General features: G+C 42.2%; 1 protein-coding gene across 8 annotated transcripts; it reads left to right on the top strand.

Moving 5' to 3' along the window:
- The first annotated feature begins 22,398 nt into the window (after positions 1–22,398).
- Positions 22,399–113,115, top strand: DCUN1D4 (defective in cullin neddylation 1 domain containing 4). Of its 8 annotated transcripts, none has more exons than XM_066279833.1 (11): positions 22,399–22,521; positions 43,929–43,999; positions 44,176–44,215; positions 64,879–64,993; positions 67,775–67,866; positions 77,207–77,277; positions 81,063–81,154; positions 87,400–87,508; positions 106,934–107,038; positions 109,675–109,777; positions 109,897–113,115. In XM_066279833.1, the coding sequence occupies exons 1-11, from the start codon at positions 22,497–22,499 to the stop codon at positions 109,950–109,952; spliced, it is 879 nt and encodes a 292-aa protein (XP_066135930.1). In that variant the 5' UTR covers positions 22,399–22,496; the 3' UTR covers positions 109,953–113,115. The 8 variants fall into 8 exon arrangements, with proteins under 8 accessions (XP_066135930.1, XP_066135933.1, XP_066135932.1 ...); XM_066279842.1 differs by lacking the exon at positions 22,399–22,521 and adding an exon at positions 22,820–22,838; XM_066279838.1 differs by lacking the exon at positions 22,399–22,521 and adding an exon at positions 22,973–22,991.
- Positions 113,116–130,179: the final 17,064 nt, after the last annotated feature.

Here is a 130,179-nt window from a genome sequence, read left to right as displayed (position 1 = left end):
TAGTGGGCAGAGCTTCGCCCCTGGTGGGCGTGCCGGGTGGATCCCGGTAGGGCACATGCGGGAGTCTGTCTGACTGTCTCTCCCCGTTTCCAGCTTCAGAAAAATACAAAAAAAAAAAAGAGATTAAGTCTAACTGTAACTACTGCTGACTCAGCAGGAGCAGCATACCTGTCACCACCCTCCTCCGACCTATGATGGAATCATGTCTATTCTCCCATGCCTCTGTCACTCCATGGCTGTACATGACACACTGGGGAGGTCTCCAACCAGTCATGTCGCCAGCTGTCAGGGAGAGCTCCTCAACACACAGAAGGGTCCCACAGAGTGAATTTTCTTCCCTAGAATTAAGTGAGTAAATGAAGAGAGAATTCAGCCCAAGAGCACCATCTCCATAAGAATAGTGATTTGAATGCTCTTCAGGGAGGCACATAACATTTTAGAACCAGAATGGGCTCTGAATGTTGTTTTATCTTTGAGGGCAGAGATAAAAAAATGACAAGAGAAAGAATTTCCAAAAGGTTTATGTCACCATCTAAAGGCCTTCCTTGGATCTATTTAATAAACATGCCATAGTGAGCACACAACCATATGCAAAACATTATGTCCCGGTGATGGTTTTAAAAACATGTCCACAAATTATTTGGTACTTCTATCAGAATAGAAAATAGTGGAAGAACTGGAAGGTAGGTCAGAAGAAATTGGTAGGCTCCCAGGACATAGGAATAAGAGGAAAATTGAAATGCATCTTTTAAATATTTGCAAAGACATTATCTTTGTAACATAGAAATAAACACATTTAATAATTCTGTTATGCCTTCATACCGCACTGTGCTTTGTGCAAGATAAAGTATACACTTTTTACTAGTTTTAACAGAAAGTACATGGAGCACTGATGTTATGTAACCCCCTTCAACCCGATGATGATTATTCCCGTGCAAGTAGAATAACCCACAGTGCCTCTAACCTTCCCGGCCTGGCCCACAGCTGCTGTTGCTGACTCCTGAGGTGAAATAAAAGCCCTGATGTTCTTGGTGCAGTGAAGGTGTGGCTGACCGGTTTTTCTGATTGCTGGGCCTTTCTGTGCAGACTCAGGACTACCTTCGAGGAGGAGGCTAAGGCCTGTAGTAAATTGCAGGGGAGGGAAGACTGCCATTCTGGGAACAGGGACGTTGATAATGTAGGTGAACCTGGAGTGATTAGCAAACTGGTATAATCTGTCAACCCAGCAAAAGATAACATGCTGTTAGCTTGCCTCATTTTTAAGGTTTCTGAGGAAATCTGTAGGTCAGAAATAAAACCAGTTCTATGGCCATGTGCGGTCCTCATTAACGTTAACACCAGAGTTCATATTCTATAACTGGATCTGGGGTGATTGGGAACTCTGGGGCCGTCCGTCAGCCCCTTGAGTTCCAGCTTACTTTGCCGAGAAGGAAGTATACAGATGCCTATGTTTGTACTTGTCCTAGCAGAGTAAAACACAATATAAACATTTTTCTGTTTTTTGTTTTTGTTTTGTTTTTTGCCATACGGAAACTTTCTAACAATATCTCTGTACACATTTGCTAACATTTCTGGCAGTTTTCCACTTTGATTATTTTTCCCCCCTTAAAATATATATTTAGCAGTTTTGCAAGACATTGAATAGGGTTTTTTATTTTTTTCCACATTCCTTTTATTTATTTTTTATTTTTTTATTTTTTATTTTTTTTTTCATTTTTCTGAAGCTGGAAACAGGGAGAGACAGACAGACTCCCGCATGCGCCCGACCGGGATCCACCCGGCACGCCCACCAGGGGCGACGCTCTGCCCACCAGGGGGCGACGCTCTGCCCATCCTGGGCGTCGCCATGTTGCGACCAGAGCCACTCTAGCACCTGAGGCAGAGGCCACAGAGCCATCCCCAGCGCCCGGGCCATCTTTGCTCCAATGGAGCCTTGGCTGCGGGAGGGGAAGAGAGAGACAGAGAGGAAAGCGTGGCGGAGGGGTGGAGAAGCAAATGGGCGCTTCTCCTGTGTGCCCTGGCCGGGAATTGAACCCGGGTCCTCCGCACGCTAGGCCGACGCTCTACCGCTGAGCCAACCGGCCAGGGCTATTTTTTAATTTTTTAAGATTTTATTTATTGATTTTACAGAGAAGGAAGTGGGGAGAGCAGGAAGTATCAAGTCCTAGTTGCTTCACTTTAGTTGTTCACTGATTGCTTGTTGTATGTGCTTTTACCAGGCAAGCCCAGGGTTTCCAACTGGTGGCCTCAGCGTTCTAGGTCAAAGCTTTATCCACTGTGCCGCCACAGGTCAGCACATTCCTTTTAAATTGAAGATGAGAATTTGTTTGTTGAGTATGCCCTTTGCGCGACAGGTATTATGAACTGAGTTTTTGTGCCCTGCCTAAATCCATGTTGAAATCCTAACCCCTAATGTCTGAGCAGATGGAGCCTTTGGGAGAGGTGATTAGGTCATGAGGGTGGAACTGCTGTGGACGGGATTACTGGTCTCAGAAGAAGAAATACAAGACCTTTCTCCCTCCCTGCTCTCCATCATGTGAAGTTACAAGGAGAAGACAGCCATCCGCACACCAGGAGGAGGGCCTTCACCAGACACCAGACCTGCTGACACCTTGATCTTGGACTTCCCGGTCTCCAGAACCGTGAGAGAGCTTTGTTGTGCAAGCCCCCCAGTCTATGGTAATTTGTGCTAGTAGCCCGAACTGACTAAGAGAACTGGGTTACTAAAATAAGCCAGTGACACTAAACTTGGGGTAGGGTGGCCTGTGGACTGAGGAGTCAGAGCCCTCTGGAGGGAGATGGAAGCGTCCACCTCTCTGCCCTGCTTTGCAGGGGCCAACCTCCTAACAGTGCATGCTGACCCCCTTCCAGACACCAGCCTCCCCTTTCCTCCCTGCTTGGTCTCAACCAGTTTTCTAGGTAGTGCAAGCTGGCAGTTCAAGAGACATGTCCTTAGGTCTCTCATTTCTCATTCTTTTTTTCTTTTTTTTTAATTCTGATATATTTTTAGATCATCAGATGGATTGTTCTGGGGATGATAAAAGCGACAAGAAAAAAGAAAAAGTGCTTACTTGCTATATTGTGGAGGGGTGAATTTAACTTATTATTTAAAAAAATTTATTGAGTTGACATGTTTCACTTTTATACAATTGGGTCAGTAGTTATTTTGATTCCCATGTATTTAGAAAGCATCCAATTATTTTAGCCATAGCTTCCTATAAGCTAGCACAGCTAGTGCTCGACTTACAACCACAATTGGTTCCAACAAACCGGTTGTATCACGATTTGGTCGTAAGTTGAGTAGGCTATATGTACAGTACTGTGAAATGATGGTATAAAAATCTTTTTTTTTTTTTGTATTTTTCTGAAGTTAGAAACGGGGAGGCAGTCAGACAGACTCCTGCATGCGCCCAACTGGGATCCACCCAGCATACCCACCAGGGGGCGATGCTCTGCCCATCTGGGGCGTTGCTCTGTTGTAACCAGGGCCATTCTAGTGCCTGAGGCAGAGGCCAAGGAGCCATCCTCAGCACCCGGGCCAACTTTGCTCCAATGGAGCCTTGGCTGCGGGAGGGGAAGAGAGAGACAGAGAGGAAGGAGAGGGGGAGGGGTGGAGAGGCAGATGGGTGCTTCTCCTATGTGCCCTGGCTGGGAATCGAACCCTAGACTCCTGCATGCCAGGCCGACACTCTACCACTGAGCCAACCGGCCAGGGCTAAAAATCTTTAAGTCAAAGACAAAGACAATTTCCTCTTGGTAGACACCTTGGGAGGGGTTTGATGAAAAATATCCAAAACACAAAACACAAATTGCTGTACCGAGTCCGGGATAACAGTTGAAATGATGCACGTGGAGATGGTAGTGCTGCCGGAAGCTGGTCCACACTGTCGTACGCCCAGCTGGGCAACACTTGCGCTGCCAGACGCGGAGCAGTCATGGCTAGCGATTGTGGTAGTAAAGTCGAATGGTCGTAAGTTGCATAGGTCGTAAGTCGATCAATACCTGTAATGCAATCTCTTTCTCTTAATTAGATTACATTCATCTGTACTAAGGAGCTCTGAAAGAGTTAACACCTAGAGCTGCCTTCATCATGTGAGCAACTGATAGGAGCAGTAACATAGTTAAGTAATTTCAGAATAAAGGTTAAAGAAAACTCTAAATGGGAACCACTTAGTTAAACACTGATTGATAACACAAATAACCAGACACCCTTAGTAAATTATAACTTCCCCCTGCATTCAACTTTCAGGCAGAAGAGGCAAATCATAAGAGAAGATGCCCATTTCAGAATCCCGGAATACATAGACACAGGGATGGAAGGAAGCCCAGAGATCGCATAAGTCAGCTCTTTGCGTTGCAGGTGAGAACACCGAATTCAGAGGCCCTGGATGACTTAAACAAGAACATGGCTAAATCGTGGAGAAGCTGGAACGACAATGCAGTTTTCTGGACTCCCTAGTCTAGCCTCCCCGTCTTCCACATAAAGATTGTCTCTGATAAAACTTGGTGGGGAAAACATTTTGGGAATATATCATGAGGATCTGATAGATAGCACAAACCTCTACACCAGGGGTCCCCAAACTACGGCCCGCGGGCCACTTGCGGCCCCCTGAGGCCATTTATCCGGCCCCCACTGCACTTCCAGAAGGGGCACCTCTTTCACTGGTGGTCAGTGAGAGGAGAATAGTTCCCATTGAAATACTGGTCAGTTTGTTGATTTAAATTTACTTGTTCTTTATTTTAAATATTGTATTTGTTCCCGTTTTGTCTTTTTACTTTAAAATAAGATATGTGCAGTGTGCATAGGGATTTGTTCATAGTTTTTTTTATAGTCTGGCCCTCCAACAGTCTGAGGGACAGTGAACTGGCCCCCTGTGTAAAAAGTTTGGGGACCCCTGCTCTACACCATAAAAACTAATTTTCCATATTGGTTATATTTATTTGTCTTACACTTGTCTCAAATACCCCCAGCCCTGGTCTCATCACCCTCCATGAACACAAGCTGATTTTCTACCTGCAGCTCTGTTCCTCCTTCTTTCTCCCCTCCCCCCAGGTACCAGTGCAGGGCCAGTGTCTCCCATGGAGATTCCTGTCTTAACCACCTCTTTGACCTCATTTCTCCCCTTGACTTTGTTAGTCTTACTGTCAGCAGTGCTGCAGAAGTCCTACCTCCCTCCTGACTAGGTGGTGGCACAGTGGATAGAGCATTGAACTGGAACCAGAGGACCCAGGTTAAAAACCCTGAGGTTGCCGGCTTGAGCGCGGGCTCATTGGCTTGAGCGCGGGGTTGCTGGCTTGAGTGTGGGATCACAGACATGACTCAGTGGTCGCTAGCTCGAGCCCAAAGGTCGCTGGCTTGAAGCCCAAGGTTGCTGGCTTGAGCAAGGAATCACTCTGCTGTAGCCCCCTGGTCAAGGCACATATCAGATAGCAATCAATGAACAACTAAGGTGCTGCAATGAAGAATTGGTGCTTCTAATATTTCTCTCTTCCTGTCTTTCTGCCCCTATCTGTTCCTCTCTCTGACTGTCTGTCTCTGTCAGAAAAAAGAAAGAAAGAAAGAAAGAAAGAAAGAAAGAAAGAAAGAAAGAAAGAAAGAAAGAAAGAAATCTTACCTCCCAAAGCCCTTGTTTTGGTTCCACCAACTTATTTGAAAGACTAGACCAAGGTTCTGATGTGTGCTGCTATATCAGTAAAAAATAAATAAAAATAAAAATCATGTAATCTCAGTATATATTATTTTTATAACATACATATATATTATAAATCTATATATCAAATATAAAGATTAATTTCTCTCCAATATTTTTGGATTACAAAGAAATATAAGTAGAAGTTATAATAGTTTCTTGCATGTGCTGCCCCCGCCCCCTGCTGAATTGGCCAGTGGATACTGTGGGAGCCACACATGGGGTAAGTCAGGGTTCCGTAAGAGTAATAATAATTGCTGTCACTTTTGGATTACTTACTGGGTTACCAAGCATGGTATCAAGCCTTTACAGAAAACATTCCATTGAACTTTTGTAGGAGCTCCATGTGCTAGGCACTACCAAATCTCATTTTATTGTTGAAAAGACCAAGGTTTTGAGATAGCTGAATTTTGACCCATTGTCCCTAGCAAGAGGCAGGGCAGAGTCAAAGCCAAGTCTCTCTGCTTTGAAGTGTGTCTCAGTTACAGTGCTGCGCTGCATCAGGGATGCCAATGAACAGTTGTTGAGTGCTAGGCACTGTGCTAAACCCTGGACACCCAGGCAGCAGGGATGCAGGCTCTGGGGTCTTAAAGCTGCCATCTTGGCCCTGGCCGGTTGGCTCAGTGGTAGAGCGTTGGCCTGGCGTGCAGGAGTCCCATGTTCGATTCCTGGCCGGGGCACACAGGAGAAGCACCCATCTGCTTCTCCACCCCTCCCCCTCTCCTTCCTCTCTGTCTCTCTCTTCCCCTCCCGCAACCAAGGCTCCATTGGAGCAAAGTTGGCCCGGGCGCTGAGGATGGCTCTGTGGCCTCTGCCTCAGGCACTAGAATGGCTCTGGTTGCAACAGAGCAACGCCCTGGATGGGCAGAGCATCGCCCCCTGGTGGGCATGCCGGGTGGATCCCGGTCGGACACATGTGGGAGTCTGTCTGACTGCCTCCCCATTTCCAACTTCAGAAAAATACAAAAAAAGAAAAGAAAGCTGCCATCTTCCTGGGCTCTGACATCCTGAAGCCTCTCTAGATCTGATTGAAAAGGGTTTGATAGGGTTGAATGTATTTTATGAGGCTTAAAAAAAAAAAAGATTTATGCATGGAATTATTGTGAATTAAAAAAAATCTTAAAATATATAATTATGCAGTCTTATAGCACATTTGGAATTCTGTGGTGGCTTGGTGTCTGGGAAACTTATCATTTATAGTCTTATTTCAATGGGAAATGCATTTCAAGTTTCAAACATTCAACTTATAATTAACTTTTTACAGTCTTTTCAAGAGTTTGGATTTCCTGAACAATTTACTAAGGCAAGAAAGTTATTACAGCATTTTGAAAAAGGTTTTCAACAAAAGCGTTGATGGAATTTTCAGAGAATAAGAGTATCATGTTCTTGGAATATTCTGGTTAATTGAGGTTATTTCTTTTCTTTTTTTTTTTTTTTGTATTTTTTTTTTTTTTTTGTATTTTTCTGAAGCTGGAAATGGGGAGAGACAGTCAGACAGACTCCCGCATGCACCCAACCGGGATCCACCCAGCACACCCACCAGGGGCGACGCTCTGCCCCTCCGGGGCATCACTCTGCTGAGACCAGAGCCACTCTAGCGCCTGGGGCAGAGGCCAAGGAGCCATCCCCAGCGCCCAGGCCATCTTTGCTCCAGTGGAGCCTTGGCTGCGGGAGGGGAAGAGAGAGACAGATAGGAAGGGGGGGGGGGTGGAGAAGCAAATGGGCGCTTCTCCTATGTGCCCTGGCCAGGAATCGAACCCGGGTCCCCTGCACGCCAGGCCAACGCTCTACCGCTGAGCCAACCGGCCAGGGCGGAGGTTATTATTTCAAAATACTCTAAGGTGAATATAGTCATAGGAGAAGAAATCATGGTTCCAAGTTCATTAATGAAATAAACAACTTAAAGCCTGATGGTATATCTGTTCTCAGCTGTGGTTTGTGTTATTAGACGAGATTGGGCGTGTTCAGGGTGGTATGGCCACAGACAGTTTGTGTTATTATGTCTGACTCTCAAATCCTTGCCCAAGTGAAGAAGAAGAAGAAGCTGAATGTATGTCTCTCATCTCCACCATCTTTACCTGATCGCTAATGACTTGCATTCCTAAACAGCAGTGGCAAATGTCACAAAAATGAATAACTGTAAACATTATATAATATTATATGGTCGGTGCCTATATTTGTTCTTTTATGTAATATGGACAAAACATGCTGCTTTGTAGCCTACAGATTCTTTTCCATCTACAGTTCCTTTTTGATTCTCAATCATCTTTTTAGCGAATGTTCTGATTGTCTATTATTGTATAATAATCTATGTCTTATGATTTCATGGATTAGAAGTTTGGGCGGAACTTAGCTGGGCAACCCTTTTCTGTTCCATGTGGCACTGACTGGGGTCACTTGCTAGCATGTGGATGGTAGCTGAGCTGGGCCAGACAGTCCAAGCTGACTTGACTCACATGACAATATCAAAAAGTATGTGACTATCTTTAATCTGCCACAACTAGCTTTTGGGAGGTGTTACCTACATTTTCTAGACGAGAAAACTAATATCAGGCTAATAAAGCACTTGCCCAGAGTGGCACATGTAGGAAGTGCGGAGGTGAGGTGCTGCCCCAGGGCTGCTGATTCCAAGGCTAGATAACTAACTGCTGCACACCTAGTTGGACTCAAATATTTTCTGAGTGACATAATATGTTAAGACTGCTTCTTTTTTGCTTTTCCTCTTTTAAAAGTTATTGGTAGAGTCTAGAGCATTTGAGGGCCCAGATGGCCCCTTAACATGGTTTTAATGCCTCTCTTCTTCCATTTGACCTATTTCCTTCCCTGTGAGGTCAGGGGTAAGAGGGGAGGGGTTGAAGACTATCTAGAAGAAATGGGGGCCGGGATGATTATAGTGGTACCAGTTGCCGCCCTTAGTGTATGCTGCTGGGTTAACATTACCCTGAGTCCTGAGCAGAGGGCTTAACCTTTGGAAGAAGCACATTTACTTGAGATTAATGGGGGTGGGAATCTAGTCAGGAAATAAATAGCTGTGAGGTGAAGAAATAAGTCTGAGCCATTTTGTTGGCCAATATGAATCAGTCCTTTGGAATCTGGTTTTAAACCAAGGAATTATTCAACGCAAGCCAGTGTGCTGCCTAGCAGCTTTTCTGTACAGTACAAACGGCTTTTTGAAAAGCACCTCCCAGCCTGCGACCTTTGCTCTATTGCTCAGATTTGGTCACAGGAAATCCTGGGGTTATCTCTGGCACTTAGTCTTTAGTAATAAGATATGTTTCCATTTTCCTTTATCTCAAAATTCCAGAAGATGCCTCTTTTCTAGGGAAGCGATGGCTATGCTCTTTCCTCTTTTCTGATTATAGTGACGCCTGTTGCTACATTATATAATATAATTTTATATTATAATTATATTAATATCTTATTTTATTTTATTTATGTAATCAATATATTGCTATTGCTATTATAGACTACTGCTATAGTATTCTGTAGATTCAAATTTATGTGCTTAGTCTTTGCAAACACCTTGTCTTTGCTCTTTCAAAATGCTGGGATTTGTTTTATTTACTGCATTTAAATATGACTCATTTTTCACCAAATAGCAAATGCACTGAAGAAATCTACAAAAGCCCCTTGGAAATCTATATCATATGTGAGCAGGGAACAGTCCCCTTCCAGGTGCTGCTGAATGTCACCATGCTAAACAGCACATCCGTTACCCAGAGCCAGGACTTCAAAGTCATAGCAAAATTAAAGTTCAATCAAAGCATCATTCACTTGGAACATTTTTGCTTTGTGGATATCAAGCACCCTATGTCCTTGCAGTGGTTAGGCTTTCCATAAAAGGAACAACAGGAGTGCTAGATTGCAATAGCTACAAGTGATGGGAGCTGTTATCTCTAAGAGAAAAAGAAAATCAAAGCAGAGAAAAGATGGTGGGAGTAGTTAGCTGGAATGAAAGGCTGAGTGCTTGAGCACTACGGGGGAGATTAGTGGGACCATGAGCTGTGCCCATCTGACGTATCCCTTTATTATCTCCTTTATTCTCAAGGTCTAAGGCCTGGGAAATTTCTGTGATTTATGAAGTGCCTGCCACCCAGCTTGTGTCTCTAGCAAGAAAAGCCAGTGTGGCTCAGTCTAGTGCAGTGATTTCCAAAATGGAATCTTTGACTCCCTAAGACAATTACCTGGGGTGCAGAAAAAAGTATTAATTAGAATTACTCTTTTTCTCCATAGTATTTTCTTGTTTTAAATTTCTGTTTTGGGTTATGTTTATATAGGAATGAAAGTGATGCAAGTGAGTCCCATCCCAGGCAGCCTTGGGATCATCTGGGAACCTGTTAGAAATGCAAATTCTTGGGTCCTGTCTCAAACCAACTGGATCTCTGATGCCCTGGAGGTGGGTCCAATAACCTGTGCTTGAGCAAGCTCTCTGGTTGATTCTGATACCCATTAACATTTGATGAGCAAACTAGTTCCCAATGTATAGTAAACACTTACAAATAAATGCACACACAGAGGAGATGCGCTCAGAAGTCTTTGCTGATGGGATGCTCAAAACAAAAAAGTTTGAAGATGGTGCTGTGTTGGAAACCTGATCACTCAAGAACCACATAGCCTTCTTTTCCCTTTTTGTCTATTTTGATCATTAACTCTGGGGAGGAGAAGCCATTTAGTCTCCTTTTCTTCCTGGGTGAGCTTAAGCAAGTTACTTAATCACTCTGGAAAATGAAAATAAAGTGAGACGTACCATCTTACAGGAGTGTCAGGAGAGCTCAATGAGTTCGTGTACACCAGAAGCACATAGTGAGTCTTGAGCACAAAACAGATGCTTGGTTCTTTTCCCCTTATTGCTGTGGACTCCACAGCATCGGCAGGTTAAGCTTTGGCCTGCCTGTGTGTCCTTAAACACATTAGTATGTTACACATATGGAAGCCTCCATGCCCAAAATCTCTTCCAGTTTCCAGGCTATACCCTAGTATATTACATTTTGTGAAGCCTTGACAATGAAGACACAGGGGGCAATGAATGAGTTTTTTCAACATATATCCCTTTCCAAGCCTTGCATGTGATTTTCCATAGAAATTTTTTTTAAACATAATTTTTTTCTTTTATAAAGTTTTATTTATTTTTTTAAAATTCATTTTAGAGAGGAGAGAGAAAGGGAGAGAGAGAGAGACAGAGAGGGAGAGAGAGAGAGGAGAGAGAGACAGAGAGAGAAGTTGGGGAGGAGCTGGAAGCATCAACTCCCATATGTGCCTTGACCAGGCAAGCCCAGGGTTTCGAACCGGCAACCTCAGCATTTCCAGGTCGACGCTTTATCCACTGCACCATCACAGGTCAGGCTTCCATAGAAATTTTAAGCTGCAATGAATAGCAGTGTCAGTGATGCCACAGACTAGAGCAGTTCAATATCACACCGTTGTGAGGGACAGCTAGCCAAAGCCATGTCTGCTTATCCTGATAGAACAAGTAGCCTCTGATTCAAGCTGTACATGCTTCAGCCCGACAACCAGACACAGTCAAGTTAGTTCATGGGAGATGGTGAAAAGTGTTGGCCAGAGTTTTTCCCTAAGAGACCTGGGAAGCGCTCCCAACCACTAATGTTCGTAGGAATTATCTGGAGAGCTGGTAAAAGTGGCATTCTGGGCCCCTTTGGCACTCAACATGCAGAGACAAAAGAAACACCACTGACTCTTCTATTTATTTATCTACTTAGAGAGGAATATAGAGAGAGAGTTAGAGAGAGACAGGAAGGGAGAGAGAAGGTGAGAAGCATCAACTTGAAGTTGCTTTCGCTTTACTTGTACATTGAGCTTCTCGTAGGTGCCTTGACTGAGCCGTGCCAGGGTTCCCTTGCTCAAGTCAGTGACCTTCAGTTTTTCATGCCAGCAACCTTTGAGCTCAAGCTGGCGAGCTTCGGGATCATATGAATGATTCTCCTGCTCAAGCCAGTGACTCCAGGCTGATGAGCCTGTGCTAGAGCCAGCGACTTCCAGGTTCCCAACCGGTAATTTCAGTGTTCTGGGTTGGTGCTCTACCAACTGCATCAATGCCAGTCACTCTGATTCTTTGTGAAATTAATCCCACTGGCTCTCCATAGCCTAACTCTAGAAATATCAGAGCCATCTATTAACATAGAATAAGCTAGAGACTTCATATGCTCAAGAGCACTAGGAACCCCGGATGAACTTGGTGAGTGTACGCCGTCGCAGCCATTCACACGCAGGTTCCCATTGGATTCGGGCTGATGGTAAAGAAACAATGGAGCCCAAAAATGGTGGGCCATTCCTTTATTCAAGTCTGGCACTGGCCGATGAGCAAACACACAGGGAAAACATTTCCCTCTTCATTCGTTCAGAGTTCACAATGCCCTGACACATTCTCTGGTTCCACAACTAGGAGAATTTTCTTCAGTTTCTCCTAAAATCAAAGGCCTCACCAGTGTCAGTAAGGGCTCACAAAAGTCCCTCACCTCTGGTTCCCCATCTGCACACTTTCTCTCTCTCTGCACAAACTGGCTTCTTCCTCAGCACTCTGCATTCTCTCTGCTCTCACTCTGCAAACATGGCTTCCTTCTCTCTGCCAAACTTTCTGGAGTGAAAAACCTCTCCTCCAGCAAACATTAGCAGGAAGGTAATTTGCAATTTCACAGATCCCATACCTGGTGCTGCCCAGCGCCATTTTTTAACACTAAAAGTGAGCAAACTGAAAAAATACAAATTTTACAAACTCATTTGCCCAACAGTGGGCGATGGGGAAGTACAGAAAAGTCCCTTGGTCCTCTGATCCTTCACCGCTTCTTTTAGTCACAGTAGACAAAATGATCACCAGCAGAGAGTTAATCAGCTCTTGATGTATGAAATGTCTTTTGTTTCTGTTATGCACCGGAGACAGTGCCACATCACCAGAGACAGAGCTCCTGCTCCGAAGGTTTCTGACATGGAGGGACAGGACCTGGCAGAGTGCGGAGTACGGCTGGACTTGGGACAAGAAGAGCTACACCAAGCGTGGCTTTATAAGCCAGGACTTTCCTGCTTGCAAGGGACTGAAACCTAATTTGAATGACAAAGAGAAACTGTATTGTCATGAAACCAATCTCCTCGGAAAGGGGAGGGGAATCAGCCAGGCCTCAGACGTGACTGGAACCAAGACCATCAAGACAAGGCCACTGCCCAGGCTGTGCCCTGAGTCTGGAAATTCTTTCCCTCCTGCTTAGTATACTTACTACTCATCACTCCTGTGCCTCCAGTCACCTCCTGAGGGCAGCGCTGCCTGCCCCCCACGCCTCTGCCTGATTGTAAGACGGAGTTCTGACTGATCTATTCAAGACTTTGGGGCAAAGTAGAAAAAGGTGACCCTTTTATGTAGACAGTGTCAGTGTGTGAAGAAAAAGACCCCCTTCCTCTGGGCAGATACAGCTTCACATCAGGCCCTGCAGCTCGGTGGGCAGACCGGAAGTGGGGTTGCCGCTCACTCGCCCTCTGGCTGTGCTTCCTTGCGCAGTGCACAAACTGTCCAACTGTGCAAAGTAGCTGACTCAGATCCCTCACTGGATGTTCTTGGAAGATTGCATACCTTTTCTTCTTACCAGTCAAAATTGCCGTTCTATTTTGCTTGAATGATTTTTTAAGGAGTGTTTCTCCTGCAAGCTTGGAAGTCCCATGAGGGCAGCAACTGGTTTCGTTTTTGCTCAACATATTATTCCTAGAGCCCAGCAGAGGTTGGCACGTGGAAAGCCCTTGATAAATAATGGTTGTTTCATGAATAAATGAATGAGCAAGCAAATGAGTGTTTCTTTATTCTTCTTGGACTGGCTTTTTCTATGAGGTGGGAGCCCTGGCTGCTCACAGCTTACGACCACAGACAGAGAAGGCTCTCTCTCTTTCATTCTGATTTTGAAATTTCCAGGGAAGAATGCCAATTGGCCCAGCTAGAGCACATGCTTACTGGGAGTGGGAGGTACCCTGATTGGCACCCCATATCAAAGCTGTGTAACGAATGAGGGGTTGAACAGTTTCTCAAAAGAAAAGTGGGCTCCAGGCCTGACCTGTGGTGGCGCAGTGGATAAAGCGTCGACCTGGAAATGCTGAGGTCGCCGGTTTGAAACCCTGGACTTGCCTGGTCAAGGCTCATATGGGAGTTGATGCTTCCAGCTCCTCCCCCTTCTCTCTCTCAGTCTCTCTCTCCTCTCTCTCCTTCTCTGTCTCTCCTCTTTAAAAATGAATAAAAAATAAAAATAAATTAAAAAAAAGTGGGCTCCTCCTAGCAAAAGAGGGGAGGGCTGGGCAGAAATGGCTCCAGATGCCCCCACACTGCCGTTGACCTGCCATGGGGGATGTGCAGAGCTCACCTCTGAGATCATCCAGCCCAATGTTCTATTCCCTTTTGTTCTGGTTCTGTTTCCTCCTGCCAAATTCTGTTCTAGGGTTGCAGGTCTTAGTGGAACAAGACATGACTGAGGGCAGCCTTAGTCAAGGAAGTCCTCATGGAGGTGAGCTTTCAGCTGAGTCTGAAAGGGTGAAGAGCTGTAAATGGAGAAAGGAAGAAGGGGAGACTTCTCAGGGAGAAGGGCCAGCTGGGGGAAGTAGGTTAGGAATTGGTGTGGCACTATTTGTTTATTAGGGTTTCTTTTTAAAGCAAATATCTTTGCAAGGGGTACCATGTTAACTCATCTATATCTTCCTCTGAATTAGCTTAATCCAGAACAAGAAGCTGGTCATCCACAGGGATCTGTGGGAATGAGACATTGGACGGGTAAGTTTCGATAATCAAAACAGGTCCTGAGAACAAGCACCTCTCGGGTGTATCATTTAGGTGGATCATGCTGGGGTCTATATACACTTTGTATGTGTGCTGGGGGGTGGGCAGAGGGAGGGGAGAGATTTGCTCCAATGCAGGAGAGTGACTCGGAGGTGCCAAAGAAAGAAGTGTCTCTAAACCCTTACACAATTGGCCCTAAACACGTCTCCTGATCATTAAGTACAATAATCTCCCGGCACCTGTCTGTTCCCCTTCCAGGTCTTCAGGTGATCCCTTTGTGGCTTTCCTCAAGGATGTGGTTTAAGCTCCTTTCAATCTTCTTCAGTCTCGCCCCTATTGGGGAACAGTGAGGTTTGCCTTCACCTACTAAGGATGGGCTTCCTCCTGACATGGGAAGCGGTCTGTTTAGCAGGCTGTCCATCAGGCGCAACAGGGGGCACCTGGAGGGGGAGCTGGAAGAGGGAGGGAAGGCTCTCCAAGGGGATGTGGGAGCACAGGCCAAGCGGTGCAGTTTAGACTGCATGCAATGGCTGTTCCTTAAAGCAGGGGTCCCCAAACTTTTTACACAGGGGGCCAGTTCACTGTCCCTCAGACCACTGGAGGGCCAGACTATAAAAAAAACTATAAACAAATCCCTATGCACACTGCACAGATCTTATTTTAAAGTAAAAAACACAAAACGGGAACAAATACAATATTTAAAATAAAGAACAAGTAAATTTAAATCAACCAACTGACCAGTATTTCAATGGGAACTATGCTCCTCTCACTGACCACCAATGAAAGAGGTGCCCCTTCCGGAAGTGCAGCGGGGGCCGGATAAATGGCCTCAGGGGGCCGCATGTGGCCCTTGGGCCGTAGTTTGGGGACCCCTGCCTTAAAGCTTGATTGCCTGTAACAACACTCGGCCAGTTTGGAGCCTACTCTTAACTTACCTCAACATGTAGTCCTGTCGTTGGATTTCCAATGTGTTTAACAAGCGTGAGAATCAAATTCCATATTCCGGAACAGGGGAAACTGTTTCATGCTGCTATAATGATGGGCAGAGAGACTGCAAGGCCTTAGAACTATGCTTGGTGTAACTGCCTACTTGTGCTAGAAGAATAGGTATAGCTTCCACATTAATGAACTTGAGTGTGTTAGGGGGAAATGGGGTGAGCAAGCAGTCTTCTGTAAAATGCTAGGCAAAGCAGCAATCTAGCAGTGATTAAAAATACAGATCTGAAGCTAGTCTTCTTGGCAATTAATTCCCCCAGTTCTGCCGCTTACTAGCTGTATGTTACTCCGGGCAAGTTACTTTGCCTCCGTCTTCCCACCTGCAAAATGAGTTTAACAAAAGTTCCTACCTCTTGGGACTGTTGGGAGGGTGAAGTGAATTAATTCAAGCAACTAGAACAGTACCTGATGCCAAGTGTTTGCCAATATTTTTATTCCTTAATCTACTGTCTGTGGATTTGAAATGTTTCCCAAAGTGGAAGTTATAGAAAATTTGAGTGGAGGCTAGGATAGACTAAGGTTGTGGTGATAGAGTTTAGAAGCCAGAAAAAATGTTAGATGGAGGGATGAAAGATAAAACAGAAGCAGTTGTAGGGACCCAAGGCTGGCCTTTCAGGATAAACTGATCACCCCATGGAAGCGGGGGCAGGGTGGCTGAGGGCCTACAGTGCAGTGGGAGCCATCAGGGCCTGGGGTCAGGGGCTGAAACAATCAGAGAGAGAAGGCAAAGGATGGGTGCGCAGGACCGAGTCTGGCTGTGGGTGGCTGCAGAGAAAGCAGTTTTGACTGTAACCCAGTTCGAAACGAGAGGTGAGCAAAATGTGGAAAGAGATGAAGTTTAAATTTGGCATCTCCTCTCCAGAGGGTACTCTCTTGCTCTATATCCAATACTTCCATTCTGCCTTAAAAATGCTGCCCCCAGAGCAAAGCCTTCCTCCTCTCCTACTCACTGCTCCACGGCCTGAAACTGCTCCCTGCATCCCCACCCCCCAGTTCCCTAACAAAATTCCCACCGTTCAAGTGCAGGCTCAGACAGAGTGGAACTCACATCTCACTAACAAATTACCAATGGCCACTGCCTGGCCCCTGAAGGGCCTGAATGATAAAAAAGAAATACTCAAAGATGCAAATGAGTCATCTAGGAATTCTTAATGTCCAGAGTGCTAGGGTGGGAACAGGCAGGTTTCGGGTCCTCGACAGTCATCGTTTTCAATGATTCTTAAAGGGGCCCGTGACTTTCAAAATGTTAAGGGTATTTGCTTTCATCTGTTTTGGCTAAGGCAGTGTGACAAAGTAAATTGTAGGCATTCAGGTTAGTGGGAAGAAAATATTTTTCAATTCCATAAATTACTGATTCATGTATGTGTCTGTACCCACATATGCGCACGTGTAGGTCCAAATTCTTTTTGTTTTGGAATCATTGATGTTTTTCTTAAATGCTTGGATTCATTGTTTCTTTTCCACCAATATGGTTCCTGTGGTTGCTTCAGGTGGGGTTCAGGTGTGAGTGCCAGAGGCACGGAGGGGTTGGCAGAGGCAGCTAGAACCAGGTTGTAGAGGCTTAGTTGAAGAATCTGCTTAGTCACAGGTCTTTGACATCCTCTATCCTCTTCCTCTCTAAAACAGGAAGCTCTTACTTCCATGAATAGTGTCATCTCCAAGGAAGTGTGCATATATTTTCCCCAGCTCCCACTCTCCTCTTCCCTCCCCTGGCTCCTATTGCTGTCTGCAGCTCTATCCACTCTCCCAGAATGCTTCACTCTGCCATAATGAGATGCTCGGCTGCTGTGCAGCACCAATGTCTAGAGATGGATGGGCCTCCTGTACTGCCCTGAGAAGGATGTTAAAAGACATTGTATTCATGGTAGCAGGCTAGAAAAGGCGAGGAGACATGAAGAGTCTGACACACAGAAGCCACTGTCCAAGTGGGATGGTTATTCCTTTTTGTCCATTCCCTGCTAGCTGGAGTAACCGAAGCAATGCTATGTTTCTGAAAGTCACTATAAAGGTCATGCATTGTTTAGATTCAATTGGAAAATTATACCTCCTGAGATCGATTTAATGTGACATCGTTAGAACTTGATTGGCTCAGTGCGAATAAGGTGAAAATACCCAATTCAGGGAAGAACATGTAGTAATGAATAAATACATTTTTATTCGAATACGCTGTTAAATCTGTAGGCAGGTGTGATTTTTGTAAAATAAAAGGCCCTGGGTAAAAAAAGAAAAGTGTCTGTTTAAGTATCCTACAGTGGTGTTGGAGAAAAAGACTAGGAAAAAAAATGGCTTATTAATGCTACTGCAATAGTCATGTGTCAAGAAATCTTGGAAGTCAGAAATAGTTTTTAAAATAAATAAAAATTTCTCTATGTCTAGAGGAGGCAATTTGTTGGTAAATGAAATTAAAACACTAATATAAAATCTCAATGGAATTGGAAAATCTTAGCTCTTCTGAGAGATCCTTAAGATAGCTACTTCAGAAAGAAAGAACCCAAAATTTTCTAGAAATTTAAAAATACAGACTTAATTTTACTTGAAATAGTCCCAAGCATAAAAATTAGCCAATTAGGTTCACAAAGAAATATGTAATAGCATCACATAATTGGTGCTCATGCATTCAATCCTGCTTTATACTTTTATATATTTTATCTTATTTCATCCTTATTTCTTCCTTGAAGGTGTTACTCCCATTTTTATAGCTGAAGGAACTGAGGCCCCAGACAAGTTTAATGCCTGCTCAGGGGTTTAAGTGGTAAGGTTTGAGTCTTAATATAGGCTGGCCCAAGGGTAATACTTAAAAGACATTTTGCCATTGCCTCTGGTATAGTACAGTAGACTAAAAATCTTGTACACCAGTAACTGTGGCTCTCAGGGAAAGGTAACATTATTTCAAAGTACAAGGAAGAGAAATTATTCATTCTGGAAATACAAAATGTGTCTCTATGCATGTAGAATCTCCTATAATTAATTACAATCTGTTTACTCATTTGGGATGCCCTCTTTTTATATCCAGAGGAATTTCCTATGTCCATTTGAACTTCTAGTATCGCCAGATTTTTTTTATTAAGCCAGTTTTCAAGGAGTTTGAATGATACAGCATTGATACTAGGTTCTTATCTTTTCCTGTTCAGTGTAAGGTTGCTCATATTTCAGTTCCAAACTAGGCTCATTTCCCATTGGTGGCATGTCCTGGGGAAGGACACTTCTGCATGCTAAGTCAATGTTCACCCTTAACTCTAAAAGGGAGGAAGGAAGCCAAGTTCATAAAACAGTGACTGTTTACTCAGGGACTAGCTTAGAGGAAAAGACAGATTTGGGATGCTGTCAGATGTGAGGAGGAAGGGTTTATTTAAGAATGAGAGCAGTATTGGAGAGTGTCACATTGACAGCAGCCCCTACCATTTATTGAGAATTACTATATGCCAGGTACGTTTACGTGCTTTACTTGAATCTAAACATTCATGTAATCCTCTTAACATACCTATGAAGTAAATCGTATTATTTTCACTATTTTGCAGATGAGAAAACCAAGACACAGTGCAGTGTGAAGTAATTTGTCTTCTATAGAATTTGTACTAGGTTGGCATAACTTTCAAATGGGAAGGCAAAGTAATTTACCCATGTTTGGAATTTGAAGCTTTGATATTGGACACTGGTTGGTGCAGGGGAAAATACCTGGTCTAGGACTTAGGAAACCCGAGTTTAATTAATGCTTTGTTGTTAGCTAGTTGAGTGACTTGGATTAGACATTTAACTCTTTTGGACTTTTAGTGTCATAGTCTTAAAATGAGGAAGTTGGATTTGATAACCTACAAGGTTTCTTTCAGATCTAAAACTTCATGTTACAGTCAACATTTAGTTCACTTTAAGGAACAGTTAACTGTACCTACTAATTGAAAGTACTATACTAGGTACTAGGGGTATAAAGTTAAATGTAGTAAGTTTCCTACCTGATTGGTAGTGGCACAATGGATAGAACGTTGACCTGTGATGCTGAGGTTCCAGGTTCGAAACCCCAAGCTCACTGGCTTGAGCACAGGTTCACCAACTTGAATGTGGGGTTTGCTGGCTTGAGCCCCAAGGTTGCTGGCTTGAAGCCCAAGGTCGCTGGGTTGAGCCCAAGGTCGCTAGCTTGAGTAAGGAGTCACTGGCTCTGTGGGAGCCCCCCCTCCCAGAGTCAAGGCACATATGAGAAGCTCTCAATGAACAACTCAAGTGTCACAACTAGGAGTTGATGCTTCTCATCTTTCTCCCTTCCTCTCTCTTTCTCTCAAAAAAAATGTAATAAATGTCCTGCCCTCAAAGGTTTATAGTCTTAGGGATTATTATAGTGATGGGATAATATTTGCAGAATATTATGTCATCATTTAATTATATCTGTTTTATTATTCATAAAACATGCGGGGGCAGTGAACTTTAGCAGACTAAGAATGAGCTTTGCCTCTCAACCTTCAGACTGTAGCTGACCCACTACAAAGAGCTGTGTAAATTACTAAATCTGTTTTTTATTTGAAAATAATCATACTGACTAAACTGAAATAACAATGGCTGTACATTCTGTATGTTTTTAGGGACACCCTGTGCCAGAAGAGTGCTGCGTGTTAGGGGCAAAGTAGCTTGCAGGTCCCTCATGTAGCTTACTTAATTGTAGTTACATAACATTACTACAAAATTTGCTGAAAAAATAAATCCGTATAGCAAACGGCTACCTAAAACAAATTTATTGTGGGCTTATTTGAATTTTAGAGGTGTCCAGGAGTAAGCCCATTTATGTATAAAATAACATATCTCAGCTCTTGAAGTACCAGGTACAGTAAAAAACCCATACAAATTGCCTGACCAGGTGGTGGCGCAGTGGATAGAGCATTGGACTGGGATGCAGAGGATCCAGGTTTGAGACCCCAAGGTCGCCAGCTTGAGCACAGGCTCATCTGGTTTGAGTGAAGCTCACTAGCTTGGACCCAAGGTCACTGGCTCGAGCAAGGAGTTACTCAGTCTGCTGTAGCCCCACGGTCAAGGTACATATGAGAAAGCAATCAATGAACAACTAAGGTGTTGCAACGAAAAACTGATGATTGATGCTTCTCATCTCTCTCTGTTCCTGTCTATCCCTATCTATCCCTCTCTCTGACTCTCTGTAAAAAAAAAAAACCCCAAAAAGCCCCATACAAATATACAAAATATTATAAACTTGTATAAACTATATATAATTTATTATTTTCTTGATGTAGAATAGGTTGGAAACATAAATGGGATACAGAATGCAGGAGCATCTTTTCTGCTGAGAGTAAGGATGGATGTTCTTACAATTAAATCTGCTAGACAAAGATGGCCTATCTCAGAGACCAAAGAGGTACCTACTACTCTCTGTGGGGCCCAGCTGAGGCTCTCAGGTTAAAGGTCACCAATATGGATGCTATTCTTGTCTTGAGAAGGAAACGGAAGTGGTTAAATTCAGGTTCAATACTGAGATTCTACAATTAAATGAAGTAATTCATAAACATTTGAATGATAGAAATGTCATAAATTATATTTTTTAAATTATAAGGGAGTAATATACTCCTAAAACATTAGGGATTAAGTAGTATGGAATATATTACAATGCCAGTGGTGTGGGACAGGGGAACTGGCTTGATTCCCTTTAAAATATCTTGTGTTTGGTGTAACATTATCCCTGATTTGAAACCTAAATTTCAGAACCCTGAAACTTAAGTGCCTGGGCTATAGAAATCTAAAATCAAAATAAGAGATGTTTGTGGAGTCATCCATTCTCTGAGATGGGGTCAGCACAGGGAGTGTGCTGTGATTGGGGTAGGAGGGAGCGATCCTCCACTATACCTCACAATAATATTACTCACTACAGTAACGTAGTGAGTATGATGAGTTGGTTTGAAAGCATTGAAAATACTGGTCAGAACTCATGGTACAAATTCATGACTTAGGAAACTCAATGGTCAGAGTTCACCTAAATTAAGGTTTTCCTCTGCCAAGTAACAGCCAATTTTGTTTTCTGGATGACTTCCCAGCGTCAATGACTTAGGTTGTCTCAGCTTATGCTGGCTGTCCTTCGAGGGCTGGTGAATTGTTCATGTGCCAGAGTGCACCCAAAGCTCAGAGCGCGGCCCTGGATTTCCTGTAGGCAGTCTCAAGCTTGCAGATGTGTGTACGAGGGACAATGCCTGTAGCATTCGAAGCCTTACGAACAACCCCTTTGTGACCAAAGGGGAAGAAGTGTTAACTCTGGAAATGAAGTGCATTTCGAAAACGGGGTGAGGATAGATTGTTGTACAAGAAATGGGAATGTGTTCCTCACCATAGGGTTTGCTGGAAACGACGCGGAAGTTCTTTCTCCAGTTTCCAGCTGTAGGAAACCGCTGGCAAGAGAGGTCCCAGTCGAAGTCCGGGGTGGACTGGGCTCCCGCAGGGAGCCGTTCTGAATTGTGCGAGACAAGTGGGAAGCGCGGTCGCGATGCTCCAAGCGGGTGGTATAAACTGCCTCTACTCCTAGGCGAAACAAGATGCAAACTGCCGGGATTGCGCCTCCCCTTCTAGGTTTTTCTGGGAACACTTCGCGTGCTTTGTTTCAGACGCCGACCCATCTTTCTCGGTTGGTCTGCAGCTCCACCAATCCCGCCCGTGTCGGGGCGGAGCTTCAGGGTCAAGGTGGACCAATTCCCCAGCCTCGCCCCTACACGCGCTTTCAGACTCCTGGGGATGAGTGACAGAAGCCGGGCCCAACCTGATACTCCAGAGCGTGGTCTCCGCCAGGGGCGTTACCAGGACGGGGACCGGGACCAATCGCATTGGACTTCAGGGGGCGGGGCCTCCCTGACCGCTCCAGACCGGCGCTTTCTGCATTCCTTTTGTCAAATGAAAGACGCGGAGGGGCGGTTCCTCTCAGAAGTTTAACCAATGGGGGAGGCGAAGTGGGCGGGCCCGGAGTGCCTGGCGGCGGGTCCTCAGCTCCCAGCCGAGGTGCGGCGAGCCGGTGGGGATACCGCGAGGCGAGCGCGGGATCCTGGGCGGGGAGCGGGGTGTGCTGTCCGAAAATGCACTCGGATGCTGCGGCTGTCAGTGAGTAACAGAGAGAGAGTGAGAGCGGGTTGGGGTCCGGCGGCTGGCAACACTTTCCACTCGGGTTTCGCAGTCCCTGCGCTCGCGTCTCCTGTCCCGAAACGCGCCGGGAGCCTCTGCCCGGGAGCCACCCCTAACCCCTCCCGGGGCCGGGGCGGGGGGTGACGCCTTGGGCGGTGCGGGGCGGGGGCGGGCGTCGGGGGAAGGGGCTGGCCTGCTAGGGGAGGGCGGAGGTGAGGGGGGTGGGGACTGGCTTCATTTCAGTGGGGGTGGGGGGGCGGGACGTGCGATGAAGGGCCGGGACCGGAGTGTCTGGGGTGAATGGAGGTGGAAGCGGTGGCGGGCGCTAGCGGGCAGGGCCAGGGGGTGGCACCGGAGGGAGAGAGAGGCAGCGAGCGAGAGAGCGGGGGGCGCAGGGGTGAGGATTTCCTAGGGGCTGAGCGGTGCGGGTGGCTTGGTGAGAAAGGCGGGTGAGTGCTAGGGGGAGCGCGGGGGCGGGGACAATGGGAAGAAGGGCTGGTTGGCTAGGGTGGGGGGAACAATGGGGTGGGGGAATGGGGGCAGCGGCCGAGCGGGGCAGGAGGGCGGGCAAAGAGATGCGGCTGATGTAACGGGAGAGCGAGATGGTGGGAGGGATTGGGGTGTGAGGGGATGATAGTTGGGGAGTCCGGCAGGCGGAGGGGCATAGGAAGGCTGATGGGGTAACTGGGAGTGGTGAAAGGAGGTCCACGGTGGGGTAATAGGATGGAGCAGGTGTTGGGAAGATAGGGTAATTGGCAGTAAGAGAAGAGGACGGAGGGGAGGGCATGGGGTATAGGATGGGGGCAGGGGTAAAGGAGGTGCAGTGTGGGTGAAGAGCTAGTTGGGAGGGAAGGGAGATAGGGAGGGGCCGGGGCAGGGGATGGACTGTCAAGTCCAGATTTCGTCTGTGTGGGGCTTGGGGGTGGGGCGGTTAGGTGTCAGACTGTGTGTTTGGGGGAGGTGTCTCTTCCTTCCTCCATTAAGGCAGTGTTCCTGGAGGGGAGAGCTCTGCTGCGGGGGTGCGGGGTTGAGGTGCAGGGGGCGAAGGGGGGCGCCCCGAGGTTGGTGCTGGCCGCGATTCCTCCGGAGCGGCGGGAAGCGAGGTCAGCGCTGGCGCGGGCTCCGGCTGCAGAACTGGGAGGCGGGGCAGGGACGCGGGCTGCGGGTTTTCCGCGGCCGGAGCCGGAGGGGTCGGGCCTTGGAGGCGGGGTGGAGGGTTTTGCGCAGGGAAGGTGTCGGAGTCTCTGGCGGTCCCTGAATTTGGCAGTCTGTGACGCAGTTTTCTAATATTTGGTAGTCCGGTTGGGAGGCTGGTGCCTCTGAACCCGCTTCCCTACAAGGGAGTGTGGGGTCAGAGGCCCCGCGTAGCGCGGGGGGGGGAACGCGACCCCTCCAGGGCGTGCGGAGAGAGCGCTTTAGGGGCTTAGGGTCTGGCTCCAGTTGCCGGGTGTGAAGGGGAAAGGCGGTCGTGTGGAATTCTGGGACTTGTAGGCCTTGGCGCGGTTGGGTTGGGTGCACGTGGGTAACTGTGGAAACGAGTTCCAGAATGCAGTGCGCCCCTTGGAGCCTCCCTTCTCTGCTAACTCGTGCTTTATTCCCCCGAGGAGTCCAGGGCGTACTCGGGAGGCTCTTGTGTCCCCTGGGACTGGAAAAGGGTCACTAGACAGACCTCCTTCCTTTTGTCAGCGGGAGGGGAAAACCAAGTCAAATGCAGCCCTTTCACACTTGGGGTCTTGATTCCGGACTTGATTATTTCCCCCTGCATTTGCTGGCCTTATTTGTGGAATAAATGCTTAGTCTTGAACCATCAAGCACACTAAGTTGTGGGTAAAACATTCAGGATGCAACACAATGTAAAGCAGCGTTTAGGGTGGTGTATTTATTGTGGCTTATGTTGTATGTAAACACTAGTTTCAAAGGGTTAGCCTTATATAAATGTGGGAACACAGTGGAGACAAATTTAACCCTTGTGAAGATAATATAAATTATGTGTTTTATTTATTGGACTGTCTCCAAGGATGAGGGAGGGACTTCGAAAAATGTTCTTGAGTAGGTAAACTCAGTGGAGGACCCTTAGAGGTTTTCATGTTTTTTTGTTTTTGTTTTTTGCTATGGCCCATAATTCCTTCTAGCTGCCTTTTTAGTATTAGAGACCATTCTCTTAGTCTCGACTCCCTAAACATCACAGCCTTTGTGGGTTCCATTACCATTTATTCAGTGATTCAAAACTAATCTATAGGGCTGTAAGATTAGCTCAGAGATGACAGGTAATTTTTATGTGAGTTTTTGGAAACTATTGGTAACATAGTCACTAAAAGAATATTTTAATGACCCTAATGATAAAATTTTTACCAAAAAGCCCTAAGATCTGTGAACCTTTTAATATGGTTACAAATATACTGAACTTATGTACTTGATTCACTGATAGTTCTTTTCATAATGGCTGAGAAATTGGGCAATGTGTGGTTTTGGGGGGAAATAATTTATATCTACCTTATTTGTTTATGGTGAAATATCCAGGGGACCCTTTGTGATAAATAAGTATGTAATATGGACATATTTTTAAAAATGTACATTTAATCCTGGAATTTGCTCTCATAAAAATGTATGAGATTGAAAACAAGAGTTATAATTGTCTTCAAGATGGTGTTTTTTGTTTTTATTATTACTTTTATTGATTGATTTTAGAGAGACAGAGAAAGGAAGGGGGGCAGAGAGAGAAAGAAGCATTCATTTATTGTTCCACTTAATTGTGCATTTGTTGGTCATTTCCGGTATGTGCCCTGACTGGGAATCAAAACCTCAACCTTGTTTTTTCCAAATGATGCTCTAACTGGTGTTTTTTAAAGAAACTATTAGGTTACTCATTTCTTTCCCTCTTTCTATTTCATTTTAAAGGGCGGATGTACTTTACCGTACCCCCTCCCCCCCAGCCCTCCAAACCCTGGGTTTCTATACATTATCAGCTTAAACTTTCTGCTTGGTTTTTCGGTTCTTTGATTTTTGGCCTTTGGGGAGGTCCTTTATTTTCTTATGAACTTAGCTATGCATTTAAACTAATGTTTCTTACACTTGACTCAGACTTTGTGGATTCTTTTATATCAGGAAGGATGTTTATAATATTGTTTATAACATTGCCAGAAAAGAAAGTCTTCTTATTTTTCTCCACCTTAAAGCACTTCTGTACATTTACTCTTTTCTTTCTCTATACCTCTCTCCAAGAAGATTGTTCCTCCTAACATGTGATCACACTTTTTCAAATGTTATTAATCATTTTCTGTTTTTATCTTGGCTGCTTAGAAATTCTTATTAACTTACTGCTTTTTTCGTGACCATAATAAACATTTGCATTCTTCTCATCTCAATAATATAATCTTGTTGACTCAGCAGTTTAAAAATCAACCTATCAGAAACTGACCTTGTGATGACCTCTGTTGTATGAGTTAGTATGCCTTTGGCAAGCAACTGCCCAATTAAAAATGGCTTAAGCCTGATCGGTGGTGGCACAGTGGATTGAGTGTCAATCTAGGACACTGAGGCCCCAGGTTTGAAGCCCTGAGGTTGCTGGCTTAAGCGCAGGCTCATCTGGGTTTAGTGCAGGCTCACCAGCTTGAGCACCATGTTGCCTGCTTGATTGGGGTCACTGGCTTGAGCCCAAAGGTCATTGGCTTGAGCCCAAGGTCTCTGGCTTGAGCACAGGGTCAGTTGGAACCTCCCAGGCAAGGCACATATGAGAAATAATGAGTAACTAAAGTGCCATAACTATGAATTGATGCTTCTCATCTCTCTGTCTCTCTTGTTCTTGCTTTAAAAAAAAAATGACTTAAATAGCCTTGGCTGGCACTGGTAGAGCATGGTCTCCATAGGCGAGGTTGCAGGTTCAATCTCCAGTCAGGGCACATACAAGAATCAACCCATAAATGAGTGGAACAACAAATCGATGTTTCTCTCTCTCTCTCCCCTATCTTCTCTCTTTCTTAAAACGAAGAAAGACTTAAATAATAGACCTTACTGTCCAGTAGCAAGAAGTCTAGAGAAGTATTCTTGTCTAGGCTCAAAGGCTGGTGTAGCATCTTAATGATAACTTTTAAGAATCTGCACTCTTTGCATCCTTTTCTTCCTCTCTTCTTAATATTTTGGCTTATCAAGTCTCAGGCTCATTGCTTCATGTTTGCAAAGTGGTTGCTGCAGCACCAGACATTATGCCTGTCTAAGTTAGGTAAGGAAGGAGTTTATTTACATACAGGTTCCTCTTATCAGAGAGGAGTGTTTTTCAGAAAGTCACCTTGGAGACTTCTGCAGTTTTCAGTAGTTAGAACGCATCTCACGCCACTGCTACTTGTGTGGGAGGTTGAGAAGGTGAAATCTGGCATTTTTCATCTTTTGTTATGGGAAACTTTGTCAGGTTGGAAAAAGGGTCAGGAGAACTTTCTGGGTTGGCAGCCTACAGGTTGTATCCCTGAGCCAGCTATTCTGTCTAGCTGTTTCAGGTTTGGTCTCAATCTTTTTATGTTTGTTTTCTGCCTATTCTAAAATAATTAGAGATAAGTCCTGTGAAATGAAGGAAAATAAACTGTAGATTTACAAGTTGCACATAAATGCTTGCCATATATTAGAAATAGGCCATATATTTGGCTCTAGCTTCCAAGTAGGCAAAACAAAGAGGGATACAAAACCAATTCATTTTATTCATTTGGTTAATGAAACAATTCACTTTATAACCCAAGCTAGAAACTTAGACATTTCTCATCCCTGGTCAGTAGTGATAGAGAGGTGGCATCTCTTCCCATGCCTGTATTCTCCTGTGTCTGTGGCCATCGTTTTAGGTCTGATCCATCCTTTCTCATAATAACAAGTGATCCTTTTGCCTGTCTCAGCCTTCTATAACTTGATCTTTTTCCATCAGCAGTTGAATCACCTTTCTCCTTTCAATTCCCCTACCCAGAAACCTTGAGGGCTGTCAGTTGCTTACTGAAATACAGACTCCTCAGAACCTGGGATTGAACCAGTTTCTGTAATGTAAGTTCAGTTTCTCCCCCTGGACTTTTCCTTCCTTACCCGCTGCCCTCACTGCTACTTCATGAGGGAACTTTTGTTCATTGTGCTCCTTGTTCCCTTGTTCTAGGAAGATTCTCTCTCTCCATTGAATATCTGAAGTACTGTTTACTTCTAGTCTCCATTTTCTTATGTAACAATAGCTGCTTGTTGTTCCCTTCCCCAATTAGGTTATTACCCCCTTGAGATCTGGGACTATTTCTTAGTATCCACTTTATTGTCCAGCATCTTGTCCTGCTTAGGTCCTTGTATATGTTTTGGATTAAATTTAACTGGTCTACTCTTTTTTTGTGTGTGTGGTGAATATCTTTATTAGTGATATTTTTAATTTATTTTTAATTATTATTATTTCAATGGGGTGACATTGATAAATCAGGGTTGGTTTGTGAATTATCTGGAAAATTTTAATTCTTCCTGTTTTTCAGCATGCTTCTAGTTGTCTTTCTTTATCTTCAGATTTTTCTTTAGGGAGTACAAACTTTCATTTTTATCTCTGCCCTTTTTTTTTTTTTTTACAAAGTCAGCCATATACAAACCAGTTTAAATGATATGTCTTTTAAAGTGTATGCATATGTCAGTTTTGAGGAATGTCCATGGCATACAGAAATTCTTTTTTTAATTGATTGTTTTAGAGAGGCAGAGAGAGGAAAGGGGGAGGGGAGAGAGAGAAGCATTTATTTATTGTTCCACTTAGTTGTGTGTTCATTGGTTGGTTCCTGTTTGTGCTCTGACCGGGAATTGAACCTGCAACCTTGGTGTTTTGGGATGATGCTCGAACTGACTGAGCTAACCAGCCAGGGCCCGGGGAGGAATCCTCTGAGAGAGAATAGAATGCTAGTAATGTACTGAGGAACCAGGAGTCTGCACGGGAAAGTCCACCTGTCCGTTTCAGATCTGGCGTGTAGCAGTCCTGTGTGCAGAGACCTAATACAGAGCTTGGTGGGTCTGACATTAAAGGGGCCCAGAGTGTTCCTGCCTTTCCCCTCTTTTTTGTTTTATGACCAATTCTGGTCCTAAGGTTTTATTTCTGAATATTAACAATGCATTGAGATCGATGAAAAGCCGCCTTCATTTAGAAAGTAAACTCTTAGTTGGAAATGAATTTTCTGAGAATTGGACATTATTGCTGATATCTTTTTATAGTTGGTCAGCTAAAATAAGTGTTAATAGGTTTTCAAAGCTTGTACTTTTTTCTTATTCTGAGATTTCAGGTTCGAAGCACCTCTTGAGAATTAGTCTTTTAAGCAGAATATGTATTTAAAAGTATTTGTGGCTATCAAAGAGGTTATTGTTTGTGGCTTATGTTTTAAGTAGAAGAAAGAATCAAAATACTACATTTTAAATAGAATCAAGCATTTTACATTATTGCATGACTATTTCAGCTTTAAGGATATATTTTTTTCATGTTCAGTGTTCAAGCAGACAAATTGCTTCAAATTTGCATTTTTTCTTTTATTTAGAAAATGTTGTTAATGAGATATTTTCAATCTAGGAAGGTAGGCTTGTAGTTTTTAAAACTAATTAATATACTGAGTAAAATACTAAATAATATGAAAAACATTGCACTCTTTTCAAATAGCATTACCTCTGGGTATGATTTTTTTTAGTTCTATCTTTAGGATTTTTTTTCCTGAGAATATTTTTTTGAAAACTTTCCCTGACCTGCTGATGTATTTCAGCAGTATTGGCAGAGCAGGTGTGCGGTCCATTTGTGTCTGGTGGGCAGGCACCTGGCTTTTCCTCTGATTGGGGAATTCCTGTTTTCTCAGGCAGGGCTTCTCAGACACGCCGACCCCAGGTATGAATCTGAAGCTGGAGGCAGGTGCTGGGGAGTAGCAAGGGGCGCCTGCAGGCCATTTGGAGGGAATTTCTATTTCCAGAGTCTGGAGGCCTTGGTCGCGGTGCCAGGCAGTTCCCTGGGCTGTGTGGACGGGGCACTCTGCTGTGTGCCCTTAGGCGTTGTTTTGCTTGTGTAGCTGAACTGCTTGGTTCTGTGGATTTCCTAGAGATTCTGTCAGCTGTTTGTAGCCTTTGACAAGCAAATCACTCTTCTGTTTAAATCAGCTATTTGATTGCTGATGCTCACAGCTAAGACTTATGACAAATTCAACATTCAGACCTGTCACTGGTCAATTTCCCGTGGAGGCTTTTTGTGGAAAGCAGTGATCTGCCTGGTTGGACTCTGTTCAGGGTCCAGGAGTCCTGGTTCCAGGTGACTTAGGACTGAAGGAGCACACAGGCAGTGTCAGCTGGGGGCTGCCTCGCTGGTGGTGGTCAGAAAGGGCTCAGAGCCACACAGCAGCCCCACTCCTGGTCTCATTGTGTGGAACTCTGCATTGCTGTCGTTAGGTAGTCACCTGTTTGTCTCTAAAAAAAAATTGAAAGGTGGTGTGTTCAGGAGCTCATGTGTAACTTTTGCATCTTTTTGAATCTGACTTGCCCATATTAACTGTGGAAATAATATTTGAAGCTCTTTTTGGTGGAATATCTGTTTAGTTCTAATTGCTTTTTAGTCAACTTTACTGAGTATAAGTTACATGTTATAAAATTAGACATAAATAGATAAAATTGGACATATTTTAAGTATACAGTTTGATAAATTTTGATAAATAACTACACCGGTGCAACCAATACTAAAATTAAGATACAGAACATTGTCATTACCCCCAAGAAGTTCCCTGTGCCCCTCCTACTCTATGCTTCTCTACTTCCCAATATAATTTTTTTATTTTTATTTTTTTTTACATTTTTATTTATTTTTTTAGAGAGAGGAGATACAGCGAGAGAAAGAGACAGAGAGAGGAAAGAGATAGAAAGAATAGAGGGAGGAGCAGGAAGCATCAACTCCCATATGTGCCTTGACCAGGCAAGCCTGGGGTTTCGAACCGGCGACCTCAGCATTCCAGGTCAACACTTTTACCCACTGAGCCACCACAGGTCAGGCCCCAATATAATTTTTAACTTTTAATATATATCATCTTAGTCCTTTCCCTTTTTTTTTATTATTTTGCTGTTTGTGGGAATATTACAGTATAAAGAGAGGTGATAAGTCTTTCCTTTTTTTACTGAACAATTAAATCCAAAGAAAAACTATCACTGCTGTATAAATTATAAATCTGTTAATTAATACTTTACCACATGAACTGTCTAGAGTTAGATGATGACTTGTTCTCTTGAAAGGTTTTTCAGTGGATGGGTTTTGTTTCTCTATGGCCTGAAGTCATAATGCTAGGATTTGCTCCACAGATGTGATGATGTCTTTTACTTTATTTTCCCATGTGTAAGATGCTCCCAAGTATAAAGACGCACCTTAATTTTGGGGCCTGAAATTTGAAAAAAAAAAAAAGTTTTACATAAAGTTTCTGAACTTGTTTTATTCATCATAAAATTCATACAACTCCTCATCACTGTCAAAACTCCCATCCACTAGCTTGTCCTTATCTGTGTCTGATGAGGAATCACTGTCTTCAACAATGAGTGCAAAAACAAGCATGAGCAAGTGGGAAATGCAAGTAAAAAAAAAATCTACAACCACTGTATAAGACACACCCAGTTTTTAGACCCAAAATTTTTCGGGAAAAGGTGCATCTTATACATGGGGGAATACGGTAATTGTTATCTGGGTCAAATTGGGAGACCGGAAAGCATTTTATTGTAGTTAAGTGTGGGTCTTAAAGTCATAATGGGTTCAAGTCCTTGCGTCTGTCATCTGTTAGCTGTGTGAGTATAGGTAGGTTGCTCAGCTGCTCTGTGTGTGCTTTAGAGGCCTCGTGTATAAGAAGTACCCATGGCAGGGTATGAAGTTGGTCAGTCAGCTAATGTTTATTGAGCAGCTACTATGCACCAGGCCCTGTTCTTCATCTTTCGTGAAGTTTTCATCCCATAGGTAAATCATGTAGTATGTCGGATGGGGATAAGTTCTGTAGAGAAAAATAAAGCAGGGAAGGGGAGAGCACAGGCACCTCTAGAACTGAGGGGAGAGGGAGTGGAGAATATTTGAATAGCATGATCAGGGAAGCCTCACTAAGATTTTAAGTTAAGACCGATGGAGGGGAGGGGCATTCCAGGCCGAGGGAACACAGGCAGAAGCTCTGAGAGGGAGCAGGCTTGTATTTGAGGAGCAGCAAAGAGCCTGGGGTGCTTAGAATGGAGCTAGGGTTTGGCTGAGGAGGAAGGAGGAGGAGGAAAGATAAAAAATGATCTCAAGGATTAAAGGAGATAAAACACAAGGTTTTTAGAGAAGTGCGTGGCACTTCTGTTTTTGTTACTAGTGATCCATGGTAATGACAAGCTCCTCCTCAGACTTTAAAAGGAGAGCTTGAGGAGGGCAGGAGGTGACCAGAACCACCGGGGGAGTGCGGCATTTCCTCACTCAGCCATTCACCAGACACTTGAGGTTTTCTTGTTGCCAGGCCCTGCTGTAACAAACACGACTGAGCAGGATCCCTGTGTTTAAGGAGCCTCCCCCCGGCAGTTAAGTGGTGGAGGCAGAGTAGTAATGGACAGTTCAAGTACCGGGCTGTGGCTGCTGGGTTAGATGGGTGCTCAGGGCGCATTGGGTACAAGTATGGAGCCATTAAAATGAGACTTCAGGGAAGAGTTAGCAACTGTTGTGTGTGTTTAGTTTTTGAAGTTTTATTATATGAGGAAAAGGAACTCTGTGCAGCTGGGGGATTAGGTGGGAGGGCGCTCTTCGAGCAGTGGGAGCAGCATGGGTGTGAGTCCCTAGGACTGTGGCTGCCAAATGGCCCAGTGAAGGGGAGAGGAGAGGAGGGGAAGGGCAGGCTGCAGCTACTTGGGGGTGGGGGCTGAAGAGAGGCACCAGGAAGTGAGAGAAGGAGGGAGAGGGGACTGGTGGTTATTTTTGGCCTCCTCAACTGGTTTGTAACAACCCTCTGAAGTAGGGTTCTATACTATTATTATCCCCATTTTACAGATGGGAAAGCTGAGGGGCAGAAAGTTTAATTAACCTTCTCAGGTTAACTTTTTACAGCTTGTAAATGGTGCATTAAGAGTCTTACTCAGACATTCTGACTCCACGGTTTAGATGACCCACTGCTGCCAATGAAGTAATACTCAACATTTTATTTGTGCTTTTCATAAAAACATTCTGGTAACAATGTGGGTATATTGGAATTACATATTTTGTCACTGGCCAACCAACGATGACAACTGAGGCAGTTGATAGGATTCTGTTTTTGCTTTTGGTTCTTGGGATGGGTCCCAAAGGATCAGGGTCTGTGGTGAGTTCCCTTTTTCCTGCTCCTTTTCATTTCTGCCATCTGATGTGCCACAATAGGTGTTTAAAAACAGATTCTAATTGTGGCAAAAATGCATATTTCCATACTTTTTAAGCACACACTTTTTATAGTATTTTTTTTTTAAATATAGAAGATACCTAACATTGCAGAAAAGCCAGAAAATGTAAAACTTACCTTTTGGTAGAGCTACTAATGTAGTTTTTGAGTAACATCTTTGAAATATTTTTCTTTTTCTGTAGTTGAGGGTGAATTTAAATCTTTTTTTCCTTTAAGATCTCTTTCTACAAATGTCATTCCCAAAATTAGACCACAGATTACTTGTTCTTCATTAAACAGGAAGCTGAGAAGGATAGTTGTCCAGGCAACTGGCTATTGAAGTCAGAATTTTAAAGATCCATCACCTTGTCATCCCTTCTGCTTGTCTTTACTTTTTGATCTTCTAAGTTCAGTCAGTTTTAGGCTCTTTCATGTTCTTAATAATAATAGGGATTAAAATAATGAACTTTTATTAGTGCACAGTAATGGACCAGCACTCTGCTAAATACTTGGGAAGCATCATCTCATTTAATCCTCACAATAGCCTTGTGAAGTGGGTCCTGTTATTTCAGCTATACAGATGGGTACACTGAGATACCATGAGGTTGGGCTAGGGACAGGGTCACTCAGCTGGGATGCCCCAGAGCTGGGACTCAAACCTAGGGCTTTTTGATATCAAAGCTGCGCTCTTTAAATCTAGATCTGGGCTCTGGTAGCATGAATGAGGTTAAAGAATGAATTTTTACTCTGCACTATGGAGTGAGTCTGTGTTCTTCAGTGGGAGAGTGGGGTGCAGACACTGAATCTAGAGCACTTTGTAACTTGTCACATTTGGAGTGCAGCCAGACTGGGTGTCCTGAAGTGGCCTACGCCTTTGCCATGTCTCCCGCAGGCCCAGGCCTGGCGAGGTGGAAGGTGAGGTGCGGAAGGTTCCTCCCCATAGCCTCTAGTATGGTCCTGTGAGTTAGATAGAAGAGAGCTGGCAGCGGTGTGCTTGGATGGCTTTAATTTTGGATCTTGTGTTCAGGGAAAATGCTGAGTCACGGATGATGACCTGCTTCCCGCCCCTTAGTGATTTTTCCCTTTCTATGCATACTCTTTGGCTTTGTGCCTTGTAAATAGCAAATATTTATTGATGAGAATGACGTTGACACCTTCGTCACTGCTACTTTGTTTCTTTTCATTTTGGCCTGACTTTTCAATCCTGTAATCTTTTCCCTGGGTCTTGATCTTTTTTTTTTTTCTCCTTTCTACATACTTGTGAATGAGTTGGATTCTTGTCTGTTTTGTGCCAAGTTGTTCCAGGAATGGCCTGGCTGGCAGCAATTTGGGGATTGAGTCCAGGGTGGGGACAGAACTCTCCTCTCCGGTTGCACATGAGAATTACCTGGGCTACTTGAGAAAAGGTTGACTACCCCCACCCCCCATTTTTATTTCATTGATCTGGATTGGGGTCCTGGCACTTGTATTATTTCCAAGCTCCCTGCGGTGATTCGGGGCACTCACTGGGTTAGTTTTATTATTTATTTCATTTTTCCGAAGCTGGAAACGGGGAGGCAGTCAGACAGACTCCCGCATGCGCCTGACCGGGATCCACCCGGCATGCCATTGGGTTAGTTTTAAGTAGCTTAATTAGTAAGTTGGGTTTGGTTTGAACTGTGGGGGAGAAAGCTCAAAACCTCAGCAGTTCTTCCTCTGGGTGGGTGGCACAGACCTTCCCTACTCACCTTGTGACATCACAGCTGGCACCCAGGTGGCTCACGGTGTGCCAGGCACTGTTCTGAGCTCATTGCAGCAGCAGCACATTTCATCCTTGCAGTGTCTTTATGAAGATGGCGCTAATACCCATTTTATAGGTAAAGAGATTCCTGCTTCTGGTATTGAAGGGCACAAAGAGTGAGGCTGACCCACAGACCTAGTTTTTGGGATTTCCTAGTTTTGCGTTACAGAAAACATTTCAAATTTTTGTGTTTTAATAATTTGGCCTCAAATATGAATATTTGTTTTTACAAGAGTTGTATACCTGTGCCATCTTATATAGCTGACTGTCGGCATGCAAAGGTGTCAGTTGGTATTGTGGATCATTTAAAACACTACTTTTTGTAGTGTCAGAAAACAAGGCTTCACTTTATGGCTGATTTTATTTTCCAAGTCATTTTGAGGTAGAACTCATTTTTAAAGATCTTTTTAACTTAAAATTGCATTTTGTACTTTTCTTTTAAAATCACACATTTGAGCTCATACCTGGATCTGTACTGATTTGTGATCTGACCTGCTTTTACACTCAGGCTTCCAGGGCACTAAGCAAACCTAGTATCAGCATTTTAACCATGCTCTAGGCTCATCGTGAAACCCAGAGCGACACTCTCCCTCAATCTTATGTGCACTTCTCGTCTCCCTTTCACAGTAAAACTTCTAGAACAAGATTTTGTTTGATGGAGTCTTTTTCTTCAGCTCCTACTGGATCTTAGCCCACTTCCTCCTGGCCTCAGTTCTGGCTTTGAAATCTTCACCAAGGTCACAGAGTAACCTCCCATTGCTAAATCCAGTAACTCTATACCTTAGTCCCTCCCTGTTTATTGGTACCCGTCTTATGCTAGGCTTTTGCTGTCCTATATACTGGGATACAGTGGAGAACAAAGCAAAATAGTCCCTGTCCTCATAGAGCTTGTGCTCTAGGGAGAGTGACAAAGGTTAAACATGCAAATGTATATAAGATATTTCAGGGTCACAAAAGACCTCACATTGTATGATTCCATTGATATAAAATGTCTGGTATTGGCAGATCTCTCGAGACAGAAAGTGGATGCACGGTGGCCTAAGGCCGAAAGAGTGAGGAGAGAGACGAGGAGTGACTGCTAAGGGGGTGATAAAAGTGTTTCACCATCAGATTGTGGTGATGGTAGCATAGCTCTGTGGATACACTAAAAACCATTGACTTGTGTACTTTAAATGGGTGAATTGTGTGATTTGTGAACTACATCTCAGTAAAGCTGTTTAAAAATGTCAAAGTGATAAGTGCTGTATGTCAACATCTAAATCTGGTAGGAGTAGAGGTGCTGCTTTGATTAGGGAAGTCGGGGAAGACCTCTCTAGGTGACATTTGAGTAGATATTTCAACGAAGTCACTTGTCAGGTCTTGTGAACACCAGAGGTTATGGAGGCACAGGGCATATTAAATGCCAGGCCCCGAGGTAGGAATTCACTTGCGTATTTAAGGAGTGTGGCTAGAACGGAGTGAGCGAGGACAGTGGAATGAGATGACTTAGGTCAGATGACTTAGATCATGTTGGGCTTTGTAAGGACTTGTTGAACACTTGGATTCTGTTTTATGCTGCAGTAACATATCCGGAATCTCTGATTGAAATCAAAGGTCCTTTGCAGGTTGGCGAGGGTCTCCACTGGACATCATTGACATTTTCATCTTCTGTTTATCAGAAACCCACAGGAAAGAAGGCCACTGTAGAGAAAGGAGAAAGGCAAACCTAAAGTGGCTCTCAACTATACTACCCCCTTGGCTTAAACAACAAGATTATTTTCAAGTTGACATTTCAGGAGGATGGGCCATGAGAGGCCTAACCTTACACTGCTAGATCATATTCTTGTTCTGTCCCAGTAATGTTTAGCACGAGTGCTGATTTTGATAACCTTTAATTTTGTCCAATTCTGTTTCACTCTTTTAACAATAACATGGTCATTATTCTGTTACCCCAGTGTCCATGGCTCCCTCACCCCAAACCTTTACTGATACAGTTCATCATTTTCATTGTCATCAAAAAAGTTATTAAACCTGGCGAGGTAGCTCAGTTGGTTAGAGCATTGTCCTTATATGCCAAGGTTCTGAGTTCAATCTCCGGTCAGGGCACATAATAGAATCAACCAATGTACGTAAAAATAAGTGGAACAACAAATTGATGTTTTTCTTTCTCTCTAAAAATCAATAAAAAAGAAAAAGGAGTTATTAAGTACATAACTGTGCATAGTACTGCATTAAAAACTTGTATATCTGAAAGCATTTACTCACTGATTGGTCAACCGGAGTTTAGCTAATAATAAAATACTTCTATGAATCTTCAATGACAAGAAGAAAGAAGCACATGAAGTAGAAATAGCATGGGTGTAACTGGTGGTATCTTTTCTGCACATCTTACATAAAAAAAAAAGATGGTAGGCTGTTTCAGATTTAGCCAGTTGTAATAACTTAAAAATATCATCCTACATTTGTGTGCTTGGTTATTAATGACTTTGGGTGGGAAATGCTGTTGCTCTTTTCCTTTTATAGTCATGGAAATAGATCAGTGTTCGGTCTGATTATAAATAAGCTAGTGTGGAGGAAAGGCTTTGGGTTGGGAATTGGAAGATGTGACTTACTCTCAGCTTGGCTATCGCTAGCCCGCTGACCTACTTGAGCTAATAAAATGAGGACAAGTGGACAAAAAGACATGCAACACAGCTCCTCTCCTCTCCCAAATGCAGTCTTAGTGGTTTTTCCTTATGGCACAGTCACATTTTGTATAGAAGTTAGTGCTACGGTGTGTATGTAAGGTGACAATCACCCATATTAAAAATATCGCTGGAAATCCCTTCAGAAGGTGTCCCGCTGGAGATTGGCTCAGGAATGCCCATCACAGCCAGTTCTTCCCTCCAGCATTGGAACAGATCGCTGGCTCTTCAGCTGAGCATCAGCTGAAACAGCTGGCTTGTGTTTAGGGACCGTGTTTTATGAAAAATACATCTTTAAAAACTAGACTCATACAGTGTTGTGAGATGCGTAAAATGTGATTGGCACATGGAAACTGAGTGACTGTGGGATTCATGGTGCCAGTATCTCTCCCTCCCCTCCTATTTCCCCCCAGGTGAATTTGTGTGAGTTAGAGGTGGATATTCTGTAGTCTCACTGTACTGAGGATTTTGACTCCATTGTACTGCTGCTAATTATTTCCTGCCTCAGTCACTGCCAGTAGTCTTCATGAAAGCCCATTCTAAATCCAGGCCCCGATCATCTCTGCCACACACTTGCCATAGAACAGGCCTCCTAAACAACTCCTGATTCACACACTGTTCATGGCGCCCAGGACTCAGTGCTTCTCCAACTTCTTCACCAGCCTTCCGCGATGGCAGAGGTTCTGTGAATGAGGTTCCTTCGGGTCCTGGAAGCTGAGCTCAGTGTAGTGAAGTTTCTTCAGACTTGTGCCATAATCCTGTTTTTTTTTTCCATGTGAAACTTTTATAGATGAGCTACCATTGAGTGGAATTGATGCTGCTCTAATGCGCCATGTTTATCTGTTACATTTGCATATCTTTTGGTGGCTCAGTCGGAAATATTTAGGAGATTAAATCTAAACTCTGAAGCAGGATTCAGCCTTTTTTCTTTTTCTGACTCCGCCTTCCTTTTGAGTCTCCTCTTTTACCATGTTTCTCACATTTGGAGATCTAATGGTGTGGATGCACTGACATGCTCTGAACATACTGAATTTAGGTGTTGGTGTCTGTGTCTGCATGCACTTACTCATTGAGTGTTCATTGAGCACCTAATATGTGTCAAGTATTGTTCTAGGTGCTTAGGGATACAGCAGTCCTTCATGTGGCTTACATTCTAATGGAAGAGGAAGATGACAAATATATGACAATATCAGGCAGTATTATAAAGAGAAGTAAAGCAAGGTAAAGTGATAAAGATGGAGGAGTCCTGTTTGTTGAGTGTGGAATGTTTTGTAATAAGGTGATATTTCAGTTGCAGCCTGATGAAGAATGAGAGAAAGCCATGCTATTATTAGAGGAACTAGGGCTTAAGGCAATGAGAGCAGCATATGCAAAGCCCCGGAGGTAGGAGTGTGCTTGTAGTGTTCACAGAACAGCAGGAAGCTAGTTCACTGTGACTGAGAAGAGTGAGCAAGAGGAAGTTGAGTAGGAGATGAGATTGGATAGCTGGGTGGAGGGAGACTGCAGAGCCCTGAGTCCATGATAAGAACTTTTCTTTTACTTTGAGTGCCTTCTCTTTCCATCTGTAACTTTTTGGTGAAATTGGAATTAATTTTAATTTGTTCACGTACTAGCTAGTTGTCCTTGTATTTACTGAATAATTATCTTCCCCATCAATTTCAAATACAATTTTATCATGTATGTTGATTATATTTGTGTTTCTACATACATGCATGTATATACTGACAAACGACAGCTCAGGGGTCAAATCTAGCTTATTACTTAGTTTTTTAAAATAAAGTTTTATTTGAACACAGCCACACTCTTGTTCATGGATTGTTTATGGTTGCTTTTGAGCTACAATGGCAAAGTGGTTGCAACAAGATCATATAACCCACAAAGCCTAAAATATTTATGATCTGGCCCTCCGCAGAGAGCTTACCAACCTCCGCTTTGACCCATGTATTGATATATGATGGGCAAGTTCTTCCACATTCTTTTTCAATAATTTCTGGCAAGTCTAGCATATTCATTCTCTCAGGTGAACTTTAGAACCAATCTGCCAAGCTTGTTTGACTCCCTCTCTTTCCCCACATCTTTCTTGAAGTGGGGAACTGGGAGACACAAAGAATAGGAATTTGATTGCATTTAATTTGTAGTTTGTCAAGGGAGATGTGTTTGCTTTATAATACTGGGTCTTTCCATTTCACGAATGTAATATCTCTACATTTATGTCTTTCAGTAAACTTACATTGTTTCTTCATTTGAATGTTGCATATTTATATTTATTCCTACATGTATTAATGCTTTTTGTTATTAGAATTGAGATCACCTCCCCGCTCTCATTTTTGAAGTGACTGTGGTATAAAGGAAAGGTTTTGTTTTTTATGCAATTGTCTCTTTCTTACAGAAGTAAATTCCATTAGGATTGTAAATTTTTTAATTTGATTTTTTTTTTTTTTTGGTTGATGGTCATTGTCCAAACTTACCTATAATTGCTTCATTCTGAATAGTTATATCTGTGTCTATATTGTGGGACTCTGAACCAAGGGTGGTGTGGTGGAATGACCTTTGACCTCAGTGATACTAATTTTTTTAAATATATATTACATACATCACAGCAAATGGTAATTACCAAAAACCAAAAACAACACACCAGAAACTTTATGCTCAGTCAGCCTTTCTTGGTAGTTTAAAAAATACCCAAAAGATAATTTAAGCAAGCTGTTTATCAAGTAGGCAGGCTATGCCTTTTTACAGTCATTTGTTGCTTATATGTACAGAATATAGAGTTTGCATGTCACACAGGGAGTCAAACACAGTCAACTGCTTTACTGTGGAGAGCCATTTGATCATGGAATAAAGTTGACTCAATCTAGAATTTAGCCTTCGAAATTGAAATAGAAGCCAGAGATTTTTATGAATCAGTTAGTGCTTTCCTAAATATGTTCTGCAAAGCACTTGATCTTTACTCTTAACATCTATTCCTTAAGGATGTGAAATCTGTTTCAGATTTTAAGGTCTGTTACTTGCCCTGAGCACTGAACAGATGAACCATAAATTTAATATGTGTTAACCTTTGGATTTATCTTTCAATATCATTTTTGTCTTTTTCCTTGAATTTGTGTCTCCTCTTAAGCTTCTTTCTACCTTGGAGAAACTAAAGAAAATTTATTTATGTTGTTAGCTCCTTTTCTTTTTACTTTTTTTTGTGAAGTGATGACAGTAGACATCAGATATGGAAATGGAGACTTGCTGGCATATATTACATGGTTTGTGAAATGAACCTTTTTACTCTCATTGCCTATAAAGTAAAACTTCATGTACAGAACCTGGTCTTAAACACTTCTGTATATTTTTTCCACTGGGTGGAGATTATCTTTGATTATCGTTATGAACATTGTGGCGTACAAATATAGCAGTGCCATCATAGGCTGTGCACATGTACAGGCTGTGTGCCTCCATCGCAGAGGGAGTGAGTGCCAACTTTGGGGCTCCTGGGATAGGGCTTGATTGGACCTATGGAATTTAGAGACCATTTTAGATAGCTGTGTGGTGTGGAAAATGGTGTACAGGGATATAGTGCTAACTGATATCTTTTGTTGAACACTTATCATGGTCCAGGTATTGTAATCTCATTTTACAGATGAGGACATCAAATTTTGGTTAAAGAATTGGTAGACCCGAGATTCAAACCAGCTGTCAGACTCCAGAGAGAGAGGTTGTAAAGCAAAGTGGTATCTGAGCAGGAAGTGTGTGTGAGTGTGTGTGTGTGTTTGAAAGGATTTAGCAGTTTAACTTGTTTAGATATTCTTGTGTGAATTTTGACAGTTGAATCAACATCAAGGTAATGAAAAAAGTATAGCATGGGAGACCAGGGGGACCTGGAAGCCACATTACTTGATGATCTATGGCAGGGGTTCCCTAACTTTTTACACAGCGAGCCAGTTCACTGTCCCTCAGACCATTGGAGGGCCAGACTATAAAAAAAAACTATGAACAAATCCCTTTGCACACTGCACATATCTTATTTTAAAGTAAAAAAAACGAGAACAAATACAATATTTAAAACAAAGAACAAGTAAATTTAAATCAACAAACTGACCAGTATTTCAATGGGAACTATGGACCTGCATTTGGCTAATGAGTTGGTCAATGTGCTCCTCTCACTGACCACCAATGAAAAAGGTGCCCCTTCTGGAAGTGCAGCGGGGGGCGGATAAATGGCCTTGGTGCTGCATGCGGCCCGCAGGCCGTAGTTTGGGGACCCCTGATCTATGGCAAATCCCTTTCTCTCTTCCCTCCTGTGAGGCCTCAGTTAAAAAAAAAAAAGAATCAAGGCTCTGGCCTGGTGGCTCAGTGGGCTCAGTGAGTAAAGCATCCTCTTTGAGGGCTGAGGTCGCAGGTTCTATCCCCTCAGGGCACATGCAAGAAGCAATCAATGAGTGTACAACAAAGCGGAACAGTGAGTCCACGCTCTACTCTCTCTTTCTCTCTCTCCCCCACCTTCCCTCTCTCCCCCACCCTCCCTCTCTCCCTCACCCTCCTTCTCTCCCCCACCCTCCCTCTCTCCCCCACCTTCCCTCTCTCCCCCACCTTCCCTCTCTCCCCCACCTTCCCTTCTCCCTCTCTTCTTTCTCTCTCCCTCCCGCCCTCCTCCTCCCTCCCAAATAAAAGAAAAAAAAGAATCAAGATTCTTAAGTTTTTGTTTTTGTTTTTGTTTTTTGAAGGACCCAAGAGTTTAATTCAGGATTTAATTTCAAGATGATAAAGGAATGTGTTATTTGTCTTCCTGTTTTTGAAAAGCGAGTACAGAGGGGGCTTATGGCCTGGTAGTAGATGCGGGGTGGGGGGCAGTGTACTGGTAAGCTCCCCATCACCTCTTGTAGGTCAGGAGAGGGCTGTTGCTTCCAGCTTTAGAGATCTCTATCCATTTTAGTAAGTATAAACATAAGTAAGGAAATCCACACACACATATACATATAGTCACATACCCCTAAATACCGTACTTTAAAATTTCTCTGTGCAATGCACTAAATAAGATGGAAAAGGTTCTGTGTCATATTATGTCACCATTTACGCCAAACAACACTTGTCTATATTCGAGGTCCGTTTAGAGCTCGAGGCCCTGCTCTGGTAGTCTCTCAGCCAAAAACTGGCGTTCTGTGGCCCATTGTCGCTGGCTGTGACTGGGTTAGGTGCTTGGCTGCCACCAGGTAGGCCGGAGCAGTATCTGTGTACGTGTACATTGTATGGCCTGCTGCTCCTGACAATGGAGTGTGAATGTCAGGGCTCTGCTGCCTGCTGGCTCCTCTGCCCTGTAGGCCAGCCAAGAACTGGATTTCTGCCACGATGTAGAAAAGAAAGTAAAGCTTTCTAAATACTGGCAGGGAAATCAGCTACTTTCCAGATTCAGAGCAGCCACCCAGAGAGTCCAGTCCTTCTGCACAGACAGCTTGTACTGTTGTCTTCTCTTCGTGTTTGTTCTTGGCATCTGATACGTGTCCCAAGTAAAATATTCCAGTGAAGGTGATGTTTTTTCTTTTTTATCAGAATGGTATAACTTGGAGAGTTGCAGTGTCTTTTCAAGGTTATTTTGAAGACCAAACTTATTAACCTTTATTATAGTAAAGAAAAGCAACTAATGGAAATCCTGATATTTTGTGAAAATACATCTATTGATGCTTATTCAAATATGAAATTACTTACATACTTTTAATTCACTTTTACATATCCTAATGTATATGCAAGCCTACTTTATAAAAATCATTTGAAATTAGAAATTCAGAAGCTTAACAGTTTAACTGAAAGTTCTGTGTTGTGCAGGATTCTAAGATGGAGCAACTTAATTCTTCTTATATATATGATTTAGCGTGTAATTCTGCAACCATTGGAGACAATTCAGTGGAGGCTTTGACTTGGACTTGTTTCTCTATGAGTGGGATTTCTGATTCCGTGTTTCTGGTTCTGTGGCACATTTAACATTATGGTACAAGTAACCATAGACACCATCACAGCGCTCAGCCTACCAGACTCAGCTGGCAGGATAATTCTTTGATTTGCCTGTGTTTGACTAATGGAAGGGGGAGGGGCTTTGATTCCTCTTTTGCTCTCTAGGTTGTGTTAGATCCAACAAAATAAATATATTGTAAGAACTGCCAAATGGTTGAGATGTTTTTCTATTATTTTTGTGTTGGGAGCTTGATATTTTACTAGCATTTCTGTAGGAGAGAAACGGAGAGAGAAAGGGAACATGTTCCATTTGAGATGTCTTCTGTTTGTGTAACTTGTTTAATTTGCTCAACAGTATTGATATTTTTCTATTAAGTTCAGGTTTATTGCTGGTAGGATTTTATCACTCCTGAAGTATTTTATCTTACTATTCTATAAAAATTTCATGAACTTTAACATTTGGTTGGAAATTTATATTGCTAGGCTATTTTGAGGAGATAGGTCAGTAGTTGTATTTTATTTACTAAGTACCAAGTTAATGGAGATACTGTTGAATTGTATCAAAACACTTGTTTAACATCATGTTTGAGCTTTCTTTTTTTATAGTCTTTGTAGTATGGGAAATAAATGATACTGATTTTCCCTTTCTCTTTTTTAAAGACTTTCAGCTGAATTCTCATCTCTCAACACTGGCAAATATTCATAAGATCTACCACACCCTTAATAAGCTAGTAAGTCAATCTTTTAAAGACAAAACTACCACCTGTTTAAATAGTTGTTTTAGATGTAGTTGATAAAAATTTAGGTTACAGATATTATGCTACTAGCTGCTTAAGAAAATACTGAATTTTAAAACTTGCTGTGATGGTATGTGATCTCTTGGTAACAGTGACCATATTTCTTGCAGAATCTAACAGAAGACGTTGGCCAAGACGATCACCAAACAGGTATCTGTAAATGCTAACAATACTCAATTTAAAATAAATGTCCTAATACAAAGTTACACAAGAGAAACACTAGCTGAGAATGCTCAACATTGTAATACATTCCATTAGCAAGTTGTTTCTTGGTGGAGAGTATTCCTTCCTTTCTTTTAAAGGGGCTGGATGGCCTGACCTGTGGTGGCGCAGTGGATAAAGCGTCGACCTGGAAATGCTGAGGTCGCCGGTTCAAAACCCTGGGCTTGCCTGGTCAAGGCACATATGGGAGTTGATGCTTCCAGCTCCTCCCCCCTGTCTCTCTCTCTCTCTCTCTCTAAAATGAATAAATTAAAAAATAAAATAAAATAAAGGGGCTGGATGAAGATTATCCCTAGTGGTTTCAGGATGTCTTTTCTCGACTGAAGTATTTTAGTTTATGCTAAAAAGTTACTATAGTAATGCAATTTGCAAGGCATTCTGTATTTGCTGAATTGAGATGAAAAATGATTTGATAGGTAGATAGGGTATATGTATGTGTTGTATAGGCCCTGAGGTTTTATGAATGAGAAAATTGAAACTTGATTATTGTAAATGATTCTCTAACCCTGAGGTTCTCAAACTTTAGTTAGCATTCTGATCATTTGGGACAGGCTTATTGAAACAGACTGCTAGCTTCCACCCCCAGTGTCTCTGATCTTGTAGACTTAGGGAGGGGCCCTAGAGTTTTCCTGCCCTAACAAGCTCCCAGAGATGCTATAAGCAGGTGGTCTGGAGACTGCCCTCCGAGAACCACTTCTCTGAACTGCTGATAATCATAATGTTCAGAAACTTGCACTGCATCTACAGTTACTAAAACTTCCAACAAAATTAAAGTATATTTAAATTTTTTGGAAAATTGCCACAATAATATATAAATACACACTTGGAGAATTTTGAATAGCATGAAAGTAAATTTGGGGTAAAAAGTGACATATCCTAATGTCCTGAATCCCCAGTTTAGTGTTTGTTCTTTCACATATTTTAATTTTTATTTATTTTTATTTTTTTATTATTAATTTTAATGCAGTGACATTGATAAATCAGGGTACATATGTTCAGAGAAAACCTCTCCAGATTATTTTGACATTTGATTATGTTGCATACCCCTCACCCAAAGTCCAATTGTCTTCCGTCACCTTCTATCTGGTTTTCTTTGTGCCCCTCCCCTCCCCACCCCCTCTTTCCCCTTCCTCGCCCCCTCCCCCCACACCCCCAACCCCTGTTATCATCACATTCTTGTCCATGTCTCTGAGTCTCATTTTTACTTTCACATATTTTTATACATGCATATCTTTTTATAGTAGTGTTTTTTTTATTTTAGCATCGATGAGGTCATACTGTATAGCAATTGTTCTTTTTTCATTTAAGAGTGTATTTTGGAAGTTGTTGGGATTTAAAATTCTCCTCACTCTCCCCTCCAAGTTGGTTCAGAATCAGTTGAAAATTCGGCACAAGATGGAGATTGAAGTAAAACACAGCTTAGTTGTGAAGCAAAAATGCAGAGGCTTTTCAGTATTTCACCTGCATCAGATAGCCTTACACTCAGTCACCGCTGCAGCTAGATAAGCACAGACCAGCATGCTCTGTTCCCTGTCTAACCCCCCCTGCGACAGTGGAAGGGTGTGAACTTCTGTTGGTAGGCCCATCTGAAAGGGAGTTCAGTAGGGGCTGGCCCCTCTGCTCAGTTCCTTCTCACCAGGCAGATCAGACCTGGCAGAGGCTGTCAGGAGTGTTCTAGAATGTCAGGCCACAGAGTCTATACTAGATCTTTTTGTTTCAGTAAATACAGATAATTCAAAGACAGTCAAAAGCAGTTTCCTTTATAATTTACAAGCAATGTTTGCACATGGTTTAAAAAGAAGTGTCGAAAAGGTATACAAAAAGTGAAGATTTCTGTCCCATTTTATTTATATTACCCCAGCTTCCATTCCCACTAGTACTGCACATCTGACTCTGTAGACACAGCCCTTCCAGTCTTATATTTGTTTCCCAGGTGGTGGTGATGATGATGGCATATTTTTTCCCAAATACTGTACAAATGCACATCTGTATGTTTCTCTTCTGTTTGCCACTCAGATTGTCTTGGAGATCTTCTCATCGTAGCACATTTATAAGCATTTGCTTTCTTTTTTAATGAATGCCTAATTTTCTAATTCATGAATAGATCATAATATGTTTTTCTTGATATACATTTAAGTGTGTTTACTTTTAACTACTACCAATAATGCTGAAATAAAATTTTCAGCATTAATTTCAGTTTTAATAGTTAAGAAAGCACACCTCTTCTGTTTTGGGACAGTTTGTTGGTAGGCTTTGGAGATGTTTTTAAACTTAAGAGTTAGTGTAGTTTTGGTTTAAACTGAATCTTGTATTCATAAAGCCTTGAGTTGTCTTCCACTTAGCTGAGGTAAAACAATCTCTAAATTCTGAATCTTGTACATTATGTAGTTAACTTTGAACTTTGGATTTAAATGACTATGGTTACTATGGTAATTTCACATTTAAATATTTAATCTGAATGTGGCAATTTAGTAACTGGAAGTTATAATTAAGGATAATGAAAGTGGAAAGTGAATTTAATCTCATACCTCCTCTTTCACCCCCTGGAGACAATGGATGTGTCTGATGTTTGGTATATGACATGCTGGTGCAGTGCCTGATACCTTGTGAGTGCCTGTCAATGTCAGTTTCTCAGAGTTGTCAATTTCATTAACATTTTCTCCCTCTGGTTATAGCATCACTTGTGATTACATACTTGACAGAGTATACTTTAAAAATTAAACAACAGGCCCTGGCTGGTGACCCAGTCAGTAGAGTGTTGCCCAGTATATGGACGTCCTGGGTTCAATTCCCAGTCAGGGCACACAAGAGAAGCAACCATCTACTTCTCTGCCCTTCCCTATTCCTCTTATCTCCTCTTCCTGTCCTGCAGCTAGTGGCTTGATTGGTTTGAGTCATCTCTGAGCACTGAGGATAGCTTGGTTGGTCCAAGCGCCATCAGCCTCAGGTGCTAAAAATAACTCGGTTGATTGGAGCACTGGCCCCAGACAAGACTTGCTGGGTAGATCCAGTCGGGCACATGCAGGAGTCTGTCTCACTATCTTTCCTCCTCTCCCTTAAAAAACAAAAACAAAAAAAAACAACAAAGTCTATAATGTTTGGAAATCTGAGAAAGTTAATCATTGTAATGCCTGTTCTAATCTCTTGGCCCAACAATAGTTTGAGCAATAGCTATTACACAGTATATGGAAGAGCCAAATGCCAGTGCAAAGAGGCCAGTATTTTCCTGCTCTGCCTCCTTTACCACTTTTATTTGGTGCTTTCAGTCTTCCACCAAAAAAAAAATACCCCAAAACAAACAAAACAATGAGACAGACCGACTGACAGGCAGTTAATGTTGGAGAAGAAGCCTCAAATACTGGCAGTGTGTAAAAAAATGCAGAAGGGACAAAAATAAAATGATGAAGGAGGATGATAGATCTTAGAAGTCAATATTATTTAATGATAAAGGAAAGGCAGTTCTTTTTTGCCTTAAATAGTAGGATAAAGATGTGCATTCAGACACTAATAGTTTTATTCAAGCAAGCAAGTAATTCAATGATCTGTTCAAGAAAATGAAATCAAATATTAGGTACTGGTAAGGTGTCTTAAATTGCCATCTGTTTATCAACCCAAATTACTCTATCTTTGTGACATTGTTCAGTGAAAAGTGAGGTTGAAAAAGCTATCTAAAAGGTATTGAAGTGGCACAATGGATCATGTAAAATGTTATTAAGTGGAACAAAGCGATACGATATAACAAAGTCACTAAAATGAAAAATTAGTAAGATTTTTGTATTGGAACATGCATTTATACTAAGTTCAGAAATGTCAGAAGACGTCTCTAGTATCAAAGACCTCTCATTTGGAGAGGACTAGAAATTAGGTACACAATTTTACGTGTCTTATAGAAAATGAATCCTGCACAGGACTTTTTTTAACTTGAGGCTCATGAGCAAATGATTTTAAAAAATAGAGGCAGTGGAGCACCTACTGAGACAGCATTTATTGAGAATCACTTACTTAAAGTACCAAGACAAGTTGGATATGAGACAGTGTAGGGCCTTTGGTCTGATTCAGGTAAACTCAAGTTGCTCTGGGACCAAATATTAAGATAGCTATGTTGGAAAATGTTGGCAGTATTTCCAATTGTTTAATGTGGAAGGAATGACTATATTCATTCAGTATCTGATTTATTTGAAAATTTAGTTGGTTAATAGAAGAACTTATTTGTTCTCTTTAAACACTGAACCAAAAAAGAAAGAAACCAGAACTCAAGTCATAACCCTTGGGTAAAAAATATAAACAATTTTTATTGATTTCTTAAGAATCATATAAATATGAAAGCATCAACAAAGAGCTTCTAATGATGGGAGAGTTGGGAGGGTTTTCATTTACTGTTTTTAAAGTGTTTTTTATCATTGCTTTTCCTTGGTGATTGTTAGACAATGAAAACTTGTAGCTCTGATCATTTTTAATGAATTTCTGAATTCCTTAAAGTTTATTAGAAAGTTGCTTTTATTTGAAATGGCAATAAAAAAAGCCTTAATATAAATATTTTGCCTCTGCCTATAATGTCAGATTGTACTCAAGGTGATACTTCAAAGGGTTAAAATAGCTCATTCTTTGAAGCAGATAAACATTCCATAACATTTTTGTTTATATTATTTGCTTACTAAACTTAAAAAAATTTTATTTACCCTGGCCGGTTGGCTCAGTGGTAGAGCATCAGCCTGGCTTGTGGGAGTCCCAGGTTCGATTCCCAGCCAGGACACACAGGAGAAGCGCCCATCTGCTTCTCCACCCCTCCCCCTCTCCTAACTCTCTGTCTCTCTCTTCCCCTCCCGCAGCCAAGGCTCCACTGGAGCAAAGTTTGCCCGGGTGCTGAGTATGGCTCTGTGACCTCTGTCTCAGGCACTAGAATGGCTCTGATTGCGGCAGAGCAATGCCCCAAGATGGGCAGAGCATTGCCCCCTGGTGTGCGTGCCGGGGTGGATCACGGTCGGGCGCATGCGGGAGTCTGTCTGACTGCCTCCCTGTTTCCAGCTTCGGAAAAATACACACACACACACACACACACACACACACAAAATAATAATAATTTGGTCAACTAGAGCACATAGATTTAGAGAAAACATCTCCAGATCATTTTGACATTCAGTTATGTTGTTTACCCATCACCCAAAGTCAAATCGTCCTCTATAATCCTTCATTTGGTTTTCTTTATGCTCCTCCCCTCCAACCACCCCCACCCTCTCCTCCTTTTCCCTCTTCCTGGTAATCACTGCACTCTTATCTATGTCTATGAGTCTCAATTTTGTGTCCCACCTATGTATGGAATCATACAGTTCTTAGCTTTTTCTGATTTGCTTATTTCACTCAGTATAATGTTATCAAGGTCCATCCACGTTGTTGTAAATGATTCTATGTCATCATTTCTTATGGCTGAGTAGTATTCCATTGTATATATGTACCACATCTTCTTTATCCAATCTTCTATTAAAGGGCTTTTTTTAAAAAAATAAATTTTTATTAATTTTAATAGGGTGACATCAATAAATCAGGGTACATATATTCAAAGAAAACATGTCCAGGTTATCTTGTCATTCAATTCTGTTGCATACCCATCACCCAAAGTCAGATTGTCCTCCCTCATCTTCTATCTAGTTTTCTTTGTGTCCCTCCCCTTCCCCCTCCCCCTCTCCCTTCTTCCCTCCCCCCATCCCCCCGTAACCACCACTCTCTTGTCCATGTCTGTTATTCTCGTTTTTATGTCCCACCAATGTATGGAATCCTGCAGTTCTTGTTTTTTTTCTGATTTACTTATTTCACTCCATATAATGTCATCAAGATCCCACCATTTTCTTGTAAGTGATCCGATGTCATCATTTCTTATGGCTGAATAGTATACCATGGTGTATATGTGCCACATCTTCTTTATCCAGTCTTCTATTTTTTTTTTTTTTACAGTGATTAAAGCCTTTAAGCAAACTCTTGGCCAATACAGCAAGAGTCCGTAAAAGAGTAGTGTCCTTAACATGTTCACCAAGTCCAAGTTGGCCCCAACACCATGCCAAATCCCTGAAAAATGCAACCCGACCACAGTTCAGTCTGTTAGGAGCTGTCACAGGGAGCAGGAGTCCAGGACAAGTCCACCTCCAGGAAAAGTCCGCATGGCACTGGAATTGTCACCGTTCTATACTTTGCAGCTCACGTCCAGGTCCCAATGACCGCTGCTTCTAGCTGGTAATGATTCAGGTAGACTGGAAAAGCCATCTGCAGCATGTGTGGAGATGGAGCTTCTGTTTTTCTCTGCCTGGACAGATGAGACCAGTTTGCTTTTCCCTGGAGCTCTGCGACTGTGGCTTGGTAAAGAGAACCTTGGGATACACTAAGCTGGGAAAGAGAGCTCTAAATTAGGAGTAGGTCCCAGCCTGAAATATGAGTGGGGCATAGGGGGTAGGAGGAATAAAGGAAACACTATATATTAAACAAAGCAGCAGAAAAAAGGACTATCAACACCCACAACAGAGATCTTCGAGGGAAGAATAAAAAACCTGTCTATTCAGGCAAGACATAGTTAAGTGGCCCTTGTGCAAATGAGATCAGTTTACCTGCTTCTTGGAGAAATACCCTAGGCTTGTCCACAGTGTCGTAGATGGGGCCAACGGTCCTGGACCCTGAAGGGCTTTTTGGTTGTTTCCATGTCTTGGCCACAGTGAACGATGCTGCGGTGAACATGGGGCTGCATGTGTCTTTAGGTACCAATATTTTGAGTTTTGGGGGTATATACCCAGTAGAGGGATTGCTGGGTCATATGGTAGTTCTATTCTTAATTTTTTGAGGAACCACCATACTTTTCTTCATTAGTACATAATGGTTGTACTAATTTACATTCCCACCAACAGTGAATGAGGGTTCCTTTTTCTCCACAGCCTCTCCAACATTTGCTATTACCTGTCTTGTTGATAATAGCTAATCTAACAGGTGTGAAGTGATATCTCTTTTGCATTTCTCTAAAAGCGAGTGAAGATGAGCATCTTTTCATATATCTATTGGCCATTTGTTTTTTTGCTGGTGGTGGTATTTTTTTTTGTTTTTTTGATAGAGACAGAGAGAGAGAGAGGGATAGACAGGGACAGACAGACAGGAACGAAGAGATGAGAATCATCAATCATTAGTTTTTTGTTGTGCATTGTGACACCTTAGTTGTTCATTGATTGCTTTCTATATGTTCCTTGACCACGGGCCTCCAGCAGACCGAGTAACCCCTTGCTCGAGCAAGTGACCTTGGGTCCAAGCTAGTGAGCTTTTGCTCAAACCAGGTGAACCCGCGCTTAAGCTGGCGACATCGGGGTCTTGAACCTGGGTCCTCAGCATCCCAGTCCGACTCTCTATCCACTGTGCCACCGCCTGGTCAGTCTCTATTGGCCATTTGTATTTCTTCTTGGGAGAAGTGTCTGTTCATGTCCTCTTGCCATTTATTTTATTGGGTTGTTTGCTTGTTTGTTGTTGAGTTTTGTGAGTTCTTTATATATTTTGGATATTAGCCCCTTATTTGAGCTGTTCGAAAATATCATCTCCCATTTAATTGGCTGTCTATTTTGTTGTCAGTTTCTTTCACTGCGCAAAAGTTTTTTATTCTGATGTAGTCCCATTCATTTATCTTTGCCTTCACTTCCCTTGCCTTTGGAGTCAAATTCATAAAATGTTCTCTGTGGCCAAGGTCCATGTGTTTAGTACCTATGTTTTCTTCTATGTATTCTATTGTTTCAGATTTTATATTTAGATCTTTGATCCATAGTTGAGTTTCATTCTTTTGCATGTGACTTTCTAGTTTTCCCAGCACCATTTATTGAAGAGACTTTCTTTTCTCCCTTGTGTGTTTTTGGCTCCTTTGTCAAAGATGATTTGACCATATATGTATGTGGTTTTATTTCTGCGCTTTCTATTCTGTTCCATTGGTCTGAGTGTCTATTTTTCTGTAATACTATGCTGTTTTGATTATCATGGCTCTGTAGTATAATTTGAAGTCAGGTATTATAATGACCCCAGCTTCATTTTTTTCCCTTAGGATTACTTTGGCTATTCAGGGTTTTATGTTCCCATATAAATCTGATGATGTTTTGTTCCATTTCTTTAAAAAATGACATTGGAATTTTGAATGGAATTGCATTAAATTTGCTTTGGGTAATATGATTATTTTAACTATACTTATTCTTACTCTCCAAGAACAAAGAATATTTTTCCATTTCATTGTGTCTTTTTCAGTTTACTTTGACAATGCTTTGTAATTTTCATCATATAGGTCCTTTACATTCTTTGTTACATTTATTCCTAGGTATTTTATTTTTTTGTTGCAACCTTAAAAGGGATTATTTTTTTGAGTTCATTTTCTTAAGTTTCATTGTTGGCATTTAAAAAAGCAATAGATTTCTGTATGTTAATTTTGTATCCTGTGACCTTACTGTATTGGTTTATTGTTTCTAATAGTCTTTCTGTGGAGTCTTTGGGGTTTTCTATATACAGGATCATATCATCTGCAAAAATTGAAACCTTTACTTCTTCTTTTCCAATATGAATGCCTTTTTTTTCTTTGTCTTGTCTGATTGCTCTGGCTAGAACTTTAGTACTACTGAAGAGGAGTGGAGAGTGGGCAGCCTGGTCTTGTTCCTGATTTTAGAGGAAAAGTTTTCAGTTTTTGCTATTTAATATGATGTTAGCTGATGGTTTGTCATAAATGGCCTTTATTATGGTGAGGTATTTTTCTTCTATACCCATTTTGTTGAGTGTTTTAAACATAAAATGATGTTGTATGTTATCAAATGCCTTTTCTTCATCTATTGATAGGATCAATGGTTTTATTCTTTGTTTTGTTGATATGGTATATTATGTTGTTTTACATATGTTTAACCATTCTTGTGATTCTGGGATGAATCCCACTTGATCATGGTGAATTATTTTTTTAATGTGTTGTTGTATTCGGTTTGCTAGTATTTTGTTTAGGATTTTTGTAACTGGATTCATTAGAGATATTGGTCTGTAGTTTTCTTTTTTTGTGTTGCCCTTGCCAGGTTTTGGTATAAGGGTTATGTTGGCCTCATAAAATGTGTTTGGAAGAGTTGCTTCTTCAATTTTTTGGATGACTTTGAGTAGGTTGAGAACCACATCTTCTTTGAATGTTTGATAGAATTCACTAGTATAGCCGTCTGGCCCTGGACTTTTATTTTTGGGGAAGTTTTTGATAGTTGTTTCTATTTCCTCCCTGCTTATGGGTCTGTTCTAGGCTTTCAACTTCTTCATGATTCAGTCTAGGATGATTATATTGTTCTAGGAATTTATCCATTTCTTCTAGATTGTTAAATTTAGTGGCATATAGTTTTTCATAGTATTCTACAGTAATCCTTTGTATATCTATGATATCTGTGGTGATTTCTCCTCTTTCATTTTGGATTTTGTTTATATGAGAGTTGTTTACTTGGGCTCTCTTGTTTGTTCATATAAGCCTGTAATTATATGAACTTATCTCTTATTACTGCTTTTGCTGCATCCCAGAGATTCTGATATGTTGTGTTGTCATTTTCATTTGTCTGTATATATCTTTTGATTTCTGCTTTTATTTATTTATTTATTTATTTAATAATTTTATTTTTTTAATGGGGTGACATCAATAAATCAGGATACATATATTCAAAGATAACAAGTCCAGGTTATCTTGTCGTTCAATTATGTTGCATACCCATCATCCAAAGTCAGATTGTCCTCTGTCACCTTCTATCTTGTTTTCTTTGTGCCCCTCCCCCTCCCCCATTCCCTCTCCCATTCCCCTCTCCCCCCGTAACCATTGATAAGACATTCTTATCAATGTCTCTTAGTTTCACTTTTATGTCCCACCTACATATGGAATAATGCAGTTCCTGGTTTTTTCTGATTTACTTATTTCGCTTCGTATCATGTTATCAAGATCCCACCATTTTGCTGTAAATGATCCAATGTCATCATTTCTTATGGCTGAGTAGTATTCCATAGTGTATATGTGCCACATCTTCTTTATCCAGTCATCTATTGACGGGCTTTTTGGTTGTTTCCATGTCCTGGCCACTGTGAACAATGCTGTAATAAACATGGGGCTGCATGTGTCTTTACGTATCAATGTTTCTGAGTTTTTGGGGTATATACCCAGTAGAGGGATTGCTGGGTCATAAGGTAGTTCTATTTTCAGTTTTTTGAGGAACCACCATACTTTCTTCCATAATGGTTGTACTACTTTACATTCCCACCAACAGTGTATGAGGGTTCCTTTTTCTCCACAGCCTCTCCAACATTTGCTATTACCTGTCTTGCTAATAACAGCTAATCGAACAGGTGTGAGGTGGTATCTCATTGCCGTTTTGATTTGCATTTCTCTAATAGCTAAAGAAGATGAGCATCTTTTCATATATCTGTTGGCCATTTGTATTTCTTCCTGGGAGAAGTGTCTGTTCATGTCCTCTTCCCATTTTTTTATTGGATTGTTTGTTTGTTTGTTGTTGAGTTTTATGAGTTCTTTGTATATTTTGGATATTAGGCCCTCATCTGAGCTGTTGTTTGAAAATATCATTTCCCATTTAGTTGGCTGTCTGTTTATTTTGTTATCAGTTTCTCTTGCTGAGCAAAAACTTCTTAGTCTGATGTAGTCCCATTCATTAATTTTTGCCTTCACTTCTCTTGCCTTTGGAGTCAAATTCATAAAATGTTCTTTAAAACCCAGGTCCATGAGTTTAGTACTTATGTCTTCTTCTATGTACTTAATTGTTTCAGGTCTTATGTTTAGATCTTTGATCCATTTTGAGTTAATTTTTGTACAGGGGGAGAGACTGTAGTCCACTTTCATTCTTTTGAATGTGGCTTTCCAGTTTTCCCAGCACCATTTATTGAAGAGGCTTTCTTTTCTCCATTGTGTGTTGTTGGCCCCTTTATCAAAAATTATTTGACTATATATATGTGGTTTTATTTCTGGACTTTCTATTCTGTTCCATTGGTCTGAGTGTCTATTTTCCTGCCAATACCATGCTGTTTTGATTGTCATGGCCCTATAATATAGTTTGAAGTCAGGTATTGTAATGCCCCCAGCTTCATTCTTTTTCTTTAGGATTGCTTTGGCTATTCGGGGTTTTTTATAGTTCCATATAAATCTGATGATTTTTTGCTCTATTTCTTTAAAAAACGTCATTGGAAGTTTGATGGGAATTGCATTAAATTTGTATATTGCTTTGGGTAATATAGCCATCTTGATTATATTTATTCTTCCTAGCCAAGAACAAGGTATATTCTTCCATCTCATTATATCTTTTTCGATTTCCCTTAACAATGGTGTATAGTTTTCATTATATAAGTCCTTTACATTCTTTGTTATGTTTATTCCTAAGTATTTTATTTTTTTTGTTGCAATCGTGAAGGGGATTATTCTTTTGAGTTCCTTCTCAGTTGTTTCATTGTTGGTATATAGAAAGGGTATTGACTTCTGTATGTTAATTTTGTATCCTGCGACCTTACTGTATTGGCTTATTGTTTCTAGTAGTCTTTTTGTGGATTCTTTGGGGTTTTCGATGTATAGGATCATATCATCTGCAAAAAGTGATACCTTTACTTCTTCTTTTCCGATATGGATGCCTTTTATTTCTTTGTCTTGTCTGATTGCTCTGGCTAGAACCTCTAGTACCACATTAAATAAGAGTGGAGAGAGTGGACAACCCTGTCTTTTTCCTGATTTAAGGGGGAAAGCCTTCAGTTTAGTGCCATTTAATATGATGTTAGCTGATGGTTTATCATATATGGCCTTTATCATGTTGAAATATTTTCCTTCTATACCCATTTTGTTGAGAGTCTTAAACATAAAATTGTGTTGTATTTTATCGAAAGCCTTTTCTGCGTCTATTGATAAGATCATGTGGTTTTTGTTCTTTGTTTTGTTGATATGGTGTATTACGTTAACCGTTTTACGTATGTTGAACCATCCTTGAGATTCTGGGATGAATCCCACTTGATCATGATGTATTATTTTTTTAATATGTTGTTGTATTCGATTTGCTAGTATTTTGTTTAGTATTTTAGCATCTGTATTCATTAGAGATATTGGTCTGTAGTTTTCTTTTTTTGTGCCATCCTTGCCTGGTTTTGGTATGAGGGTTATGTTGGCCTCATAAAATGTGTTTGGAAGTATTGCTTCTTCTTCAATTTTTTGGAAGACTTTGAGTGATTTCTGCTTTTATTTCTTCTTTGACCTAGTCGTTTTTTAGAAGTATGTTGTTTAATTTCCACATTTTTGTGGGTTTGTTTACTTCTTTTTTGAAGTTGAATGCTAGTTTCAAAGCTCTATGGTCAGAGAATATGCTTGGTATAATTTCAGTCTTTCTGAATTTGTTGATGTTAGTATTGTGTCCCAACATATGGCCAATTCTTGAGAATGTAACCTGTACACTGGAGAAAAATGTATACTCTGACGTTTTGGGATGAAATGTCCTATAGATGTCTCATATCTAATTGTTCTAGTGTTTCATTTAAGGTCAATATTTCTTTACTAATTTTCTGTTTGGATGAACGATGTAGAGCTATCAGTGGTGTATTGAGGTCTCCAAGTATGATTGTATTTTTGTCGGTTTTTATTTTTAGATCAGTTAGTAGATGTCCTATATACCTTGGTGCTCCTTGGTTTGATGCATATATATTAAGAGGTGTTATGTGTTCTTGAGTCAGTGTTTCCTTTGTCATTATGAAATGATCATCTTTGTCTTATAGTCAGCATTGTTAGATATGTGTATAGCTACACCTCCTTTTCTTTGGATATTATTTGCTTGGAGAATCATTTTCCAGCCTTTCACTTTGAGTCTATTTTTATCCTTATAGCTTAGATGTGTTTCTTGAAGACAGCATACAGTTGGATTTTCTTTTTGATCCATTCTGCTACTCTGTGTCTTTTTATTGGTGAGTTCAATCCATTTACGTTTAATGTAATTATTGACACGTGAGGGTTTCCTATTGTCATTTTAAATAATGCTAATAGCTGTATTTATTGTTTGGTTCTTCTCTTTTGTTTTTCTGTCATTTGTTTTTATTTGGTTATATTCCATACTTCTTTTCTCTGTTTCTTCATTTTTTAAGCCATGTGTTTCAGTAGTGGTATTTTCAGGGGTGGTTATCATTAGGTAATTAAAATAATATATATCATATTCATTGTAGTCCATTATCTCATGAGTTCTGCACTCCATCCTCCTTTGTTACTGCTAATTTTTGTCTTCTCCCCTTTTTTGTTTTTATTGTCATAGATTATTCTTGTTTTTATTTTGGTCTTGTTGGAGCTTTAACTTGTGATTTTGTGTGTGTGTGTGTGTGTGTGTGTGTGTGTGTGTTTTGTTCTTTGTATCTGGTCAAATAACGCCCTTTAGTATTTCCTGAAGTGGGGATTTTCTGGTTATAAACTCTCTCATCTTCTCTATATCTGTGAATGTTTTTATTTCCCCTACATATTTGAAGGAAATCTTTGATGGATATAGTATTCTTGGCTGGAAGTTCCTCTCTTTCAGTACTTTAAATATTGGGGTCCACTCTCAGGCTTGCAGAGTTTCTGCTGAGAAATCTGATGATAACCTAATGGGCCTTCCTTTCTATGTTGTAGTCTTCTTTTCCCTGGCTGCCTTGAGGATTTTTTCTTTGTCATTGATTTGTGATAATTTCATTACGATGTGCCTTGGAGTAGATCTCTTTGAGTTAAGGTAATCAGTTTCTGTTTGTTTCTTGGATTTGAGGCTCTAATTCTTTCTACAGGCTTGGGAAATTCTCATTGATTATTTGTTTGAATATGTTCTCCATTCCTTTTCCTCTCTCTTCTCCTTCAGATATACCTGTTAACTCTTATATTGCTCTTTTCAGACAATTATTGTAGGGCTTTCTCACGTTTTTAAATTTGTGAGTTTCTCTCTTCTTCTCTCTGTAGTATCTCTAGTTGCTTGTCTTCTTCTATGTTAGTACTCTCTTCTTCTGTCTGGCCTGTTCTATTAGTTAAGCTTGTCATCTCATTTTTCAGTTCATGTATTGAGTTTTTTATCTCTGTTTGGTTCCTTTTTATAGCTTCAGTTTCCTTGAAATATTCTTTTTGTTCATTAAATTGTTTTTTGAGCTCACTAAATTGCCTTTTAGAGCTTTCTTGTATTTCACTGAGTATTTTTAGGACTTCAATTTTGAATTCCCTGTCATTTAACTCCAAGGTTTCCATGTAATTGAAATTTTTTTCTAGAGATTTTTTATCTATCTGAGCTACGTCTCTGTCTTTTGTATCCATGATATTTTATTTCTTTTTTCTTAATAGCATTTGAGAGTGGTATTGTTAATAACACTAATAAGAGATAATTAAGAAAGTAAAATAAAAGTTTAAAAATACAGTGAAAGAAATGAAAATTCTATAATGATAGTGGAACAAAAACTACAAAGAACAAGGAATAGAAATTAAGGAGAGATGACAAAATAGAGAAAAAATGTAGTCAGAAACAAGCAAAATGTCACAAAGAAAAATAGGCTGAAATATAATAATTTGATAAGTGATGATTGGATGAGAGTGGAAAAAAGAAGAAGAAAAAAAGGTAAAGGAGAAGAAACGAGAAGGGAGAATAAAGAGAAAGAGAGGACAAAAAATAGAATACAAAACAAAGAAAAAGAAAAAACAAAGAAAAAAAACCCCAGAAGTAAAGGTTTCTGAAACAAAACCCTCACAAAAAACAGGAATGAAAAATGTAACAACTGTGAATAATGTAGTTCAAAAGGAAAATAATAGAAAAAGAAAAAAGAAAGAAGTAAAAGTGACAAAAACCGTTAAAAAGTAATTTTTTTCCTGGTTTTGAGAGGTAGCTTCTTCCCTTTTTTTCAGCAGGTGCTACTGTACTACAAGTTTGCCTCTGCATGGCTCTTTGGCAGAGGTCTGCGGATGTCTCACTGTGGCAATGGCGTAGGCTGGGCCTCAGTCCCGTTGACAGGTGGGGCTTGTTAGGGCTTTGCAATTATCTGGCTCTAGTAATGGGAGTGCCAGTTTTCCGGGCACCTGTTCGCATGTCCCTCCCATGGGAGCTAGCAGCCTGGAGACTTAGTTGTGGGGTCCACCTCAGCCACTGTCTCGCAGCAAGGGAATCTATGCACAGCCAGGTCCCCCCTCAGTACTGCTCAAAGCACAGTTCTGGGGAAGGCAGTGGGAACCAGAGCCACTAGCATGGGCACGCAGGGCAAGGCACAGACCAAGGGCCAAGTTCCTTTATGTTACACACAGGCAAAATTCTATGGGCCAGCGGGCTTTTCTGGCATGGCTCAGCATGCCCTAGTTTTGATCTCTATGGGCTTTTCCCATTTGCCCTGCTTGGTAGCTGGGGACAGGCCACGTATGTGTCCAGCTCCCACAACTACACACAGACAGTTGCAGCCACCGTTCAGGCGCCCAGCCCTGGCATTCTCAGGCCAAGGGTCCTGGCCCATGTGCATGCCCGGCGCTGGAGATCGTGGAGCTGGTAATGCCCAAAGATCCTGGTGCCCTCACAGGTACCCAGTGCTGGGGATTGTGGAGTGGGGAGTGCTCAAAAATGCTGGTGTTACTGCAGATGCCCAGCGTTGTTAATCTCAGGCAAAGCACCTCAGCCTGCACTCTGCTCGCTCCCCATGCTGGTGATGCTAGGGGTAGTCGCTAGCGCTTCTGGGAATACACAAAGATGCTTGCGCCGGCCCACGCAGGCACCCGTGCTGGTAATTTTAGGTGGATCCCACCACCTGTGTGCGCGCCCAGTGTCGGTGATCTCAGGTAGAGCCAGTGTGATCTTTCCTTTGTTTGGGCGCCCACCCTTCCTCTGCTCCATCCCTATTAGTTCAGCCTCTCCTCTTTGCTGGGCTCCAAACAAAAGTGCCTCTACTTCAGATTAGCACGGAAAGCGAAATGCTCCATCATCTGTTTTATATATTCAGCCACTTTTTCACCCAGTCATACCTTTGTCTGGTGTGTGTAAATTTTGGGTGCTCCTAATTTTTTTTCTCTCTGTATTTAGTTGTTAAATTTGTCTAAATTTCAAGGGGAGAGATTAGGAGTATTTCTCATGCCACTATTTCTCTGCCATCACTCTAAACTTTTTTTAAAGATAGTTTAATTGAAGTAGATTAGGATACAAGTTCTGAGTCAATAAAGTCTAAATTTAACTATATAAATAAATACAAATTTTTAAAACCTATTCACTTAGACTTAACTATTTTTATTATAAAAAGACATCAGAGTTATTTTAAGAAACAAACATTCTAGACTATATGTTTTTAAAAATTCTGCCTGGTAAGAAACTTAAAATCAACTGCTTGTTTACTGAGAAATGGGAAAATCTGAAGTTGCAATATATTATCTATTCATAAGTGCTTTAAATCCCTGGAAACGTACTGGTGTTTTAGCAGAACTTGATTTACACATATTTTAGGAACACATTTATTCAACAAACATTTATCTAGATTCTGCTATAGTGCTGTCAGTGTATATATCTTATTGTTGCTGCACTATGATACATTATTAGCTAATGTGTATTACAGGTAACCCAAATGGGGCCCTGCAAACCAAGGTGTACCTTTGTATGCACACTTAAAAACCCTCATTGTGGCTTTGCTCAGGTAGGATCCTTGGAGCCATGTTGGGGTAGAGGGTTTGGGGCAAACAAGCCTTGAATTGTGTTTTCTCTGTATTTTGTTTATTTGGTTCACATTGGCAAATTATTTTAAGTAAACTTAGTTTTCCACAACCTTAAAAAATGGCTTTTTATGTAGTCTAAAACTTTTCACCATCATGAGTTGTAGGGGTCTGCCTGAGTAGCTATGTCCTTTGCACGATCACTGGGTATTGAATTTAACTCATTCTTCCTGTGAGGTGGGGTGAGGGCCAGTGAGCCGGGGTGCCTCCTGTGAGGGGCAGCAGAAAGGCAAACAGACACGGTTTCTTTGTGAAAGCCAGCCCCATAACAACCCCTCGCTCATACAGACCATTATTAGAGAGATCTAAACAGAAGCAATGGTTCTTAGCTAGAAGATAAAAATGCAGAATAAAAGAAAGAATAAAATGACACATTTAGGATAATCTGGGGCTCAAATTTTGAATAACTTTTATACAGACACAAGAAAAAATGACATTACATTTTTTAATAGAAAGCATCATCAATAAGGAAGTAGGGAAAGTTGAAAAAGTTGGTTAACAAGGTGTTTGTGTTTAACAAGAGCACAGTGCTTTTGACAAGTAGGATTCAGTGAAAGCCTGACATTACACCAGTGTTTCTGTGAAGAAGCAGATAGGGAGGAGCTACTGGACTAACCTTTATTGGTGACTGTTGGTAAAGACATTATTTAAAATAGTGTTCATCTTCCCGTGGGCTGAGGAGAGAAGTGCATTTTCCTTTGTGTTCTGCCAACACTGGTGGAGGCAACTGCCAGACCCAATGCCCAAAACCAAACCATGACCGATCCTGGAAGAAAATGTCTTTCCTTCCCATGTGCACATCCGAGGCAGGAGAAGCAAACCTGGGTGTGTAAGGCAGACTCATTTCTGAGCAGTGTCACAGGCTTTTCAGCTCTATAGGGTGTACTTTTTCATTTTGCAAGGCCCACCCCAAGGCACCAATGGACAAGAATAAGTCTTTTTCTTGTGTGTTGGCAGTCTGCAAATGCTTGGATTATTCTGCAACTTTTGGGACCCTTTTGAATGCTTTAGTGTTTATAAACAGGACCACCATTTCAAAGGGAAGATGAATGAGGTGCTTGTTACTGGTGGGCAACACTTTTCTCTGGCTCATTCTTTTCCATTTCTTGCTGCTGTTGTGGGGCAACAAGAAATATGTGTCTCAGAAGAACCCTCTACTCCCTGCCCCACCCTTGGGAAGGACAGAGCCTGGTTGGGTTCCCAGGAAGGAAGTGTACTAAGATACTAAGAGAGTTGTCTTTTTTTTGCCCTGTTTGGGGTCTGCATCTGTGCTGAAGAAGCTAGCAGGACCTTGTCCAGTCCCTGGCACTGGGCACAGACCTCATTCAGGCTATAGTCTTGTTTTATAACAGCATAGTGCTTTTGGTTGGTATTTCTTTTTTTTTTTTTTTCATTTTTCTGAAGCTGGAAACAGGGAGAGACAGTCAGACAGACTCCCGCATGCGCCCTACCGGGATCCACCCGGCACGCCCACCATGGGGCTACGCTCTGCCCACCAGGGGGCGATGCTCTGCCCATCCTGGGCGTCGCCATGTTGCGACCAGAGCCACTCTAGCGCCTGAGGCAGAGGCCACAGAGCCATCCCCAGCGCCCGGGCCATCTTTGCTCCAATGGAGCCTTGGCTGCGGGAGGGGAAGAGAGAGACAGAGAGGAAAGTGCGGCGGAGGGGTGGAGAAGCAAATGGGCGCTTCTCCTGTGTGCCCTGGCCGGGAATCGAACCCAGGTCCTCCACACGCTAGGCCGACGCTCTACCACTGAGCCAACCGGCCAGGGCGGTTGGTATTTCTTGAAGCAGTTACCCTGGTAACTTAGCACAATGGTGTTAGCCTAGTGTATATAAACTAGGATTTGAGTTCTAGTCCTGACCATTGCTCTTACCAGGGTTGTGACTATTAGCTACTGACAACTCTCCCTGCCTTTCAAACAGCTTTTTAGAAAGACTTGTCCACGTTTGGTATGTCACTCCCTCACCTCACATCTTTCCCGGCCCACTGCAAGTCCGCTGCTGCCGTCAGCAACCCATTGCTCCTGGACTTGATTGGGAAATTCGGGGTGTGCTTTCACTGCTTTCTCTGTGTGCAGCAGACGATGCCCTCCTTGCAGCACTCTTTTCCTTTGACTTCTAGGACCTGACCCTGCCAAGGTTTTCGACCTACCCGGGTTTTTACCTTCTTTTCCCAGCCCCTTGATTGTCCGCAGTCCCCAAGGCCTCGTCCTGCTTCTCTGAGCAGCTCAGCCTCTGCCGGGGGGTCTAGTGGAGGCGGCAGTGAGCAGCGGCAGAGAGCTTGGGCCTGGCTGCCGCGCTGCTTGGGTTTGACTCTTGACTTCACCTACTGCTTTCCATGAGTCATCTGATTTCTCTGGTTTAGTCTCTTCATTTGTAAAATGAGAATGCTGACAATTTCTACGTTGTAGGGTTGTGAGGATCCAGTGAGCACCGAGGTCCAGCATGAGCTCTACAGCCATACCTCCATTATATCACTGGGAGCATGTTTCTTTATATCCCCAACATCTGTTCACACACAGTGCTTGGCACCTATTGCGTGGATTTTTTTTTCTCATAAAACTCCTGAGAGGTAGCACAGTTCTCATACTTAAAATGACACACCACAGACCCAGAATACGTTCGTGATTGACCAAGTCACATTGTTAGGTCAAGAGCGGGAACTCATTCATTAAAGGCAAATCCTCAATCCCAGTATGCCTTTATGTTGAGAGTCAGGGCCTCTACCAATGGAACAGTGGCAGGGTAAGGCTTGTGGCCAGAATTTACCCCTTCACACTTCCGAGACCTTGCAGAGCCACTCAGATGCCTGAGCCTTAGTTTTTCCATCTGTTAAGTAGGGATAATTATCTCTGCCCTGCTGTCATTCAGTTATTGACATAAAAATCTACTAATACTTGTATTAAATGGGGTGTTTTAATTATCTTGTAATTGTCTGGTAGTTTATAATCGTTAATACGGTCTGAAGTGAGACTGTCAGGGTTTGAATTCCAATTTTGCCACCCACCTAACTCCCTGCCTCCGTTTTCTCATCTGCATAGGCAGTAATGATGGTTCTTTTTTCATGAGCTTGTTATGAGGTTAAGAGGTTGAGTTAATACATATAAGAGTTGAGAAGGGGACCTGGCTCATATATAGTAAGGTCTCAATAAGTGTTCCATGCTCTTGTCTGTTGTTATTACAATTTAATTTAATTTTTAAAATTATTTTTTTACCAAATGAAAGGTATGCTTCTGAAAACCCTGAGTGAAAGTGGAAAAAAAATTTTTTTAGGTGGCAGAAATAAACTAAAGATTATTATGGAAATTTTGCTCATGATCATGTCAGGCTTCTTCCCCAGAAATCCAACAATCTAAATCCTGTTACTTATTTCTTTAGTTTTCTGAACTCCATACCAGCTGTCTCTTAAAGCTTAAGAATGTGGGGGCTGTTATGCTTGTGTGCGTTCTGATGCAGGGTGTCCCGTTGAACCGGCCTTCCCTAGTGATGTGCATGCATGCGGCAGCAGTCCAGTTCCTTCTGAAGGAACATGGGTTGACATGCAAGAGAAGCTGAAAGCTTAGGTGGTTTATCTTAATATCAATTTTTGGAGGCTACACTGAAATTATGATAACCTCTATTTCTGGTATGGTTTTTTTTTGGGGGGGGGGGAGTATTAACTTGTGTCATTGCTAGGTTTATTCTTGACTAGAACATTTTCTCAAAGAGAAACTAAAAACCATTATTTTCACCTCATAGCATTTACAGAACATGTAAAGTCTTTACCAGACCAGCCACACAAGTTTCTGATTTGGTGGGGGCGTTTCTGTGCAAGTGCTGGGAGGTGCCGTGCCCTGACCCCATGCCTTACCCCCGCGCCCTCTGCCTGTCCCGCAGGAAGCCTGCGTGCCTGTGGCCCCTCGGACTGCTTTAGTAAGGCCATGCCGCCGCGGAAAAAGAGAAGACCCGCCTCCGGGGATGACTTATCTGCCAAGAAGAGCAGACATGAGAGGTATGTCCCCACAGGAGACAGAACTGACGACAGAAGCACCGGAGAGGCACGGTTCTGCCTACTCCCCTGTGGGTCTTCTCTGTGTAGACACTACTGGAGCATGGTTTTGGTTTTGCCAGGCAAACTCTCAAAGTGTAATTATTTCATGTCTCTTAATTTGATGCGTGGGTTTATAACACGAAAACACATTAGTTAGTTTGAGTTCTTAGAATTTAAGTTTTATCTTAGCCACCAATCTGCCAAAACTAGTGTAGGGTTTCTTTCTTTCCTTTTCATGGGCTTGCTGCCTGTGCGTGTTGACCACAGGATTGGTGTGTGTTCGCACTAAATGCCATCACAGGAATCCGTAACTGCCTCTGCAGGGGACCGGGGTCCGTGGCTGTGAGGGCTGCCTGTGCCTGTGCTCTTAGCCTGCCGTGAGTGTTAGCTGAGCCGAGGTTTCTTTGCAGAAGAGTGAGCATTTGTTAGAAACAGATTTGTTAGAAAATTTGTTTAAACCACTTCTCTTTAAGACTAGTGAACTGTGAATTTTGGTAGCTCCAAAGGTTTGTAGATTTGTTTATTTTAGGCATCTTGATTATTTCCTCATGATTTTTAATGTCATTTTTTCCTTCTCTTTTTTTTTAAACAATGAACAAATTCTATCTCCTTTTATGTTAGCTCTGTGGGTCTCTTCACGAAGGGGCCTGAATTTGTACATCTATAAATCAAGGAGATTAGATGAGATTTCTGTTTCTTGCTGTGATACTTAATATGCTACAACTCAGCTGGAGAGATAGGGAGGTAGACTGAAAATGCGCAAATAATGTCACTGTTTGTATCCCAAATAAGTAGGAAATACAATATTACTTAAAAGAAGATAGCAGTGATTTAGAAAATAATCACCAGCAATGTTTAGACCAGTGCTTTTTGGCATTAAGAGGCCAGGTTACTTTCTACTTCCTTGGCAGTGTAGATTTGATATCGGGGAATTACTCCATTTTAATAATCACATAGCATGTTGTGACTGTATGTAGTGTTTATTATTTTTTCCACCACTGTCTAATATAATTAAGTATGCTAAAGCATTTCCGTGGTCACCCAAGGGAGAGGGAGCTATAGCATTATCTGAGTTTCATTTTTAGTCTTTCTATATATTTTTAAATAACTTTTTACATATTATAGTGTTCATCCATTTTGAGTGTACAAATTCAGTGGTCTTTACGAAGTCGTTAGAGTTTGTATAACTATCACTACAGACCAGTTTTAGAAGACTTCTGTCACCTCAGTTAGGTCCTAGATGCCCATTCACATTCGTTCCCTGTTCTCATCCCCAGTCCTAGGCAACCATGAATCTACTTTCTAGCTCTTACAGATTTGCTTTTTCTGGTCATTTTATCTCACTTAGATAAATGTTTTTTTGTGTTTATCATGTTATATAGCCTATATCAGTTTTTTTTTTCTTTTACTGGCTGAATGGTATTCCATTATTCTTTTTCATGTATTTAAGCGATTCAAGCATGACAGTGTTGTATATAGGTCTCTAGGTTATTGACCAGTTAAAGACTTTGAGCTGAGCTGAGATAGGAATATTCAGGCCCTGGATAGGAGCATATCTGTTTGAACCCTAGGAAAGTATCTGCCTTTGTTTCTAGGTATTATGACCACCTTTTATTTAAGAAATACAAAACTGGTGGTTTACATTTTCAATATCTTACCACCCTATAACCATGGCTTTTTTTTTTTTTTTTTAGTATTGAAACTCAGAATTTCTAATCATATGTATATACAGATATTATTCTGGTGAATGTGCAGGTCATGAATAAATGCTCATTAAAAAAGAATTATATATGATTTTTATATACTATGATGGTAAATTAAAATTATAATAAGTGTTTATATATAACTAGGGAATTTATATATGAATAAAGGATAAGAAAAATGTATACTTATAGTTTTTTTAATCTAAATTACTGTTTGTAAAAATACTGTCTGCTCTCCTGTCCCCACATAGAGACAACGTCAGCCCTCAGCCCAGGTTGTTATGAAGACATTCCTGCCAAAGGTCACGGTGTTGTTGGAAGGAGGCTCTGTGCTTCCTGATTTTGTTCTTCAGCTAGTGCTGGCTGTTTCCACAGTCCTAGGAGTTGTAGGCAATGGCAGAAGCTAGGATATCTCTGTACTTCTCTCTCCTGAGGGTTTTAAAGTTAACCTAATCAAGAAACATCCACGAGACTTTATGTGATCCAAATGAATACCTGATTTTATTTTTCATGGAAGCTTGAATAGTTTAATGTTTCTTTTTATTAGTGTTTCCTTCAGGTGTGTAATACTGACAGGTTCTTCCTTAGACTGTGCTCTGCGCCTAACCTGACACTCATAAGACACAGAAGTCAGGAGCACTTAATGTGAGCCATGAGTGAGTTCCAGGGTCATCAATTGAAGAAAACACTGTAGACATTTCTTGCTGTATCTCAGTATCATTCTGTAGTTAGTTCTGGCAAGTGAGGGGGAAGGGGGTCTATCTAATACCTGTTCTGTTCAGTTTTTACTGATTATTCATTAATCAGAGAAAAACCTGTATTTAGTGCTTACCACTTAATTCTATATTGGGTGTGACTTGTTTGAAACTAGTTATAAAAGCTGAAGCTTCAAATGCAGGAGGGAAAATACTTAAAATATATTTGAAATGCCAATTCACTAGATGTATGGTTTTGGTAAATGAATAAAATCTATCTGCCACTTAAAAAGAACTCAGAATCTTTACTTTAAATAACTTAAAACTGCTTTCTCAATTTCTAGCATGTATAGAAAATATGATTCAACTAGAATAAAGACTGAAGAAGAAGCTTTTTCAAGTAAGAGGTGCTTAGAGTGGTTCTATGAATATGCAGGTAGGTAATCATTTATGTCATCTAAGACTGATCCTCATGAAAATGGGGACTACCTTAGAGGAGATTAGGAAATTAAAAAATCTATACTTTGCGAATTTGGTGTGTATATATGTGTCCCCGTTTGAGGGAGAGAACATCGTTGAAACAATCACTGAATGTCCTATTTATAGCCAGCAGCTAAGCCAATGAATTCAGAACACTAGAAGTGAACTGAAAAGATGAAATGCACTTGGGAGAAATACTTTGGATTGCTAGGAAACCTATTTCACATGCTGGTAATGGGTAATTATTTGGTTTACACATTGATGTTAAAATAAGCTTTGCTGCTTTGAACTTTCATGTCGTGCAACAGAGTTCCTTATATTAAGTGTCTTTATTTTGAAAGATCATTTGACAGAAAAGGTGTGTTTTGTCATTTAAATGTGTTAAATTCAGTCCCATTTTTTCAACTTACTATAATTGGTTGGATAATGTAATACTGAAAACTAGGCTTTGGTTGTTATCGTGGCTGTGTGTGCTATAAAAGGGAAAAGGAAATTTTTCAGACAGGTTTGAGCTGGATGTCTTTTACCTTTCCTTTTCCCTAATGGATTGTCTATCAATTTGACTATCCCAGCATCCTTTAAAACAATGTTCCTGTCATCAGTCTACCTCCACCCCGCCCCACCTCACTTAAAGATCCCTGTTGCCTACAGGAATAAAGAGCTAATTCCCTGCCATCCCTTTGTCTGGAGTGCCTTTCTCCAATTTTCCATCTGACAAGATGCTGTACAACTTTAAAGCCCTCTGATTAGCTGAATAGCCTTTGTACTTCTCCAGGACATTGTTCATAACTATGTAGTTCTAATACAGGGGTCCCCAAACTACGGCCCGTGGGCCACATTGCGGCCTCCTGAGGCCATTTATCCGGCACCCGCCCGCACTTCCGGAAGGGACACCTCTTTCATTGGTGGTCAGTGAGAGGAGCATAGTTCCTATTGAAATACTGGTCAGTTTGTTGATTTAAATTTACTTGTTCTTTATTTTAAATATTGTATTTGTTCCCGTTTTGTTTTTTTACTTTAAAATAAGATATGTACAGTGTGCATAGGGATTTGTTCATAGTTTGTTGGGTTTTTTTTATTACAGAGACAGAGAGAGAGTCAGAGAGAGGGATAGATAGGGACAGACAGACAGGATGGGCATTCAGCAGACCAAGTAACCCCTTGCTTGAGCCAGCAACCTTGGGTCCAAGCTGGTGAGCTTTGCTCAAACCAGATGAGCCCGCGCTCAAGCTAGCGACCTCAGGGTCTCGAACCTGGGTCCTCCGCATCCCAGTCCGACGCTCTATCCACTGCGCCACCACCTAGTCAGGCCATAGTTTTTTTTACAGTCCGGCCCTCCAACGGTCTGAGGGACAGTGAACTAGTCCCCTGTATAAAAAGTTTGAGGATCCTGTTCTAATACCATCTCCTGGATGTCAAAGTGAGGATTTCTCCCATGGCCTGATCTTGCCATTTCCCCCCACCCTACCCTTTTTCTATAAGCACCTTGCCCCGTTTGGCCATAGAGATTGTTCCAGGGGCTGACAGGCAGTCCAGGCCAGGCCAGTCAGATAAAATTTTGTGGGATTATCAGGAAACTGGGAGAAGAATCTTCCTCTTCCTGGGTGGACTTGAAGAGTTGCAGCCCTGATTCCTGTAGTTCAGTGCTGGTCACCCTAGTCCCTACCGCCCACTAGTGAGCGTTCCAGCTTTCATAGTGGCAGTAGCAGAGCAACCAAAGTATAAATAAAAAGATAGATTTAACTATAGTAAGTTGTTTTATAAAGATTTATTCTGCCAAATTTAGCAAAAATCCGACATAAAGTACTTGGTAAGTAATTCTTATTATATGCTTTAACTTGCTGTAACTCTGCTTTATAAATTTTATAAAGTAAAGTTACTTCCCTACTTTATAAATCACCATTACTGTGGAACCAGTGAGTGGTTAGAAAATTTTACTACTAACAGAGATACAAAAGTGGGCGGTAGGTATAAAAAGGTTGACTACCCCTGCTGTAGTTCATTGGGTTTTTGTGAGCCTCCCCATCATTTCTTGAACTAGTTTGAACTGGATTTTGTTTGCAGAGTATAAACACTAGTACAAACACTTACATGGTATTAGAATGTATGTTTTCACATTTATGTCATAAGAACAGGAATCTCTTGAAAGCATTTATTTTGTCTTCCGAGTAAAAGGGTTGGACACTTTTCCAGGTGTTCAGTACGTGACTGCTAAACGAGTTAGGAGTTCTCTCATGTTTGTATCACTGTGACTATGAAGAGCTTTTACTTTCTTCTTGGCTCACATTTATTGTTATGAAATTATAAAAGGGAAATTTTAAACATAAAAGGAACACTTAATCCCACCATTGTAGCACAGCTATTTGGATTTTTTTTGTGTCTTCTTTTATAAGTAAGCATAAAATTTTCCATAGCATAAGCTACACTTTTGTTTTCTTTTTTCTTTTTTTTGTTTTGTATTTTTCTGAAGTTGGAAACGGGAGGCAGTCAGACAAACTCCCGCATGCGCCCGACCGGGATCCACCCAGCATGACCGCCAGGGGGCGATGCTCTGCCCATCTGGGGCATCGCTCTGTTGTGACCAGAGCCATACTAGCGCCTGAGGCAGAGGCCACAGAGCCATCCTCAGCACCCGGGCCAACTTTGCTCCAATGGAGCCTTGGCTGCGGGAGGGGAAGAGAGAGACAGAGAGGAAGGAGAGGGGGAGGGGTGGAGAAGCAGATGGGCGCTCCTCCTGTGTGTCCTGGCTGGGAATTGAACCCGGGACTGCTGCACGCCAGGCTGATGCTCTACCACTGAGCCAACTGGCCAGGGCTTTGTTTTCCTTAAAAGAGAGCAGGCGCCTGACCAGGCGGTGGCGCAGTGGATAGAGCGTCGGATTGGGATGCGGAGGACCCAGGTTCGAGACCCCGAGGTTGCCAGCTTGAGCGCAGGCTCATCTGGCTTGAGAAAAAAGCTCACCAGCTTGGATCCAAGGTCGCTGGCTCGAGCAAGAGGTTACTCAGTCTGCTGAAGGTCCATAGTCAAGGCACATATGAGAAAGCAATCAATGAACAACTAAAGTGTTGCAATGAAAAACTGATGATTGATGCTTCTCATCTCTCTCTGTTCCTGTCTGTCTGTCCCTATCTATCCCTCTCTCTGACTCTCTCTCTGTCCCTGAAATAAAATAAAATAAAAGAGAGCAGGCACACTTTTCCTACTTGTTTGCTTTCCTCTGGCTCAGAAAGACTACATTTGGGATAAAGCTTAAGCCACATTCTTTAGGTTCCTTGAGATCCCTGCTGGTGGTTCCTGGTAGCCCATTTCTGGGAGAGAGGTTTCTGTGGGTATGGCTAGCTCTATTTTTACACCTGTCCTCACCCCATTTCCTCCTCCTTCTATACCTTAATAGGGAAAATGGTTTGAAATTGGGAATAATTAAAATCCCTAAATAGTACCTCTGTCACTTTTAATATCCTAACCACATGAATAAAAACTAGATCAGTATAATTCAGGGATGACTTCTGGTTGTGTTGTAGGGTGGGTCTGTGGGAGCAGTCAGTGAGGCCTCAGGCCCCCTGGAATGAAGAGGGCTTTACCACCCATGGTGTGCTCACTTTCCCCAGGAGAGAGCCAGCTGGTTTGGGCCGACTCTCAGTACTTTGGTCTGCATGGGGTTAAAGAGGCAACTAGGGCCGTGGTGTGCTGTTGGTTCACATGGCTGGGCCTTTAGTTCTTTTCAGAGCTCTCAGTTCACTCTTATCCTTGCTCTCTGCTGTCTGTGGCTTCTGCAGCCTAAGTCCCGCTCTCCAGCTTCTGTTGGCCAGTTCACCCCAGCTCCCCTTTGTACATTCTAGCATGTGGTGTAACTTTTTTTTTTTTTTTAATATTCAGTGAGAGAAGGTGAGGCAGAGACAGACTCCCGCATGCGCCCTGACCAGGATTCACTAGGCAAGCCCATTAGGGGGCGATGCTCTGCCCATCTGGGGCTCTTGCTTTGTTGCAACCTGATTTGTTTTTTTAGCACCTGAGGCAGTGGCCATGGAGCCATCTTCAGTGCCCGGGGCCAACTTGGTACAATCAAGCCATGGCTGCAGGAGGGGAGAAGAAAGAGAGGGAGAAGCAAGAAGGAGTAGAGGTGGAGAACCAGATGGTCACTTCTGTGTTCCCTGGCTGGGAATTGAACCCAGGACATCCATACACTGGGCCAACTAATTACTTTTTAAATTCCTGTCAGCTCAATAACCGACTCTCAGAAACTTAATAAGTAAAACCCCCGCTGCCGGAGGCTCTTGCCTGTCTCTGAGGTTTACTCCCTTTCATACATTGGTACTTGAGTTCTCTGTGACTTTAGAAAGATGGTGGGGTAAAGTGAGGGACTGTTATGTAGACCTCTATGTGAAACTGGAATCCCATTTTTTTGTTGTTGTTGGAATGAAAATAACCAGTTTTACATACATTTTCTAATAACTTGTACTTTCTGGGGATATATCTAAGATTAAAGAATTAAACCAAATACACAAGTCCAGCATTGATTTCAGTTACCCTAAAGCTCACATATGCCGGTCATAAAAGTTCTACAAGTCCTGACTATAGGCCCTTAGTCTCTATTTTGGATTAAGTTTTAAAGCAGGATGGTTGTTTTGGTTTACCAAAATGAGATTAGGGACCAAGAGCAGGGGCTAAGTGACAAAGTGAGTGTCAGCAAAGAAAGGCGTTACCAGCTACCAAGGGAAGCAGTGGGGCCCGTTTGCCTCCAGGACACAGCGTGGTGTAATTATGGAAACTACCATGAAGATTTTGGCTCATCCTGAAAAGCTTGAATATAATTAGTTTGGGGCCCCTGCTTAAAATGGTAGGGCAAGTGGGATGACCACTTTTTTCTAGATTATTGCCAGTATATCACCTTCCAGATATATCTCCAGTATCTTGTTACCAGGGCATTCCATAGCTTATTTTAGATACAATTTTTTTTTTAGGTTTTTTTTTTTTTCTTTTTCTTTTTCTGAAGCTGGAAACGGGGAGAGACAGTCAGACAGACTCCCGCATGCGCCCAACCGGGATCCACCCGGCACACCCACCAGGGGCAATGCTCTGCCCACCAGGGGGTGATGCTCTGCCCCTCCGGGGCGACCAGAGCCACTCTAGCGCCTGGGGCAGAGGCCAAGGAGCCATCCCCAGCGTCCGGGCCATCTTTGCTCCAATGGAGCCTTGGCTGCGGGAGAGGAAGAGAGAGACAGAGAGGAAGGAGGGGGTGGAGGTGGAGAAGCAAATGGGCGCTTCTCCTATGTGCCCTGGCCGGGAATCAAACCCGAGTCCCCCGCACGCCAGGCCGACGCTCTACCGCTGAGCAACCGGCCAGGGCCTTTAGATACAATTTTTTAAAAACCATCTTCAAACACCACTTCTAACCTACTTTGTGTTATACATTGGCCTATTTGTTAGAATGAGATTGCTCCATTCTACAGGGGAATTGATAAATTCAGTAGAAATATCACCATAATCTCAATGAATAATGTGATCACAGACCTAAATAAGTACATGAGAAAGGTAATGAGCTGAAAGAAAAAGTTGTTTTACACAGCAGGATTATGGGTAGCTTTTAAATAATGTTAATTGACAAGCTATATTTTAATATTTTGAGGATAAAATAATTTTGGCAGAGTTATATCACTGCAAACCATACTGTTAAAAATTTGCTCTTCTAACCAGACAGGGTGAGTGTATACATTAATATGGCAGTGGCATTGCATAAGATGTGGAAAAAAGGAAAAGCGTGGACAACCAGCATTCATCAGCACACTGTCTCGTGGGACTTATGTGCCGGGCTCTGGCGTGCAGTCAACAGAAGCACTGCGCTACTTTCCAGTGTGGCACATGGACGAGTCAGTCAGGAAGCATCGTCTTTGTGATGAGTGTTGACAGTGCGGAGGCAGCAGCCAGGATGCGGGTACAAGGGGGCAGCCGCCTGGAGACACCAGGCCTAGTGCACCGGCATGGGAATGCAGGCTGGCCAGGCCTGAGGAGGTGACAGTGGGACAGCTTTTATAGAATCAGGAAGAATGGAAACCAAAGAGAGGAATCCAAAAAGAATGATAAAGTAACATGTTTTCAGCCACCTCCAACAATAAATACCAAAAAGGCATCTTTTCCTAAAAACAAAACCTCTTAATGAAATCTGAACAGATGGATGTTTCCTTAGGAGAATAATTATTCTTTACTCTCACAGCCTAAATGCTTTATAGTAGTGAGATCGTGAACACACACCCACGTTCACATACAATAGATAATGGAAAATGTGTCAGCTAACAAGAACAAAGTAGATGTATAGGTGCTCTCACAGCAAGATTATTAGATATATTTAGTGAATAAAGCAAGTTGCATAATTTATAGGTACGGCATCAACCCTGTATATGATAGATAAAGTTAAAACTGCTTTTCTTTCTTTCTTTCTTTCTTTCTTTCTTTCTTTATTTCTTTATTTATATTTTTTTACAGAGAGAGAGAGAGTCAGAGTGAGGGATAGACAGGGATAGACAGACAACGGAGAGATGAGAAGCATCAATCATCAGTTTTTCGTTGCGCATTGCGACACCTTAGTTGTTCATTGATTGCTTTCTCATATGTGCCTTGACTGTGGGCCTTCAGCAGACTGAATAACCCCTTGCTTGAGCCAGCGACCCTGGGTTCAAGCTGGTGAGCTTTTTGCTCAAGCCAGAGGAGCCTGCGCTCAAACTGGCAACCTCGGGGTCTCGAACCTGGGTCTTCCGCATCCCAGTCTGACGCTCTGTCCACTGCGCCACCGCCTGGTCAGGCTAAAACTGCTTTTCATTGTATGTTTGCACATACATAAATACATAGCACAGGCCTGGAGAAAGATGCCTCTCTGGGCAGGAAGGGAGGAGGCAAGCATTTTCTGTTTACTGTCTTTCACTTGGATTTTCTCTATTTGAACATTTTACCATGTGAATGTATTCATGTATTCTTTGTGAAATACATGCAGGAATGTGCATATGTGAATATATGGGCTCTCAAACCTAAAGCTAACAACATATGAAATGATAAATGCTAAATGTATTCACATTTGAGTTAGGAAGGGGATAAAGATGGCCACTCTATTCTTATTTGCCATTGTTTTGGAAGTTACTAGATAGTGTTGTTAGATAAGAGAAAGAAAGAAAGAGAGAGAGAGAGAGAAAAATAAAGAAAGAGAGCATAAATATTGGAAAGGAGGAGGCGGAAATGATCATTTGTTGGAGATGAAATGATTAAATTATTGTTAAATCTGGAAAGCCAAAGAGAATTGCCTGGACAAACTTAAAAACAGCAAATAAATATTGTCTGCATTCCATGTAAGTAGAACTTAGCTTGGAAAGGGTATTTAAAAGAACTCTTTAAATGGTGGTCATCTCTAGGAAGTAGGAAGGGGTGAGAAGGGAAACATTTCCTTTATATATAGTTAAAATTTTCACTTTTATTTTTAAATTAAATTTTGTCTCATGTTAATATAGCAATATTAACTAAATTAAAAATTAAAGGCTCTGGCCATTTGGTTTGGCTTGGTGGTAGAGTGTCAGCCTAGGATGTGGATGTCCTGGGTTTGATTCCCGGTCAGGGCACACAGGAGAAACAATCACCTGCTTCTCCACCCCCTCCCCCTCTCACCTCTCTCTCTCTTTCTTCCTCTCTCTTTTTCTCTCTCTTTCTCTCTCTCTCTCCCTCCCTCTTCCTCTCCTGCAGCCATGGCTCGATTGGAGCTAGTTGTCCCCGGGCACTGAGGATGGCTCCATAGTCTCATCTTCAGGCACTAAGAAGAGCTTGCTGCAGAGCAATAGATGGGCAGATCATCGCCCCCTAGTGGGCTTGCCGGGTGGATCCCAATCAGGCACATGCGGGAGTTTGTCTCTCTGCCTCCCCTCCTCCCACTGAATTAAAAAAAAAAAGTTAAATAAATTTTTATTTGAATAATTTTTCCCTGAATAATCAAGTTAAGAAAATTAGGAATACATAGAAAATTATATAATATGAAAGGAGAAAAATAAAATCCCAGTGAAGGTAACATTTGAATATATGAAACAAAACATTTTGTAACAAAATAGCACATTCATGAGTAAAATACAAAGAAAGCATTTGCTCCATCCAGAGTATGAGGAAGGGCCTGAGTTTGAAGTTCAGGGGGAGACAAGGATTTGATAGAAGTGATGTAAGACTGTTCCACAAGCACTGCAGGTGACTATAATGTCCATCCTTTGTTGAGAACGACCACCCTGTACATTAATGGTAGTTTCTATTCCTGGCGTTGCGTTAGGGGTCACAAAGGACTGCCTGACCCAGACTCTGCTGGTGAGGCAGCAGAGGGAGATTGGGAGGGCTACCTGTCTGAATTAGTCTTTAAAGATTGAGGGAGTTAGCCAGGTAAGCTAGGGGAGGGGGAGAGAGGAATATGGGCTGAGGCATCATATTGAACAAATTGGGAGAAGCAGAGAACCCCATAATGAAGTTAAAAGAGGAGAGGTGGGTGGAAACCAGGTGAGAGAAGGCACTTCCAGGAGTCATAGTAGGAGACAAGTTTTGTGAAGAAAGAACTGCTTCAAAATTTCAGGTTTCACAGAGAGGTCAAATAGAGTAAAGATGCACTGTGTCTGTTAGATTTGGCAACGAAGGGGTTATTAGTGACTTTGGCAAGAAGCGTTTCAGTGCAGAGATGAGCAGAAGCTACAGTGTCCGGTTGAAGACTGAATGGGGGTAAAGTAGAGATGAAACACGTGTATGTTTCAGGAAGAAACAAAGCTAAACCCAGAGCAGAAAGGAAGAGGCTTTATTGCATTTTCAAGAACAAAGACTACTTGATTTATTTTTCTGTATAAAAGAAACAATTATGTTATTTCCCAATTTTAATAAACACTATTATGTGTTTCTTTGCTATGTTTCCAAAAATTGTTATATGTATTGAAGTTATTACCAAAATATGAATAAAGCTTTAAGCTACTTTAATGAAGAGCAGAAATTGAACTCAAGTAGCCTTATTTTTAGACATAACTTATGTATATCATATGTCCAGAGGTTGAGGGACATGGCAATCAATTGATTTTAAATGATTGTGCAGAGTAGAATCTTTTGAAGATATAAATGAAATGTCAGAATAGTTTTTCAGTTTATACTTGGTGATTTCATCTTCAGAAGGAGTTTTAGCCCTTAAGTGTTACTTGATTGTAGTTTACTTGGATAATAAAGATGTTGACAATGTAATACTACTATAGTAGTCAATTGTACATGGTTAGATTTAATTTATGTAAGATTGCATTTCACTGCAGGTACTGATGATGTTGTAGGTCCTGAAGGTATGGAGAAATTTTGTGAAGACATTGGTGTTGAACCAGAAAATGTAAGTCTAACTTATTAAAGTTGGGTGAATCAGTTATTTTTCTTAAGTCTTTGTCCCTTGACAAATAAAGCCACAATAAAAAAGTAATGATGTACTAGTTTTATTCCTCTAGTTTCTGTGAGGTAATCTAAGAAATAAGTTTCAATTCTAGTTTGATTTATACGTGAAATTTTTTGTTGTAATTGGTATGGTATACAGTCATTTTTTTCTAAAAGGTACAGTAATAAAGTGGTTACACTAGATTTTTAAAAAGTGTTATGGGCATGTGTCCCTACAATGACAAATCACCCGTGGGACCGCGTCACAGCATTTTGTCCCTTTGTCTCCCTCTCTCGTTGTTCCAGCCTGCTGTATGTAGAGTTTACCAAGACTTTGAATAACAAAACTATTCATAAGGGCTTTGAGGAGGTTGTAATTATCAAGAATTTTTCACAGTTCTTTTACTTCCATTTGAATTTAGCTCAGAAAGTGATTGCTTTTGAGTGGAAAGGCCCTAAGTATTTACCTTAAAAAATTTAGTAGAAGTTATTTTATGTGCTTAATTATTTTTACCTAATTCTTACCATGTTATTGTTGAATATTTTTTCCTGTCCCCACATCTACACTCTTACACTAAAATGAAAAATTATGCTCATACAGATGCCCTGGGTCATTAACTGTGCAGTTTAATATTATATTAGCCTCCAATTGAACAAATATGCCTCAGGTCCTAGATGAATTTATGATCTGGAAGTGACCTGAAGATCATCCCTTTTATTCAGACTATTTGTAAGATATCTGCTGCTCATGCATGTATGTCCTGCTCTTAAAGAAAACTAGTAATTGAAACTTCACACTTTTTTAATTAAAGCTTTTTAAGATTTTTTTGGTCTTTATCATTTCTGTACCTCTGTTCTCCCCCATTTCCCCCTAATAACATTTTAAATTTTCTAAAGAGCCTTTGGAATGTTTTTAACTTATTACATGAGTTTTCATCCCGTATTTAAAAATTTAGTGTAATCTAGTTCAGCTATCCAGATAAATTATTCAGTGTGGTGTAAAGGTTTAGGGACAACTGGGTCAGTAGTATTTTGCCTAGTACTGGTCCATAGACTACGTATAGATGTAGAAAAAACCTTCGCTGATGTTAAGAAGGACAAGGCCTGGTGAGAGCTGGCCAGGTTGGCAGGATGTTTTCTGAACAGTCTAAGAGTGAATGGGGTATAAGACGGGTTCCGCAGATTCTGCCCAGAGGACAGCAGTCCGTCTGCTCAGAGGGGTGGGCCACAGGGCTGGCGGTAGGGAGGTCAGGGGCCAGGATGAGGCTGCATTGTGGGAGGGATTGTGTGTGCAGTTACTCTCAGAGGTTGATAGGCCTGTCGGGGTGCGAGGAAGTGCTGCTGTGATTCTAACCGAGAAAAAGGGGTGCCCAGCTCTTCCAAGTTCCTCACCCCCAAATACCAGTACTCAGTGAAAGAGCTGCTGTTACTACTCTTTTGGGGCAGTCATGAGTCATTTGGCTCTCTCTTTCTGTGGACATAGTCTTGAAATGTTGAATCAAGTACACTGAAGTTTCTAAAAGGCTGAATCTAGAATACGATTTTAAAGTATTTATTACTGTACAGTACTAAGACGTCACTAATCGATGCTATGTAAGTTGTATCATCACTAAGAAAAAATGTTGCTAAATAAACTCTGACATGCTGCTAATTGGGGATACATCCCGCTAATTGGGGATACATCCCAACTTCAGAAACATTAACATTTCAAAACCAGTGCCAAAATAGTTTTCTTTTAAAAGACTGTCTCTCTGTGTCAGTAAGCAGTATGTAGCTCTCACTTTGCCTGATACTTACAGCTTATGAAGTTTAAGCAGATTGTAAAATTCAAGTCTACTTTCATTTAGTAAGGTAACAGAAAGATCCTTTATCTATGAAGCTAACTTTTTTATCAGCTATCATAAGAAAAGTTATGTTTTATGTAAAGAAATACCCATTGTGAACATCTGCTTGGCAGTTTAGACATAGTTCATATACACTGTGTTCTTGTGCCTTCACCATTTAAAATATTTTAAATTGTTTTGAGAGAGAGAGAAGGGAGGAGAGAGAGACAGAGAGAAAAACATTGATTTGTTCCACTTATTTATGCATTCATTGGTTGATTCTTCTATGTGGGGATCAAACCCACAACTGTAGTGTATCAGGATAATCCTCTAACCAACTGAGTTACCTGGCCAGGGCACCTTCACCATTATTTTTTTTAAACTTTAGTGTTTATGTGAAAATTTTAGTCTTTTTAATACTGGATTGAGTATAGATACTGAAAACATCCAAAGTTTGAATCACGAGAGGAGAAAATCCTCTAATGTGTGAATATTTTGAACAACATATAACTTCTTTTGGAGAAATTCTTCTAAGTAGACCATTAGTCTCTTTAAGCTACCATTTTTAAACCTATTTAACAATCATTTTGTGATGATTAGTTTACTAATCAGTCTTGTAATCTACCTATTAATCTAAAATTTTAAAATCTAATACATCTGATGATATTAAAAATTGATATGTACTGATTTCATTGAAATTTGATGAAAGTAATTTTTTTTTTCTTCTGAAGTGAGAAGCGGGAGGCAGAGAGAAAGACTCCCACATTGCCTGACTGGGATCCACCTGGCAAGCCCACTAGGGGGAGATGCTCTGCCCATGTGGGGTGTTGCTCTGTTGCAACCGGAGCCATTCTAGCACCTGAGGTGGAGGCCTTGGAGCCATCCTCAGTGACCGGGCCAAGTTTCTCCCATGGAGCCTTGCTGAGGGAGAGGAAGAGAGAGACAGAGAGGAAGGAGAGGGGGAGGGAAGGAGAAGCAGATGGGCGCTTCTGTGTGCCCTGGCCGGGAATCAAACCCGGGATTCCTGCACGCCAGACCGATGCTCTACCACTGAGCCAACCAGCAGGGCTGATGAAAGGAAATTTTAAACAGGAAAAGTACACTTATCCTACCACTGTAGCACAGCTATTTTGATAGCTTTGTCTGGTGCCCCACAGAGGAATGACTGGGCCACACATTCCTCCATGCTCAGTCCACATAGCGGGGTGTCCATAGAGTATTGGGCTTTTAAATGCCCTCCCTCCCAGTGTATATAGTGGAGTTTACAAGCATTAATGTATTGTGATACAAACCCACTGTATGTGCCCCATCACCCACCTTTGTAATTTTTAACATTCTGCTTTGCCCCTCACTCTTTTCATTTAGTAAATCTTGGGAGGTTGTTCCCTATTTGTACCAATGGCTCCACTCTGTCTAATGGGCACATGGTATTCTTTTGTGTATGGAATGTGTTAAGCAAAGAAGTGTTTAATAACTAGTCCTTTCTTTATAAATGTTTATTTTCAATCTTTTGCTTCTAGAAATAGTACTGTGGTAAGAATTGTTGAATATACATGTTGGCATACATATGCAGGTCTGTCTATAAGATAACACTCACAGGTGGGACTGCCAAGTCCAGACCTGGTTTCAGTTGATAGATACTGCAGAATTGCCCTCCAGAAAAGTTCACTTCTTCACCTTGTACTATCATGTATCATTAGAGTTTGTGTTTCTCCAAACCCTTGTCAGCAGACTGAATTATCAAACTTCTAGATGTTTGCCAAACCAGAACTCATTTTTGAAGTTACTCTGTTCATGTTTCAATGACTAACCTACTGTGAACAGAAGCATTTGGCAAGATGTTAATGTATTTAATTGCTGAAATCTGTTGTTCTGATGTGATGGGGTTTTCTATTTTTGTTTGTTTGTGTGTTTGTTTTAACAGGTAGTCATGCTTGTCCTAGCTTGGAAATTGGATGCACAAAATATGGGTTATTTTACTCTACAGGAATGGTTAAAAGGAATGACTTCTCTACAGTAAGTCCTGAGCCTGTACTGGGGTCCCTACTCTCCTGAGCTGGCTGCCTCCTCCCTGGGGTCTCAGGAAGCCTGGGGTGGGTGACTTGGGCAGACTTCCCCTGAGGCCATGGGTGTAGAGGCATACTGAGGAGGGGCGAGAACACTTCTCATGTGAATGGGTATTATTTATTTTGGTATTCTTCTAGAGCAGCTCTGTCCAATAGAAATAGAGCAGCCTTTTCTCATATATGAGCCACTATATGTCATTAAAAAACTTCTGCCAGCCATGATAAAAGCATAAAAAGAAACAGGTAAAATTAATTTTGATCTATTTTATTTAACCCAGACTATTACCATTCCAGCATACAATTAACATTTATAAATCAGCGGGCTATTTTACATTATTTTTTATATTAAATCTTCAAAATGTGATTATTTTTACATTTAGATGCATCTCAGTTTGCATTAGCTGCATCCCAAAGGCCCTGGAGCCACGTGTCTAGTAGCTTCTGTATTAGACAGCACCACGTCAGAACGTAGAAAGCAGAGGTTTATTAGAATCTGGTTTATAGTCAATGAGAAAAAATTGAGTAATGTGTAACTTGTAAGTGAAAATATTTGATATCTTCTATTTTATATGTTCTATTTTAGCTTAGGGCAAAATTGAAACTTCCTTACTCTAGTGGTTAAAACGTTGTAATGATAAAGATTCTGTTTGTGTTACTTGGCTCAGAATAAGAAAAAAATCAGTGGTTTTATGTGTTCACTTTGTGCTTGTGTGTGTGTGTGTGTGGTGTGTTTGTGTATGTATGTTTGTGTTTGCTAAGTTTCATTCAAGAAAACATAAGTTGTTCTATCTTATACATTGGAGGGTACAGCTGAGGTGGATGACTACACATTTCAAATGATACTTACTGGAAGTTGAAGTGCTAATTCTGAACAGTAATTTTGATGTAGAGTACTTGGAATGGCTTCTCTTTCTCTTTTTACTTTAGGAATAAAGGTTTCATTTTTTATTAGATTCAAATTGGAGTTGAAATGGTTTTATTGAAATAATTTTTGCTTTGTCAACCTTTAGTGTCATTGTTCATTTATTATTGATAATAATGCTTTATCTGCATTGTGCTTTAGTAGTTATGATGCCTCATCACTGTTTTCTCATTTGAGCCTCCCAGCCACCTGGACAGACCAGGCTTGATCCGTGTGCATTTTACAAATGAGGAAGCTGAGGTTCAGAGGGGATATGTGGTTTGTAAAATCTAGTGGCAGAGATGGGAAGAAAACCCAAGACCTCTGATTCTGAAATCACATTCTTCCTCTAACAACTATTGTCTGAGAGCAAATGAGTTTCAGGTAAAAGGCAAATCACCTATTTGACTCTCCTCTTGGAATGCTGTAGAATTTAAGGGTTAGGTCTCTGAAATCTCTCAAATTGTGTTGTCATGTTGGCAAACAACTCCTTGTGGTTTTAAGCCTTACACTCTTTCGTTGTTTTCCTCGCTGCCCTTCTCTTTGCTGCGTTGGGAGTAGAGGAGCGGTGGCTGCTCTCTCTGAAGTGCGGCACGGCCACATGAAAGCCTGTCTCAAGGCCTCAGGAGGCATCATCACCATATTGTCAGGCACATTTTCATTTGTCTTAAGAAAGTGTAATAGCCATTTTTGTATAGTTCTAGATTCTCTTTTACATTTGCCTTTACAAATGAACATTACACAATGCCAGGCCTTGCCAGTGTGTTTTGAGAACCTTCCCACCTGGGAAGTGAAATTTGCAGTTGCTGGAAGAGGTCTGCATATGTGTTTGGGGGGGCACTTTGCAGGCTCTTCGCTGGGGACTCTGCTTGGTAGTTGTGTCCCTATAAAGTTTAGGTGCAGTGACAAGCCTGACCCATTGTAGACACTGAGGAGTCTGCTTTCTTTTTGTGATATGAAATTCTGAGATTGGTTTTCTCATCAGTGAGTTGGAGGTAATTGCCCAGAATAACCTGAACGTTTCTTTCTACTTCAAAAATAGACCAATTTCATGTTTTAAGAACCACCCCCAACATCTGTAGATTTACCATTTGTTCAGCACATATTTGAATGGCAGTGGTGTGTGTGCCAGCACCATGTTCTGGGTCCTGGGGGGAAAAAAACCCACGAACCAGACCAAGTCAGTTTGGGGTTGGGTCTTAGAAACAATGTTCAGGTAAAAGATCCAAAAGTAATATGAATTCTCTATATGCTATATGAATTGACTAAATAAATTCTATATTTGTAAGGTATGCACACCCTATAAATAAGAAGACTCAGAGGCCACATTTATATGCTCTAAGATGGAAAGTTTTGGACTTAAAGTGTGTATATGACAAAATATATATAGTCGTACATCTACTATATCTATGCTAGTATATTTGATTAAAATGCTGTGCAGTGGAAGCGTGCTAAAAATAGCCCATGGGTTTTGGAACCACATACTTTTGAATCAGTTGGGCCACTTCCTGGGAGTCTCTGGTAGCATTTCCACAACCAGGGAGGTAAAGCGATGTCATGTGGCAGATGCTTGGGCGCTCAGAAATTAGTCTTGACTGTGTCTCCCTGACACTGTGTAGAGGAGTTACGGGCATGGCCTCTCCGGGGCTGGGAAGGTGTGACAGCAGCTGGGAGGGAATGTCTGTCCCCAGCTCCCTAGGTCATTCTCAGAGAAGGCACAGCTCTTGTTTTAACTGTCTTTATTTATTGTGTTATTCCAACATGTGGGGTTAAGTCTGCCGCTGATGAATTAAGCTTTTTGGGGATGTCTAAGCTAACATCCAAATGAAGGATGTTAGAGTTGTAACTAACGTTGCATAGATAGAACTGATGATGGGTCTGGGAACATACCTTGGGGCTCTCTGAGCAAGGGGAGAAGGCCTTGTCTGGGTCATGGGGAGGAACCACCTTTGATTTCATAACTTCTGAGGACTGTTGTCCTTATTCCTGTTGACTCCGAAGGTGTTTCGTGGCAGCAAAACTCAAGAAATGATTCCACGACATGTGTATATTTTGTTTTGGCAAATGATGCTCTGTAGTGGTACAGCACTCTTACTCTCCAGCCTCAGTGAGCTTCCTTACATGTGGTACACAGAAAGGCCTGTTTCTTCACAGGCCCTTTGTGAGAACTGAGACACTGCAGATGGTCTCGTTGAATGGCCACTAGATGGCAGTCTGTGGTTCAGACCTGGGGACTCAGTGGGCTGCTTCTAGGTGGGAGTTGGTCCAGAAGAGCTGAGAGACAGAGCCCCTTTTAGAGCAGATTAAATTCTGTATTGGCAATATCATCTCTAACCCATGTAACTTCCGTAATAGATGCATGAAATTGAAGTGTTACTTTGGGCATTTTCTGCTTTACACTCCAGACAAGATCTTTGGTCTTCCAGACATAGGGACGTCTTCTGCCAGGGTGTGTGGTCTTCCAGACATAGGGACATCTTCTGCCAAGGTGTGTGGTCTTCCAGACATAGGGATGTCTTCTGCCAAGGTGCGTGGTCTTCCAGACATAGGGACATCTTCTGCCAGGGTGTGTGGTCTTCCAGACATAGGGACATCTTCTGCCAGGGTGTGTGGTCTTCCAGACATAGGGACATCTTCTGCCAAGGTGTGTGGTCTTCCAGACATAGGGATGTCTTCTGCCAGGGTGTGTGGTCTTCCAGACATAGGGACATCTTCTGCCAGGGTGTGTGGTCTTCCAGACATAGGGACGTTTTCTGCCAAGGTGTGTGGTCTCATGCCCAGGCATGCAGCAGAACTTGACATTTTGCCTTGCTTGCAGTTCTACCCAAAGACTCACAGCCTCCTTGTTTCCTTTTAGCTATGTAGTTATTTAAATGAGCGGTTTCTGTCCTTGAATCGTTAAAACAAACAATTGCTCTTCTTCTCATTGGGCAGGACTAAGCTAACCCATCAGCCAAAATCTGACCCATTTCTTGTGACTTTGGTTTTTAATCTTCTTTCCAGTGAAGACCAGGGACCACAACTTTATATATTTTGAGGTTAGCATTCCCTCTTTGACTCTCCCTGATATTATTAATAAAATATTATTTACTTGTATATATGGTAGTACATAAAGCCATACTGCCCACTTACTGCTTTCTTGTGTATCCTTTTATCCTCTACTGGTCCTTGCTGGGATCTAGAACTACGTCTCTAACTAGGCTATTGCTGTCTCTTTTTTCCCCTTCCACAACCCTCCTCCACAGAGACCCAAAGTGAGCTTCTCAAAGTGCAAGCCCGAACCTGGTCTCTCCCGTAGTAGGAGGTGGCTTCCATTGGTTCTGGCATTCAATTAAAAAATAAAACACTGTGGACCACCGAAACTTTATGGTCTGGTCCCATCTCTCTTTCGCCTCATCTTGTGCCACTTCCACTCTTGCTCTGCCTGGGCTAGTCACAGGCTTTCTCTTTGTCCCTGGACTCCATGCTCCCTCTGCCACCAGGCCTCTGCACACGCTGCTCCTTTTAGCTGGAGAGCCCTTCCTCCAGAAACGGCTAGTTTCTTCTTACATTTCAGCTTTCATTTTCCATGTCCCTTAAATAAGCCATTTCTGACTTCTGAAATAGTCTGATTTTGATTTTTTTCTTTTTAGTTTTCAAATATCAAGAAGAAATAAAGGACATTCTGAATCATTGTAGACTTATAAATGAAACATTTACTCTAATTTTTGGCTCTTTAGATATTTTATCTCAATAGATCATGGGGTTTTGTGTAGTTAGCTTTCACAAATTTATTGCTAAAAGCAGATCAGTGTGCTCTGTTACAAACCCTGTTTTAGTTCATAAAGTATTTACAATATTTACATTGATACCTATATGTATTATCTATACTTACTAGTAGGTGAAAGCTCTACAGAGAAGCACCAGGAAGTACATTAAGCATTGAAAAGCTCTAATATTGCCAGTGAAAAGGGTGACTCTTGGTCCTCATTTCCAAGGGCTAGGTATTACAAGCATAAAATTAGTTTGTAATAATAACCAATTAGTGTACTTTCTTAGGAAAAATAAACAATATGTCACTTTCCTGTAAGGATAGGTTATCATCACCAGGGCTCTCTAGAGAAATAGCTGACTGCAAGTCTAAGGTAGGGAAAGTACAGAGTGAGCTGGAATATCTTGTGTGAGAGAGTGAGGACGTGCTCAGACTGATGGGGGCGTCAGAAGGCACTGGAGCCAGCTTGAAGGGGTCCCTGCCCAAATGAGGACAATTTGTGCATAAAAAAATAAGGACAGTAACAGCTTAGAACAGTGAATAAAAAGCAAAAATTCTTAACTTCAAAAACTAGGAAAAGTGATAAGTAGACCCTTTATAGAATTCCAGCCAGTGAGTGTAAAGCATAATAGAGTTGGAAATACCCCACTGTGCATCTTCAAATGTAAAGTCAGTTCAGGCGAATATCATCAGTGGATGCAAAACTACCGAGGGAAGATTGTTGAGGGACAGGATTCAGAGTCTTGAAATATCTTCAGATTATGTGCTATTTCAGAGGGAGAGAAGTGCCTTTAAATGGGGTCTCCAATGCACACTTCCTTAACCTAGAGAATCACTTCAGGGTCACCAATGGTGGGACAGACTGATGCTCTGAGCCTCCTCCTGGGGCATACTGAGAAGGGTACCATGTGTAGTGTTCTTACCATAAATGTTTAACCTAAATATAAGCGTAGGGGAACTGTCTGACAAATTGAGATTCTACACAACCACTAGTCTGATCTTTTCAAAAATGACATTGTCAAGAAAGACAGAAAAGGGCGGGACACCCTTTAGAGACTATGGAGATCTGACAACGAAAAGCCATGCCCGGGCCTGGATGGGGTCCTGAACTGTTGAAAGCAGCAGCTATAAAGAAACTTGGGGGTACAACTGGGAAATTGACAGTGTGGGTTGTATGGTAGCAGAGAAAGTTGTCACTGATGGAATATGAAGAGTGATAATAGTATTTAAGTATTTAGGGGGGTCGTGTTGGCAACTTACTTTCAAATAGTTCAGAAAAATGTGTGTGAGAGCACAAGTGTGACTGTTTATTGTGAACCGAGGCGATGGGTATATGGGTCTTATTTACTGTTCTTTCAGCTTTTCTGTATATTTAAAATAAAAAAAAAACAAGAAGTGTAGGAAAAAGTAGGTCATTATGGATAGGATATGTTCCAACTCTAGGGTTTTTATGCTGTCTTTTGGTATTGTGTTTTATTTTACTGACCCAATTAAGAAGAAAAAAAACCTCTGGTTATAATTTGCCTTTATTCTGTTTTTCTAGATGTGATACAACAGAAAAACTCAGAAATACTTTGGATTACTTAAGAACATTATTAAATGATTCTACAAACTTTAAACTTATTTACAGATATGCATTTGACTTTGCACGGGTGAGTTCTCTGGAGCCTATCCAGATGTTTCCCTCTCCTCCCTCCCCCTTTTTGTTGCCTTTCGAGGTTGGTTTTTACATACTACACGGCAAAGAAGTTAAGTTACTCCCAGGATGTTAGTTAGAATTTCTTCCTACATGTACACTTTCTAACTAACTTTGATTCTGGGCAAAAATGTAGTATGTTAGCAAAAAGCTGTAGTGGCAGACCTTTAATGGTTCTTGTGATTGTTTTAGGGGTGATTTGTAAATGGGCATGTTATAGACACTGTTCTAAATATCTCCTGGGTAAGCTTGGATGGGCTCTTCCTTTTCGTGAAATAACAAACCTTTATCCATTGAGTTTATTGGAATAAGCTAATTAGAGCTAATCTATTTTCACTTTGGGTGCTATATTGTATTTAGAAATCATTTGAATTTCAAACCTAACCTAGTTTCAGTGAGCATTATTCAAACATAATTTCTAATCATTCTGAAAAGTGATCGTATTGTTACATAGTGGACTAGGTCCAAGTATGTGACAGTGGTTCTGTTGGAGTGAAATGAAGTCTTATTTTTCAGCCTGGCAGCCGTAGGTAGAATCCTGAGGCACTAGCTGGTATTGCTGCACACACACACAATCCACAGCTCATAGTTATAATTGATTCAGGAGTGGTGTTTTCTGTTATGTTCGTGTGTTTAGTGGCTTCAGAGGACTAGGCTTGCTTGATTGATTGCATTTTTAAAACGAATTTTTTATTAAAGCCAAGAACTCAGTGACAGATGATTTGTTTTTCCTACCACCATGCTGATTTTTTCACATTTTACCTGCCTTGGCTCTGTTGGTCCAGCACCAATTGATTTATTCAGTAGTGAATTCTGGAACATCTACAGTCATACATTAGTAGTTTTGGGTGCTGTCTTCATTTGTGAATTTTTGCATTATTTCAACCTTCAAATAAAATGACAAGATGTATGAGACTTTATAGATATTAGAAATTATATGGAAATTTCAGCTGTGATATTTTACTAAATAGCATTTGTATAATTACATGTGGAAGTTATTTGCCGGATGCTTTTAGAATAGATGTAGTTTCTAGGATTAAATATTTTATTGCATGAGATTTTATTTTCCTTTAGTAGAAGGCAGCTGTTTCCTATTGTATGGATCAAAATTTATTTAGAAGCTTCATACTTAGAAAATAGGGCTTATTTTCTAACTTGCCTGTTTGGGGATCAGATTTTCCCACGTGCCCACTGCTTTAGATCCAGGTTCCATTTTACTCCTCCCTGGTGTCCGTGCCCCTCGGTCAGGCTCTGGGGCCTGTCTCGGGGTGGCAGCTCCATCAGCTGCCACCCCCTGGATGCCCCTCACAGTAGGCCGCCGTTCCTCCTGCCCTGCACTGTGGCGGCCTTCTTTCCACATCTTCTCATCCAGCGTCCGTACCAGTAGGGTGTCGTTCCTCTTCCTTCAGCCCAGGGTCACTGGCTGCCCTCATCCTTCCCTCTGCCTTTATGTTACTATTGCTTCCCGTGGGCGGCGCAGTTGCTCCCACTGCAATGAGTGACAGACGGGTCCTTTCCGCCTACTTCACAGGAGGAAGGTGGGCCTCAGAGAATGGAGAAATTGACCATGGTCCCACTGATAACAGTAGACCCGGGACTCACACCCAGGTTCTGGCTTCAAGTCCCACCTGCAGGTCACTCAGGCCCTTATAATCGAGTCCCAAGCTTCCTCTCTTCTGCGATACCTGTGGCACCTGTGAGTTGAGTGAGCTGTTCACTGGACCCACCGCCTGCCTGCCTTTGGCCTTTCTGCTTTCTGTCTTTTGTTGTGTTGGAGCTCCGACAGGCCCCTATGTACTCACGCAGCGCTCTGCATTGTGTGCACATGCCCGCTGGCTGGTCCTTGTCCTGGAGGGACTGTGCCCTCAACCGTAGCCCCTCTCCTCAGCTTTGGAGTTTAGATGAAGACCTTGATTTGATCTGCCAGATAAGGGAGACTGCGTTTTCTTTCTAGGTGCTCCCAGTAGCAGCCCACAGAGTCCTTTGTTTTGAAGGAGAGGATCAGGAAATATCAGTTAGTTAAGCTGTTTTACATAATGATGACTAACACCCACCATTCAGCTAAGTTATTTTGTAAGATAAATTGTTATTGAATCCTTCTTTTGTTTTGTTTAGCTCTATCCCACACGCTTTGAGATACTGTATTTTCATTTTCTCTTGCATTCAGTTAAAAATATTTTCCAGTTTCCCTTGTAATTTTTTTTGACTCATTGGTTATTTAGAAGTGTGTTGTTTGAGTTATTTCCCAAGATTTTAGGATTTTTTAAAGTAATATTATCATTGAAACCTAGTTTAATTCTGTTGTGGTCAGAAAACATACCCTGTATTATTTAAGTCCATTCAAGTGTATGGAGGTTGATTTATAGTCCAGAATATTGTCTGCTGCAATGAATTTTTTACATGTCCAGAAAAGAAGTAACTTTGGGCTCTGTTCTGTAGAGTGTTTCATAACTGTCAGTCAAGTCAAGTTGATGGGTAGTGTTGTTCAGTCTTTTATATTGATTTCTGCCTATTCTATCAGATACTGAGAGAGCAATGTGAACTGTTGAACTCTCCAACTATATTTCTCTTGTCACTTTTGTCATTATTTTGGTTTCTTTTTAGACATTAGGTTGAGATACATTTAGTATTGTTAGGTCTTGAAGAATTGATCCTTTAGTGTTATGAAATGTCTCTGTCTTTGGTAATATTACTTCTTCTGAAGTCTATACCCATTCCAGCTTTCTTTTGATTCAAGTCTGCAAGACATGTCTTTTTCCATTCTTTTACTTTTAAGCTATTTGTATCTTTGTAGTTAAAGTATATTTCTTATAGATAACATATAGTTGGGTCTATCTGACTATATCCATCTTGGGATGCTTAAGCCATTTACATTTAATGTAATTATTGGTATGATTAAGTTTATATCTCCTATCTTGCTGTCTCCCCCCCCTCCCCCCAGTTTGTCTCATCTGGTTTTTGTTTTTTTCCCTCTTTTCATGACTTCTTTTGGATTGAGGGTTTTTTTTTTATGATTTCATTTTATTTCTACTGTTGCCTTGTTAGCTATATCTTTCTTTGTTTTATTTTTCTTGTGGTTAACTATAGGCTCTATAGTATGTATCTCTAATTTTTCACAAATTTTCTTCAAATAATAATATACCACTTCATGTATAATGCAAGAACCTTTATAGCAGTATACTTCCTATCTTGCTGTTGTATGTTTTACTTATACGTGTGCCATAAATCTCACAATTTATTGTACTTAGTCTGTTCAGGCTATTCTAACAAATACCAGAGACTGAGTAATTAATAAACAACAAAAATTTATTTCTCACAGTTCTGGTGGCTGGGAAGTCCAAGATTAAGACACCAACAGATTAGATGTCTGGTGAGAGCTTGCTAGCAGCTGTAACCTCACAGTGTCGGAAGGAAGGCGGGATCCCTCTGGAGTCTCAATTTTTTAAGAGCACTAATCCACATTCGTGGGGGCAGTTGGTAAATACCTCTCAGGGCCCCACCTCCTAATACCATCACCTTGGGGATTAGGATTTCTAACATGAATTTTGGAGGGACACAAACATTTAGACCAGGGGTTGGGAACCTATGGATTGTGAGCCAGATGTGGCTCTTTTGATGGCTGCATCTGGCTCGCAGACAAATCTTTAATAAAAAAATAATAACATTAAAAATATAAAACAGTCTCATGTATTACAATCCATTCATTTCCTGCCACTCATGTTCATGGTTGCGGGTGGCTGGAGCCAATCACAGCTATCCTCTGGGACAACACCAAATTTTTATTGGATAATGCATAACATACACAGGTCATTGTATGGTTCTCACGGAATTACATTTTAAAATATGTGGCATTCATGGCTCTCTCAGCCAAAAAGGTTCCCGACCCCTGATTTAGACCATAGCATATATTGTTATCATTTTGGTAGATATTTTTTATATTTACCCAAATATTTCTTTTGTACCGATTTCTGATATCACTTGCCTCCTGCCAAAAAAAATCCTTTAACATTTCTCATAGTACAGATCTTCTGATGATCAATTCTCTAAGCTTTTACTTTGCCTTCAATTTGAAAAGGTACTTTGCTGGAAAAAAGATTCTAGGTAGATGTAATATTCTTTCAGTACTTTAATGGTATATCTATTGTCTTCTGTCTTGAGTAGCTTCTGGTAGCAAGACTAGTGTTGTTCATTATTCCTTTGAACATAATATCTTGTTTTCTGACTGCTTTTATTCTCTTCATTGCTTTTCCCAAGTTGATTACACTGTGTGTTGGCATAATTGTCTTTTAAGAACTATTTTTTTAATGATTTTATTTATTCATGGGCTTATAGTTTGTATTAAATTGGGGAAATGTTCCACTGTTATTTCTTCAAATGTTTTTTCTGTTCTTCCTCTGCTCTCCTGTGGGACTACAGTTATACCTATGTTCGGTGCTTGATGTCCATAAACATCAGATGCCATTTTTTTCAGGGTATTTTCCCCTCTGTTTCCTTGGTAGCTGTGATTGCCATGTCTTCTAATATTAATCTTTTCTTCTGCACTGTCTAATCTGCTGTTAATCCTAGCCAGTATATTTTTCATTTCAAATACTGCTGTTTTTCATCTCTAGAAGTTTCATTTGGGTCTTTTTTGTGTGTGTTGCATCTCTCTCTTCATCGTGACAGTACTTTCTTCTACCTCTGGGATATCCAGAACACATTTATAACAAGTGTATAACAACTTGGTCTTCAGGTTCATCCTCACAGCCAGTTCTGAGTCTCTGGCTAGTGGTAATTTTTATCTTGGCTATGAGTCATATTTTATAGCATCTTTGCATTCCTAGTATATATATATATATATTTTTTTTTTTTCTTTGTATTTTTCTGAAGCTGGAAACGGGGAGAGACAGTCAGACAGACTCCCGCATGCGCCCAACCGGGATCCACCCGGCACGCCCACCAGGGGCAACGCTCTGCCCACCAGGGGCGATGCTCTTCCCACCAGGGGGCGATGCTCTGCCCCTCCGGGGCGTCGCTCTGCTGTGACCAGAGCCACTCTAGCGCCTGGGGCAGAGGCCAAGGAGCCATCCCCAGCGCCCAGGCCATCTTTGCTCCAATGGAGCCTTGGCTGCGGGAGGGGAAGAGAGAGACAGAGAGGAAGGAGGGGGGGGTGGAGAAGCAAATGGGCGCTTCTCCTGTGTGCCCTGGCCGGGAATCGAACCCGGGTCCCCCGCACGCCAGGCCGACGCTCTACCACTGAGCCAACCGGCCAGGGCTATATATATATATTTTTGATTGGATGCTAGATATGATAAATTTTATGTTTTTGGTTGCTGGGTCTTTTTGTATTCCTTTAAACAGTGTTGGATTTTTAATTATTTCTGGTACATGGTTATGTGGAATCAGTGTGATCCTTTGAAAGGGCAGAGATTCTACCACCCATGGCCTTGAGTATTGTGAGATCTTTCCCCTCTGGTTCGTGGGAATAGAAACTGCTCCCAGCCCTGTGAGCTCGGGACGTTCTGCTTCTCTCCGCGGTGGTTCTTCCCCCAGCTCAGTGCTTCCCTCTCACACGGGCACAGGGAAGTCCTGGGCCACAGACACGGAGGCGCTGCAGGTCGGGTTTCCCTCTGGGCAGCTCCCACCTCACTAGTATTTTGACCCACAAATTAGTCACTTTTGTCTCCTGGAACTCTGTCTATTCCAACTCAGCAAGGCCCCGGGCTTGGTTTGGCTCCGCCTTCCTGCCCTGGGTGGCCTGGACCCACCTCCACACAGTCAGCTGCCATCACTGTGAGGCTGGCCTCGTGCTTCCTTTTCCTCGGGGTCATGTCCTGTGCTGCCTGTTGTCCAGGGAGTGCAAGCCATCAGTTCACATCTTTTGTCCAGTTTTGTGGCTGTTTGAAGTGAAAGGGAAATCTAGTTTCTCTAACTCTATCTTAGTGAGAAGCAGAACTCAAAGAGGTTTTTATCTCTTCAATCTCTTTTTTCTACTAGAAAAATGACTTCTAGAGGTAATAACTTATAATTAACATAGCGGACCTTTTAAAATCAAACTTTGAATGGAAATTAAATTTTCTAACAGTTTTAATATCCTAAATGTTCTCTATTGCAAATAAAAATGGCATATGTTAAATATTGTGCTTTAATATACCAGAAAAGAAACTATCATACAATACCAGAAAATGATGAAGTGACTCATTTAATATCTTTCCACCCAGATTGTAGTCTTAAGGGTGGGATCATTTTTTTCTTCACCTCCAAACTTTGAAGTTCATTAAAAATCGTAGTAGCCCAGGCCGATAGCTTAGTGGGTTAGAATATTGTCCCAATACACCAAGGTTGTGGGTTCAATCCCCAGTCAGGGCACATACAGGAATCAACCAGTGAATGCCTAAATAAGGAGAAAACAAACCAATTTTTTCTTTCTCTTTCTCCCTTCCTCTCTCTTAAAATCAATTAAAAAAGTAGTAGTTGGCTATCAAGTTATAATTTTTTTCTCCTAAATTTACCTTGATTTGCACTTATTTATAGTGTTATGAGTGTCATAGACTCGTGAAACTTTATAGCTGAAAGAAGTGATAAGTCATCTGTCCTGTCTTGTCATTATGCAGGTGAATAAACAGAGCCAGAGAGGAGGGGACAGTACAGCCGAGCTCTGCCCCTGAGGCGCAGGCCAGTGTCCTCTTCACAGTGTCCTCTCCACTTCACCTTCCTTGACTGACATCTGTCACCTTTCTAGGTGATCTTGTGAGAGGAAGATGGTGGGATATAAGTTAAGAGCTAACAAGTGGAAATCTGTCTCAGTATGTTTATGCATAGGGTTTTCCCCTCAATATGAATTATTTCAGTGTATATATACATACAAATATTGTTGTATGACTTCTTTTAAATAAAACATCCATTTTTTTTCCTTTTTAAAAGAATTTTTTTAATATTCCTTTTTTTATTGTGTGAGAGAGAGCTAGGAAGGGAGAGAGAGGGTGAGAAGCATCAACTTGTAGTTGCTTTCACTTTACTTGTGCATTGAGCTTCTCTGTGTGCCTTGACTGGGGTCATGTCAGGGTCCCGGTCCCCTTGCTCAAGCCAGCGACCTCGGTGTTCTGGGTCAGTGCTTACCCACTGCGCCACAACAGGTCAGGCCCATTTTTTTTCTTGGTTCCCTTTTTTAAAAGGACCTAGAGAGAAATAATATTGGACAAAGAGAATGCAATAAAAGACTAACTACAGTAATTCTTTTGTTGACCTGGAGATAGTTATTAAATATCAGTTAAATTTGGTCCGTCTACATATGTGTAGTAGCGAGGTACTCTGCTGAGTCCCGGAGGGAGCTGGCACTTGGGGTAATGAGGAGGACGCATGCTGGCTGAGGGGGCACTGACAGCAGCAGCACCGTGGCCTGGCTGAGTAGCCACCGTGAACTCACGGATGCTGCTCTTGGGTTTTGTTCTGATTGTGTGGTCCAGCCTCGGTGCTGGAAGGAGAGATAATGGGGTGGGTTGAGAGGGAGGAGTGCGTGGGCTTGGAGGGCAGAAGGAGGTGAGAGGAGCCCTTCTAGAGTGTGTGAGATAGGTCTAGATAGAATCCGAAGGCAGCGGAGTGTAGAGAAGCTGCTGGAGGGGGAGACAGGGAGCCTTCCAGGGGAGGGAGAAGGACTGGCAGTGAGCAAGAGGAGTGGGAGATTTCTCTGCGGTGGGGGAGTCTTGGCTGGCTCACTCCTTGAAATAAAGCTTTAAGAAGTTGCAAACAGAGGACTCTGGAGGCTGAGCCTGTGTGTCCCTGATGCACTCTCCTTTCCAGCATGAGGTACCAGTGCAATTCACTGTCTCTGAGGTGGTGTTTCAGGGAGATGTAAGAGGTCACACCTGTTACAGATAATGTCTCTTCTTTTTCTAAGTAAAACAGTAGCTCAGGCATTTCTATTTTAAACTAGAAATTATTATATTATAGATACACAATTTGTTAAGGAAAATTTGCTGGGTCTTCTGTTTATCAGAGAATTCTGCCTGACTTGAACCTCAGTTGGTTGTGATCATTTTCATTCAGGTACTTTTCTAATTTGAGACGGTTTTTCACTTCCTTTTTTTAAAATTAAGTGTCCTCAGTGTAACTCCGTCACTCCTACCACTTTGTCCCCATAGTCCCCCTCCCCCCTTCCCTCTGGGATTTGCTGTCCTGTTATCTGTATCTGTGTGTTATGTATATATAATTTCACTTATCCCCTCACATTCTCTGATCCTCTGACTGCTGCCCCTCCACTCCCTGTGACCCCGCCTCTGCCTCTATTCCGTTCCTCAGTTCACTTTGTTCATTAGATTTCACATAAGTGAGGTCATATAATATTTTTCTTTCTCTGCCTAGTTTATTTCATTTAGCATAGTAATCTCCAAGTCCATCCATGCCATCTACGAAAGGTAAGATTTCCCTTTTCACGGCCACATAGTATTCCGTTGTGTGTGTGTGTGCATATATATATGGAATATATATGGAATGGAAAGAGATGAGAAGCATCGATCATCAGTTTTTCATTGCGCGTTGCAACACCTTAGTTGTTCATTGATTGCTTTCTCATATGTGCCTTGACCGCGGGCCTTCAGCAGACCAAGCAACCCTTTGCTGGAGCCAGCGACCTTGGATTCAAGCTGGTGGGCTTTTTGCTCAAACCAGATGAGCCAGCTGCTCAAACCAGATGAGCCGGTGCTCAAGCTGGCGACCTTGGGGTCTCGAACCTGGGTCCTCTGCATCCCAGTCTGACACTCTATCCACTGCGCCACCGTCTGGTCAGGCTATCACAGCTTTTTTTAATCTACTTGTCCACTTACGGACACTTGGGCTGTTCCCATATCTTGGCTATTGTAAACAATGCTGCAGTAAACATGGGGCTGCATATCTTCTTTTGAATCAGTGATATGGTGTTCTTAGGATATATTCCTAAAAGTGGGATGGCTGGGTCAAAAGGCAGTTCCATTTTTAATTTTTTGAAGAAACTCCATACTATTCTCCACAGTGGCTGCACAAGTCTGCATTCCCACCAGCAGTGCAGGAGGGTTCCCTTTTCTCCACATCCTCACCAGCACTTATTCTGTGTTGTTTTGTTAATGAGCGCCATTCTGACAGGTGTGAAATGTTATCTCATTGTGGTTTTAATTTGCATTTCTCTGATGATTAGTGACATTGAACATTTTTTCATATGCCTATCAGCCATCTGTATGTCCTCTTTGGAGAAGTGTCTATTCAGTTGTCTTGCCCATTTTTTAATTGGATTATTTACCTTCCTGGTGTTGAGTTTTAGAAGTTCTTTATAAATTTTGGTTACTAACCCCTTACCAGAAGTATTGGCGAATATGTTCTCCCATTGTGTAGGTTGTCTTTTTAATTTTGTCCGTGGTGTCTTTTGCTGTGCAAAAGCTTTTTATTGTAGTTAGGTATAGTCTCAGTTGTTTATTTTGTCCTTTATTTGACTTGCCCGTGAAGATAAATCGACAAAAATATTGCTACAAGAGATATCGGAAAGTTTACTGCCTATGTTTTCTTCCAAGATGCTTATGGTTTCAACACTAACATTAAGTCTTTTTGAGTTTATTTTTGTGAATGGTGTAAGTTGGTGGTCTAGTTTCATCTTTTTGCATGTACCTGTCCAATTTTCCCAACACTATTTGTTAAAGAGACTGTCTTTACTCCAGTGCTCTTACCTCCTTTGTCAAATATCAGTTGTCCATATAGCTGTGGGTTTATTTCTGGGTTCTCTGTTCTGTTCCATTGATCTATATGCCTGTTCTTATGCCAGTACCATGCTGTTTTGAGTACAACGGCTTTGTAGTATAACTTGATATCAGGAAGTGTGATACCTCCCATTTTATTATTCTTTTTCAAGATTGCTGAGGCTATTCATTCTTTTTTGGTTCCATATAAATTTTTGGAATAAGTGTTCTATATCTTTGAAATATGTCATTGGTATTTTAATTGGTATTGCATTGAATTTATAAATTGCTTTGGGTAATATAGACATTTTAATGGTTTATTCTTCCTAACCATGAACACGGTATATGCTTCCACTTGTTTGTATCTTTCTTGATTTCTTTTTATCAATGTTTTATAATTTTCCGAGTACAAGTCTTTAACCTCCTTGGTTAAATTTACTCCTAGGTACTTTATTTTTTTTGTTGCAATAGTGAAGGGGATTGTTTTCTTAATTTCTCTTTCTGATAGTTCATTGTGGTATATAAAAATACCTCTGATTTCTGAGTATTAATTTTATATCCTGCCACCTTGCTGAATTCATTTATCAGGTCCAGTAGTTTTTTGACTGAGACTTTAGGGTTTTCTATGTACAGTATCATATCACCAGCAAATAATGATAGTTTTACTCTTCTTTTCCAATTTGGATGCCTTTTCTTTCTTTTTCTTGTCTGATTGCTGTGGCTAGGACTTCCAGAACTATATTGAATAAGAGTGGTGAAAGGGGGCACCCCTGCCTTTTTCCTGATCTTCAGGGGATTGCTTTTAATTTTTGCCCATTGAGTATGATGTTGGCTGTGGGTTTGTCATAGATGGCCTTTATCATGTTGAGGTATGTTCCTTGTATTCCCACTTTGCTGAGAGTTTTGATCATAAATGGGTGCTGGATTTTATCAAATGCTTTTTCTGCATCTATTGATATTATCATGTAGTTTTTCTCCTTCCTTTTGTTTATATGATGAATCACATTGATTCATTTGCAAATGTTATACCAGCCTTGCCTCCCCAGAATACAGTGTGTCCTTAAAGTCATGGTGCACTTTTGACCGGTCACAGGAAAGCAACAAAAGACAATAGAAACGTGAAATCTGCACCAAATAAAAGGAAAACTCTCCCAGTTTCATACCTATTCAGTGCAGTTCGATGTGGGCTCATGCACAGATTTTTTAGGGCTCCTTAGGTAGCTATCCCGTATAGCCTCTACAGACTCGTCACTGACTGATGGCCTCCCAGAACGGGGTTTCTCCACCAAACTGCCGGTTTCCTTCAACTGCTTATCCCACCGAATAATGTTATTCCTATGTGGTGGCGCTTCATTATAAACGTGCCGATATTCACATTGCACTTTGGTCACGGATTCGAATTTAGCGAGCCACAAAACACACTGAACTTTCCTCTGTACCATCCACATCTCGACTGGCATGGCCGTGGGCTGCTCCGCTGTATACATGGTGTATGTCATCATCTGTGCATGCGCACATGTTGCCACATCATCCTACAGAAACTAGGAGGGTTTTCCTTTTTTTTTTTTTTTTTTTATACAGAGAGAGGGATAGATAGGGACAGACAGGAACAGAGAGAGATGAGAAGCATCAAACATCAGTTTTTCATTGCAACACCTTAGTTGTTCATTGATTTCTTTCTCATATGTGCCTTGACCGCGGGCCTTCAGCAGACCTAGTAACCCTTTGCTCGAGCCAGCGACCTTGGGCTCAAGCTGGTGAGCTTTGCTCAAACCAGATGAGCCCACGCTCAAGTTGGCGACCTCGGGATCTCAAACCTGGGTCCTCCACATCCCAGTCCAGTGCTCTATCCACTGTGCCACCGCCTGGTCAGGCGGGTTTTCCTTTTATTTGGTGCAGATTTCACATTTCTATCGTCCTTTGTTGCTTTCCTGTGACTGGTCAAAAGTGCACCATGACTTGACGGACACACTGTAAATCCCACTTGATCATGATGTATGATTTTTTTCATGTACTGCTGTATCAGATTTGCTAATATTGTTGAGAATTTTAGCATCTAAATTCATCAGGGATATTGGCCTGTAGTTTTCTTTCTTTGTGTTGTCTTTGCCTGGTTTTGGAATCAGAATTATGCTCACTTCATAAAAGGAGCTTGGAAGTTTTCCCTCCTCTTGAATTTTTTGAAATAGCTTGAGAAGGATAGGTGTTAGTTCTTTGGATATTTGGTAAAAATTGCCTGTTAAGCCATCCAGTCCAGGACTTTTGTTTGTTGGGAGTTTTTTTTTTGTTGTTTTTTTTTAAGATTTTATTTATTTTTAGAGAGAGAGGAGAAAGAAAGAGGAGGAGGAGCAAGAAGCATCAACTCTCATATATGCCTTGACCAGGCAAGCCCAGGGTTTCGAACCAGCGACCTCAGCATTCCAGGTCGACCCTTTTTCCACTGCGCCACCACAGGTCAGGCTGTTGGGAGTTTTTTTATAACTGTGCATTAGGTAGTGCTGTCTGACATTGAAATTTTTGTGGTATCTTTATGAAGAAAATGGGCTCAGTGGTACTGACCTCCATGCCACCTGTTTTCCTTGTTCTAGGAATGCTTCTCGAGGGTGCTATTTTCTCTCTTGTTTTATGTATTACATGCAGTTGGTCCTTTCATGGGCATGGTTATTCCTTCAGGCTGACTGGCTCTAAGGGTCAACCTTGATCTTGTGTATACACATTGTGTGCAATGTCTGTCCTGTTGGGCGTATTTATTCTCCACAGTGTCTGGTGCCTGCTAGACTCCACCTTTCGGCATGTTGCATGTGTAGGTAGCTGAGTCTAGGGTTGGTGCTGTCTGCCACCCACTACCAGTTGTGTTGTCTCTAGATCTTAGGTTGGGGTTAACTGTTGTTTGTAACCTGCTGTGGGCTATCTTTCTGCAGCTACTGCACTTTTCACTGTTTCTGTCTGCTTTTCCTGTGTGTGAGTAGTGTGGGAGGGGCCAACCTTTGTATAAGGATCAGCTTCCTCCTGCTTTAGAGATGATAGCAGCTCTGTAAAGCCCTAAGCTCTGTAAGAATTCTCTCCACCTTTCAACTGCTCCTCCTCTTTTTGCAGCTGCCTGGGCTTCCTCAGTCTTCTGTAGTAAGATGTAGTATGGGCTCAGACTGGCCTCACCTAACCAACCCCTCTACAGGTTGCACACTTGGTGGGTTAGGGCAGCTGAGATTGTGAATACAACATTTGTGGGACCCCTTACTTCAGGAGTCTCTTGGTCAGAAGCTCAGTACAGGGAATGTGGCCCCTCAGCCACTGCTGGATACTCAAATTTTATTTCTCCCCAGTAAGGTGAGCAGGTTCAGACTGAGTGTGTCAGACAGTTTCCTCTACAGAAGTTCTTTCAGCTGTTGAGACCCTGGTCTCAGGGAGGAAGACTGAGAGAGTCCTTTCCTGGGGCTGACTGTGCCCCTCCCGAAGGTGGCTAAGCCCCTCGACCAGATCCAATAATAGATTCACAGGGACCTACACATTAAATGTCCATGCTCCAAGCCTCTCTCCTTTCCCCCTGTGGAATCTAGCCTAGCAAGACAGGACACCCAGCACCCAGGCTGGCTGGCTGTGAAGCTCCTCCCTGTCCATTGCACAGGAGCTGCTGTGCTGCTGCTGAAAACAGAGAGTGGAGCTCACCCCAGCTGGGCTGGGTGTAAGGAGCTTTTCCTTAGGATACCGCTCTAGCAAGGGCTATTGGGTCCTGAACTGATGCTCTCCACAGCTGGCCCCTGAATGTGCCAGCCCTGGACCTCCCTGGCAGAAACGCAGCGCAGACCAGTGGAAGACACTGCCTGTGACTGGCCCTCAGCAACCTTCTTGGAGCTACAAGCAATTCAGAGTTTGTGGCTGCCTCTGCTGGGCCCAGGTGTACATGGAAATACCAAGCTGCCTCCTGGACTGGCTTTTACCCACACTGGGCCTGGGGGAAGGTCTGCTTAAGAGGCCAAGTTTCCCTGAGTCCTACCTCCTGCAGCCTCTGTCTGCTGGCTGTTGTTGGGCTCAGCAGCTGAACAAGCCTCTGCTAGAGTCTAGCACCTGCTGCAATTCAGGAATTAGGAAGGGTGGTGGGTGTGTGGCTCTGCCCCTCAGCCCCGGGTGTCAGTCTGTCCAGACTTTTTTCACAGACCTCAGTAGGGTGTGGCCTCTGAGACCCAGAGGTGTGGTCTGCACTCTCTCTGGACAGTTTCTACTGAGTCTCCTGTGAGGTGGAAGCATCAGTCCTCAAGTCTGGAGCGTGTGAGGGATGCTCCGGTCTCAACACCAGAAAACTGAGTCACTGACACGTCCCCTGCTTCCTGGCCTGTCAGAATGACCCATTCCCATGACTGGGGTAGGAGGGACTCCCGAGGGCTGAGCAGTTGCTTTTCCCGGGGCTGATGACGCACAAAGGGGATGTTCCACTAAGAAAGATGGCAACTGCAGTACTGGAGAATGAGTTAGCACAGAAATTCCAGTGGCTGACCCCCACAGTGTTTCTCTCTGGGCCTCCAACTCCACACTTTCCTCCTGCGACTCCAGTCCTCTCAGCTCTGCCCTGTTGGAGCCCCGAGTAAGTGGCTGTGAACAAGATTTTCTGCGCGGGCCCTTTAAGACAGTCTGCGTCCAAGAGCTCAGTCTCTCTTGCAGACAGAAACCCTGCTCTTTTCACCACCAAATGCTCTTCGGGCACCTCTGCTGGGCTCTGGGGCTCTAGGCTGGGGCTCCGGGCCTGGGGCTGAGGATCCTCCCCTCTCAGGCTGACCCAGCCCACCGTGAGAGTCCCTCCAGACCCTCAGCCACCGCTTGCTCCTGGGAGCGGGGCAGCCCTTTCCGCATCTCCGCCCTTCCTACCTGTCTCAGTGTGGCTTCTTCTGTGACTCTTGGTTATAGACTCCTCTTCGTTTAGTCCAAAGTTGGTTTTTCAAGATGATTGTTCTTAAATTAAGTTGTAATCCAGTTTGGTCCTGGGAGGTGGCAGTTGGAACGTCTGCCTACTCCATTGCCATCTTGGACTTGAGTTTTTACTTCTTAACCACTATCTGTTTCCCTCTCCACAGAGCTCCCCCAACACACCATGTACACACAAACCCCTCTACTTTTCCTCCCATGATTTCATTGTAAATTACAAAAAAAAAAAAAAAAAAAAGAGGATAGGTCAGGGTGAGAACAATAGTAGGAAGGTTTTATAGTTTTCTCATCCCAGGTCCGTTATCCTGAACCTTGTCAGCCTTATCTTTCAGAGTCCTCAGTTTCTAATGTGTGTAAATGTTGAATCACTGTGTTTTAGACCTGAAACATGTTGTATGTCAATTATACCTCAGTAAAAAAAAATATTCTTTGCTTATTGCAGGCACAGATTTGCTCAGCAGTTACTTGTAAAGCTAGTTGGACTGCATTTCAATTTATAATTAAATTTCTCTTTCTTCATTACTTACCAGGGAAGCAAGATGGTACACAGTGAAGAGCCCAGGTTTGGAATCAGGCCTCTCGGGTCGGGTCCCAGCTCTACCACTAGATGACTGTCATTTTAACCCCCTTGGCCTCAGTTTTCTTATTCATAAATTGGGGGCAATAATAATAATGCTTATCCTAAAAGGGTTGTTGTATTAAATGATTTTAAGTATAAGGCAGTTAAATAATTTTTGACTCTGATTAAATTCTCAATAAAAGTTAATTATAGAATTAGAAATAGTTATTGAATTATTATTCACTGACATTACTTAGGTGTCTGCAAACCTCATTATTTTCCAAGAGTAGTGCTTAGTGATAGAATCTGTAGCAAGTAAAATGATGAGGAAAGACTGCCCATTGGCAGGTGTTTTTTCTTTTGTTAAGGAAATGTCAGTAGGTGAGCTTAATTTATTACCTTGCAAACATTGATCTATAAGATAATGCTGGGTAAGTTCTAGGAGCATAATTATTTAGATTCATTTTTCCCAATGGGAGGATACTCCTGGGTTTTATGACTTCTTACGTGTTTTTTTTAAAAATATGTATTAAAAAGAAAAAGGAACAACTCCCATTCAAAAAACTGATTTGCTGTATTTTCAGTTTTATAAACTGAGTCACAGTATTTGATACTGGAGTTAGAGCTCTCTATTTTTACCGTGTGTTTGTTTACTTAGGTAGCTGTGTGAAGGAGGGCTGCCTCTTCTCACTGTGTTTTGTATTCCCTGTGGTCTAGATAGAATTCTATGACGTACGTCGTAGGTCTTCATTGTAGTCCTTTTGATTTCACATACTGCTTTCTGACTTGGTTGTCACCATGTATGTTTGTGAATCAGGGTCACTTATCTGTTATTTTTTGAGTCCCAACTAGTTCTTGAATATCTTAGGAATACTGTCAATTGAAGATTTTTTTCTTTATAATTTTAATAACAAAAGGTTAACCTTTCACATCTAAGTCTTAAGCTCTCAGAGCTTTGTGAAAATTGGAAATAGGTCATCTGAAATAGGCCTCTGAATAGCATATCTGGATACGTAGATAGTTGAAGATTAATTTTTATAATATTGTTTATATTTGCATATATACAATTACCTGTTTATTTCAGTTATTGTCTAAGTCATTTGTGCCATTTAAGGGGGAAAAATGCCTAATTTTCACATATCATAGGAGACTTAGACTGGAACAGTCTTACATAAACAAAGGCAGTAATTTTTTTTCACATTAGAAATCTACCCTAATAACAAGTCATTATTCTGTATGTTAGCTGGTACTGGTCCTTACCTGGAGGGTTGCATTGATTCCACTTACAAAACATGACTTCTTAAAATATTCAGAGTAGAATCCTTTGGTTTTATAGCTGAAGCTGTACCACTAAGAAGCCTCATCTCATCTGTAACTGCTAGTTTTAATCTGATTAAAGGAGATAAGACAGAATCTAGTTGTGTGTTTTAGGGGGTTAGTATGTCTTTGGTGTATGAAATCTGTTCAGTTTTTGTTATTGGAAAAATAAAAAAAAATTGAATTTATCTTAGAAAATAAGTTTATGAAATACATTACAACACTGTCTTGAATCAAGAGGTAGGCAGGGAGAAGTCTCATTTCTTCTTTAACCTTGATGGGCCTCCTGGGAATGCTGATTGACTCGTACAGTCTGTGCCAAGGTTCATTCTGCTTAGATTCTGATCTGAGGACACAGGAGCCTGTCCCTTGCCCCATGAGTGGAGGATCCAGGGTCGATGATGACAGTATACTATTTTAATTTCTTATAAAGAGCTCTGGATGTCTTTGCTGTACTCTTTGAATTAGTTAAGGTGATTATTATTTTTTTAAATGCCTGGCTTCATAGCATCCTGGGAGATTCATTTCACTTTTAATTGGGAACCCCTTGGCAGAGAATGCCATTAGGATCTTTGCTGTCGAAGAACCCCCTGGGCGTGTCTTCATTTTAATCTTCAGTAGATATTTGTTGTGGGATCGTTGGACTGTGTTGTTCCCAGGAATTCTGAGTGTTTACAGTTATAGCCATTTGCATATAGCCTCAAATCTACGCACAGGCAATGTTGGTTATCAGCGAGATGCCACTGTTCAGATCTTGAGTGCATCCATAATATCTTTCTCTTATTTGCTAGGCAGAAGATGGTGTTAGTGATTGTGCGCTGCTGGCTGGCACCCTTGCAGAGCAGGAGTGAGTGAGTGCTGTTCAGCTTCCGGTCCTGTGAGTCTGATGCCTTTCCTCCCTGTTTGGGCATCACTGCCAACCAAACACATGCATCGAAGTCCTTCATGATCATCAGTTTGTCAGATGATTCTATTGTTGCAGAGTCTTGTCTAGGTCTTTTGTATCTTTTTCTTTCTTTTTGTCACCTTAGTGTATGTCCATTGTGATGGGGACATAGGCGTTGATGATGTTAGAAAAGGACACAGTATATATCATGGCAAGACCAGTGATTTTAGTTTTAGTGAATGATTACAAACTTTTCCAAGGGAAAGCTTTCCCAAGCACCAGTGTCATCAGCTCAGTGCTGTTCAACAAGTGAACTTTGACTCAGTCCTGTGGTTCCTCGTGTGTTTTCAACAGTTTACTCATTTTTCTTGTGGATTGCTTCATAGTTTGGTGTGCTGTTGCCGTCTGCCATGCCTGTGTGTCAGGGTAAGAGGAAGTTTTCCATTTTCTTGCACAGTGCGTCACAGAAGTAGAAGCCTGTGACATGCAACAAGCCAGTAGGGCTTGGTTGGCAAAAGGTGGACAATCTCTAGAGCACCTTTTCCCTTGTCCCCTCTCCATCAGGACTAAGTACTACGGCCCTGAGCAGGATGACAGGGCCAAAGGTCAGGCAGAGAACGCCGTGGAAAGGAGGCCCCACCTGTTAGCGTTGAACTGTGGAATTGGGATTCTCCCACCATCACCAGACTTAACCTGTGTGGCCTGTAACAGAGAAGGGTGTTGCGGAGCCTTCTGACCTGGCCTGTTCGAGAACGGTTATTATGTTGTATGACTGAGACGAAGAGACGGACCTACTGCACCTCTTTTTGTATCTTCATCTGCCTTGTGTGCTGTTGCTGAGTGAGGCCCTTATGTTTGCTCTGTTAAGTCCTTCACTTTTAAATCAGTGTCAAGGCCAGAAATTCTCTGTGTACTAAAGAGTTCCTCGCTGCCGAGTCCTGAGGCAGCACTGTGTTTCATCGGGAGGTACGTGTGGCTGCATACGTTGCTGACAGTGGCGGTCACAGTGCCGTCCCTTAATTTGGTGGGCAGTTGGGTTCCACCACAAACGGGATAGCCAGGAACTTTTTCCCTTTGCATAAAAGTACTTTTGCAAATTTCTACTGGAGTAAAGATACCACATGGAGGCTAGCTTTGGATATATGTAAGGTCACTGCTTACGGCCCCAGGTCCTATGTCCCAGGACATAGAAGTCCCCCACTTGTAGTTCTGGAAAGGAAATTTGTAAGAAAGTGTGGAATGAAAACTAGGATCCTTAATTGCAAATGTAAGTGGAATGAGCTTAGTCTGCCCATTTCAGGGTTATGGACTAATTTTTTCTGTTCTTTATGTAATGTTATCTTTCACTTGGTTACTAGTTAGGAGTATTCTGCTAGGCAATTTCACATCCAACAAATCCAAGGTAAGAACCATAATACATAGGCTGTCTTTCTCCCAGAGAGGGTGGAGGAACATACTCTTTCGTGGAGAGAACCTCCAGAGCCCCAACATTTATTGTGAGCTGAATGTAACTACAACATTTTTAGGTACAAAAGAACCCCACAGTTACCAATGAAATAAAATTGTTGGGAAAAATGATATTTATTAAGGAAACCTAATTCCTAAGCATAGAAATCAAAACCTTTAAACTCCATTTAGTTAAATTATAGGCTTTGGGGTGAGCAATTATGATTTTGATAATTGTAAACATCAAACAGCAAGTGATTGAGTTATGGATTTTTATTTACCCCGTGAAATAATCATAGATACTGTTAAATCATAACTAATTGATTTTATATTAATGTAATCATTCAGTTGACACAAATCTTCAACAGTATGAGTATATAGAACCAGAATGATCCAGCCTTCCCTGTGTTTGACTGCCTCTCCTCCCCCTTAGCTGTGACCCAGGGTTTCTGTGGTGTGTGATAAATGATCAATGAGCTGTTCACTAATGTCCTGTTGATGTGAAGTAGAAACTTGGATTATTGGAATTTATTGTTGGGGGCATCTGGCTCATCCTTGTTTTTGTTTGTTAAACAGGAAAAGGACCAGCGCAGCCTAGACATAAACACTGCCAAGTGCATGTTGGGACTGTTATTAGGAAAAATCTGGCCCCTTTTTCCAGTTTTTCACCAGTTCTTAGAGGTACCAAGTTTGCTATTTTATGGAATATATTTTTGCTTGCTTAGAACTACCAAGTATACTTATTTAACCATTTATATAATTTTCTGTTTGTTATACTTTTCTGCCAATAGGAATTATTGTGACATGATTGCTGTCAATTAGCAGCTAGCTGTTTTTCCTGCCGGCGTCTGTGTGTGCACTTAGTATTGTATTGCATCCCTCCTGGTGAAATGCATCCAGAGCAGCCGCAGTTTTGTCCTCTCCTCTCCTCTCCTTCTTCATCGTCATTTTAAAGGCTTTGCGTTTGTTTAGATTTCCTGCTCTTGATAACAATAGTAAAACAAGATTGACTTTCCTTTATGGCTTTAAGTGAATCTTCACTTTCATTAAGCAAAGATTAAAAAAGAGACATTGGCCTTATTATTAAAAGAAGTCTACTTTTATCTCCAAGTAACTTTGGGACCTTGAATCAATCTAAGTATTAGGCATAGTGACAAAGTCTCCTTCAGTTTAAATTTTTTTCACATTTGTATTAGAAATAATCCAGCACTTTACCCCATCATTCTTTGTTTAAAAAAGAGCTGGTTTTGATGCAATGTAGTACCATAGGAATTGGAAATACCTGAGATGTAAGTTTGAGTTACTAGCATTGTCATTATCAACAGCGTTCTTCTTGCCCTCCAGCCCCAACCCCTCCCCCCCCTTTAAAAAAATTCTATTTTCACCCTAAACCACTTTAAAAATATGTCTTTTGCTTGAAAGGATGAGAGTGTTAGGTCTTTGAGGAAATTCAGGGACTTACCCTGCCTCCAGCTTCATTCTTGAAATAATCTTTCTTACAAGTTACTTTATATATCTGTCCAGAAAAACTTTTAACAAATATGATTCTTTGAAGACTATTGTTAAAAATTGCTCGTAACATTACTTACTGAAACTCCTCAAGACAGGTATAAAAACTAGCTTTAATATAAGAAGTACCTGTTTACATGACAGTTCCCATCTAGAAATGATCCATTCCTAAGTTCTCTGACAACCCTGTGAAATGTTAGCTTTATTTGGAAATGAGTAGAAACAGCTCTAGTTCTCAGAGAGTTTAGCAGAATTTGAGCCTGAGTGTGCAGGGTTCTTTAGCTGAAAGATCTTGCGGCAAACTAGTTTGATTCTGCACAATTCCAGGAGCCCTACTGTATGGCCAGGGGCCGTCTCCATCGTGGCCATGCTCGGGCAGGTTCTCATTGACCTCGGGCAGATGGTCAAGAAACAGTGGAGCTAAAACATGGTGGGCACCGGCCGACGAGCACCACACAGGGAAAACACTTTCCTTTCACCCATCAGAGCTCACAAAGCCCTGACACATCCTCCAGTTCCACAACCCGGAGAATCTTCTCCAGTTTCTCCTAGAATCAAAGGCCCCCACAAACCTCAGTAGGGCTCAAAGCCCCTCTGCTCTTGTTCCCCATCTGCACACCTCTCTCTCTGCACAGACTGGCTTCTTCTGCGGCATTCTCCATTCCCTCTGTTCTCTCTCGGCAATCATGGCTTTCTTTCTGCCTCTTCTTCTTTTCTCACTCTTTTTGAAACTTTCTCGTGCAAAAACCTCTACTCCAGCAAACATTAGCAAAACAATGGCCCTTCTCAAGCAGGAAGGTAATTTGCAATTTCACAGACCACATATACCTGGCGCTGTCCAGCCCCCAATGCAAACTATAAGCGAGCAAACATAAAAATCGTATTTTACAAACTTATTTGACCAGCATCTACCAGGTGTTTCAATGACTGGGTTTTGCTTTTAGTTGCTTAGAAATTTAAACTTGTAGTCTGCTTCATTCTTTCTTATTAGTTTGCATTTTTCTTTTAAAAAGAGATGGTAATCCTTTCATTTCCAGCTTTCCTGTGTGCAGCCTCAAAACCATTGGCTCAGCTCTCTCTGCTTTTTGTATGCATGTCTTCTTTTCCAGGGTGTCTCACATTAGTGGTTAGGATTTAAAAATTGTTGGATCTGGCTTTTATTTCAAATCTTTATACAAGAATACTGTCATTTAAAATACACGTATGGCACATTTCTAAAAGGGATGCAAAACTGCTGCATGGCTCTTCTGATTACTTTTATGATCGGATTCAAGTGTTGACTTACTAGAACAGTCATCTCTGCAGTGGCTGGCACGCCTAGTCTGAGGCCGCCCGCCCGTGGCGCTGTGTGTACTTCCAGCGCTCAGCCTGCCAGTGTGCATCCGGTCATGCTGGGGCTTATTCACAGGAGCTGCTCTTTATTTAGCACTTACTGTTTGCCAAGCATGAATGAAGTGCTTTGCATATATTGCATAAATGAACTCTTAATCCTTGAAACTTCTCTACGAAGTAGGTATCATCATCATTTTATATAAAAGGGCCTTTGCAGTCAGGAAATATCACTTCTAGAGATATGAAATTGTTTTTTTTGATGTGCTTGTCATTCTGTGTTAGGTCTCCATAATATTTTTGTAATGAAAATTGTCATCTTAAGTTCTACTCCTGCTCTCTCTCTCACTGACCTCCTAGACTGGTGTTTAACACACCAGATGGAAAGAGGTAACTGTTATGAACTGCTGTATACAGCATTTGAAACTGTCCCATTTGTTAATTGTGTCAATAATTTGTATTACTTTTCCCTCCATCAGCAATCAAAATATAAAGTTATTAACAAAGACCAGTGGTGCAATGTGCTAGAGTTTAGCCGAACAATTAGTCTTGACCTCAGCAATTACGACGAAGATGGCGCATGTGAGTACGACACTGGAGCCCTCTTACCCCACCCCCACCCCCACCCTTGGGCAGTCACTCGTCCTTCTTGTACAGAGCCTCAGAGCTGTGTCGTTCTCTCTCTCTCTCCCTCTCTCCAGGGCCAGTTTTGTTGGACGAGTTCGTGGAGTGGTATAAAGACAAACAGATGTCCTAGGACTTCATGCATCGCAGCGCGAGAGTCACTGTTACCACAGTTATGTCAACCATTAGCCATAAATCGCTGTCTGTATCAAAGCGCATGCTGCTTTTCTTGCACTGTCTCCCTTTTGCAGGGACGTCTTTGGTGTTTGCTATTGAATGGGCCAGCTCTGCCTCTGTGTAGCATTGTTCTCTTGGAAGGCTGCTTTGCAGTTTGTATTTACACTACAGATTGGTGAATTTGCCAACGTCCTCACTGTGATTATGTGTATATTGCTGTTTAAATTTTGTATATGTGTATAAAAAGAAAAAGCTTCACCTAGAGATTATTTCTGCAAAAATGTATTGTAAAAATAATTTTTGTGTCATATTTCTAGTCCCTTTTTTCAAATGAACCAATTATACTTTATTTGGTCTCAAATGTAGCATTTCAGAAAACAAGACAGAACAACTGTTACCATAAGTAAATGTCGCCAAAATTCACCTTATTGTTCAAGAGGCCAACTTTTGAAAGGAGGTGGGAGTTACAACTTTGCAGAGGCATATGCCAAATACAATGTGGTTTACCTGAATATTAGCATTTTTAAATGATGAAACTTACAATTATTTGAACATACAGACATGTCCCATGTCACCAATAATATCCACCATGCAAGGCATGATATGATTTTCTAAAGTTAAAAGGCTGTAGTAATTTGAACATAGGTACAAATGAACAAGTTGAAATCGCACCTTTTTATTATTATTATTATTAAGTGGAGTGGTTATAAACCCTTATGAGCTCCCAGGAACAGTGTTTCTCTTTTGCATCCTGTCAGTGCTTGGTCTGCTGCTGCCTCCTGTGCCATTCGGAGTAGACTGGGTTTGCCACCTCCGTGGAAACTCGACGGCGTGCTGGCTTTTACAACCGCAGAGCAGTTTTAGTTGCAGCTTGAATTTTTAGTTAAGCTTCCGTGATGTCTAACTTTCCTGCCTTTTGGGGAAGGAACTCTAGTATGAGTGAGAGGTGTTTTGTTTTCCTTTTGTTTCTTTCATGCTAGGCTTTTCCTGGCAGAATGTCCGCTGCAGGCAGCGGGCACGAAACCACCAGCAGTGCTAACCCTGTTACACGTAGGGCCTTTCCCGGACAGGCCGCTCGTCGTGACCTGAGTAATTTGTACAGAAAGGTGACAGTCGTTTTTTATGTGGGTGATGAAACGAGTAAACAGGACAGGATTTTAGGTTTGTACTTTGTCTGTTTTGTTTTTTCTCCCCTCGCCTTACCCTTTTTTAGGAAATGTATAGATAACATGTTTCCCCTCAGCTCTCTGGTGCTATTGAATGACTAATTTAGTCCCTAAAGTTTTGTGAAAACATAAAAGTCTAATGATTTAAACCAAGTAAAAAGTTAATGGTGCACTTGAGTAAGTGAATGTTACCGCTGTGAGCGAGATCCGTGATTGGACATGTAATGATTGGAAGAAGTTGGGATTATTTCAGACTCTGGCTGGAAAATCTTTTGGATTAAATGGCGTTAAATGAGAGAGGCACACTGACAGTGCTACTCTTAACCACTATTTCATAGTTTCTTTGCAAACAGTGTTCAGATTTTCATATTTTTTTCCCTCTAACTGAACCACCAAAGACAGAAATTTTGTATGTATATACAGTGTGTGCGTATATACAAAGTCATGATGTGGTAGGGTTACTTCCTTTTTCTACCAAGTAGAAAGGTTTGGTTTGTTGTGAAATAAACCAGAAGTTACTTAACCATTCCCTGTTTAGGGATTATAGACTCACTTCTACCTATAAATTCATCCCAGTTTGCACAAAGCAGTATCTGGCAAGCACAGCTCTGGAGACCAATGTGTTGAAAGGGTCTCCCTTCCGACGGTGCCGCTCGGTGGTGATTGGCCCCAGGTTCAGATCGTGCAGAGCTTGATTCATTTTCGGAGGTGTCCCATGAAGTTTAAAAAAATACCACACTGTAAATTCCACAGGTTTTAAATTTGGTCAACGATAAGTCAGACATGAATATATAAATATAAATCATAGATGAGATTACTTTAAAAGCTATTGTTAGAGACTGGAGAATTCTTTAAACACTAAGCACAGTTAATCCTAAAATAACTATTCTAAAACAGGACTGTTAGAGGGGAGATGTTGCATTTCACACACAATGAACATTAATGGTGGAGGGAAAACCCAAGTTAAAAACTATTTCATGATGTATAATGTGAAAATACTCTAAAGAGATGATCCTGCGTTATGTAGAAAGCTCAAGATAAATTTTAAACTTCCTTGAAAAATAAACTGTGACTGCAGAGTGCTCCTGGGTTTTCTTGATGTTATGCTGGTATTTTGAAAGGGAGGTGAGTGGGCCAGACAGGAGTAAAATACCTTTTCTAAAAAATGTCCCTAAATTACATAAAATTGAGCAGTCACCAAGCGCTTAGTTACTGGCCTATGTTAAGTAAATTAGGGTGCCTTCTAGTTTTTCTTCATTACCTACGTCTACATCTTTCCACTGTGTTTTGAACTCCATACTGCAATACTCTGTCGTAACGCAATATAACTCTTAGGTGTTTACTGCTGCAATAGGTTGGAAATTTCATTATTTGATTTGCCATAAACACCCACTGTAATGTCACACGCAGCTTTTTTAAAGCATGCACCCTCAGTTCAGTGTTTGATAAACCTAACTAGACAAACCTGGTTTAACAGCAGATTTCCACTGCCTCTCGGTCTCCATTTTAACAGCGCTTTTGAAGTTTATACGGAAAGCTTTAAAAGTTGTGCCCTCAGTTTTTATTCTTACAACTGCTAAATAAAATACCTCTGTGAGCCTTATCTTTTATTCTTTCATACCTTATGTTGTATAATAAGTGTATAGAATTCACTGACCAACTAAAATGTTGGGTGTCTGTAAATGAGACCAAAACGTGGGTTGCTTTTTTCATAAAATTCTTTCTCTTGGGGGTTACTGTTAAATGAACAGCAGCTAACCTGTAACTGTGAATGCCTCGTGTCGTCAGTATTTGCATTACATTCATAAACGTGTGCAAGTCCTGTGACTCCCAGCTTAACTCAGATACTGTCATGCCACCTAACTTGAGTACCGCAAACTGGTTTTAGGTTTTAATGGAATTGATGTAAAATGATATCCCGTAAATAAAAAGTATTTGTGTTTGGTTTCAGAACTAGTTTGTGAATTATTCTTTGGCTTTTTCTTCCAAAACCACTTAAAGTAGTTTTAAAGTATTTTATTTTTAATTCCTTTTCTTTTTTCAACCTCTTATATTGAAAAAAATTTCAAAGCATAGGAAAAATGTGAAAATAGTATAATGAACATCCAACATATACTTATCCCCTAGACTTTCCAGTTTTTAACATTTGCCGCATTTCTATGCCACTGTGTGTGTGTGTGTTTCTCTCTCTAAATAAACTTTTCTGAACCAACTGAAAGTAAATTACATTATGACACTTTATACCTAATATTTCCAAAGGACATTCTTCCAGCCACAATACAGTGGTCATATTCAAGAAATTAACATTGATTTAATACTATTACTCCATATACAGTCTAGATTGAAGTCTCCCCATTTGTATCAATGTGATAGCTATTTTATTTTTAGCCCAGGGGTAAGCATGGCACTTAGTTGGCATGCTGCTTTAGTCTCTACTCTTTTCATCTAGGATACTTCCAGATATAGTGCAAACACTCTTAGGCCAAATAGTGATTAAAAAAAATATACTACCTTATGTTGTATATTTCTAAACACTGAGCTGAGAGTTGAGTGCTTACCTTGTGCCAGGAGCTGGGGTGAAACGACCGTCTTCTCCACCTCTTAACGCTACCACCATTCAGTCGGAAATGTGTGCCAGCCCTGGGGACCCCTCGGAAGTCGTCCTGCCCCGGAAGGTCAGCTCCCCGACGGCAGGCCCTCCGGTACGGAGTGGGTGCCAAAGAGCATATATGTGGAAGGAAGCTAGGAACAGAGTCCGCACTCGGCAAGGGATCGTCAGATACTAAACGGCTCACGTGAAGACGAGTGAAACCAGGCAGGACTGATGCAGGCTAAGATTTTTGGAAGCTTAAAAGCAAGAGAGGAGGGAAAAAAAAACCCGCCAAGATTTCTAAGACATAGAGTCCAGAATCCAGGTGCACACAGTTTACATTGGCGATGTGGATGGTTCTTTCAGCTCTAGTTTGGACCAAAAGCTGATGATAGAACCAGGAAAATACTCTTCTGGACACCTACCTACAAAGAGAGAAGACGGATGGTAGGTGGTCATAAAGGAAAAAGCTTAATCCTAAATTAATAAAAGGAGTGGGAAGTGGCAAATGGATTCTTACAGACGGTATTTTTAACCTGGACGACAGTGACAGTAGACAGTCATGTGGCACTTGTTATTATTATATATTTCTATTACTCAGTAATAGGAACTAGGAACACGAGATGTCTTCTCTGGGTAATATCAGTAGTTCACATAAAAATTAGTGAGTTGCAGGCAAGTTCTCTGACAGTGTAATTGGAAATGGGGGGTACGATGGGAGAGAATCAGTCACTAATATCTGCTCAAAACTAAAATCCCCGCTGAGGCACAGGGCATACAGGAAGGTTGCTCTACAGGGGGAGCATTTTAAAAGGTCGCTTTTTCAAATAATGGGATGAGGAAAGTGAACTGAAAAATGAAAAGCAGGACCCAGAGAACAGGAAGATCACTGGGTCGGCCCTGGTCTATGGCCACTGGGACAGTTGGCTTGGTTTTTTCTTGACAGCAACATTCTGGATTTGTTGGAATCCACAGAAAGGTAGGACATGTTTTCCATGGTGCTATAATGCATTGCTTCAGATGCAGCTGGCTCATTTGAATATTATCCCTAAATCCTGATGAGAAGAATAACTTTCAGGCAGAAGATAGGGTAAAGCTTTTATGATTCCTTTAGAAAGAATTGCCTTTGGAACTTGTTACAGCTAGAAAGAAAAAAAAAATTCACTTGAGGAAATAATAAATGAAGCTCTCCAGCCCTGCCTACTTTTCTAAGCCTGTACGGCAGATAATAATCCAAAATAGGGCACATTTGACACATTCAGCAGAAAATAGTTTGGTTTTTTTCCCACTGAATTTGTTCCTAGCATTTATCTTCAGTTGCCTTAACAAAAAAAAAAAAAAAATAGAATCACCCCATGTATATATGGAAGGGCAGTCAGTCACAGGGAGAGCTTGCAGGCTGGTGAGACCCTGGGTTCACTCCTCTCGTTATGGTAAGTAAGGAGGTGATGCTGAGAATAATAATTGGAAACTGAAAAAAATGAACTAGTAATTAAATGGAGATTTTCAAAAGCATGCCTTCAGTCCTTAGAAAGAGATTCTTTTGCAATCACTGAAGAACGCAGCGGTGATGAGTCCTGGCGATGAAAAGTTGGCTGAAAGGGTCTATTTTTCCCTCTGGTGCTTTCCAGCGGGGGCAGCTCAGGATTCCCTACATTTGAATAGTTGAAATTCAAACTGGTGTTCTCTAGAAATCTTTCCATACATGTGTGATGATGAACAGAGCAGCAGCTGAATTCAGCAACAAGCTAAGTCACTAAAATGTCTTGAGCCTTCTGGTAGTACATATATTGAAAGCCACTGTGTTTTCTCTACTTGCTTATTACTGTGTATGTTATGGCACCATGACCTGTCATGGCTCCTAAGACTCCATCGTGAGAGAAGGATTTGGACAAGGGTTATAACCCTATCACACATAAACCCTAAAGTCGAATACCGGTTTAATGTCAGAAAATATTTTCACGAACCGGCCTAAAGGGTGGGACGATAAATGCACAAAATAAAATTATGCGACCGGCGTAAAAACTGGATTTTGTTTGCTTGTTTGTTTGTTTTTTTACAGAGAGAGAGAGAGAGAGAGAGAGAGAGAAGGATAGACAGGGACAAACAGACAGGAATGGAGAGAGATGAGAAGCATCAATCATCAGTTTTTCATTGCACATTGCAACACCTTAGTTGTTCATTGATTGCTCTCTCATATGTGCCTTGACCGCGGGCCTTCAGCAGACCGAGTAACTCCTTGCTCGAGCCAGCGACCTTGGGTCTAAGCTGGTGAGCTTTTGCTCAAACCAGATGAGCCCATGCTCAAGCTGACAACCTCAGAGTCTCGGACCTGGGTCCTCACATCCCAGTCTAGTGCTCTATTCACTGTGCCACCGCCTGGTCAGGCAAACTGGTATTTTTAAATATAATTGTCGAACTTACGAGACAAGCGTCAAGAGTAAGTCTTAGAGCAGGGGTCCCCAAACTTTTTACACAGGGGGCCAGTTCACTGTCCCTCAGACCGTTGGAGGGCCGGACTATAAAAAAAACTGAACAAATCCCTATGCATACTGCACATATCTTACTTTAAAGTAAAAAAACAAAATGGGAACAAATACAATATTTAAAATAAAGAACAAGTAAATTTAAATCAACAAACTGACCAGTATTTCAATGGGAACTATGCTCCTCTCACTGACCACCAATGAAAGAGGTGCCCCTTCCGGAAGTGCGGCGGGGGTCGGATAAATGGCCTCAGGGGGCCACATGTGGCCCACGGGCCGTAGTTTGGGTACCCCTGTCTTAGAGTCTAAGACTTAGACGGATGTAAAGGGAATCTGGTCATTTTTTAAAAATAAAACATTGTTCAGACTTAAATATAAATAAAACGGAAATAACGTAAGTTATTTATTCTTTCTCTGCGGACCGGTACTGGTCCGTGGCCCGGGGGTTGGGGACCACTGCCTTATAGCCACCTCTTAAGCAGGTTTTAGTGCCCATAAGTCCTGCCAGCCGTTGTTCCTCCTACAGCAGGATTGGGTTTCAGATTCTCGGCGTAATCATTGTATAAGCAAACTTTAATTGTATGGCAAGCAGAATTCCTGTATGAGATTGAGAACACAGGCTTTAAAATTCTTAAACATGCAGAGAGGGGGCTGGGTTAAATAGAAAATAGATTGAGGAATTAGGAAGGGACTGAATGGAGCCTCTTGTGTCCATTAGGGTTAAGTGGCATTGGCCACTTACAAGTGGTAGGCCAGAAAGACACTGACTCAGTTGAAGTTGGGAGGTCCTTTTGGAGAGAAGGACAATGTAAGGATATATGGGGACTCAGAGTAAGACTCCTAGAGAGTACATATAAAGATACAGTGGAGACAGCAGAGAGCTTAGGCTTTTAAGGACAGAAGAATTTGTAGTTGTCACCAAGAGATGGCAATACAACTGATGGAAAAATGCCAACAGAGAAAATAAAGAAAAACGGGGACTTAGATGATAAAAGATATGGAATGTACCGAGGCAGCTACTTAAAGCAGAAGATAAAGCATGTTCCCCGCTGGAGGAACTGGAGGACAGTGGGAAGAACAGGAATTTTACCTGCCAACTAATCTTTAGAGACTCAAAGCTCACATTATATTTACATCAAATTTCCCATAGGGGAGGCATTGACTGCCAGCATGCAGTTACAGGGAGAGCTTGCAGGCTGGTGAGACCCTGGGCTCACTCTCATCAGAATGGACAGTTTTCACACAGCTTATGTTTCTCTGAGCGGTTACATTGTCAAAGTCTTGCAGCAAAAACAGTTTCATTGCTAGGTCTTCCCCCTGGCCCCGCCCCCATCCTCCCTGCTGAGCGCTGTTTACTGAAAGACAGACTGCTTCTTGGTTGCCTGGTGGACTTCCTTGAGCCCCTCTTCTAATTTTATAGAGAGTTTTGGGGAATCAAGGGGTTCAGAAATTGGCTGGCTTTCTGAAGTGGGAATGCTTAGGGATTAGTTAAACTTCAGCCAAGGAATGAGGTCACCAGAGTGAGGCTGTTGCTGATGGGCCACCTTATGGAAGTGTGGGTGACTCTCAAAGGCATCCTCTGATGTGTGTGTTTTCCAACAGCGCCACGCACTTAACTCAGTCTGACATTACCTAGAGGTAGCATTAGATCCTCCAGGTGAAATTCCACTAGACTCTGCCCCCTCCCTTCAGGTGCCAAGCCGTCCAGGTTGTCAGCTGTGCTTCTCACCAACTGGCTAGGAAGTGGAGGTTCTCACACCCCTCTGGGGTTCAATTAATTTGCTAAAGCGGCTCACAGAATTCAAGGACACATTCTACTTCAAGATCACCAGTTTATTTTAAAAGGATATGACACAGGAACAACCAGATGGACGAGATGTAGATGTGTAAGACAAGGCATGGGGAAAGCGTCAAAGAAAGCTCGGTTAACAAATACCCTGGGGACCTCTGAGGCGCTCCTCCTCTGCTGACTGGTAGAGGACGCCTCAGAAACCACAAGCAGTCAGGACATGAAAAGTTTGCCACCAAAATAATTGTCAGTAACAAACATTGGCTCAGTGCTTTCTATGAGCCAGGCCCCATCCTAAGCTCCTTGCAGACATCTTAGTCCTCACTACAACCTTATTGTTCTCATTACACAGATAAAAATATCAGAGGACCAGGCTGGTTAAGCATGTTTCCCAAAGTCACACAGTTAAGAAGTGAAGAGGCAAGATTTGAACCTACCTGGCCTTAGTCCATACCTTAACATCATCTTTTTTTTTTCCTTTTCTAATCTATATATGCCCTGGCTGGTTGGCTCACTGGTAGAGCATTGGCCTCGGGTGTGGATGTCCCGGGTTTGATTCCTGGTCAGGGCATACAGGAGAAGCGACCATCTGCTTCTCCACCCCTCCCCCTCTCCCTTTTCTCTCTCTCTCTCTCTCTCTCTCTCTCTCTCTCCCTCTCTCTCTCCCCTTCCCACAGCTATGGCTCGATTGAAGCAAGTTGGTCCTGGGTGATGAGGATGGCTTCGTGGCCTCTTCTTAGGTGCTAAAATAGCTTGGTTGCTGAGCAGTGGAGCAGCAGCCCCAGATGGGCAGAGAATTGCCCAGTAGAGGGCTTGCCGGCAGGATCCCAGTAGGGGCGCATGCGGGAGTCTGTCTGCCTCCTCCCTGCTCACTTAAGAAAAAAAAATATATACATACATATACACACACACACACAGACAGAAGAAAATCAAGTTTTAATACGCACACAGGGAGTTAACAGGCATAAATTTTCCCATATTTTTAACTTCTATCCACACAGCTTCTCTCGGCTAATTAGCAGCTTTCCAAACTGCTCTTGCACACATGGCTCACTATTGGTACAGAAAGTACAATTTTGATGCTTGGGAAGAATGTTCTTCCCACCCAAAGAAAATATTTTTTGCTTCGCTGACTGTGGTTGGAAATGCTTCTGTGTGCAGAAAGCCTTTGCTTGGGCAGCTTTGCAACAGGAAACTCTTCCTAGTCCTGGGGGAGGCTTGGCATAAGGGAGGCTGCTGACCTTGGAAGAGCTTGGCTGAGACAGTGAGGAACTACCCGTTTCTGCAAGCAGTAGGAGCTCTCTCTCCTCAAAGCCCTGTTCCGCTCAGCACCTTGTCTGATTCCAACCCAATTAATTAGGAAGAAGGAAGACTTTAGAGTCTGTAGTATAGAGTGCATATCATATTGTAATATACAACTTTTTTTCAGTATTGGGGGGCTCAGAGTTTCTTGGTTTTTAATTATCTGTTGATTTGATGACACACGAAATGATAGAACTTTATTACTTGTTTCTCTGATAAGAACGGGGCCAAAGTGGGAACCAGCGGCACTCCCCCCCCCTTCAAGCTACTGAGAACATGCTGCACTTCCCAAGTTTCCATTTCTGCTTGACCCGACTTCATCTTGTAGTAAGTGAAAGCCAGTTACTTCTTCAAATTAAGTCTTGAACCACTGAATGGAAAATGCCCAAGAAATTCACTAGTAGCAAAAATATGACACATCAGATCCTTGTGACTCATTTCTTTTCCGTAACTGATTTTGCAAACGCTGGATGAAAGAACAGCGCTTTAAGAGAAGACAAGGAGAGCCCCGACGCGGCTCAGGTCATTCCGGGGTGCCAGGCTGTCTGGGAGCTCCGTGATCCCAACCCAAGTAACTGCTGGGTGTCAGCCGATGGCAGCATGCTTGTTCACTGGAATGAAGCTTGACGGCAGCCAAGTTGGATTGTTGTAACCACTGCGGTGTTTCAGCTTGTGCAGGCAGTGATCTCAACATGAGGGACCTGCTCTGCATGGCCCCTCTCATGCAATTTCATTACACAAATATGATACTAATTGTAAGGATACTCTTAGTTGCCAACCTGGGGCCACAAGCAACTCAAACTTTTTTTTAGTCATCGGAGAGGTAAAGACGAGTCATAGAAATGCCAACTTAACCGTGAGCTGATACTTCTCAAATTTATCATTTCTGGATTTTTTTTTTTTTTTCTGGAAAGGAGCTGATTCAAAGTCTCTCCATGGGACAGATTTGCATTCTGCTGTTTTGACGTGTCTCCAAACTGTAGCAGCAACATATGATGAGGATGCTTCGCTTATTGCTCACTTCTAGGAATCAATGAGTTGCGTGTGCCTTTCATAACTTTAAACTCTTTATCAAAGTCATACAAGGACATGGTTAAGAAGTGTCTAATTCAGAAAGGATTCTAATGAAAATCAAGTCATCTGCAGTATCACTCCCAGCTCAGTTTACTCCTTATATTTTTAACAGCCAAGACTTTTCTCTGGTTATTTGATCAGTTGTTCTCCAACTTATTTACTGCTGAAATACTATCTTTAGTTTATCTTTTTACCCCTTATTGAAATAAGTGACAATCTGCCAGAATATCTGCAAATGCACAACTTTCCTTGAACGTCTCAGAAAGCAGAGATCACACGCAACCGACTAACTCGAAGTCCAAGGAAACAGGAACATCCAGGGAGGACTGGGCCGCGAGCACTTGCTTGGCCAGGGCAGGTGCTTCCAGATGTCCTACAAGCTGATACGGAGGGTTCAACTAAGATTTTTAGTGAATTCGCCTGACCAGGCGGTGGCGCAGTGGATAGAGCGTCGGGACTGGGATGTGGAAGGACCCAGGTTCGAGACCCCGAGGTCACCAGCTTGAGCGCGGGCTCATCTGGTGTGAGCAAAAAGCTCACCAGCTTGGATCCAAGGTCGCTGACTCCAGCAAGGGGCTACTCAGTCTGCTGAAGGCCCACGGTCAAGGCACATATGAGAAAGCAATCAATGAACAACTAAGGTGTCGCAGCGAGAAACTGATGATTGATGCTTCTCATCTCTCTCCGTTCCTGTCTGTCTGTCCCTATCTATTCCTCTCTCTGATTCTTGCGCTGTCTCTGAAATAAATAAATAAATATTTTAAAAAAAAAGATTTTTAGTGAATTGTTAATGTCTGAGTTTGACCAACATAAAGATACAGAACCCCATGGAGCCTCACAATCTGCACCCTTTGCAGGTTCCTCACTGGGCCTCCCCAGGTGCTCAGGGGAGCGCAGGGGTAGGGTGAGGAAGGTTACTTGGTGCCCAAGGAACGCTGGGCGTGAGGCGTCACCTCCTTTACAGCAAGCCTGCTCTTTGTCTGAAGATGTGACCTCACCCGTCAGTGTGCCCCCTACAGACCGCCCTGAGAAGTGTCCAGAAAAAGGGGGTGAGAGTCTTGCACTGCTGCACAGCCCCCGGGAAAGCACAGGGACCCATGCCGCCTCTGCCGACAACAGCAAAGACCAGTCTCTGCAGACCCAGCCCAGAGAGCTCCCGACTGAACGGGGAAGGTCCCCTCTCTGCCCACAGGCTTGCTGCCAGGGCGGGCGGGTGTGAAAGAGTGGAGTGAGAACTGGGGACCTGACCTTCCTGGTCTTGAGGGCTTTAGGAGGTGACAAGAGAAAGCAGGAAGGGTGGGGTATACATGGGTTTGGTGTGACCAGGAGAATGCTGAGAGCATCACACAGGACCCTGGGAGGGACATCACCTGAGACGCCCCTCCTGCACTGACTTGGGGCCACCAGAGCCAAGCAGACTCTGGGGTGTTGCCCAGTTAGGAGATGGGGGGCTGGGAGTTAGCTTTCCAGGGCTGCTCTTTGTACCACTGTGGTGTGGCTCAGACCCAGGCAATCCTGCAATGACCCAGAAAGAGGTGTGCTGGCCCTAATTTATCTGCCTCTGCAGATTCCTTTGGCCACGTGCTCCGGGGCCCAGTCACGGGGTTGCTCCCAGCCACGCCGGACCCTTTCTGTCCTCTGCCACTCTTCACTCACTGTATGTACCTGGGCCAGCAGCTGTGACAACTTGGCCAGCTCAGCCTGCAGCGGCACAGCCCAAGCATGCCACTCGCCCGGCCTGTGCTAGTGACCTCACCCTCGGTCTGCAATGTGGCCCCTGAGGCCATAACAGCAGCTGAAGCCGGAACCCCAGGACTTTCAAGTTCAGATGCAGCACCATTTGACAGGGGTTTAGCTTCCTTCGGTGTTCTCCGGAGGGACAGGGAGCAACCCAGGAGTACAGACGAGTTGGTGGGGTGTGTGTGCATGGAATGTGAACAGGGAGGGACAGGGACTGGAAGAAGCCAGCAGATACGTTCTTTACTCTCCCTCCTCTTCCCTCCTCCCCGCCTCCTACCTCCGGACTCTTCTGAGCCTGGGATTCCACGCAGCCTCTCCGGGGATGTCCGCATGCCTGAGCAACCAGCTGTTCCCTTTGCGTCCTTTTGTATCTGCAGTCCTTTGTCCCCTGCTTTAGTTACCTTTTTCCTCTCTGACTTTCCTGGACTTGCTCCCTGTCCCATCCCTCTACCAATCAGACACTGGCTTGTACATTTCACCACAAACTCTCTCTAGGGACCCAGGCTCGGGCGGCCCATGTGGAGGTTAACTTGCCTGGGGACCTTGTCAAAGAGGATCACGGAGATGGGGCAGGGTGGCCCCTTGGTTGTGAGAGGCTGGGTCAGGGGGCAGTTAGGGCAGGTTACCAGACCTTGACAAAACCAAGACAAGTGACAGACAGAGAATGGTTACGAGCAGCCCCTGGGCAGTCTGGGAACACCGCCTGCAAAGCCTCATTTGAGGACACTTTCTCCCCAATGCCTCAAAGACCCAGACACCAACCCAAGGAAAGAAACAAAGATGAGACAAAAATCAGAGACATGAAGTCATTTTGGCGAGACTGCTTACACCAGCCCTGATAGAGAGTTCAATGAATTTTCAACGGGCTAAAACATTTAATAGAAAGAAGATAATTTAGATGGGAAGAGATATACATATTTTGCTTTGGCAAGTCTAAGTTATTCCTGAGAACATCAGTTATAAGATGAAAAAATTCCATTTGCTCCATGAGTCTGCGTGCCTTGTGAATGGTTTTGTGACCCTGCTATAACTCACTAGAGTGCTAGGTGAGGGCGTTTGCTGCAGGCCAAGGAGCACTAAAAAACGGCCCTGGACATTCAGATGGCTGGGGGGCAAGACTGTTGACTAACTTTGTGAGTGGGAGGCAATTCTGTCTCTATCGTTAAATGTGGTGGTTTGGCCAGGTCTATCATTCTAAGACAGGGTTTGCAGACTGCAGATGCCCACAGGAGCTTGGCCGGTCCTGTGAGTGGAAGAAGCGGCCCAGGTGGGAACTGTGTTCCCCTGGAATATGTTTGCCTCTAATCAGGGCAGCCACTGCTCGGCTCCTGCCGAAGAGAGGGGACGGTGTTCCCCAACATGTTACAGCTGACATTTATTGACACAAATAGATGATCTCACTTTAGGCTCACAATAACCCAATGCTGAAGGTACTATTATTATCCCTAGTTTTCAAATGAGAAAAATAACCAGCTTTGCGTGCTAAGGCTCTGAGGTTAGAAACTTGAGGGTCAAACAAGGAAGTGGCTGAGCTGGGTGGGGTTCAGACTCAGGCAGTCTGTCTCTGAGCACAGCACACAGATAGTGACAGCACAACTCTGCTGATGGTTCACGATTAGTCAGAGATTAAGGTTTAAAAAGAAATGTAAATCTCCCAATGTAAATATTCAGAGTATTAAAAAAAAAAAAAAAAGATTTGCCCTGGCCGCATAGATCAGTTGGTTACAGTATCATCCTGATCTGCTAAGATTGTGGGTTCAATTCTCAGTCACAGCACATACAAGAATCAACCCATGAGTACATAAATAAATTGGTGTTTCTCTCTCTAAAAAAATAAAAATTAAAAAATAAATAAATAAAAGACTGCAAGGCAGAGAAAACCAAAGTGTGGCCCAAGATATGTATGGCCTGTGGGTTACCAGCTTGTGTTTGGTGTTCCAACATAATGAAGTGCCCTTGGAAAGCAATGTTTTTGTTTTACCCAAATGCTTATAGCAGAATTTAAACTTGAAGGTTTTTCTTCAGAGCGGTCATGTTGGACACCTATACACTTTTATCAATGATGCTCCCATTGCTCAAAATATTTCTGGAATTCTTCTTTGGGATTGCCTTCAGAAAGGTTTACATATCAGCTCTATTATTTTGTAGCCATAGCGCCTTCCTTCGATGACATTAGCATTTCCCTGTGTGATCCCAGTCATCTTCACCAGATGTGGCTCGGAATCACTGTTAGTTATTTCTAGAAATCACATCCATTCTGGGTGCATGCGATTTACTGCCTACGGAGTCATTTAAAAGAATGTACTCAAAAATTATTAAAATATGTTTGTGGCTTTCAAGGTAATGACATTAAAAGCACACACCAATTTGTCTCTCTACGTCTTATTAGTTAAAAATCCAGGCACTAATATAAGGCTTTATATCATTTCTGTTACCTGGGTTGGCTGTCCTGAGCAATGCAGTGATATAATCCCTTGTAAATTCTGCCATGTAAAATCAAACATCTTCTCCCCACCATATCCCAAAGCAGGTATTAGTGCATTTACTGTTCTTTCCTGCCCAACAGGTTTCTAGACTTGGATTGCATGGCCTGAACATTTTTTTTTTTTGACAGACAGAGAGAGAGAGTCATAGAGAGTGACCAGATAGGGACAGACAGACAGACAGGAAGGGAGAGAGATAAGAAGCATCAATTCTTCGTTGCAGCACCTTAGCTGTTGCTTCTCATATGTGCCTTGACCAGGGGGCTACAGCAGAGCAAGTGACCCCTTGTCTAAGCCAGTGACCTTGGGCTCAAGCCAACAACCACGGAGTCATGTCTATTATACCACGCTCAAGCCAGTGACCCCGTGCTCCAGCTGGTGAGCCCACTCTCAAGCCGATGACCTCGGGGTTTCCAACCTGGGTCCTCTGCATCCCAATCCAACAACGCTCCATCCACCACACCACCACCTGGTCAAGCTGAACATTTTCTTTTAATTGCAGGAACTGACATAGTGATGTCAACTTCTGATTTTTCCATGTAAAAATGTATTTTTTAAAAATAGTAGTAGTATCTATGAGTGTCATCATTTGATGAAAGAAAGATTTTAACCTTTAAAAAATATGAAAAGACATAACCTTAGAATAACAAATGATGGAATAAATCTATCTTTTCACATTCTACATGATCACACCCATTAGAAACGCCATTATTAAAAACCAGAGAGAAAATAACAAGTGTTGGTGAGGATGTGGAGATACTGGAACCTTTGTGCAGTGTTAGTGGGAATGTAAAATGGTGCAGCTGCTACAGCAAACAATATAGAGGCACCTCAAGACCCTGGCCGGTTGGCTCAGCGGTAGAGCGTAGGCCTGGCATGCGGGGGACCCGGGTTCGATTCCCGGCCAGGGCACATAGGAGAAGCGCCCATTTGCTTCTCCACCCCCCCCCTCCTTCCTCTCTGTCTCTCTCTTCCCCTCCTGCAGCCAAGGCTCCATTGGAGCAAAGATGGCCCGGGCGCTGGGGATGGCTCCTTGGCCTCTGCCCCAGGCGCTGGAGTGGCTCTGGTCGCGGCAGAGCTACGCCCTGGAGGGGCAGAGCATCGCCCCCTGGTGGGCAGAGCATCGCCCCTGGTGGGCGTGCCGGGTGGATCCCGGGCGGGCGCATGCGGGAGTCTGTCTGACTGTTTCTCCCTGTTTCCAGCTTCGGAAAAATACAAAAAAAAAAAAAAAATAGAGGCACCTCAAAAGGTTAAAAATAGAATCCCCATAGGATCCAGAATGTTAATGCCAATTGTAATTGAAAAAAATAAAAATAAACAGAATAAAATAAAAGAGAGCCCAGGCTTGGGCTAGAAACAAATATCTGTTTTTAGGCCAGCACCACACCGCTATGTTTCTACAGCTCTGTAGTGTATTTTGAAACAGGAAGTGTGATGCCTCAGCTTTGTTCTCTTTGCTCAAGATCAATTTGGTTATTTGGGGTTTTGGTTCTATATAACTTTTAGACTGTTTTTGTATTTCTGTAAAAAATGTCATTGGAATTTTGGTAGGAATGGCATTGAATCTGTGGGTCACTTTGGGTAGTCTGGACATTTTAACGAGATGCAGTGTTACAATCCACGACGCAAGATGTATCTCCATGACTTGTGTCGTCTTCCATTTCTCCCATCAGTGTTTTATGGTTTTCAGTGTGCCGATTATTTCACCTCCTTCATGAAATTTATTCCTTAGTGTCTTATTATTTTTGATGCTGTGTAAATGGAATTGTCATCTTAATTTCTTTTTCATATAGTTTGTTATTAATTATAGAAATGCTACTGATTTTTGTATGTTGCGTTTGTTTATTTTAACAGCTTTTTGGTGGGAGTTTTAAGCTTTTTTATGTAGAAAATTCTGTCGTTGGCAATGTCTCAATACCTTTATAATCAATAGGATCGTACTGGTGAATGCTAGCTCAATACTAGCTTGCCCTTTAGGTTCTTAATAAAATTTTTTCTAGGCCCTGTCCGGTTGGCTCAGTGGTAGAGCGTCGGCCTGGCGTGCAGGAGTCCTGGGTTCGATTCCCAGCCAGGGCACACAGGAGAGGCGCCCATCTGCTTCTCCACCCCTCCCCCTCTCCTTCCTCTCTGTCTCTCTCTTCCCCTCCCGCAGTCAAGGCTCTATTGGAGCGAAGTTGGCCCAGGTGCTGAAGATGGCTCTGTGGCCTCTGCCTCAGGCGCTAGAATGGCTCTGATTGCGGCAGAGCGACGCCCCAAGATGGGCAGAGCATCGCCCCCTGGTGGGCATGCCGGGTGGATCCCGGTCGGGCGCATGCGGAGTCTGTCTGACTGCCTCCCGTTTCCAACTTCAGAAAAATACAAAAAAAGAAAACAAAACACTTTTTCTAAAAACATATAAACTCTTGTACTAAACCTGAGGGCGAGTTGCCTGGGTCTGGAGCAAGCTAGCTAGGGGAAACAAAGCAGCAAGAGCAGGTTTGTGGGTCTGAGAGAGGATCAGGGAAGAAGGCTGGTCAGCCGCAGGCAGCTGGAAGCCCAGGGAAGAGCGAGGGCAGCTGTGGTGAGGATGTGGGCAGAAAGGAGAAGTTGGAGAGAGCTAGTGGAAAAACACCTCTCCCTTCCCATTTTTCAAGGGAGTGTGTAGAACCCGGGCACAAATAATTAACCTTGCAAACTTTAAAAGTGAGGACAGTTAATAGTTTCATCCTCCTCCCACTATTCTGTTGGAGCTCATAGCCAATCACAAAGCACATGTTGTGAGGCCAGCAAACCACTAAATTGCTGGTGAGTTCTGGAAGAAGTTGGCTCTGTACACATTCAGGCTCAATAGCTTTTTGGCATTTTGTGGACACAGTCCAAGTGTAACCCCCTTTCTCTCTCTCATCAGGGTGATGATATTAACAGACAAGGAAAACTGAAAGCCAAACAGGAAATAGAAAAGGCAGCAAAATGCCTGGAGAGCATCCTTGCAGAATTGAATGGCAGAGTTCACCTTCTATCAGAAAAGTTTGAACATCATAATTTAAACCTCAGAGCCCTCCCCACGTTAGGTGATAGTGATGGTGGTGGTGGTGGTATGTGGTGGTGGTGTGTAGTGTGTGGTATATAGTGATGGTGGTGGTGTGTGGTGTGTAGTATGTAGTGTGTGGTGTATAGTGATGGTGGTGGTGATGTGTGGTGTATAGTGATGGTGGTGGTGGTGTGTGGTGTATAGTATGTACTGTGTGGTGTATAGTGATGGTGGTGGTGGTGTGTGGTGTGTAGTGTGTAGTGTGTGGTGTATAGTAATAGTGGTGTGTAGTGTGTAGTGATGGCAGTGGTGGTGTGTAGTATGTAGTGATGGCGGTAGTGGTGGTGTGCAGTGTGTAGTGATGGTGGTGTGTGGTGTGTAGTGTGTAGTGATGGTGGTGGTGGTGGTGTGTGGTGTGTGGTGTGTAGTGATGGCGGTGGTGGTGGTGTGTAGTGTGTAGTGTGTAGTGATGGTGGTGGTGGTGGTGTGTGGTGTGTAGTGTGTAGTGATGGTGGTGGTGGTGGTGTGTGGTGTGTAGTGTGTAGTGATGGTGGTGTGTGGTGTGTAGTGTGTAGTGATGGTGGTGTGTGGTGTGTAGTGTGTAGTGATGGTGGTGTGTAGTGTGTAGTGATGGTGGTGTGTGGTGTGTAGTGTGTAGTGATGGTGGTGTGTGGTGTGTAGTGTGTAGTGATGGTGGTGGTGGTGGTGTGTGGTGTGTAGTGTGTAGTGATGGTGGTGGTGGTGGTGTGTGGTGTGTGGTGTGTAGTGATGGCGGTGGTGGTGGTGTGTAGTGTGTAGTGTGTAGTGATGGTGGTGATGATGTGTGGTGTGTAATGTGTAGTGATGGTGGTAGTGGTGTATAGTATGTAGTGATGGTGGTGGTGGTGGTGTGTGGTTTGTAGTGTGTAGTAATGGCGGTGGTGGTATGTAGTGTGTAGTGATGGTGGTGGTGGTGTGTAGTGTGTAGTGATGGTGGTCATGGTGGTATGTAGTGTGTAGTGATGGTGGTGATGGTGTGTATTGTATAGTGATGGTGGTGGTGGTGTGTAGTGATGGTGGTGATGATGTGTAGTGTGTAGTGATGGTGGTGGTAGTGTGTGGTGTGTAGTGTGTAGAGTGTAGTGATGGCAGTGGTGGTGTGTAGTATGTAGTGATGGTGTGGTGGTGGTGATGTGTAGTGTGTAGTGATGGCGGTGGTGGTGTGTAGTGTGTAGTGATGGTGTGGTGGTGTGTGGTGTGTAGTTTTTATTGATGGCGGTGGTGGTGTGTAGTGTGTAGTGATGGTGTGGTGGTGTGTGGTGTGTAGTTTTTATTGATGGTGGTGGTGGTGTGTAGTGTGTAGTGATGGTGTGGTGGTGTGTGGTGTATAGTTTTTATTGATGGTGATAGTATGTAGTGTGTAGAGTGTAGTGATGGCGGTGGTGGTGGTGTGTAGTGTGTAGTGATGGTGGTGGTGGTGTGTGGTGTGTAGTTTTTATTGATGGTGGTGTGTAGTGTGTAGTGATGGTGGTGGTGGTGTGTGGTGTGTAGTTTTTATTGATGGTGGTGGTGGTGTGTAGTGTGTAGTGATGGTGTGGTGGTGTGTGGTGTGTAGTTTTTATTGATGGTGATGGTGTGTAGTGTGTAGAGTGTAGTGATGGTGGTGGTGGTGGTGGTGTGTAATGTGTAGTGATGATGTGGTGGTGGTATGTAGTGTGTAGTGATGGTGGTGGTGGTGTGTAGTGTGTAGTTTTTTTTTTTTTTTTTTAAAGTTTTGTTTTTTTGTTTTTTTATCTTTTTTATTTTTTTTTTATTTATTCATTTTTTTATTCTTTATTTATTTATTCATTTTAGAGAGGAGAGAGAGAGAGACAGAGAGAGACAGAGAGGAGAGAGAGATAGGGGGGAGGAGCTGGAAGCATCAACTCCCATATGTGCCTTGACCAGGCAAGCCCAGGGTTTCGAACCGGCGACCTCAGCATTTCCAGGTCGACGCTTTATCCACTGCGCCACCACAGGTCAGGCCGTGTGTAGTTTTTATTGATGGTGGTAGTGTGTAGAGTGTAGTGATGGCGGCGGTGGTGGTGGTGTGTAGTGTGTAGTGTGTAGTGATAGCGGTGGTGGTGTGTAGTGTGTAATGATGGTGGTGGTGGTGTGTAGTGTGTAGTGGTGGCGGTGTGTAGTGTGTAGTGATGGTGGTGTGTGGTGTGTAGTTTTTATTGATGGTGGTGGTGTGTAGTGTGTAGTGCAGGGGTCTCAAACTCAACTCAGCATGTGGGCCGCAGAACAAGATCACAGCCGTTCGGCGGGCCGCACTAGGTCTACAAAAGGCAACTGTTACGCAACACTTTTCTCACTGCAGTTGAAAACAAAAAAAATTCAGTACAATAAGCACAATCGTACATGCAGTTTACTCAGTGTCACAAAACGACCAAAAACTGTAGTTCGCATCACAACTGCTGTTAACTAAACTAATATCTAGCTAGGATGCTAGAGAAATGAAAAATACAAGAAGGCCCCTAGGCTTACTTAATTTTATCCAAAATATTTTGAACTTCGTGGAT

This window comes from Saccopteryx bilineata, chromosome 5 (assembly GCF_036850765.1).
Source record: "Saccopteryx bilineata isolate mSacBil1 chromosome 5, mSacBil1_pri_phased_curated, whole genome shotgun sequence".
Taxonomy (NCBI): Eukaryota; Metazoa; Chordata; class Mammalia; order Chiroptera; family Emballonuridae; genus Saccopteryx; species Saccopteryx bilineata.
The sequence above is the reverse complement of the archived record's forward strand: the minus strand, read 5'-3'. Positions and strand labels throughout refer to the sequence as shown.

Excerpts from the sequence above, each read along its gene's own strand:
- DCUN1D4 (XM_066279833.1), top strand. The coding sequence starts at position 22,497 with ATGCACTCGGATGCTGCGGCTGTCA. Across the intron at positions 22,522-43,928 it reads CTCGGATGCTGCGGCTGTCA|ACTTTCAGCTGAATTCTCAT; the intron begins GTGAGTAACAGA and ends TCTTTTTTAAAG. Across the intron at positions 64,994-67,774 it reads AAGAAGAGCAGACATGAGAG|CATGTATAGAAAATATGATT; the intron begins GTATGTCCCCAC and ends CTCAATTTCTAG.